General features: G+C 40.7%; 1 protein-coding gene across 1 annotated transcript; it reads right to left on the bottom strand.

Annotated features, from left to right (window-relative positions):
- Positions 1–31,870: 31,870 nt before the first annotated feature.
- Positions 31,871–117,124, bottom strand: WARS2 (tryptophanyl tRNA synthetase 2, mitochondrial). The gene is made up of 6 exons (NM_001309323.1): positions 117,028–117,124; positions 76,375–76,632; positions 51,766–51,846; positions 49,220–49,305; positions 34,322–34,440; positions 31,871–32,776 (listed from the first exon to the last, which is right to left on the bottom strand). The coding sequence occupies exons 1-6, from the start codon at positions 117,115–117,117 to the stop codon at positions 32,328–32,330; spliced, it is 1,083 nt and encodes a 360-aa protein (NP_001296252.1). The 5' UTR covers positions 117,118–117,124; the 3' UTR covers positions 31,871–32,327.
- Between the last annotated feature and the right edge of the window lie 26,517 nt (positions 117,125–143,641).

Raw genomic sequence — 143,641 nt, 5'->3', positions numbered from 1 at the left:
GGCCTCTATTGTTCCCCGGCGTCTTCCTCCTCCCCATTGCCCCGTATCTCCCAGCTCCCTCTGGCAGCGTCTTGCCTTCTCTCACAGACCTGGTTTGGATTGAGAAGTAGATGCACCATAGACCACACACCCTCCCGAGGCAATGAAAGTTTCCCCAAAAGAGGACATTTTGTCTACCCACACACCTAGATGCAGGTCCAGAAGGCCTACACCATGTAGGTGTCCATACACACGTGTCCCAGAGACCACATAAGGAAGTGAGCAACAGTTTCAACAGCAGGGGTCTGTACCCCACCCCAAAGCATGCACTCTGCATGGTGGCCTCAGAGGAGCTCCTACACCCTTCCTTCAGGTTGCATACAGGTTGCTCCCTCCCTCATCCCATATACACTCATAACCTAGAATTGTGGGTTAGGCCATTAAAAGAAATAGGATTGTAAGGAAGGCAGGCCGGTTTGGAACAGTCATGAAAATGGGACTTTTCCTCTGGGTAAATGGGAGGGGCAGAGAAATTTTCTGTTTAGGACTATAGGGGTCAAAGTTTTCTTTCCCAGGGGCATACCCTCCTTGGTGTGAGACCCTGTGCTGATGGGGAAGAAGGTCTGGAGAAAGATTAAGTAGGATGATTTAATGTTTGTGACATAGGCATATAATTTTATGTGATTGAGGAGAAGAAAGAGGGTTAGGGGGAATTAAATGTAAGAATCCGGGAGCATGGTACGCGTATTCCTTCCACTCATTACATCAAAGGGTTTCAAACTCTGTCATGACCCCAATGTCTCTCTTCTTTAACCTTGAGGAATAAGAGTGAGGTCGCCAATGTTGGAGGTTAATTCCTGAGGCAATCCCTAGGTTTTCCAGCCACAGGCTCCAACCATGGACCGTAGGTGGAGTCTACAGGTGTTAAGTCCAGCTCAGGTCTATTTCAGGCCTGAAGCTGATTGACAAGGACCAAGCTGGAGGCCCCATCCTACCCCATGCAGGGCCCCAAAGAGGATGAGAAAGTTCTTAAGCACATGAGAAGTCAGAGGAGATGAAGGGAGGGGGAAGAGGAACTCACTGAGCATCTATAGGGACATTTGGGAAGTGGATGCACAGGTCTAGCCTTGACAGGAGGAAAGCCAAGAAGGGAAGAGCAGCACAGTGACTGTTCACCTAAAAGTGACCACGCCCAGACATTTTGATTTTTCAAAGCAACAACAGAGTTCTGCAGCATAGGAACAAGAGTCCTGGAAATGCAGCTCCACATACCTTTCTTTTCCTTCTGTTTCTCCACGCTAAATACCACCGCTAGTGCCTCAGTACCAAGGTGATCCACCAGATGCTGCGATTTTGCAGTTTTGAGTAATTGAAAACAAAGTTTAAAATAGTTGGCCAGCAGGACGTGTTAGGCTGGCTGCCCTTAAACACTGTGGGCAGGACACCCTGTGGGGGAGGGAATTACAATGAATTCTGCCTGTCTAGGTAGGTATAAAACATTATGAGGCCACTACGGGGTGGGCAGAAACCAACAGGAGCCAAGGCAGGTGGAACCTAGCAACCAGGTCCCGTTCAGCTCTAAACTGTGTGACCTTAGGCAAGTCAATTAATCGCCTGTGCCTCGGTTTCCCTGTCGGCAGGGTTAATGGTCCTAAATACTTTACAACTAAGCGGGGGAGGCCGGAGGCGCAAGATAATTGGTCAGAGGTTAGACAGATTTGAGCTTTTATTATTGCTGTGATGGAATCTTCCGGGAATGTGAGGCCAATGTACCCACTTTTCACTTCTTTTACCAAATTGGCGCCCAGTTATGGGGTGGCATAACTGGCCGGGAGCCCTCGGGTGGGCGTGGGAGGGAGGCGACTTCTGGAAAAACCTGCCCAATGCCAGTCCCGCGGAGACAGTGCGGGCCCACAGCTATAGAGCACATCTCCAGTCGCCCGGGTTTGTTCTGGTTGCCCCGAGCTGCGGGACTGTCGTGCGTCGTTCACTATGCAACCATCCCCTCACACTTTTTAAAACTAAAACTCCGTGGGGAGGACAGGGTCTTTAATGATGTTTTTTTGTTTTCGCGAAATAAAATCTTTTGTTTTTATTTTAAACCAGCAGCGTGCCCACCTCTCGGTCCTTCCAGATGTTTGCAATAAAATCGCAGGTTTTGCCTTTGGGACTGGAAATAAAATTTAACGGCCTTCACCCTGTAATTATTCTCTTAGCTCGCCCTTCATAAATTTATCTGGTTTCTATCGGCGTTGGGGTGGGGGCGAGCGAAAGGGGAGAAAGCCCCGATTTTATATTTGTGACTATAAAAAAGCGCCACCCGGTTTCCTCGCCTTCGGCGGCCGCGGTGTAGCCGGGAGAGCCTGGTCCGGCGGGCGGCAACATTGCGCTATTGTTCGCTGACTTCGGTCTGCGATGGAGCTGGGCCCCTCCACAAAGGGGGCCTTGTGCGGCCGTGCCCGGAGGGGCTGCGCCCAGGAGGCGAGGAAATCCTGTTCCCCTAGGCCCAGCTCCTCTTCTCCTGGGCGATTTGTGCAAGCCGGCAGCCGGACCTTCGCCTTCAGTTTGCGCCCGCCGCGCAGGGGCCAGCTCTGGGCCTGCCAGCCCGGGTCCTGCCAGCCTTCGCAGGAAGCGAAACCTCGAGCCTGCGCTGAGCCCACTGAGCGCGAGGGAGGAGCCTGCCTCTGGATACCAAGGCGCTACGGACAAGCAGGCCTGGGGGAGGAGACGAGGGGGCTTCCCTTCCCGGAAGGCCCTCCAGGCCCTCTCCTTCGCCTTGCTTGGGCTGGGCTGGAAGGTAACATTCCACACCCTCAAGAGCTCAGGCTCGCTTGGCAACCCAAGGGAACCCACCCTAAGTCATCAGATTTTGAGGTGACCAGCGTGCACCTCGGAATAAATGTGGGTACATCAGTAACTGCTATATACTTGTATAGGAAACTTTTAAGTACAAGATTCATGTATGTATTTTGTGCAACTACACAATGCACCATGGTTGTATTTATCCGGCAGCAACCACATGCATGGACTCACTGTGTACAGCTACACGTGTGTACCCACATGCCTTTCTAGAATCAAACATGCATGTAGAAACAACACATGCTTGTTTACAGAGTGTCACACACAGGCATATGGGGAAACATCCTGGCCACACACTCAGATGGCCAAAGTCTGCAGAAATCTACACGCATCCTGCCTGCTGCATCTCTAGTCCTGCTCCACAGCTCCCTCCGGCTCTCCCCAGCCTCCTGAAACTTAATCCATGTGGCTGTCCCCTGACCTCCTCTCCTTCGTCTACACAGCGTTATCTTCATGGTCAAGGTCTCAGGCGACAAAAGAAGGAGAAAATAATGAGCAACCAGCTTTGAGGCCTCCCCCCTTGGGAGAGTCACCCACTGCCTGGGTGAGACCAGGGCATTCTTCAAAGCCTGGGAGACCCAGGAGGGACTGGCAGACTGGACAGCAAGAAATGGTGGCACCAAGCAGGATCAGCAGGATTTTGTCTTGTTTTGTTTTTAACTGCATGCAACCTCTTCCACCCTCCAGCCAGCTGGCCTCCTGGCTCCAAAGTCAAATCTGGGGAGCCAGACACTTCCTAGGCAGAGCATTCTTCCAGTTTTTTCTGACCTACAGACTCCCAGCTCTTCCAGGTTTTCTTTCTCAATGTGACTCCATCTCCCCCTTCCTGCTGGGTTTAGAGGTGCTTGGCTAAGCAAGATTAAGAGTTCCCTTTGGTTTTTCCACTGAGAGGAAGGATTATCTAAAGCTTATGGGAGTGAAGAGGGGGAGAAGTGCCTGCCAGGCAGTCTAACACAGCCGGCCAGGACCCTGGGACCTAAAGAGGGTACAAGGGGTTCCTGGGGTGAGGGTAGTGGGCTGAGGCTGGTAGTAGAGAGGCTGGGGAGAGGGGCCCCCTAGATCACTGAAATGGGGCTGCCCACAAGAACCAGCAGCTAGGGGCCGGCTCCATGGCCGAGTCGTTAATTTCGTGAGCTCCGCTGTGGCGGCCCAGGGTTCGGATCCTGGGCGCAGACACGGCACCGCTTGTCAGGCCACTTTGAGGCGGTGTCCCACGTCCCACAACTAGAAGGGCCTGCAACTAAGATATACAATTATGTGCGGGGGGTGAGGGTGGGGGTTTGGGGAGATAAAGCAGAGGGGAAAAAAAAGGATTGGCAACAGTTGTTAGCTCAGGTGTCAATCTTCAAAAAAAAAAGAAGAAACCAGCAGCTAAAGGCAAACGATTTGAAGCATTAAAGCCTTGATGTGATGGCTTTTTTTTTTTGCCAGAAGTGTTTGAATTTCACTTGTCGCTAATAAAAATCGGCCACCCAAGAGGAAAATGTCCTCAGTAGAACTATGTGAGCTGGCCAGGCCCTGAGCCATCACCCACAAAGGTGGACAAGTAGATTTTTACAGCCTCCTTATGGATCAACCTCTCGTTCTGCAGGAGTGGAGAATGAATTGTTCTTCATACAAGGAGAGTGGAAAGCAGCTCCCCAATCGATCGATCGCGCAGCTCAGAGGGGCAGGGGAATTAGATCCTCCGGTGTGCAGAGATGGGGTAGCTGGAATGGCCAGATGTGTGCTTGCCTCTGTCTTTGGACAGACTAGGGAGAGAGGAGCTGGGAGGGGCACGTGAGCTAGGTCACGGGAGGCTTTTCCTTAGTTTGAGTCCATAACTTATAGGCCACTTCTTAGACCCTCCTTAGGCAAAATCAAATAAAAAGATCCAGAACTCTTGGGTGATATGCATTGCATTCCTGGTGACCCCGATGCTACCTGGGGTAGGGAGATTACCAACACAGGGAGCCCCATTGTCCAGACAAATCAGCCCTCGATGGTTTTTAATATATAAAAAATCAATATTATATATAATATATAACATATAATATAAAACCATTTATAATATATACCTTATAAAACCAATTATTTATACATACATACATGTATATATATAGGTGTATAACTTGAACGGTCTTTCAGAACAAGGACACATGTTGGCGGTCTGTGGAGAGGCCAACATTGCCAGAGTTGCAGGGCCTGCCAGTACAGAAGAGGTGGTGGGGAGGGGGCAGCCCCTTGCTGATGGTACTCAAACAGCTTCAGGAGGCATTGCACTCTGGCCCACAGCCAAGTACCCCAGAAAGCCAGGGATGAGAAATTCTGTCTATCCCTAATCAAGAAAATTATTCACTTTACTTCACATAGGACCTCATAGCACAGTCAACAAATCCAGGTAAACGGACGCATTCCCACGGCAGAGCAATTGGTGAATGTATGTTCTCCTAATTCTCAACAGTGTCTGCAGCACCAAGGGTCCAGGAGGTCTGAGGACTCTCCCTAGCAAGGGTCAGTAGCAGTAGGGTGGGCTGGAACTGCACCTCCGACACCTCCCCCCAATATTGCTCTCCTTGGCTGCCTTCACTGGAAATGAGAACTTTGACCCAGCTCAAAAAACAGGAGAGGCAATGCCATGCAGAGGCCCCTGCTTCTAGGAAAATCAGAGAGGGAAAAGCTAAGACATTATTTCCACAGCTTTCCTCTCTCGCCACCAAGTCTCATTCTATATCTCCTCTCTGGTCTGTACCACTTATAAAGAGCTAATATTTATTGAGCCTTTTTACTGTGCCAAGCCCTGTGCTAAGCCTTTTACATGCACTAACTCATTCCACCCACATCAAGTTCAGAACCAAGAACTAGTGTCACCAGCCCCATTTTACAGAGGAGAAAACTCAGGTACAGAGAGGGTATGTAACTTGGCAGGGGTCTCACAGCTTTTAGTGCAGGTAATGTAGCTCTAGAGTCAGAATTCTTAATCCCTGTATCCCCGGGCTGTCTCTGGTGCAAATGCACTTACATGCAATTTGTTCTCTCTGCCTAGAAGTGATTTGGGCATGGTGGGGGAGGGGGCCACTGATGGAATTGTCTTATACAGGCCGGAAAAAGCCTCCCTCGCACATCTAAAATACACACAGGAGGCCTTCCCAGCTTGAGTGCTGCATCCTTTAGAGCCAGGAGATAAAAGGGCAGGAGCTCCATCTGGTCTTTCCTCAGAGCCAGGCATGTTGAGCAGAACAGATATAATGCTCGCTCGAGTCAGAAGGGAACTAGAGACTGTCATCCCCAGCCAGGCTCCGTCAACTAAGATCAAACTGCCAAGTTCCTGGTTCAGTGAAACCCTCCTGAAGCTGTCCTCTCCATTTGATCTTGCCAGTCCTGGGGTCTTCCCTCGTGGCTTAGGGTCCAGTAGTCTTGGGCTGTATGGGTTTAGAAATGTCGGCTTTCCATGGCTCCGACCCTTTATTAGTTCAACCCCAAAACCACCTATTCTGTGAAGGCTCCCTGCCTGCCCCACCCCTAGTTTCTAGGCAGCCATCCTCCACACACCTGTGGGCTGGTAACTGAGCCATTACAAGGTAACCTTGGAGCCCTCAGCTCAGCTCAAAGCACCCATCCTTCTCCAGTGGAACTTGTCCATGCTGTCACACAGCCAGTGCCATGCATACCATCTCCACGCTCAGACTGGGAGCTTCCTGGAGACGGGGAGTGTTAATCTGGCATGGGAGCCATCTCCATAACTCCATGGTCACTAGATGCAGCTCCCTATGGTGGACCCTCAAATGCTTTCAAACTGAGTACCCCTCAAGCCCCCTTGCCTCTCCCACCCATGCACACATTCGCGGGGCTCAACTCCGAGGTCCTCTGTACGATTTAATTAACATTTCCATAGCTCAGATCCATTTGAAATGCATATAAGGAACAGGTCTTGTGGCCTGGAGCACTGATTGGTATCATTCGTTTATTTCCTGGAAATCAGATTTGTCTTGGAAGAGCGGGCAGAGCAGGAAAACTCCTAGGTCCTTGATGCTGAGCACAAGCAAGAACTCCAGATTTCAGAAGAAAAACCTCAGCTTGGGAGAGAAAGCTTTTGGCTTAATTTGGCAGGAAAAGGGAGTAAAGCAGAGGTCCCTGGCACCCAAAGAGGGCTCCCTGTGAAGCCACAGACCAGCCCTACGAAGCCGGGCTGGGTAGGAGACAGAGTCATCATCAGCATCTCCACCTCTCAAAGAACGTGGCTCGGCAGGCAGTGATGCCCCAAAGTCCCACATGATCTTCAGGCTCTGAGGGGCTCAAGTTGAGTTTGGTCAAGTTTGGCATCCAGGTGGCTGCAGCCACCTCGCTTCACCCAGATCGCAGGCCTAGCTTTTCCTTCCCACCCCCAGTGAAGGCTGGCTGGCCAGGTGAGCTGGGGCTGCGAGCGTGAGGGGAGCTGTGGAGAAAATAGTCCTCGGGATGGCCAGCAGCGCTGCCCCAGCCAGCTGCTTCCTCTGGGATCCAGAAAGAACGGGAAGAGGGTGAAATGCAAGAAGACCTCCTCTCCTCCATTTTCACTTTTCCCAATTTCAGTTTCTTGGTGGAATGTTGGCAGTCTCTCTTCTTGGGCTATTTTTTCTCTTCCCTTGATGGCCAATCCAGTCTCACTGGTGGATTTCGCTCTGAGCAAACATGGCATTAAAGCTCCTCTCCAGGCAAAGTAGGGTGGGGCCGGTTTCATTGCTGTTGGCTTTGCAAAGGCTGAGTTCCCTGCTGCTCCTCGACCTCAACCTCCCTCATGCCCTCACTAGTAACCTGCACCCCCCCCCAACCCCCGTCCCCGTCTGCCCTGCCTGGGAGCTTCCCTCGGTGCCACAGATGCATTTTTTCACCCAACCATCTGATGGAGTTGGCTTTCCTACCTGCCTGGGACTCCCGCTTTCTGCCTTTCCATCTATTTTCCCTGCAATGTTTACATTATAACTGGAAGCCCAGCTCACATGTGTCTTGTGGGGGAAGACTGTGGGGAGAGAGGTGAGTGAGTGGCGTCTTGTTGGCCAAAGGAAAGGAAAGGTTTGTGCAGGGAGTGGGCCTCTCCTGGAGCCTGGGCCTTGGGCCCTGGGAAGCCCCTGAGCCTGCTAAGACCAGTCAGCTTCTGTTCTGCCCCCAGTTTCCCACGGCCCCTGCAGGCTCTATCTGGGTCTAGCAGTGCTGGCGAGCAGGTCGCTAGTGGCCTCTTAGAGCCTGAGATATGTGGATTGGGGCATTTAGGACTGAGAGACTGGAGAAAGCAAAAGCCAGGGAAATATGAGAGAGAAAGGAATGATAGAAGGAAAAGACAAAGCTTAAGGAAGAAAGAGAGAAAGAAAAGAAGGAAAACAACAAAAGGAAAGAAAAGAAAAAAGAAAAAGGGAAAGAAAAGTAGAAGGAAAGAGGTCAGGACTGCAAGAACTCCTGAAACCCCACTCTTGGTGTGGGCATAAAATCGGGCCCCCGACTCTCACTCCTCTTCCCAAAGCAGGATTTGGGGTGAGTCAGGGCAGAGGATTAGGGAGGGGGTCTGGAATGGGTCTTCCCAACAAGTACCTCATGCACAGCCAAGTGTGTGGCCAGCCGCCCACGGTTTGAAGCTCTCAGCCAAGGGTTCTTAGACTCCTGCAGAGCCCCCAGTGGCCTGGCACGACCAGCCTGCAGAATGAAGGGCAGGATGGGTGAGCCTCCCGCACCCCTTCCTCCAAGCACTGACATGTTGGATACATTCCGGGGGCTCAGCGAGAGGGAAGAGATTCCAGTTAGAGAGTAGAGGGAGTTATAGGGAGAAGGGGCTGAGGGGCTGAGGACCCCAGGGCATCAGAGACTCAAGCAGGCCCTAGAGCGGTGGGAGTTTGGTGAGGTCGGCCAAGGCAGAGGAAGGAGGGCCCCCAGCTGGGTGTGAGGTTGGGAGGAGTGGTGCGAAGCCTGCAGTGTTTGGCGCTTTACGTAGTTTAATATTCTCCTGAATCTTAATCTAATTTGAGGTTATTAGGCAAATACCGGGAAAGGTTGCACGTTGGTTATATTTCAGTAAATGCCCGTGGCGAGAAAGACCGATGGGAACGGGTTGATACTGGCCCTCCATCCACCAGGCCTGCAGCTGCCCTCGCTCCTTTCCGGGCGGGGAAGGCGTTGGAGGGCACGGAATTGTCCTCTTGAAGGCAGGAGGTGGTGTTTCTCTCTGAGCTCCTCCTCCCCTTTCTTCCAATTCAATTCACCGAAATGTGGAGCCTCACGTGAAGCCCTTTCGTACTTCACCTCCCTCCCAACCTCTCCACGCCTCTCCCAGCATCTCTAGGTTAAAGACAAATAAAGCCCAGCTTCCTGCCTCGGGTGAATCTGGCTGACTGGTCCGGCGGGGGAGGGGAAGAAAAAACCCTGACGAAGAGGAATGAGCTGCAAACCCGGGCGAACAGATGTGCTTGGTGCCCCGGGCCCAGCTCTGGCCAGGCCCAGAAACGCGCTCCTCAGCCTCGCTGCCGCGGAATTACATTATTTTCTCCCTGGTCCAATCATCGTTTTACAGAATTTTTTTTTTTTAAAGAAATATAAATTGCTGCTTTGCAAGATGAAAGTGCCGCTTTCTGGTGCATCTGGCGCAGCGAGGAGATGGGGGAGGGAGCGGGGTAGAGTGGCGCAGTCACAGTTACCCAACTTCAAAGTGCCCTCAAGAGTGAATTTGGACCAGTGTATTTTAAATTCGCTTCCCCCTCAACTTCGCGGGATGCGCAGCGGGGAAGCGCGTAGCTGCCCCTGTTCTGGGCTCGCGGAGAAACTCATCTGGAACAACCTCCGGCCGCGATAGATTCTGAGCCCCGGGGGTTCCTGCCCAGACGCCCACTGCGGGGCCAAGCGGTGGGCGTGGTGAGCCAGAGGGCAGGGTGGCTAATCGCGGACCGTCGGGTCGCTAAATACCCGAGTGAACCGCGGAAATGCCACCAAATCGCGTTGTTCCTACTCAAGTAGCTGCCGGAGGAGGCTCCTAGTACGTCTCTCCTGCGCTCAGGCTGACAGGTCACTTCTCCTCCGCTGGAAGGGCTAGGGAGAACTAGGTTAGGATTCGGATTATTCGGGGGACCCGGGTCAGTCCCAGGCTTTCCAGGCAGAGGGTAGCGAAGATCTTGATTGTAGATTTGTTTCTATGGGACAGGCCGACTGGGCAACTCTGCAGGCCTGGTTGATTAGGCGGGAGCTCCCTCGACCCCACGCGCTTTCCTTAAGCGAAGCGCGGGGATGGCACCCGCCACTCGGAGAGCTCGGCAGTGTGGCCGGGGCGCCGGCGCGGGAAGCCCAGAGAGGTGCACCGCAAGTTCGCAGGGCTTGGGAGTTTCTGCGGCTGAAGAAGCCGAATCCAGGTTGGGCTGAGTCCCGGGAGGGGCCGGCCACCTCTCCACTTTCGCGAGGAGGTTATTGTGGGGCCAGGCGGCAGAGATGAGGGCTTTTTCTCACGCATCTGCGGAACCTACCTCCTGAGCCAGGCGCATAAGGGGAACGCCACGTCCTCACTGGGCTCCCTGCGCCCTTTGGGGCGGGCCCCGGGGGCAAGCCGGAAGACTCCGCTTCTCCCAAACCGCAGCGGTCTTTCCTTTCCTGGAAAGACCTGGCGCGCAATGTCATCACGACTTGCACTTGATCTGAGCTGTCCCTGAGTGGCCATTGCCGACGTTTTAAACTTCAAATTTTCCTGCCAGAGCAGGATGGGTTAAAAGAGCCAGCCGAGAGCGCGCCTGCTCTTTCCTGCCCTGGGTTCTGCATCTCCCCAGCCGCCCACGGGACTGCATCTCCGACAAGAGAGCTTTCACCCCTGGGGACGGGGGGAGCATAGTGTTGTTATTCTCATTTCTAGATAAGAAAACCAAGGTCCCTAAAATTTCGTTGCCTGGTCCTAGGTTCCTGAGCTGCAAAGTCAGGACCCTTTACCCAGATTTCCTAAAAATTCTTGTTCTTCCCACTCCCTTAGGGGTGATTCCACCCGCCTCGCACTCCCTTCTCCCGCCCGGCACTCGAGGTCGTCGCCTGGGCAGCTTGAGTAGCCCGGCGCGGGCCTGTGCGCACCGCCCTCACCGCGCGCCGGGCATCTCACCTCAGCTAGGCAGGTGCAGAGGTGGCGGGCGCGGCAGCCGTGGGTCGTCCGGCCGAAGGGCAGGAGAAGCTGGCCGCCTCTTTCTGCTGCCCGGTGGCTGAGGGGGCAGAGAAGGGGGGGAAACAGGGCTGGGGAAACCGCCGTCAGCGGGTCCCGGCCCCGCCTCCCGAACACAACGTCCAGGAAACCTCGAAACTTTCCATTGTCTGCGGAGCTTCACTAAACAAATTGTCCTTATAACTATGGGACTACACTGAAGAGTGGATAACTGGGGGATGAAGGAGAAGAGCGGGCCTGGGCCGGCTCTGGAGGAGCCCAGTGCCGGAGCCTGCCTGCTGGGAAGTGTGACCGGAAGCCCTCCACCACCAGGGCACCGCGAGGAGGGAAGAGCGCAGCGCCGCCTTGGTGCTTCCCCGCGCCCGTGTCGTGGGGCTGAGCACCGGGCGTCGAGGCCCCGGGAGGAGAGGGTGTCCAGGCCTGGCCTCTTGGGTTCCGGACAGGCAAGAGGCGGGAGTCCGAGCAACGGCGGGCTCCTGGGAGAGCGCGTGTTCCTTGGAAGAGCGGGTACCAGACTACTGACCCCAAGCGCCAAGTTTCCTGCTACCGAATTTGTAATGATCCTCACCCTAGAGGGCGGTGGATGGTGAAGCTTCCCCCTTCCTTGTCTGCACAGCAGTTACACTCCCCCACCCCCAGGTACTTGCTTTCCTATCTCTGCAAATCTCAAGCGTCCCACTATTCCTGGCACGTGTCTTTCTGCAGCGCCCTTAACCCCACCCCGCCCTTGGAGGTGGATTCCCAAGAGGTCCAGGGACTCTCTGATGTGAATATTCTATTCTTCTCGCCTCATTGGGTGAAAACCCGGCAGCCGAAACGGCCGTGTGTGGGCGTGGACCCGATATACTGGGCCATCGAGTCACGAGCTAACCTTGCACAAATCTCTTGATTACCAAGTCCACATTCCTCGCTTGTAAAATGAGGGCGATTGGGGCGGCCTAAAAGAGCTTTATGGTTCCTGGGAGCCGTCAACTGTGGCGCCCATTCCGAGCACATCTGGCACGTGTGCACATCTATATATTTGAATCCCGCCACCTGAGCCCCTCAAACATCAGTGCACAGACCCACACTGTCTTTCTGTCCCTCTAGCTACTTTTCCTGCTTGCTGGCTGGTTTCTGCTGGGTGATTAACGACCCCAGATAGTGTAAGGAATTCGGCTTCTCAAGCTCAGCATTTTCAATTCCTTAATTTGTCCCTAGGTGACCGTTAGCGATCACGGCTGTAGATCACATCGGGGGCGGGTGAGGTAGAGTGAGCAGCTGATTCAACACTGTTGAGTTGGGGTTTGGTTTCGTTTTTTAAAGGCGATTCAGAAAGCAGCCCCCAGAGAACTTCAAGAAGGCGGCAGGCGGCAGACTGCGCCGTCCCTGCGCTACACGAGCCGTTGGGTTGTCACCACTCTCATTCTCTATAAACTGTAGAGCGCTAGCAAATTGTAAAGCCCCTTTGGGCCTTAGCCTCTGATGTGGGTGGGGCAGACAGGTGAGGAAATGGAGGGTCACGGGTGTCCTGTCCCAAATCCAAGGCCTCACAGGGAGAACGGTACTCTGGGTCAGGCCTGTCCCTGGAACCTCCCCACCACGGAGCAGCTCTAGAGGCAACCACAGTTGGACATTTTTCTAGCTGTTCAGGTTAGAAACAAAGTAGACTCTTCTGCACTTCTCAGAGTTTGCTGCTCCTCCACCAATTCTGAGTCCTGATCACTGTTCATCTCATTTAAAGGGAGAATATTATCCCTCCTGGAGGGCTCAGGGTGGAGTCGAAGCATTCCAGGTGGCCCTAAAGAGCAGCCACTGTTTCTTTGGCAGTGTTGGCTTTAGCGAAACCTTTAAAATACTGGAGTCTTTCCTTGATGAGGCAGGCAGCTGCCCTGGGGGTGAAGCCTTTAGAGACAGCTCCCTTCATGGACCTCCTCAACTCCCAAATGCTCCGGGGAGTCTGAGGGGAGAGATGGGAGAGGAGGAAGGGGAGCAGAGGGAAAGGGAAGAATCTTTGTTCTTATTCTCCTGAGTCTTTCAGGCTGGGGCCAACTGTCCAGAGGGCTCAGAAATCAGCTTGTTTCCTCCCCTGCAGTGGCTAGGGCACTGGTTGGCTGCTCCTTCAGCCTGCTTTCTTTTGCTCAGAAAGGGTCTGGGGGAGGCGGAAGAGGCTGTCACCATCCTCTAGGTGGCAGCAGGCTGGCTGGGGCACAGAAGAGGATCCTCTAACGCCCTCAGAGGGATGAGAACTGGGGACAGCAAGAGTGAGACCCACTGAACTCAAAGGTCCTGTCACTGGACTCTCTTCTGTGAGGCACAAAGTTTGTAATTTCTGAAGTCGCATACTACTGCAATAAAATACGTGTTTTTGTAAAACAAACCTAGAGCATGAGACTAGTCTCAGCCAGAGTGAGAACAGTGGCTTCTAGCCTCTCTGGAACTGGCAATCCTCTCCCAAATTAAGATCCCAAGCTTTCCTAAGAACTTTGGTCACTCTGCGAAAATGCTGACTGAGGCTGGTTCGGCTAGCAAGGGCGACCTGCCTGTCTGCAGGCCTGTGAAACCCAAGGAGTATACCACCTAGAGAGAGAATAAAGGAATGTAGGGGTGTGCAGGATGAAATCAGCCAAAGAACCTTTATAGAAACATGAGTGTGATCTGTGAAGGAAGTAAGGACGTGACCGAAGTAATGCATTTGCTTTTACTGGCTGACTTACAGGCTTTGGTGGGGGTTGGGTAAGTTTACCAACTGGTTGCAGGGACCTGTGCCTCAGCCAGGGCTGTCGGGGGCGGGGGGCGGGGGGGATGCTCAGGAGGACTGGAAGGCAAAAAGAGATGGATACAAAAAAATTACCCTATATTCTGAGCACACAATTCTTTGTCACATATATTGTATATACATATGCAAGCTTATCTAGTTAAAAAAACTTGCTTTGGACAGAATAAATATACAGATGAGTTCATTCATTCATTCAACAAATAATCACTGAATGTCTACCACGTGCAGGGCATTTTACTAAGCTCTCCTTTGTAAAAATGTGCGTGTGCGTGTCTGAGCACAAATTCGTCCAGCAAACTTCGTTTTGGCTTCAGGCAGGTTTGTGAGACTTCCAGCTCTGAACACTCAGAGTGATGGGGCTCAGACTTCAGGATACACACACACTTTGGGTCATTGCCAGAGGTGGTAACGAGTCTGCTGGCGCCCTAGGAGTTCACACTTTTCCTCCAGCGCAGTTGTGGAAATGGGGGAGAGACAGCCTTTAGCTCCAACTTCCATCCTACTACCTTTGGGGGAAATACTAAGAAGCATAGTGTGCTAAATTCCTTTTAAGTAATGCTTTTCATTCTTGTTCCCCTTCCAGGAGCATTCTAAAGAGCTTGGGAATCACAAACTCTGCAACCAAAGAATTTCTTTTCAATGCACATGCCAGACTGGAGAAGAGGCTGATGTAGGGCAATTTCCATAGGTGCACACTTCAATAGCATGCTCACACACACATTACTCCATCACTACAGAAACTCATTTACACAGTGTTATCATACCCACAAAAAAAGCAGATTGGCAGGAGAAGATATTCGGTTTTCTCTACTTCCCAAATTCAGAAATTCTGCAAGCAGGCTCAATTATCAGCTAGTTTTTTTTTTTTTTTTTAACATTTTCATGCGCCCTCACCAACTTATCTACTTTATCAGTGTGTAACCAGTCCAGCAGACACTATCCTGGAGGTGTAGCAGAGAATGAGCCAGTGGCCTGTGGCTTCACGGCACAGTCAGTTAAAATCAGATCTACACTCCCAGGTATCGAACACTCAGACTCTCCGTGACCTACAGGAGCTGGTGAACAGCCTCAGCAGCCCTGGCATAGGCATTTACATGTACAAGCATATTTCTGAGCATATTCCTTTGAATTCTATGATCCAGGCCGAGCAGAGAGGTAGCAATATAGGGATTCGGTCTGTAACTGCCCTTTTTTGGTCTAATTGGGGTAGGGTTTGTGCGACAAAGGGGTGGAGAGAAAGTTAAACCGACTCCAAAGATAGAAAAGCCGGCACAAGCCGCAGTGGAAAATAATGCCGCTGGAGGGACTGGGGGCAAAGGCAGGGTGGGGGTTGAACGCCACCCGAACTGGTCCAGACGCAGCTGCGTTCAAACACACCCCGCTCCAACGGCCGACGCGGGCACATTTCTCCCAACGCGAAGGCAGTGAGACGGCACTTCGAACGCAGCCTTTCCTTCTATGGATTCAGAGGCCAGTGTAACTCCCTAACTGCCCATTCGTCTTAGCGATGTCTAGTGAAGGAGACAACGGAGAAAACCGCCCAGCTCTATCAAGCTGAAAACATTTTCACTTTCACCTTAAACAAGTGAAGCAAACGGCTTTTCCTTTTCTGAACATAACTGTTATTTTTCCGTCTAGACTTTGGACATGTAGCCTCGGACTTAAACGCGCACAATCATTTCCACTGCACCTGTACAGGTGAGACACGCTCACACCCCTGCGGCACCGGATCACTGAATTGCAGAGCCAGGCGCCTGGCACCCAGGGGGAGCTTCCCTCCCAGGCCCGGGTCAGCAGCAGGGCCAGCAGCGCTGCGGGCGGTGGGAGGCGCGGCGAGGCTGCCTGCGGGCCCGAGGCGCCCACCGCGCCGGAGCCGGGCAGGAAAAGGCGTCCAGCCGCCGGCCGCACCGCCGCAGGAAGCGGGCGGTGCTAAACGCACCCTCCGCAGCTCTGCGCTGCCACCCGTCGCGGAGGAGCGCGGAGGCTTCTTCGTCAGGCTCGGTCCCCGCCCGGCGCGAGGCGTGGGCTCCAGGGGCGAGTCCGGCGTGTCCGCGATGTTCAGACTCTGCGGACCAGGCTGCCTCGCCTGCCCTTGTCCCAGGCGGGAAGCCGCCGCGCGGAGCTCGAGTGGGGCTGCAAGAAAAAACAAAGTGGGGCAGGGGAGGGAAGACGGCGGGGCTGAGCTCCCGGCCAGGGCCCTCTAGGAAGCCGGCTCTGCGGCCAAAGCGCGCCTCTCGGTCCCGCAGGCTTCTTCGGACCTGACGCTTCCCGGGATTTCACACGCTCGGGGACGCTGCGGAGCCTTCGACGAGCTGCGCCCCGTGACCCCTCGCGAGGTTTCGGAGCAGGGCTCTCCGCATCCAACCCCGCGGCGCTCACTTCCCACGTGAGCCGGCCGCGAGGGCGTGTACGGCATCCGGCGAGGGGGCAAAAAGGCGCCCGCGCCTTAATTATAGGGGCGCGAGATGAAGGGCTGAGGCGTCTCAGCCACCTTAATCAGAATATTGCCTTTTTCTCCGTTTTCTTGAGGAAAAAAAAAATGCCGTTGTGAGCTTTAACATTTCTTTTCGGAGTTTGAAAAGCGACTGCCTCTCTCTCCTTCCCAGTAAGAGCCTGCTCCGCAGCGCACAACTTTCGGAGAGACAGGCCCGCGCCGCGAGATCCTGGGCCTCCGATCGCGCGGTTTGTGCCGCGCGGACCGGCTTGAGATCCGGGGCCCGAGGAGGCCTCTGGAGCGGGCTCGTGGTTAAGGCCGAGGCCAGGCACCCCAAGAGCTCCTTTGCTCCGAGTTCCCTGCCCGACATTTTCTCCCTCGCCCTGACTTTGGAGGATGCCCTCTTCTTTTGCATGGTGGGCCCGTGGGCGGAGAAGGTAAAGGCTAGACAAAGTCCTCCCTCGGAAACCCAGAATCGCCGCCGCTGTTTTGTGGAGCGAGGATCTGGCTTTGCTTGGGGCTGGGTGCTCCTCGGTTTCCCTTTGCACTCTCACAGCTCGCACGGCCGCCTGCACGCGCGCTCAGCCGGGCCTCGGGCTGCCCGGCACATGCACACGAAGGGACAAAGCCTCCAGGCCCAGCGCTCCAGCCCGCGGCCCTGCGCGGCTGCGGCCGGCCTCCCTTCCACGGCCTTTATCCTCTAGCATCAAGGTCCCAGAGGCTCTTAATGCTAAGACAGTGACCTACTTGAGTCGAAAACCGCACGAAAGTTTCGGACAGTCTCGTGCCCCGACTGCGAAGGGTGCGGTCAGCGAGCCTGGAGCGCCTCACTGCGCCCCCGGCTCGGCCCTAGGGGAGGCGGGCGCTGCCTGGGCTGGGTTGCCCGGATTGGGGCCGCACTGGCTTGTGAAGGAGAACTTGTAACTCGGTGGCCGCAGCTAGAGTTTCGCGACAGGCCTGGGAGCGGGAGCCCGCGGGTCCACGGTTCGAGGCAGGGAGCCCCTCGCAGCGTCCACGCCCCGCTCAGCCCTTTGCTCACAAGTCCCCGCGCGGTCCTGGGCGGGAGCCGGGGGTCTCGGAACCGGGGGAGCTGGCGGGGCGCGGCCTGGCAGGGAGGCAGGCGGGGGCGGTGGCGTGTGCCAGGGTCGGGGGTGGGGGGGTCTCCGTAAGTTCCCGGAATCTCGGGAATCCCAGGCCTCTCGCTCTCACCGTCGCGCTGAGGTCGCTAGTATCCCAGGACCCGCTGTCTGCGCCCCCACCCCACCGCCCCTCAACTTCGGAGGCTTTCCATTTGAAAGACCCAAAGGAGAAGTTTTGTGACTTCACAACCTCCTGCACATTCTCGTAGATCGCCTCCTGCCTGATGGAGGAGGGTGTAAGGCTTAGTTCCTAAGCCGCCTTCGCCCTTGCCCTTTTTTCTCACTCCTCAACCTCAGATAAAGAAACTGAGCACATCAAGAAAAAAAGTGGTAAAATCCTTACTGGGGCAGAGGAATGAGGCAGAGGAAACATAACAGTCTCAAGACTGCCCCCAGGTGATGGTTTTCAGCAATAACAGTTCTGGGCAGCTTCAGGTCGCTTCCTCTCTCTTGAGCTAATGTCATCCGTGGTAGAAAAGTTATTGAATCCAAACGTTTACGTTAATTCCCCAAGAAAAGGAGGAATAGCCCCGAGAAACCTCCTTCCCACAGACGCTGAGAAATTGTTCAATTTGTCTCTCTACCCTCACTGCCATTAACATTTGATAACTGCATTTTCAAAAGCAAACTCTCCCCTCCCCAAGGAGCAGACCTGCTCCCACCCAGCCCATTTTCTTCTTTTTTCCCCTCCTTTCCTCCGTGTTTCCTCTTTCTGAAACAATAGCACGGGCTGCTGGAGTCAGTCTGATGATATAATCCTTAAGGCATTCACGGGCAGACCAAGGGCCAAGCTATCAAAGGGTTCAGCTTCTTCTTTTTTTAAGCTGTTTACTATTCAGGAAATTTGGTAATTATTTTTTTTTTCCTCCATGTAGTGGTATTACCCTCTTCCTTTTGATATTAGATCCTCTATGGGCCCCTAGCTTCATGCTGTAGAGGCAGGAGAAAGATGAAGGGGCTGAATTCTGCATCAGAATGTAATTTTCCTTTATGTCATCATTGCTGCTGAAGACCAGCTGAGGGCTTCCAAAAGAACAGGAGCCCCCAGAGCAGGCCGAGTCCTCATGTTTCTAAGGGCAGAAGAAAGTGCCGATTTCATTTATTCTTTTACACCACAAACTTGGGTTTTTTGTACCTCACTCCACCAAAATACGTTCAGTAGTTTTATAGTAGGATTGGAAAGGCACATCAGGAGAGGAAAGGGGAGATAACCAAATTTTTAAAATTCACTGGTTTAGAGTGCTTCACAATGACTGGTGGTTTTTTGGGGGGCGGGGTGGGGGCTGTTACTGTCAGTATTAATATCCTCAGTATGTTGTTATGTTTACCATGTGCCCAGCACGGTGCCTTGCTTATAACAAGCAGCACTAATAAATATTTGTTGAATGAATGGACAAATTGAGAAGTATAAAGCAAGGGAGCACTGCAGGGATTAGACATTTAACTCTATTGGGTTAAAAACCCCTCCATGATGCATTTCTTGAGTAAATGTGTCCTACACAGCAAGACGATTTTTCTTAGGTTATGAGGGACTGACCATGTTTAATGGGTTTAGGTTTTGTCTCCCTGGGTAAACCGTAGCATACTGAGATCAGAGATTCAATGTTAATACTTTCGTTATATATAATGTCTTGCATATTGCTGGGTACATTGGTCAGTCATCATAGAGTATGGGGAAGGGGAAGACTCAAGATGGAAAATGTTAAGGGAAATTTAATGTGCAATCATCCCTTTGGGCAGTGCCAGGTATCCTAGTAGAGGGACAGGTGGTCGAAGGGTAGGGAAATTTCTGTTCAGACTCCTCCTTCAATTGGGTCATGTCTCCTCCTGCCCAAATTCTCTTCAGAACCAACATCCTCTCCTCCTCTACTTACCGTATTGGGCTATGACAGCATAGAGAAGGGGATGAGTTGAGTTGAGGATGACTCTTCCATGCTACCTCCCGTCCCATCCCCTACCCATAGGTTTTTTAGCTGCTCCATTATAAGCTGTGATGACTGGTCAGCTCAGTGGGTTTGTGTGGGTACTAATGAAATCATTACAAAGTTGCATCCGCTTGGGCACTGGTTGGTTTGGCCTCATTCTAAGCACATCCATGATAGCCTTTCCTATAAATGCATGCTGTTTGGCCAAGGGAACTGGGAAAGAGCCGCCCTTTAATACATCCTCACAAGAAGTTATGTTTTGGCAAAAGGTATGCCAATCAACTGAATTTTCCCGTAGGAGCCAAGGTATCACATAGGCTTATGTGCCTGTGTCAGACTATGTAATAAAGAAGACATAAAACCCACTTTTAAGGGGCTTTCTGTTTCCCACATCTTTGTATATTTTTCATTTAAAATTTCCCCGTGGCAAACAGAGGCACTCAATATCAAGTTGTTCATCATTCCTTGTGGCTTTCCAAATAGGAGGAATTTTCTGCTGTCTTGCGGAGCTGTCTTATTAGCACCCTGCACCCAGATGTAAAGCACAATACACAAACATTTAAAATGTGGGCCTTCCTAACAAGGAATAGTTCATCCTTTGATTCCTCATTATGTTTCTGCTTTAGCGTGTACAAAAGTCTCAAATATTTGAATTGAATGTTGGGTAAATTAGAAGGCAAACAGCAAATATTTGATCCTAAATCCACCAAATGAGAAGTATTTTCTATCTTAGCCACACATCCTGCCTGTTATCTCATAATGGTGAATAGCAACTGTCACTAAGGCAGGGCTCTCTCCTTTGATCAGTTAAAAAACTTTTAAAGGATTAAAGGATTGAAAGCTGACTGCAAAGTAATGGGGCTGATGTATTTGTTTATATTTATTTATTCAAATTGGAGTTGTCCTTCAAAGAAGTTACCCTGGGATTCGATATCCTATTCAAATGATTGCTCAAAACATTTTTGGAATGCCTCTTTTGGAAATGTCTTCAAAGATAGTTTACCAGCCACATAAAAGACTTCATCATTACTTACTCCCGTCCTCTTCCTCCTTGCTGGCTAATATGGGTGCAGTCTTAGAAATCAAAGCTGCCCATACTGAGGAACTAACTGTAAAAGCTAGGAGTGTCAGGAGCAAAGTAGCATCTTTGCCTACAGAAAGCGTGTCACTTCAACGGTGTCTCTATGATAGTACACACAGCAAGCAAAGTGGTGGCCTAAAGGAACTGTAGACCAGTCCCAACTCTATCCAGTGGCTCCAGAGCTCCAGAACAAAGCAGCCCCAGGAAATCAGAGCAGATTCCTAGAGGGGGTACACCTCCCTGGGGGGGCCCCCGATATTCTGGGTCCCTTTATTTGAGGGAGAGCTTGTTTCAGGTCAGCATCCCTTTTTGGAAGTTTCTGACATATAAGAATGTCTCAGAGGAATTGAACTAAATTCACTGTCAGGCCCCTCACCGTCCCAATCCCTCTAAACAAACATAAACAAAACAACAAAAACAAATGCTTTATACTAGGAATCAGACTAGTAGGGCCAAACAGTGAAATTACAGAAGTTTGTTGATGGCTTAAATGATGATCTAACATCTATAGTTTGAGAAATAATAGCCAATGGCCAACCACATGCTTTTGAATGCCCCCAACGTAATCTTCCGAACTGCAGAGCAAGGAAGAACTCCATGCTTACTACGCACCACAGGCCTGCTGCCTGGATGGTCTGGAGATGCAGGGGATCTTATACTCCAGCCTATATACAACACTGGCAGCTGAAGGTGGAGGAGGTGTCCCCTTTGTTCCTCATTGATACTTGCAGATCTTTATCCCTCTCTTATCCATAAAACACGCTGATTTTGGAATTCATGGCATCAGCCTACAGACTCCCCAAATCACTCCCCTTCATTTCTTGAAAATTTTATTCCTGGCTCATTCTCACTGTTTCCAGTCCTACTTCAGGCATAGTCTTTGTGGTTGAACATTGAAGTAAATGTTCTTTACAATACCCTAGCCTCTTTGACCTTCTCTCCTTCAGAAATCATATTTTCCATCCTATATCAGGAATCATTCCTCAGGCCATACCTCAAACTTTGTCAATACAAGAATTGCATGCCCATAATCTTGAATTCAAGCTCAGACCAAAATCTCCTGTCTTTCCAGCTTACTCTCTCAAGTCTTCAACATCACTGAGACTTTCAATCAATTGATCTTGCCATCTTGTCACTATCTCCACACCCCTCACATGCTCACTTTCCCCCCAGCCCCATTTGGATGCCATGGCTCATTGTTATATGCACTTAGGTCCTTTGCCCCTTTGCCCTTTTGTTGCAATCACCTAGCAAAGCCCAACTCTAGGTTAAATTCAACTTTCCTACACTCTGCCTACACCCACACAGCAGAGTGTGACTGGAGCAAAACAATCAGCTTTGTTGACTGCTCTCATAAATTCATGTTCTCTAGCCTCAAGAAAACCCTTAAATGCTGCCTGGCAGTTCTAATACATTTCTCTGGTTTATTCCCTGTCCTTTTCTCTAGATGACTATTTCACACCTCCTCCTCCTCTCTCCTTTTCCTCCAACATGCCTTCCCTCATCCTAATTCCCTACTGAGGACCTTAATTCCTATCTCACTAAGAAAATTGAAGCAACGGAGAGACCTTCTACTTGCTTCTTTACCACATGTAAAAATCCATCTGTATCTGTGCCAATGTTCTTCCTTCTCTTCTCTGGTCTCTCATCTAACTCTGGCCTGTTCACATGTACTCTGGAGCATATCCTTTCTTACTCAAGGACATTGCTTCAGAAATTGTCCTCTCTCACTCCTGTATCATCAAATTTTCCGTCTCTACTGGATCATTCCCATCGGCATACAAACACACACTTATTTTTCCCAACTTAAAAAGTCACAAAACCCTCTCTTGACTCCATGTCACTGTCATCATACTGTCCTATTTCTCTGCTTCCCTTTGCAGCACTACTCCTTGCAAGGGTTGTCAAGGTCACTGTCTCTAATTTCTCTTCTTCTATTTCCTCTTAAACCTATTCAGTTAGACTTTTGACCCCACCATCCACCCCTACTGCTTTGATCAAGGTCACTAATGACCCCCACATTGCTAAATCCAATGGCCTTTTTTCAGTCCTTACCTTTCTTGACACAGATTAGTTCTTTTCTGGAAAACAGCTTTTTCACTTGGCTTCCAGGACAACACTCTCTCCCGGTTTTCCTTCTGTCACGATGGTCTATCTTTCTTAGTCTCCTTGCTACATATTTTCTCATTTCCTTCTACCTCTAAACAGGATCAGTCCTTGAACTTCCGCTTTTCTCTGTCTACACTCACTCCTTTAGAGATTTCATCAAGAATCCTGGCTTTAAATGCTATCTCTGTATTGATGACTCCCAAATTAATATCTTTAGCTCAGAACTCTCTCTGACCTCTAGTTTTAAATATCCAACTGCCCAGTAAACATCTCCACATGTCCAAAACCAAACTCCCAATCTTTCCAAATTTGCTCTTCCCACAATCTTTCCCATGTAAGTAAATGGCAACTACATCCTTCTAACTTCTCAGGTCAAACATCTTAAAGTTATCCTTGACTCAGTTTTTTTTTGTTCTCTCAAATGTCACAACCAATCTATCAGCAAAACCAGTTAGTTCTGCTTTCACAAATTTATCCCAAACTTGACCATGTCTTACCTCTTCCATCACTATTACTCTCCTCCAAGCCTTTCCTCTTATGTGGATAATTAAAATACCCTCCTAACTGGTCTTCCCACTTCTCACTTCTATCTCTGTTTCCTATAGCCTATTTCCCAACATAATAGCCAGCTTGAACCATTTATAACTTAAGCCTACAGTGGCTTCCCAATTCCATTGCCCTAACCTGAAATAAAAGCCAAAATCCTTAAGTGGCCTGTAACGCCTTGACCCCACTACAGTTCCTGCTTCATCTACTACTCTCCCTCCCATTTACCCAACTGTGGCCACTCCAATCTCCCGATCTCCTTGCTACTCTTTAAACAAGTCAAGGCTTGAAGCTCTCACTTCAAGGCTTTGGCATTTGGTGTTCCTTCTGTCTGGACTGGGCTTCCCCAGATATTATGTCACTGTCTTCCTCACCTCATTCCATTTTCTGCTTAAATTTAATCTCAGCAAAGCCATCCTTTATAACCCTATTTGAAACAAGCACTCTGTTAGTTTGCTAGGGCTGCTGTAACAAGATACCACAGACTGTTAAACAAAAGAAATGTTCTTTCTCACAGTGTGGAGACCGGAAGTTGGAGATCAAGGTGTTGGCAGGTTTCGTTTCTTCTGAGGCCTCTCTTCTTGGCCTGCAGATATCCACCTTCTCACTGTGTCCTCACAGGATCTTTTCTCTGTGCATGAGCATCCCGGATGTCTTTCTGTGTGTCCTAATCTTCTCTTTGTATAAAGACAACAGTCAGATTGGATTAGGACACACTCTAAAGGACTCATTTTAATGTAATTATCTCTCTGAAGACCCTATCTCTCTCAATAAAGTCACATTGCAGGTGCTGGGGGTTAGGGCTTCAACATTTGAATGTTGGGGGGTAGGAGGGAGAGACACAATTCAGTCCATAACACACTCCATCCTCCATTTTCTTTTTTTGTTTTTGAGGAAGATTAGCCCTGTGTGAACATCTGCTGCCAATCCTCCTCTTTTTGCTGAGGAAGACTGGCCCTGAGCTAACGTCTGTGCCCATCTTCCTCTACTTTATATGTGGGACGCCTACCACAGCATGGCTTGCCAAGCAGTGCCATGTCCGCACCCGGGATCTGAACCAGTGAACCCTGGGCCACGAAGAAGTGGAATGTGTGAACTTAACTGCTGTGCCACCAGCTGGCCCCCCTCCATTTTCTTTATATTTCTACATAGCACTCATCACCTTCTGACCTACAATTTACTTTCCCTGTTGGCTTATTGTCTCTCGAGTACAATGTCAATTCAAAGACAGCAGGGCTTCGTGTTTGTTTTGTTCACCACTGTACCATCTGTGTCTAGAGCAGTTCCTGGCACATGGTAAGCACTGAATAAATGTTTGTTAAATTAATTAATAAATTTACATAGTTATCTGTCTAGTGAAGCCATTTGAATTTGCAGTCCCTAACCTCTCTCTCTTCTCAGGGTCGTTTTCAATCAATACGCATTTACTTAGCATCTCCTCTGCCCAGTATTGTGCTCCAGACTATGAAGAATTTACAAAACAAAAACAATAATAAAACCCCCCCAATCTTTTGCAACAGTATGTGCTCAAAGGCACTTACAAACAAGTACATATATGATAAAAAAATAATAGTAATGTATGATGCAAATTCAAATACAATAAATAAATTAATTAGTGCCAAAGTACACAGGGAAAACTTATCTGTAAAATGGTGATAACAATTCTTATGCTTTAACAGGTTTGTGAAGATGAAATATAGTCATAGTTTACTGAACACTTCATTATATGTTAAATTAGGAAAAGATTAGGAAGTTACAAGAAGAAAGACTGAGACTTTGAGGGCCACATAAGCTCTCCTGTGGAAGGTTCATGAGGATTAAGAAGGAGTTAACCTGCCTGGCAGCGCCCAGCGGCCTGTTGGGCCTGGTCAGCCAATATAAGCTGATCACAGTGATGTAATTCTTGTAACATGAATCCTTGCTAGGGTGCAATGGTGGGGCATGCTGGAGCCTCACAGAGGAGCCCCTCTCTAGCCTGCCCACACAGTTCAATTTACTCTCAATAAAAATGCAATAAAAAGCTCACTCTCCTCCAGACTGTTGAATGCTTTTGACTCCAAATTATTTGGAATAGAAATCCTGACTGACAGTATTTGGGAGAAAAAGATGGATGAAATATCCTTAAAGGGAAAGAAGGAAATAAAGTGGTTGTATTTTACCAAACTGGATGGTAGTTTAAAGACAGTGCAAGATTTTAAAACTTATAAACCAGGGCTAAAATAATTTCTAGCAGCAAATGACTTTGTGTTCCTAACAGTGGGTGGGCAAATTAAACCCTTTCTTCTAAAGATTCACATGGCTTTGGAGAAGGTGAGCAACACTAACTGCTGCCTCTTCCTTATCACAGAGTCTAGAGTTCCCAAGTCTCAAGTTTGGCTAGTTTGGGGATGTGCTAACACTTCTTCTATATGTTAGCACTATCCAAAGTGTTTACCTCCCATGCCAAAGACATAAGATCAATTTACTGTGTATAGTAATAATATTTTATTTAGCTTTTGGATTATCTACAGATTTCAATTATCTGGATTGTCTCTTATTAATAAGAATAGTGGCAAATTGGCTTTAACCTAAAATCATAACAAATTCTTTTATGAATTACACCTATTGTCTCCCTTATTTCCTCTACCATTATCATCCATTAAACCTGAAGTGTGTACAAGTCTCATACAAAGCACACTAGGTACAAGAGTCTTTATTCTCAGTCATCCTCCTTTCCAGCCCACCACCAACATCACATCGGTCTAGGATAGAGTTGTGAACACTGAAGATCATAAGGGTGGTGACTGCAAAGATGGTTGTTTCCTTTTATGATAGTGACGTCAGATACTTTCAGAAATAACTTGAACATTCCTAACTTGTGCTTAATGTAATTTTATGGCTTTCTCACTCATAAATTTAATCCATGCTCAACTGTTTTTATTTCTAGGCCATATAACCCTAAATATAGGGTAAGTATTGTAATTTTACTACCCACTGTGTAAAATAATTCCCTCTTCTTATTTGTCTCTCTGGGCTTCAGGAGATCCTCATTAATTCTAATATTGATGATCAAATCTCTGTTTACTCTGTCTACAAATGTAACTTCAGTTATTTCCCCTTTTAGGGTTTGCACAAACCCAAATGACCTAAATTTCTAGGCTGTGTATAAATAACCCCATATGTAAACAAAAACAATCTAAACTAAATTATTTTGAGTTAATCTGATAAAAAAGGTGAGCAGACAGGAAATGGTAGAAAGTCAAGATAATAATGATGTTTTTATGACTATCTATTTATGCCTCTTTCTCTCCAGTGTAAGCTCCTTGACAGAGACTGGGTTTTATTCCTTTTTTATCCCCTCAGTACAGTGGTTCTTAAAGGTTAGTGTGCATCCAGATTGCCTGAAAGGCTTCTTAAACCCCATTGCTGAGCCACCCCTAGGGTCTCTCACTCAGTGAGTCTGGGGTGGAGTCTGTGGATTAGCATATCTAACAAGTTCCCAGGTGAGGAGATGCTGCTGGTCTGGGAACCCTACTTTGAAAACCACTGCCTCACTACATAGAAGCCTGTTGCAAAATGTTGGTTGAACTGAATTGAAGTACCCCAACTGGAGGGAAGACATCAGACAAAGAGACTAGTAAGATTAGTGTGATAGTTGGGATAATAGCTAAGATACTAAAACAAAGAGATCCCAAGATAAAGTGACTTAAATATGATAAAAATTTTATTTCTCATGTAACACTTCACAGGTAGGTGGACAGTCCAGGGCAGAAAGGCGGCACTGCTTTCTGAGTCCAGGACCCCAGACTGGAGGTCGACTCTCCCTATCTTTCTCTTGAGGTTCCATCAATAGGTCCAACATGCTGTTCCAGGATGTAGGCGGGGAGGAGGGAGCAATTTCCTTTAAAAAAGATGTTGTAACTGAACTCAGTGGGTTTGTCTCTTGGTGAGTATAGAGCCAAAAATTACAACCAGGGCTGAAGTTGATGAAGAAAAAAAAAGTTTATTGTTTGCTCAAGCAATGGAGCAATTTCCTTTAAAAAAGATGTCACTTGGAGATTCCACACATCACTTTTGCTCATATTCCATTGGCTAGAACAAATTCACAGCACCATACCTTGCTGCAGGGAGGGCTGGGAAATGTCCCTACCTGGGACTATGTGCTCTGCTCAAATTAAGAGTGAGGGTTTCATTATTAAACAGGGAGAAGCAGAGTCTGGATACTGGGGCATCGTTAGCAGTCTCTGCCACAACTTTATGGTAAATCCATGTATAAAGTGATGAAAATCTGAACCATAAATACAATAAAGTTTCTTTGTGCATTTGTACATATTGTTTTCGGAGAGGGGGTTGGGGTGGGGTGAGGAAGCATTTATGATTAACACAGAGGTTGTTAATTTAGAATTAAAATTAATCAAAAGGCCAAAACCCTTCTGTTAACCTTGACATGTCAATATGCCAGCACATCAAAGGGGCATCAGAATGTGCTTTCCACAAAGAGGAATATGGAGGAACAGGCGGTTTGATGATTATGAAGTTGTAGAAGGTGTAAGAAATTGCATGGAAGACATGATAGTGGCTGATGCAGAAAGGACAATAGGACTGAGAGTGGGTAGGAATGAGGTACACAGTAGTAGTTATTGCAGAACAGTGGGGGGGAAATGAGGAGGCGTACACAGCAGCTCAGACACAATATGAGCTTGTGGAGGTCGCTTACATTGGCTGCAGTGGTGTTAGACAGCAAGGGAGACTAGGGGAGAGAGAAATAAAACCTACACAGGAGCCAGGGAAGATCTTGAAACAGCAGGGGTGGGAGTTATGAGGCACTGAGCTATAAGAGTGCCAAAGTTCAAAAAGTCTCAAGAGGAGGTGTGTTTTGTTTATTTGTTTCTCTAGAAACTAAGTAGAAAAAGCAACAGGTAAGAGAAGTAGCAGCAGTAGCTGGATTGGGTATCCACTTAGATATGAGGAGGAGGGAAGAGATGCCCCAGAACAAAAGCACATGATCATTATGCATGGATGTGGGTGCACACTATCACCAGGAAGTGCTTTGTACTGAGCTTACAGGAGCTTTAAACATGACTAGAAAGTAGCAAGTAGAAAAGACAGGCAGAAAAACAATGAAAGAATAATAATAATCGACTGAGGAACCAGCAACCTCAGAAATTCCACTGTTTGTTAATTCCCAGGAATGGAATCCATCATAAAACAATTTTGTGGTTTTGAATTCCCATGAGGATTCACCTCCCCTTGTAGCGTAAGAACTTTCTTCTGGAATACTGCTAAGGAATAACGCCCTTCTTGTTCACTGGCTGTCTGGATCATGGCGGGAACACTTCCCTCCCCTAGTCTAGTTCCCATGGTCGTTTTTGGACAAACTGCACCGTGTTTTGTTTTTTTAAATTATCATGGAAGCTCCTCTTTCTGGGAGGAGACTATTGCAAACTCAGGGAACTCTCTAGATAACCTATTTATTTGAACTGACAATTGCCCTCCATGGGCTTCCCTGTGGGACAAGCTAGTGTGGGAAGATCTGGTGGTAAATGCCAGGCACATGCACTTCATCCTGCATTCACAGATAGGAGATGGGACACGGCTTTCTTCCAGGAAGGGTCTCTATTTTAAAATCTTATTTGAAAAAGGGATTAGTGTGGATATGATGAATAAGACAATGACTGTGTGAAATCAGACCAGTTTATTCTAAATAGTCATATAAAGTCACACCATCTGCTTTTCAGAAACACTTGAAAATGATGCTGAATCTTCGTTTTCTTATTTGAAAAAGTAACACTAATACTTCCGATCATATAGGGCTGATATAAATATCAAATGAGATATTGCATATAAACAAAGTGCTCAGGACCAGCCCCGTGGCCAAGTGGTTAAGTTCACATGCTCTATTTCGGCAGCCCGGGGTTCGCAGGTTTGGATCCTGGGCGCAGACCTACACACTGCTACAGAACCTACAACTAGGATATACAAATGTGTACTGGGGCTTTGGGGGGGCGGGAAGGGGAAGGAAGATTGGCAACAGATGTTAGCTCAGGGTCAATATTAAAAAAAACAACAACAAAATGCCCAGCATATAGCAAGTACATAACATGCTAGTTCCTATTATTGCAGTCTTGCTTGGGAAACTACATGGTCTGTCACTCTCAACTAATCCTTTTATTATCTTCATGAATTCTCTAGTTGAAGATCTTTTCAGGGAGAGTCTTTACCTGTATGTGCTTGGGCTATTACAAACAAAATCAATAAGCTGAATACCTTAAAACAGCAGTGTCCAATAGACATCTCTGTGACGAAGGAAATATTTCCTATCTGCACTGTCCAATATGCTAGCTACTAGCCACTGACGCTATTGGGCACTTGAAAGTGTTGCTGAGGAGGTGAACTTTTGATTTATTTAGTTTTAATTAATTTAAATGGACACATGCCATATTGGATAGGGCAGCCTTGGAGCACATTACCCAAAACACACCAGTAGACATTATGTGGGAACTGCTGGAGCCTAGTGGGACTTAGAAGGTGAACTATCAGACAAATTAGCAACCTCCTGTGCTTTGTTTCATCCTTACTAATATGAGATTGACAATATATCACTTTATTGTGTTATGAGGACTAAGCGAGAGAATACATATAAAGTAGTGGTCTCAAAGTTTAGCATGCATCAGAATCTCCTGGAAGGCTGTTAAAACACAGATTGCTGGGTTCATCCCCAAAGTTTTGTTTCAATAGGTCTAGGGTAGAGCCAGAGAAATTTGCATTCCTAATGGTTCCCAGGTGATGCTCATGAGACCCACACTTGGAAAAACATGGTTATAAGACATTTAGTTATGGTGCCTGACACACATGAGAACTCAATAGTGTTAGTTACTTTTTTATGCTCAGCATCGTTATGGTGTGCATTAGGACAGTTCCTGAAAACAAAAACAAAACTTATACTTCATTAGGAATCTGTAGTCCATTTTCTGACATAATTTTGATAAGCATTTATGAGGCACCTACAAAGGGCAAGAAACCCCCACTGTGTTCCAAGGGACAATCTGTCATGGGGGGTTTGAAGTAGGGTTTGTCAGTGGTGAAGCTCAGAGTGCCAAGTTACCTGACCATTATTATCACCATCTGAAATATTTTTCATCATTTCAACTCTCCACAAAACATACAGAAAATAACAATCAAAATCACCTTTTGAGGTGAGCCACAAGTTAAATTTCTTTCTGATTTTCCATCTCGATAGAAAGATTGTGCTGAGGCCTATAGACGGTAAGTGGAAGGGATGTGAAGATTGATCTAGGTTCTAGGCTTGGCTCTTTATCAACTTCCAGAGGTGACTGGGCACATCTCTCAATCACTGTGGGCCAATTTTGGACTTGATGGGCCCTCGGGTCACTTTCAGAGAATAACAACAGCAGGACACTCACAAGCCCACCCTCGCAGGTGGTTGGCTCCTTGGAAGTCAGCACAAGTCATCTAGTTTTTCTCAGAGATTCTTTCTATGGTCCCTTTAGTTCTTTGGACATAAAGTATTGCAAGATGGGAAAAACCACACAGGTAGACAAACAGACAGACAATTAATTCGATAGATCCATCTTTAATTTTGTCATTTTCCCAACTTCATAATAGGGTTCCTTTGAAAGGAAAAAAAAGAGCTTGGAAGAAATACGCCCAAAGAGGCTCTAGGACTACTGACACCCCATTCCAAGAAAAGAGCCAAAAACGGTCTTGTAATTAGGATCTGGGATGTACTGTTGTGTGGATTTATATTTGCTCTGATACAAGGACCACTCTACTTCCTTCTCTTAAGAAACATGAGTAAAAATTCTTTGCCCAACATACTAGTCTCTTATGTATAAATGGCGATGATGGTACTCACTGGCAAAAAAACTTACAAGCAATGAATCAAATCAATCTTGCCAACAGGCCCTGGTGCGGTGAGTCAGGATTACTATTCCATTTTCAGGTGTGGGAAATGGAAGTGCAGAGAAGCTTGGCCTTAGAGTAACTTGCTATTACTTAGACGGAGGTAGAGGTGAGATGAGAATCTTCCACTCACTGGGGTTTGTCAGGCCTCCCTACTATTGTCTTCTGGCAGAATATGCTTTGAAGTATCTGCGCAATCAGTGTAGGAGACAAAACTCGGGACCTGCCTTGGGCATTCTGAGGAGCAAATGTGACCAAGGTTGGCTGAATCCAGGTTTAAAGCAGGCAGCTATTGGTTGAGTTGCTGATATAAACAGTATCAGTAGTTCAGGTCTCATATTTCCAGGACCCACCTTCAAAATAAGAATGTTTGGAGTCTCAAATATGCTGCGTCTCAGGGTTTCGTGCCAATGGAAAAGCAGTTCTCTTAGGAATAAGGAGTAAAAGTTTTTCTTTTGCCAATCCTCCTCATTTTGCTGAGGAAGACTGGCCCTGAGCTAATGGACGCCTACCACAGCATGGCTTGCCAAGTGGTGCCAGGTCTGCACCCAGGACCGAAACCGGCGAACCCTGAGCCGCCAAAGTCGAACGTGTGCACTTAACTGCTGCACCACCAGGCCGGCCTCTAGGAGTAAAGATTTTAATCTTAGCTTTGCTTCTTACTTACTGAGTGATATTGTGCAAGTTAATTGTCCTCTCTGAGCCTCACTTTCCTTAGGTGTAAAATGGTACTTCCTGTCCTATGTATTTCATAGGGGGTTGGTGAGATTAAACTGAGAGACGAATGCAAGGAAGTACTTATTAAGAACATAATCCACGGACCTGGGCTTTTGTACAATAAATAATGCAACCTTCTCAGAAGATTATATCATGTATTGCTGAATTAAAAAGAATTAACTTGTTGGAACAGTCAATGTGGTCTCTTGGGAAACAAGCAGCTTAAATACATTAAGGCAGGCACCATCTTAGCAATGAATGAACTAAAATAACCAACTTATTTTTATGAGATCTGAATACAAATTGGTCCCAATTGCATCCCAAGGATTTTAAGTTTAAGATCTCTACATATTACTTTTTAAAAGGGTTGGGATACATAAAGTGAGCACCTATGAAAATACATACTCCAGAGAGCGACACAAATGATCCCCCATTTGCCGAATTACTGCCCACCTCAATCACATTTGCATGGATTAATTCAAGGCAAGGAGTGTGCCTCAAATAAATGACGATTCAGATAGCTGTACCTTCTTTGTTTCTCTTTGGCCACAGCATTTTGTTGATGAGATTTAGAACATTGCTCTATTCGAAGTCTACAAAGCATTAGTCATCAAATGAAGCCAATAATTAGGTATACCAAAGTAAATGTCCCCAAACTATCAATTTTTGCATGTGAGGAAAGCTGCCTTTATTGGAGTACACAGACCACAAGATATAAAAGCCTTTTTGTGATTAGTTGAAACTTTCCTATAGAAATCCCACCAATTTCTTCACCTCCTGGCACACAGGATACGCTAATTCTTTGGCTTTTGCTGACCCAACATGTAAAACCTTCTCTAGGTGGTCTTTGTCCATCTTCAGTTTTTCAATTTCGCTCTTAATTGGAGCAAATTTCTCAATCACAGCATCTGCCACCACCAGCTTGTAGCGAGCGGTGTCCATGCCAGTGCTGCGACGGACCACTTCCTCCACAGGGAGTCCTGTCACTGCAGCATGAATGGCCACCATGTTGGAGACACCCCCTCGGCTGGCTGGGTCGTAGGTCACCTCCGAGGTGAAATCTGTCACAGCCTTGCGGAATTTCTGCACTATCTCCTCTGGGCTGTCTGTTATTCTGACGGTGGCCAGTTTATCAGGGTCTGATTTCGACATTTTGGCAGAAGGATCCCGGAGCGATTTCACTTTCTTCATCGACGCTAAGTAAAAACACCAACATACACATACCAAAAACAAAACCAAACAAAAATAACAAAATAAAAAACCACCACCAGGAATGTCAGTGTCTAGATCTTTAAAAAATACCAGAATACCAAGTGACTTTATTATTTTTATCCGATTATATAAATATCAAATACTCGTGAAAAATTCAAGCGATGTATATAAGCATGAAAGTAAAGATCATCTGAAATATTAATAATACTAACATTTTGTGGATCATATTTTTATGCATCTTTTAATGCATATGTACATGTAAAATGTATAATCTTACACAAATTAAACTGTATCAATCCTACTGTTTTTGCTGTGCACAGCTTTCAAAAACGTATTGTCTATTTCTTTCCTCTCCCTCTCTTTCCTCTCTGCTCTTCTCTGTTAGCCAATCACCCTCTGCCTACAACCACTGCCTTTCCTGCCTTAAAACCAATTTTAACAACCTGTGGCAATCCTTCCATTTTTTTTACCCATGATTATATAAGTATATACCAACACACACATGGGAGAAGTGACTTGTTTATTGTTCTGATAGAATCAAGATGTTAAGCCGTGCTTCATAAACCAGTGTTGTCAATAATTGCCTATTTTATGGCTATTACCAAAGCACATAAAGTTGAAATAGGTAAGATAATAATAGGCCAAAACATTCAAATATTACTTATTGCTAAAAGAAGGTTGATTTCGATGCATGGGGTGCCTTAAATTTATTTCTGTGAACAGTTGGAATAAGTTAGAAATTTACACCCGCCTTATGCTTCTAAATTGATACTAGGCACATGTTATACTCCTTTAAAATGCTGTCGGCTTAATAAAGATGGAAAAGCTCAGGTTCAGTGATTTCTGCCTCTGCCTCAAGTTTACATTGTGACCAAAATGCTGATAGAGATTTACAGCTTCTTTCCTCAAGAAGACTCCAGCCCAGCCCAGCCCTGCCAGCTGTACTTGGGGTTTTAGGTTCAGAAGGTCAACTGTATGTTCCATCTCCACTGTGCATTTAAGAAGGCAGAGTGTGAGAATGAGCAATTCCCTCTTGTTTTATTTGGATTATGATTCAGCAGTTCTCACTCTTAGGACTTTTGTTTCTCGTGAATAGGGAAGACAAGCTTAACTGGCTCTGGAATCAGAGGAGCTCAAGGTAGGGCCCAGCTTTGTCACTAACTAGATACATGATTTGGACACAAAGTGAGCCTTGGCAAGCCTGAATTTCCTCGTCCACAAAATGGGGAAAGATACCTGTTCTACCAAATGGCAAATACTTTATAAAAGAAAATTATTATCTTTAGTTTCTAGTCTCTCCCATACTTTTCAAACTTTTTATTCAAACTTTTTATTGGTTATTTGCTATTCAATAATCCAACGAGGTCTACTAGTCCTACATTACAGAAAAAGATGGGGATTCCAGCTATAAATCCTGAAGCCTGTCTACAAGAAAGCCAAATTTGGTCCCAAGAAAGTTCCAAGGCTCCGTCCATTATCCAATCCTCTCTTCAGAACACCCTGATCTAACAATCACGTATGTTACTTACTTAGAATGGACTTGGGCACCGGGAAGAATTCCCCATACTTCTTGTTAAACCCTTGTGCTAGATCCTGAACCAGCTCCATGTGCTGGACTTGATCCTCTCCGACAGGAACGTGTGTGGACCTTTAATAAAAGACAGAAGACTCAGCAAGGCTCCTGCTTACCCCGAAATGGTATTGCAAGCAGCTGCATTTCCTGTGCCTTTTTCACTGTTGGTGTTCAACAAATTTTCACCGACTACAGAGGGAATGTTGAGACCCCAGTCTTTATCTGTGTCTCAGACAAATGTGAAAGAGACGTTTGTCTACTCTAGTTCTGTTTCTTCCATAGCAGAAGAACACAGCCATCAACACCAGCGTGACAGGCTCTTGCTGGGAGGGAGGAATGGTATCTTACATAGTGTATGCTCCAAGCATAATTGTATTCTAAAAGCACTCCTCGGCCCCTCACCCAGTCAGCACATATTATCCTAGCCCTGACCAGATGCTTTTTACTTCAGAGCTGTGCTCACACTTGAAAGACACTCCACCCCACTCTTCAAATCAAAGATGGCAGAAGGCTCTTCAGGCAAGAGTTCTCCCCCCAGTCATGCAGGGAGTAACTCAAGATCTTTTTGGAATATGCTCCTTTGTTTTCAAGTAAATTGCAATCACAGGACAATTAATATGCTGCAGGGAACTTAAAATAAATGAAAAACTCTATTAGTACAGTGTAGATGGATCTCAAAAACAATGTTGAATGAAAAAAGCAAGTTGCAGAAGACACGTACAGTAGACTGGCATTTGTGTAAATCTTAAAGTACATATGAAAATAATGTATATATTGTTTACAGATGCACAAGTATAAAAACTTACTGGAAGCTCCTCTACAAATCTATGACTGTGGCTGCCTCCAGAGAAGGAGGTAAGGGAATGGGCCTGGGGAAAGGAACAAAGGAGACCCGAATTTTATCTTTAATATTTTATTTTATTAAAAAATGAAAATGTGAAACAAAAATTATCGTAATATAGGGACTTTATAATTATTTTAATCCCATATTTCAAGTTTGCAGCATTGATTCAGGATGAGGCATGTCAAACAAGGGAGGAATTAACCATTAGAGAGACTGGTTGATGGGGAAAACTTTACACTGAAGTATTACAGGGGAAGGAGACAGGTGATTCCAAGTCTTTAATGTTTAGCTGGGGGTTTACACTTGATAATACAGTTAATGAAGTGCTGTAGTTTTTTTTTTTGTTTCTTTTTTGCTTGAGGAAGATTTTCCCTGAACCAATATCCATGCCAATCTTCCTCCATTTTCTATGTGGGTTGCTGCCACAGCATGCCTGTCAATGAGTGGTATAGGTCTGCACCCAGGGAACTGAACCCAGGCCACGGAAGCAGAGTGCACCGAACTTAACCATTAGGCCATGGGGTTGGCCTCTAAAGTGCTGTAGGAAGTTTAATGTTAATAATCAAGGAAGTTTAACATATTCTCCCTGGGAAAGCGATAGCCTTAAAGTGAGCTTGAATATTTAAATGAAAATTGTACATTTTAAGTGGAAAAATAACAGCTTTTCAAAACAGCCACAGAAAAGGAAACTGCTAGAAAATGACACTACTTTGTTATAGAGAGGACTTCCTAGCCCTGTGGTTAATTAGTGGTTTTTGAAAAACTTGCAGTGATCTTATTATTTTCCTTGTGAATTACTGGCTACAGGCTACTGGTCCATTTACCATAACTGTGTAAAGCAAGAGGAAGTGAACATAGTTTTGACCAGCTTAAAGACGAGCCACATTAATACAGTAAAATACTTGAGAAAATTTGGAAAAATTTCTCATAATTTTGCAATCATTTTTATTTTTGCAAATTACTTTCTATTCTTTGTTCCTGTTTATATGGATGCATATTTTTACATAACTGCAGTTATAATATGCATATCATCTTTTATGTTAACGTAATAGACATTTCCCATGTTTCTATGTAGTCTTCCTTAATAGAATTTTAATAGATGCATGAGTGTTCCTGTACTATTGTTACAGAACCATAAGGAACTTATACTATTTTGTGGCAGATTCTTTTGAATATTCACATAGGGGGAAATTTTGATTCGAGTGAAAAAGCTTATCTTTTACAATAACCCAAAAGTCCTGTGGAGACAAATCTGGTGAATGAATGTTCAATACTTTTTGGTCAAAAACAAAGTATGATTGTCAGTTAATGAAACTAATATTTGTATCATAAAATAATTCTGAATATATTTCCAAAAGAAACACTGATAGGTGTTTTGAATATTAGACAAGCAATAGGTTTCAAAGCAATTCTTTGACATGTCTTTTGGATAGAAGTAATACATTTTATTTATTGAAAATTCCCTGAATATTAGTTGTGTTTTCATACAGCTGTTCAAATACTCATGCAGTCGCTGCTGTGTGTGTGTGTGTAAAATGCAGTATAGCACTCACTTAAGAGCACAGGCTTTAGGGTTAGGCCAGCTTTAAATCCTGACTACCAGTCTCATTTTGTGTGACTTTGGGTAAATCACAGAATTTCTATCATAGGCAACTTTCTTACTGTAAAATAGGAGTAATAATATTTACTCCATACTATTGTTGTGGAGATGAAAGAGGCAATGCATGTAAAGTGCTGAGCAAGTGCCTGAAATTAGGTAAGCCTTCAAATAATAGTAGCTATGTAGGGAATCGAATTCTAGAATGGTCTATTGTATTCACAATGCTGCTCAAGACACACTCCCTAAACAACTAGAGGTGCACTCGTGACCTGACTGTGATTCCAACTTCCCTCTAGCTTGGCCAGAAACAGGGACAGTTTGTGAGGGAAAACAAGCCCAGGGTCATCACACATATTTAGCAAAGTGGATAATCAAGACCTGATGAATATTTATTTATTTACAAATAAATCTTCACACAGGAGTAAAAAGAAAATAGAACCAACAGAGAGCAATGTGTTGGCTTTTTTCCCTTTTGTCTCCTAAATGTTGACGTTTCTAAAAACAGTCTTTGCTCTCTAGTCCTCTCCCATCATTGGAGAGCTTATCAACTTTTACATGGGGATCCATGTATCCCTTCTCTTCCGATGATTACTAGGGCTGTCTCTAGCTCTGCCATCTCTCTGAGGGGTTAGGATTGTACCTCTGCCTTCCTGCTAGATATTGGCATTAAATACCCTACACTTACTCCCAACTCAACGCTCAAAAATCAACGTTCCAGGTTTGAAATGACGTCAGCATTGTAGTCCTCTCTCAATTTCTTACTAAAACACCCGTGAAGACAGAGGAAATGTAAATAACTGAAAACTAGCATCAAGAGTGAGAACTACAGACAGACTTCAAGAAGACTTTTCATTAGCTGTGAAGACCAACAGAACTGAACTGAAAAGAGCAACTGGTTGAGCTTCTTGTGGTACATAGTCAGAACAAATGCCCCCAGAAACCTATCCTAATTGAGATGAGGGCAGACAGCCCTCTACCGCAGCTAGAGAGATACTGACCCTTTTCTCCTCATCAGCCTGATTCTTTCTATATTCATTCATGACATCAACTCTCCGAAAATAACTGTACAAGCAGCGGAGGCAGCAGGAACTGGTCATGAGGCTTTGCATCCTCCCAAGAATGAGAATGTAAGCTCCATGAGAGCAGGGACTTGTTTGTCTTGCCCACAACTGTGCCCCAGGACACAGAACATTTTCTTCCTAGGGATGGGCAGCACTAAAGGAACATATGTTGAAAGAATGAAGTAAAAAGTCAAGTCCTAAAGGTGAGAGACTGAAGCAGGATGAGACCTGGTGACTGTTTTATTTCATGTAATACTTCTGTCCAGAGAGTGAAAGAGCCAGGCAGGCAGTAGGAGAAAAATCTGTCTCAGGCCAGCAGTACTAATCTAGTCGAGCAATTGGACTAGGAGCGAAGCACACTGTTCTGCCCTCCTGTTGAATTCTGAGCGGGGAATTGCGCTAGCATCCAAGTAGACAGAAGGTGGACAGAAAATCATACATTTTGTCTATTGGAAGACACTATTTGAATATAGTTTTCTTGTTCCAATATGGATTTAAAAAGCTCAACACATAAAAATCAATCAAGCAAACAAAAAAGGAAAAGACCCCAATATGGGGCCTATGAAAAATGTTGTGGAACAAGGGAAAGGGGACTTCACCCTTGACACCCTGAGGAAGATCAGACATTTGAAAACGAACTTTTACAAGAAAGAGTTTTGTTTTGTTTTTTAAAGAAAACTGGTTGGTAACCTCAGTAGGATTCAAAATGACATGGCTGTTGTAAGACAAGAGCAAGAAACCACAAAAGGAGAAAAACATAGGTGGTGACAGAAAATGAAGAGAAAGTGAAATGATGACGTAAAGAAAACCAAACACATAGCAGAAGAATCAGGAGCAGCAAGGAGCAGAATCCTGAGGACGGGTCGTAGCCGTGACCTGGATGAGAACTTGGAGCTCTTCAAGAACTCAGAGCAAGAGGAAGAAGAGAGAGATGTGACAAGCAAGTGACAGGTTGGAGGACTGTCCTCTGATCTAAGATCACGGCCCTCCTCATGAAGACATCAGGACCTTCTGAATTAGCAGTAACCGACAGCTGAAGGAGACTACTGCATTAAACACAAACAAGTAAGCAGACAAAACTGAGTGTGCGAACTGAAGGGGTGCAGCAAGTTTCAAGAAAAAACACTAGAAACTCACACTGAAACAACCCAGAAAAATCTCTGAATTACAAAGTTAAAGTAAAAGTCCTATCTGCCACAGTCAGAAAACAAAAACAAAAATAAGAAAAATCAGGTTGATAACACAACAAGGGAACAATGTTTATAGGGTTGAAAGAAAAAGATATTAAAAACCTAGGCCTGCTGTCTTTATGTGTGAACTATAATAATAATTATGCTGATCATAATAAAGCAGCCAATAGCTATTGAACACTTCCTATATGCTGTACGCTTTGCTAAACACTTTTAATGTCTTGTCATTGTTCTTAGCTTCCATTTTACAGATGAGGCAAACTGAATAGAAAGAAATTCTCAAGCATGTAAGGACTGGGAAAAATTTTCAGTCAAACCTAAGGACTTAAGAACTCAGAAACAGAGATGCCGAAGTATAAAGACCGACTGAAAACACTAAAAACATCAAGTATAAATTTTGGTTACAATGTGAAATAGAAAATAATGTAAAATAAAATCAATCCATTCATAACAACAATCTTTGTTGAAAATCCCAGGTTAGTTTACAAAATCAAATGAAAGTGTGAGTATAGACTGAGGATCTAAAAGTGTGACTGATAGCCCATCCTACCACAGGATATCATTTTTCATTTGGAATGATTAACAAAAGATTCAAAAAATATTTTTGAAAAGTGAGAAACTGATACACAAATGGACAATGGCCAAACAATATATGACAAGAAACTCTGACCCCAAATCTCTGGAGCAACCAGCCCAGGAAGCCAAACCACACCCTCCGCAGAAGGGTCAAGGCTTGGTCAGTGACTGCCAATGTCCCAATTCTTTGTCCTCACTTTTTGCAACTCAGGACCAACCAGAGAAAGCCAAACATGCTTCCCAAACCAATCATATAAGATGCCCCACTTCTAGTTGGTTACCCTCTAGCTTCCCCATGGCAGTGACCTCTAAACGGGGCACACCCGAAACCTTCCTTTCCGGTAAAGCTTCTCCACTCCACTGCCCGCCTTCGAGTCTGTGAAACACAGCTGACGGTGGCTGACTCCCTTGCTGTGGCAAGCTCTGAATAAATAGCCTCTGTCTGTTCTCATTTGGGTGGTCTTTGTTTAATTGAAAGATGATTACTACTGGAATTAAAAACAGAAAGCACACCTTCTGAATCGTTGGAATAGATAAAAGCAAAGAAAGCAGAATCTATATAGCAAAAGACAGAAAACAAAGAAACAGAAAAAACAGAAAACACTCAATGATGTGGAAAAATATAAGATGAAAAAACCAGAATGCAAATTTTTTGGAAAATACATACAATATGTATTTACGTAACGGAGAGGCCACAGTGGTTGGACTGGGGACTCTGGCATCAGGCAGTGCTGGGGTCATATTCCTGCTCTGCCACTTACCAGTTGGGTGTTCCTGGGCAAGATATTCAACCTCCTTAAGTCTGTTTTTTCATTTTTAAAACTGACTAGTAACAGTTCCTACTCATGGGGTAGTTTGAGGAGTGAGTAAAATAGTGCATGCAAAGCTGATAGTTTAGTGCCTGGTACACAGAATGCAAACAAGAAATGTTAGCCTAAAAAACCGGTTTGAAGGAAATGCACCAATATGTTAGCAAGAATAGAAATAGTAGCAGTGATTTTTAATTTCTTTCATGTTGAATATAGAAAGAATGTTTAAACTATATTAGAACATTGAAATAAACCTGTGAGAAACTGTTGACTCTTCCACTACCAGACCCTATAAAGACGGAAAACGAAATCATGTAGACTGGATAGTTTACAATTCACATGTCTAAGGCGGGAGCTGGATCTGTTGAACAGACTGCTCTTCTATCCTACTAGAATGTTCCTCCCTTAATTCCTGCATGTTGGCTCCTTTATTTCAGGTCTAAATTTAAATATCACCTCCTCAGAGAAGCCTTCTCTAATCACACTCTACAAAGTTGGTTTCTAACTTCTATTCTTTTTCACAGTATCCTGTTTATTTTCTTTCTTTTTTTTATTAGCACCTGCGCTAACATCTGTTGCCAATCTTTTTTTTTCTTCTTCTTCTCCCCAAAGCCCCCAGTACATAGTTGTATATTCTAATTGTGAGTGCCTCGAGTTGCGCTATGTGGGTTGCTGCCTCAGCAGGGGCTGACAAGCGGTGCCATGTCTGCATCCAGGATCTGAACCAGAGAAACCCTGGGCCACCGAAGTAGAGAGGGCGAACTTAACCACTCGGCCATGGGGTGGCCCCTATTTTCTTTATAGTATTAATCCCAATCTAATCATTTTATTTCACTTGTTTATTTAATTGCATATTATTTTCTCTCTTGCTCAAAAGTAAGCTTTTTGAGAGCTTGGCTGCCTTGCTTTTCAATAAATTTGCAACACCTAGTAGAGTTGCCTGGTATGTATGAGGATCTCAATAAATATTTATTCAATAAATGAATGATCTTTAAGAGGAAATCACTATAATCTATATAGTTTTATACCAAGAGAAAAATTATAAAACAATCAGTTTGTGATCAGCATAGAGGATAAGAGCATGGACTCAGCAGTCATTCTATCTGAGTTTAAATCACAATCCACCAGCTTCTAGGTGAGTTACCAGAGCCAGGTGTCTGCCCTTCTCTAAGCCTCTGTTTCCTCTGCAAAATGGGGATCCTGGTGGGGCCCCCCTCACACAGTTATTTCACGGATTAAATGAGATAACCAAGCATAGTCCTTGATGGTAAGAGCTCAGTAAACACTAGCTATTGATATCACATATATTCATTAATATCTGACATGATAAAGGACAAAATGGTACAAGAAAGATACTATTAGGGATCTTGCGGTGAGGTGCATTGTGACTTTTTTCAAACCAGGATCATTTTCTGTTTTGACAGCTGACTCACACCACAACCATAAAATAGCAACATATAATCCCAGAGACAGTCACAGATTAAGGCAGCAGATTTGATATGGGGAGAAAACATATTTGAAACTGACCGTTCACATTCTGAGTAGGTAATCTCAAAATATAAATAGTATGTTATAGGAATTCTGAGAACTCTTTTAATTTAAGGAAAACAAGGACAGGACAATGAATAGAAAGGCAAAATGCAGGGACCATGACATTGGATTAGGAAGTGGTTTCTCTTCTTCTAAGGTCAGCAAATGAATTTAGGTAAGTCTACAAAATGACTGTTAGGGATATGTCCACGCAGCGTGGAGTGGGAAGTCACTGGCTCAATGAGTGGTAAAAATAAAAATGTTCCTTCTTATTTTCCCTCGGTGCCCGTAAGCCCGCATGCGCTCTTCCACGCGGAGCACAAGCACACGCCTTACCTTTGCAAATTTCTCTTCTTTGGCGACTTTGCTACTCCTGTCTTGTAATTACCTACAGTGAGGCTGACATGCCGAGGTCACCTTGACTCTCCCAAACCAAATTAGCCAACAGGGTGGGTTAAAAAGCAATTACAGTAGCCCATAGGAAATCACAATGGACTGCAACTAACACAGAAAAAACAATTACCATAATCAATACACTTTAAGCACATCAAAATGAATATTTCCACATGTCAAAATGGTTCCAGATTCACCAAGCAACCAAACTAAACAGAAAACACATTTAGTTTTCACAATGACTCTGCATGTGTCTTTGCCTATGTCGGATCCTTGCCTCTTTTCTTACAATTCTGTGAGGTTTTGCTTTTTAAAAAAAGGATTAAAAAATTTTAATGTTTTTCAACTGGTCCTATTGTTCTCCTTCGCTTTTTCATCTGATTTGAGTTTGTTTGTTTGTAGTCTTTCCTCCCTCTGCTCCCACTGCTCCTTTCACCTCCTATAATTCATCTTGGCCTTGACTTCTCCTCCATTGAGTTTACACTTTACATTAATTCAGCCTGTCTTTGATTCTGCTCACTTATGGGGCTTATTCTCTTCACATTTTCAACCTCTCTCCTCAGAGTTTTCCTTTCACTTCAAATAATTTAGAGCTGTTCTTTTAAAATTTATACCCTACATAATGATATCCATATTAGTGTCTTCTCTTTTTCTCCATTTTCTTTTTTTTTCATTTACTCTGACTGTGCTTTCTTAGACACAACATAAAACAAAAGTCTTTCATAATTTTGATTGTTATAACTTCTGTCACACAATAATGCGTCTGATCTTCTTCTTTGGTGACTAAACCATTTTTCTTTTGTTTAGTTCCTCGTTGCATATACATTTACTTGGGATCTACCCCACCCCTCTGGCAGAATTAGTGTCCAGATGAATAATCTTTGCCCACATATATCTGCTTACAGAGATTTGTTCCCTTTTTTTTTCCTACTTTTTTGGCTGTGCTTGTGTGTTCTCCACAGCCTGGCTGGGACAGGAGTTTGGTGCTGTTTCTCCTTTTGTAAAGGATTAATTCACCATCACTGGTTGCTCATTGGGTATGCTGTAAAGACTCCCTAAGTTAGCAATTACTTACTGAAAACCTATGATGTGCAAGGACTGGTGCTGAGTACTGTGAGAGATATAATGAAGGTGTTACCTTCTAGGGAGGTAAGGCCTGCAGTAGAAGAGAGAATACTGAATGAAGCTATAAATTCTTCTGGTGAGTCCTCTTTCAGTATTCCCGATGTCAAGTGAATGGTAGCACCATCAATCCAGTTGCATAAGTCAGAAACCTAGGGTCATCCCTGATACTCCTTCTCATATACATCCAATCCATTAAGAAGTCCTAAACCTTTTATCCCCCATAATTTGTCTACTCTCTTCATCTTTACCATCACCATCATGGTCCAAACAGACCAGTGAAAGAGCCTTTTAATAGACTGCCCCTGCTGTTCTTGTCCCCTACAATTCATTCTCTGGATTTTAATCAGTTCTCTTTTAAAAGTACAAACCAGATTATTTCACTCTGTCCTTAAGATGCAGAGATAGCTTTGCACTGCTTTTAGGAGAGTGCACTGGATGGTCTCTTGACATCTCAACCCATGCTCCCTTCTATGCTATTTTTTGATTTTCAGGGGTTAGCAGCCTGGAAGCTACATTTCTCACACTGCCTTCCAGTAAGCTTCTAGTGTAGCCTGGGCACTTGCCCAATAGCTGGAAAGTGAAAGACAAAGAGAAGAAATTATTGCTTAGGCAGTTGCGGGTGAGTGGGTGGACATCAGCAGACTGCTAAGACGAGGTTTGGCCAGCAGCTTTCAGCATCTCACAGAGATTCAGAACTGGCCTCACAGAAAGGATGCGATTCAAGAACTGGTCTGAGTCTCCAAAGCAGCTTCAGGGGCTCACGACCTCCATGGTCCTCAGAGGCGGCCGTCTGATCCCCAGACATGACAGTGACTCAGCTCTTCTCTGGAATTACCAAGCCTGAAGTTTCCAACTGACCAATCATTTAAATCTCTATACGCCCTGTTCTGAGTTTGGCTTGGTTCTGCTTACTCACAGTTCCTTGAGACCTCTGTGTCCCCATTTTTCTATGTAATCTCAGTTTTTGCTTTTCCTGTCATCTTATCCTCTTCCCATATCTCTCTGTTCAAGTTCTTGAAGGAGAAACTGATTAGTCCAGGTAATCACTTCCATCTCTACTTGAGTAGATTTAGTGGTACTTCTCCAAAACTTAAATTTGTTATTGTAAAATGGGGATAATACCACCACCTATCTTACAGAGCTGTTGTCGGAATTTGAATAGATAATGTGTGTGTAGCAGCTAGTATGGCACCTGGCAAATAATGCTCAACATACGTAATTCCATTTCCCTCAAGCCACACATAGTGCCTTTTTTCTGGGTCAGTGGCATTATATGTACCTAATAAGTATTCACTGCATATTAATAAAAACTATACATGTGTGTGTGTCTGTGTGTATATATATATAGAGAGAGAGAGAGAGAGAGAGAGAGAAAGACATTTATTTGATCTATAGCCAGATATTTGAAATTTGATATTCAGAAAGATAACAAAGATGCAAAATAAAAATTATGTACACCTGCTGTTTTTGAGTATTTTGTCCCGCTTCAAATATCTGCTATTTTATTATACTCTCAAGCTTAAGATGGTCTCAGCTTTCCATTCCCGGGTTCCTTACCAAGTTCTGTCAAAACAACTACATAAATCTTTCATACACTTATCTGGAAGGTTCCTCTTCCATTCCCTTCCCTTGTGCTTGTTCTCCAGCCCACCAAGTATCACTCGTTCTAATGCTGATTTAACAAAAGCAAACACTAAATCTATACCTAACCTGCACCAACATTTTATGAAAATGCCACACATAGATTTGCTGGTGGGAGAAAAGACACATATTTTATCCATCCTTCAACCTATCTACCTACCTATCTACATTTATAATGTAAATATTCATAGACATCCTGGCTACGACATTTTTCAAAATCCAGAAATATCTGAAACAAAACTAAACAAAAAATACCCCCAAGGGCTTGAGCTCTGTTACAGGGAAAACAATGGTACAAGCAAAAAATCAGATCTGGCTTTCAGTCTTGCTTCTGCTACATATTATCAAGCAATTAGGAATTTCTAAACTTGGGAGGAAACATAATGAGACAGATGAGAAATGTATGCTAGCAGAATGAATGCTGCAGTAAACAAGAGCTGATTTTATTGTACTTGTCTGCATGCTTTGTAGTGGTCCAAATGACATCCACACCCAGGAAATGTGGGATACGTGTGGTATGGCAACAGTGCCCATGGGAACAGTCTGAAGGAAGATGGCAGGAGAAAAGAGCCCAAAGGAACAGGGTCCATGAACTGGAGCATGTGCGGCCGGCAGCAGGAGGTCCAGCCTGAGACCAGACAGGAGGGAAATAGAGGGCTGTTTCTTTTAAGAGGAACATCCAAGTGTGTGCCTTATGTCTGTGATCTAATTATGACGTTACAGATAGATAGTTTCTAGGCTGAGGTAGGAGACAGTCATCCTGATAATTACCTAGGTTGGTAGAAAAACATTTTTATCTGTTTTAACAAAGTGTGTGTAAAATATCAGAATCCTGATGGGGATAGACAAGAATCTGCTACCACTATCTTTAGAAAAGAGGTAATAAAAAGTATCTTATGCCATTCTTAGTAGATATTCTAACCACCAAATAGATCAGTAGAAGTTGAAGAAGGAATATTTCCGTTATGGGAATGTCTTTGCTACTGGGAGGGGGAAGGGTGATAACTGAGGCTGAAAAAGAGCTCCTTCTCCTTGGAAGTATTAACTAACTGTGAGAACTGCTGGAGTCGGGGGAAGTGAGGCAGACAGGAAGCTATCGGAAAACTCTTGGTGTTTACCCACATCTGAAATAATTTTTATTCTGAGCTGAGAAAAGAGGATATCCACAACCTCTGGCTTGGCTCGAAAAGAGGCAGATTTAGGGATCTCAAGGAACTATTTTTGCCAATGTCACCTTTTTAAATGTTGCTCTTGTGTTCTTTAAATGTTTGTAATGAGGATATACGAGGTGATATTAATTCATACATAATTTGTTTAATAACCCCCCCTGAGGAATAGCTCATTAACCCACTTTATATAAAGCAACCGTGTGATTTTATCATTCTTCCTATTGTATTTTGGGCAACTGATAAAAATAAATTCATCATCAGTTTTGTATATATGATCTTATATTGGTCTGGTTGTTCCATGTGATGATCTTGTCTCCTAACATAGCTCCTGGCTCCTTAGGAAGGTCAGCGGTGGCCTGAGGAGACCATGATCATGCTCTGGTGCTCTGCTGTCCACTGACTGGCTGCACGGCTTTGGGCAAATTGCTTAATTTCATTGGGCTGCAGTTGTAAAGCACGAGAATTGAAGAAGAGGCTCTTTAAAGTTCCTTCCCACTTTACGCTCTGTGGCATCACAAAGAGGCCAACCGTTTTTGTTGAAGTTCACTTTTTTCACAGCCCTGAGCTCAGAGGACTCTCCCTTTATAGCTCCTGAACTGTTAAGGAAATCTATCACACTCATGTGCTTCCATTTCTATAGGCTGAAAAATTTCAGCCTTTGGTTCTATAAATAAGAAGGCCTTGAAAACCAAATTAGACATAAGACTGTAATCACCAAAGACATAACGATCATCAGTCACAACCAAGTGACAGCTCTCAGTCACAGAACTGCTTGGTCCATATTTCATTTAATCCTTTTTTTTTAAATTGAGGTACGTAATTTAATTAACATACATTAAATTAGTTTCAGATGTACAACATAAAGATTTGATATTGCAAAATGATCACCACAGTAAGTCTAGTTAACATGCATCACCATACATAGTTACAGAATTTTTTTCTTGTGATGAGAACTTTTAAGATGTACTTACCAAATTTCAAATATGCAATACAGTATTATTAGCTATAGCAGTCATGCTGTACACTGCATCCCCAGGACTTATCTATTTTTTATATAAACAGGAAGTTTATTCTTTTTGAATCCCTTCACCCATTTTGCCCCTTCTCACCCTCGCCTTTGGCAGTCACCAATCTGTCCTCTGCATCTATGAACTTGTTTGTTTTTGTTTAATTCTAGATTCCATATAATTGGGACCCTATGGTATTTGTCTGTCTCTGTCTGACTTATTTCACTTAGCATAATGCTTTCAAGGTCCATCCATAATGCTGCAAATGACAAGATTTCATTTCTTTTAATGGCTGAACAATATTCCATTGTGTACATATATATATACCACATTTTCTGTATCTATTCATCTGTTGATGGACACTTCATTTTAATCCTTTAATAATCCTGTGTAGTATAATTATTATTTCCATTTTACAGGTGAGAAAATCAAAGTTCTTCACAGAAACTTTCTAACTAAATATGCCACTTTATTAGGAAATGTATTATTAGATCTTTATTAGACTTTCATTTGCTATCTCCCAGAGAAAGGTGTTCTAGACTTCTCAGGACAAGTGAAAAGTCACTTATAAATCACAAATGCCATCAGGAGTCCAGCATTCAAGTTAATATAATAAACAAACACATAATCCTTATACATTAGTTTTAATCAGAAATAAAGACAGCCTGCATGTACTAATGGGCATTTCTTATTTGTAAATCTAAGCAGCTACTCTTCAGGCTGTTTCCATCATAAGTGCACAAGGGCTCTGGGGTCATGCCACAAGGTACATATACTGTCATCTGCATGCTGTTATCACATTTACATGCAAAGGATTCTAGTTCTCCTAGGGGAGAATCACTTTTATGGGTCAAGGCTTTAGGGGAAAGAGATGAAAAAAGACTGATGGAGTTTCTTTTTCCTTAGAAGCTTTCACAGTAGCAAGGCTTGGCTATGAGTGCATGCTGATTGGGAGGCTTTATCTCTAGAAGGCCAAATGGGGGGCCAAGGGAGGTAACATGGGGATGGCAGGGAAGAAATGCAAAAGAGATGGGGGCAGAAGCCCTGGCCAGCAGTACAAAGAGTGCAGGTGTTGGCATCCTCTGGTCAGATAGTTTTGAGACCCTAGTGGCAGCATTAGCGGACTAGATGGATTATGGGTCCAGGAGAAGTGAGGGTACCCTACATCATGTTGAAATACTTGCTCTCAACCTGCAAGTCCAATATAGAAACCACTAGCCACTGGTGGCTATTTAAATTTAAATTAGTTAAAATTAAATAAAATGTAAAATTCCTGTCAGCATTTCAGTTGCTCAGTAGGCACATGTGGCTAGTAGCTACTGTCTTGGAAAGTGCAGATAGAGAACATTTTCATGATAGCAGCAAGTTCTATCGAACAGCACTGCTCTAGAATCTAGATTATATGAGAAATCAACATTTAAAACTCTTCCAAGTTTAATGACTACTGCAGAAGTGTATATATTGCCTGGTGGTTAATAGCATAGACTCTGCACCCAGAATTTCTAGACTCAAATCCTGGGTCCACACCTTGCCAGCCACGTGACCTCAGGCAAGTTACTAACCACTCTGTGCCTTAGTTTCCTCATCTGAAAAATGGGGACGACAACAGTGCAAATTTTATAAGGTTGCTGTGAGGATTAAATGGGTTAATGTAGGTAAAGCACTTGTAACTGTTTATAACACATAGTAAGTTCTAGTTGAGTGTTAGCTCTTAATATTAGTTTCACATTGAAACATACTTCTGTAATTTAGTACTATTACTGGGGAATGATGCACACTGATCCACAAATCCGATCCCTTCTGTGCCCCCTTCCTCGTGAACCACATCTTTTTGGGCTTAAAGAGAGCTTAAAACACTCTCTTGTCAGCATGAGCATGCATAAGACCAGGGGTGAACTCTGCTCCTTACTTGTACAACAGAACGTCAGCTGCCTGGAGCACTGGGTATGTGAGCAGGCCCATGGTTCCATCGTGCTTCTGCTTGGTGGTCTTTGCCTGTGGGGGTGAAAAGAGAGGAGGGGAAGAAATCTGATGTGAACCTAATTATACTGCTAAATTAAGAAGTCTTCAAAGCAAGCAAAGGGTGATCTGAAGCCATCTGTAATAACACTACATCTTGGTTCCTTTTAGCAACTCTAGCGATCTTCTGGCTGGCTTGTCTTCATGCTCCAGGCTTGGGCGGGAATAAGATGAATTCGTTTTACCACTGCCTCTTTAAAGCATCCTGCTCTGTCACTGTATCTTATTCACTTAACTAAAGTAAAGGCCTAAGAGCTTTCTAGGTTCCAAATCAGACAAATTCCAGATTTCACAGGTAACGTCAGAAAATATCATGAAATTAAATTTCTATCAATTAAGATGAGTTCACCTTGAATACCCTATTGTTTCTCTGTGGAAACTTGCCAGAAAGTCTCACACCACGCTATTGACAAAACTGGAATGTTCCCTTAAAATTACATTTAAAAAAACAAAAAACAGAAAGCATGGCATTTAAAAAAGGAAACCAAAAGTAACTGTAATCTAACCAATCCTAATTATCCATCTTGATCTTTAGATGCTGAAGCAATGAGGGTAAAGCGGTTCCAATGAACAGCACAGGTTGCATAGACCAAAATATCTTCCTAATGGAGAAGCTGAGGCTGGGTCTGAAAAGCAACAGCTTCTCTCTTTAACCACCTTAATATCAGTGTTTCATAATTTAGTTGCAAACTTAACTCTTCTGGTTACTTCAAGTAGTTTCTGGCTTACAGCAACTAAGGCTATAGGCCGTTCAAAGGAAATTTGAAAGTTTGAACATGATTCTGTCAGTATGTCTCCTATTACAATGTCCATGATAGAGGCCAGTTCATAATGATCACTGGGTAAAGATGATGAAAGTATAATTTGGAAATGAGCAAAAGATAAAAGAATCCAATTTTTAAAAACTGCTACCGCATTAGATTTCATCTTTTTGCATTAGAATATTGGATCTTGAAATTACAAAGGAAGGGAAGAGATGTAGGGAGCACTAATATTACTGAGTGCCTGTCATGTGCCCCAGAAGCTTCACATCTGTGTTATCTCATTAATCCTCCAAGTAACCCTGACCTCAGCAGCCCTGACCCCACCCTTCTATCCCAGTATTCTTCCCCTCACTGCCCCAATCAAAAGCAAGCTGGTGCCCTCGGGTCCTCCCATACACTGGAACCCTTCCCTCTGAGCACTTTTCACACTTCCTGATTGCTTGTTTAATTGTCTTTTCCCAAATAGACTACAAGCAGCTATGTCCATCCATCCAACCATCCATCTTGTTGATTACTGTACCTGCAGCACCTAGTGTGATATGGGACTGCAGAAGGTATCGCCTGTATTTGTTAATGAAAAAATGATCACAGAAGGCAGCAACATGCTCTAGGTCAAGGCTGGCATTTGAAATGCATTTTTTTCCCATAAATAAGACATCATGGACTAGCGGGAAAGCTTCTCTAGAATATCAGTGCAATCACTGGTAATGTGTTATCAGTAGGTCCAGAGACACTATACTTTAGAGTAGGCACACTGCCCATTAAATTAGTGTTCAGTTCTTACAAAAAGGATTTCAGCATTCAACTTAGAGTATCACAATAAAATGGGAAAGTCTTGCCTAAAACCAAAATATGGTCGAAAACATAACAAAATTTTGTTTTTAATTCCTGACAGGCAATGATTCTGCAGCATTACCAATACCTCTTATTTAGGCACTGTCACTTTAAGCTGTCTGCTTCTCTCTGTAGCATATGCAAAGGCTTTTGACCAGCTTTTGAGGAAACCAAGGGCCCTGAAAATATGCCAGAAAGAGGCTTGAAACTGAAATCAGTGTTGACGTGGTTGGGGGTTACCTAATCTCAGGTTCTCCAATTGCACAAATAAGTCGAAGTAAAGTACTATGAATTATCCAGTTTATCTTTCTCAGTTGAACTTCTTAGAAAAAGTACAGCCTTAATTTTTCTGTGGGTTTGAACTGTTGCCTGGACTCAACTTGTTTAAATGTTAAATAAAATGTTGTCTCTTCTCCCCACAATGAAAACATTCTTGCCTTACTTCCAGTTAATTCCAGTGGGGATGGGAGGCAACTTCAGAGTCCACAATCCAGGAATTGTGATAGTTTGTTAATTATAATACGGTAGGTTCAGTCATCACCAAGTCTATCCAAAGTCATTCTGATTCAACCATTCACAGATAAAATCAAACAATTAATGTTACATATTTTTATCCAGTTTTTAAGTTGGAAGGAATCTTGGAGAACCCTTTCCTTTCCATTTAATACCCTGAGGCAGAGACATTAAAGATGCTGTTCGAGCCACTAGCCAGCAGGAGACCAGGGAGGCCAGTAAACTTGGGATTCTCAGAACCTAACACAAAAACAAACAGAGACGGGAAAAAATATCTGCCACTCTGAACTCCTTTCTGTTTACGAATCGGATCGCTGGCATTTACCTTCCACTGGTGTAAATGTTGTAATCGGGGCAGTCTGACCATGCAGGTAAGGATCCAACTTAATTGTGTATGTTCAGGTACCTAAAGAAATAAAACAGAACATTAGCAAAGGTGGTCAATATTTTCTTGCATATAAGGCAAAACTAAACAAACAACAAGTCTTACCTTAAATGGTTGAAAAGACCCCAAATCAAGGTAATTAAAAAAATGACAGATGAGGGGGCTGGCCCCGTGGCCGAGTGGTTAAGTTCGCACGCTCCGCTGCAGGCAGCCCGGTGTTTCGTTGGTTCGAATCCTGGGCGCGGACATGGCACTGCTCATCAGACCACGCTGAGGCAGTGTCCCACATGCCACAACTAGAAGAACCCACAACAAAGAATACACAACTATGTACCGGGGGGCTTTGGGGAGAAAAAGGAAAAAATAAAATCTTTAAAAAAAAAAAAATAAGCTTTAAAAAAAAAAAAATGACAGATGAAGGGGGATGATCCATAAAACATAGAATTTTTAGATGAAGAAGAAATCTCCAAAATTAACCAATATGATCACCAGTCTAGTGTTTAAATCCCAGCCTCTGCTTCAAAACATCTTCAGTGGGAGGGTTTCATTATGTTCTGAGGCATCTATTCCATCTTTAAAAAGCCCAGGTAATTAAGAATACACACACACACACACGGTTCAAATCCTTTCTAAATAACTTTTAAATACAAGAAAGCAGCTATAATACCTTACATGTAAATGGTAGAGAAAGGTACGGGACTTAAAAGTAGAGATTGAATCCTTTAGACCTAGAGTAATCTGAAATTTAGGAGTCACTTTGTCATCCCATGGGGTATTCTTATAGTTCAATTTCTTCCTCCTCTTCTTTCCTTGTTTTTTAAAGAAGAGGTCTATTCAACCTGAAAATATAACTTTTTCCTAATTTGTTTTTGTTTTAACCAAATTTAATCAAGTAAACAGACCTTGTAACAAATGGGATGTTTCTTGGATCCAGGCCAGGTTCTAACTGATGACCTAGAATTTAAGGCCTAGGTATCCCATTTCTAGACCCTTGAGATTCCAAGTCCTTCATCCATTTGGGCTGTTTTTGTGTCCATATGATTTCCTTAAAAAGCAAAGACTGTTGCCAACTTTGAAAAGTGGCCCCAAATGTGTTCTTTGTGGGTTTTGCAAGAGGAACATAAAGGAATGGAGCTGAATCAGTCCAGGCCTATTCTACTAGCAAGAAATCACCATCTGGTGTAAGACAGTTTCTCATTTTTCTTCTCAAGTCATGGAGAGGGAAGAGTTGTTTTTCACGTGCTTGACAAGGAATCGCTTTTAAAGTTGTGCAAGTCACTGGGCTGGATCTGTCATCTTTCTTCCAAGAGGCATCTGGGTTTCACTGAAGGCAGTGACTTTGACAGCACTGTCCATGCAAATTGCTAACTGCTGCTGTAAACAAACACTATCAGACAAAAACAGAAACCCTGGAGAGAAGCAAGAGGATTACAGTCCCTTCCAGTCACCAAGTAAAACACATTCCCATTAGAACTAACAAAACAAGAGTATTTTTTGGCATGAAGAAGTTAGAGAGAATTTTTTTTCTTCTTTACTGAATTGGGGAAAGGAACTAAAACAAAATAACTATGGACCTGTGGAAAAAAGACAAGAAACCTCCTTGCCTTCAACTCTGGCTCAAATGCTCAGCTTTGGCAAAATGCAAAAAGCTACTATCATGTCTCCAGGAAGAAGTATTTTCCTTGGAGTAGCTTTTTATTTGGACATATGGAATGAAACATTCAATATCCTGCAGAGATCTTCCTGGCGTTTCCAAATAATGGGGCATAAAATTAATCCAAATTATCCTCACACAGAAAAAAGTAGGTAAAAGGTCAAAGGCAATTAATTTTCATAATTTATCGTTAATAGTTATATGAGAAGGGTAGCATACTTCAGGGTCTGGCTCTCTTACTTTATTCATATTCATGACAACTACTTGGAAAGGTTCGGATTTCCATCTGGGGAAAAGTGAAGATGCTATCGAAATACGGTACATTCCCAGTTATGTTGTGAAACCACAAACAAAATAACAATGCGATCTGTTTCAGCCACGAAACACAAGAGCCTGGAACAAATAAGGTGGCCTGTTGATTACCCACAAACAAGTCAGCAGCGACTGAAGATTGCTGACCCCAATGGTACTAAGGAACGACATGCGCATTCTTCAAGTACAGTGGCTTTGCCTGTCTTGTTCACTGCTGTAAAACAGAGTCCGGCGCTCTGTAGGTGCTCAATAAATATCTGTTGAATGTATAATCAAAACCAGAGTCTGCAGAGAGAATGGTTAGGACCAAAAAGAATCCATTAGATCTAGCAATGGACTTGGTAATCCAGGCAAAAATCATTTCAGGAGAGTGATTGAGAGGAAGCTAAATTAGAGGGGCGTGGGTTGACGTGTGACTAGGAGGCAGGATAAGAAGACAGATCTACAGTATGGCATAGTGGTTAAGAGCTTTATCTTTGGAGGGAGGCTGCCTGAATCAGAATATTAGTTCTGCTACTTAGCTGGGTGACTTTGTGTAAGTGACCTAACCTCTCTGTTCCTCAGATTTACCATTTATAAAATGAGGTTAACAATAGTATCCTTCTGACAGTGCTGACAACAGTACTTAGCACATAGTAAGCACTCAATAAATAGTAGTTATTATTATAGATAACTTTCAGAAAGACTTTTGTTTTAACTTTTTATTTTGAGATAATTGTAGATTCACATATAGTGGTAAGAAATAATACAGAGAGATACACTTCACCCAGTTTCTCCCAATGGGAACATCTTGCATAACTATAGTATAATATCACAACCAGGATATTGAATTTCGATACAATCCATCCACCCATCCAAATTTAGATTTCATCAGTTTTACATGCATTCATTGTGTAGGTATATTTAGTTCTATGCAATATTGTCACATGTGTAAGGCACTTCCTTTTTAAGAAAGGATAAAGATGAGGATAACTAGTAGGCGTTAGAGAATAAAAATTTGTTTTGTTTTCTAAGGTGGGACAGGCCTAATCTTTATGAAACATCTTCCACTAAAACAGGAGAAAGGGAAATAATTATAGGTAAGGATATACCTTGTGGGATAGGAGTGGAGAGCAGAAAGTGAGAGAACTTCACATCTAGTGGGCTCTATTATCTCTAAAAATAGAAGGCGGTGATTAGAAACCAATGGAGCAAGAAATACAGTTAATGGAATTGCTGGGTTTGATAGGAAGGAATAAAAGATCTTCTGCAAGAGAGTTATTCAAGGCTTGAGGTTTTGCTGATGTTTTTGTGAAAGAAAGAGGGCAATCATTCGTACAATATACTCTTGGGGAAACACTAGTATTCTTCAGGGTAGACTAAAATATTCTGCTTATATAATTTAAATAATAAATAATTTATAATTTTAACAAATAATTAAAAACTTATGGAAAAAATTAAAGGAGTTGATTCCATCTTTAATTTCCTTTGGTCAGTAAGCATTTTTATCAGGATCCAAAAAGTACTAAACATAAAGCAAAAAGTCTTGAAAAATTAAACTACATTAAAATTAATAACTTCTCTGTATCAGACACCACCAAGTTACACAGTGGGAGGAGATATTTGCAAACCTATACAGAATATGTAAAGAACTCCTACAAATTGATAAGAAAAAAAGCAGATAACCCTATGAAAATAGGCCAAATGCATTAAATGCAAATTAAAGTCATAATGTGATATCACTACACACTCACCAGAATGATTAAGTGAAAAAGTAAAATAATACCAAGTATGGCAAGGATACTGAGTAAATAGAACTCTTATAGTAGGGCTTGTTGTTATTTGACCTGACTTAGAGCTCACTCAGCGGGAAAAGCCCCAATCCTGGGACATTTTTCAAAAGTAATCAGCAGCAATGATTTAATATTGCAGCTGCTTAAGGTGCTGATACCAGTAGGGGAAAACAAGAGCCTGGCCAAAAAACTTAAAGAGATGAGCTGGGAAATGATATGTTCATAGGGTGTGTTGAAAAGACGTGACATATTCCTGAGCATCTAGAAGGCCACATGCATGTGCTGAGCCATGCACATGCCCGTGAAAGACCTAAGAAGACCCTAGTCTCTCACCTCTGGCTCTCCTCGAGGCCCTGTGTAAACCCCTCAGCAAACGGTTGAAAATATAGGAACAAGGCATGTGGTAATTTCTGTTCAATCATTACCTGAGCACTAAGCTAACCCAGCAGAGACCACAGTGGCCAGACATGACAGTGAAGACAGATTTTACAGAACTGTTGCTGAAAAGTCACTAAACAATAAACAGCAACAACAAAAATGAACCGTGGGTGGTGGTGGTAGTGGGATTTCACTAGTGAATTCTAACAAACATTTAAAAATTAATACCAATTCTTCACAATCTCTTCCAGAAAGTAAAAGAGGGCACAGTTCTCTACTCATTCTAGAAGGCCAGTATTACCTTGATATCAAAATGAGACAAAGACATCACAACAAAAGAAAATTATAGACCAATAATGTGAATATAGACGCAAAAATCCTCAACAAAATACTAGCAAACCAAATCCAGTCACATACAGACAGAATTACACAACATGATCAAGTGGGATTTACTCCGGAAATACAAACTTGGTTTAACATCCAAAAATCAATCAATGTAATGCTACAGTAATCTAGACAGTGTAGTACTGGCATAAGGATAGACTATATAGATCAATGGAAAAGAAATGAGAGTCCAGAAATAAATCTACACATCTACGATCAATTGATTTTCAACAAGGGTGCCAAGACAATTCAATGGGGGAAAGAAAGTCTTTTCAACAAATGATGCTAGCACAACTGAATATCTACAGGCATATACCTACACGCAAAAGAACGATGTTGGACCCCTACTCTCACCATACATAAAAATTAACTCAAGATGGATGACAGACCCTAATGCAATAGCCAAAACTATAAAATGCTTAGAAAAAAAGATGAGTAAATCCTCATGCCCTTGGGTTAAGCAATGGTCTGTTAGATCATATGACACCAAAAGCGCAAACAATAAAAGAAAATAAACAAATTGGTCTTCATCAAAATTTAAAAATATTGTGCTTCAAAGGACATAATCAAGGAAGTGAAAGACTTCACAAAATGGAAGAAGATATTTACAAATCATATATCTGGTAAGGGACTTGTATTCAGAATATATAAAGAACTCTTATAATTCAACAATAAAAAGATAGATAATCCAATAAAAAATGGACAAAGGATTTGAAAAGACGTTTCTCCAAAGAAGACATACAAATGGCCAGTAAGTACATGAAATGATGCTCAACATCATTAGTTATTAGGAAAATGCAAATCAAAACTGCAATGAACAAAAAGACACATTGAGATACCACTTTACACTCACTAGGATAATTAAAATTTTAAAAAACAGACAACAATAAGTTTGGGGAAAGAAACAGAATTTGGAGGGTTTTTTTTTTTTTAATGCTTTTCAGTGAGGAAGATTGGCCCTGAGCTAACATCTGTTGCCAATCTTCCTCTTTTTTTTTTTTCTCCCCAAAGCTCCAGTGCATAGATTTAAGTCATTCTAGTTCTTCTATGTAGGATGCGGCCACAGCATGGCTTGATGAGCTGGGTGTAGGTCCATACCCAGGATCGGAACCAGTAAGCCCCGGGCCAGTGAAGCAGAGCACGTGAATTTAACAACTTGGCTGAGGGGCCGGCTGCTGGAATTCTCATACATTGGTGGCAGAACCCTCATACAAAGTGGTGTAGCCACTTTCAAAACAGTTTAACACTTCCTCAAAATGTTGAATATAGAGTTACCACACGACCCAGCAATTCCACTCCTAGGTGTATACCAACAAAATTGAAAACATACATCCACACAAAATCTTTCCACAAATGTTCACAGTAGCATTTTTCATAATAACTAAAAAGCAGACTTTATGTCCACTGACTGATGAATGGATGAACAAAATGGGGTGTATCCATACAATGAAATATTATTCAACAATCAAAAGAAACAAAGTACTGAGAAGTATTACAACGTACATAAACCTTGAAAATGTTATGCCAGGTGAAAGAAGCGAATCACAAAAGAACATTTACTGTATGATCCCGTTGGTATGAAATATTGAGAAAAGGCAAATCCAAGAGGACAAAGTAGGTTAGAGGTTGCCAGGGAGAGGGGAGGCGCATTGAGAGTGATGGCTGATGGGAACAGGGTTTCTTTTTGGAGTGATGAAAATGTCCTAAACTTGATTGTGGTGACAGATGCACAACTCTTTGAATATACCAAAGCCATTAAATTGCACACCTTAAATGCGTGAACTGTAGGGTCTGTGAATTATATCTCAATAAAGCTGTTTAAAAACCGTGCAGGTAGATTTCATCACAACTGTTCTTTGAGGCATCACCAATGAATTATTCTGTGGCAATAAAGATCACATAAGTTTAAGCAGCCCTGATTTTCTGATCTTTGGCCTGACTCCACTTTGCTCTACATAGGAATTCTCTCCACACAGGAGTAGGTGGCCCTCAAACCACAGCCAGCTCCAGATCTTTTCAAAATGGTTGCGAGGAGAATGGGTTCTCACCACTGAAGAAAGACCAAGATGCCAGAGCCGCTACTGAGTTTGACGAGAGTCCCCTCCTCACTTAAACACATTCCAAACAGGTTTCCACCTCCACCACTCCCCCACCACGTTCATCACTGCCGGCAATGCTGATGGTTAAGGTAAAGTTGTCTTCTTGACACCTTAAGCAGCGCATTTGACACAATGGATTGTTTCTTCCTCCTTGATTCACTTTCTTCACTTGGTTCTCTAGGCACTGCATTATTGTAGTTTTTCCCCCCTATTTCAATAATTTCTCTTCTCAGCCTCTTTCTCAGCTTCCTTCTCTTCTCCCTGACCTCTTAATATTGCAGTCACCCAGATTTTGGTCCTGGCTTCTTTACTTCTATTCTTTTTACACTCACTCTCTTTGCAATTTCATCTCATCTCATGGCTTTAACTACAATCTGTCTACCTGATGACTCCTAAAGTTTTAACTCCACCCAGACCTCTTTGCTGAACTCCAGACTCAACTATCTGTTCAGTATATTTATGTGGATATCTAGCGGACATCTCACTCAATATATCCAAAACGGGATTCCTGATCCTCCATCTCAAACCTGCTCTATCCACAGCTGCCATCTCTGTTGGTGGCAACTCTATCCTTGCAGTGACTTAAGCAAAGTCACTTTAGAGTCATTCTTCACTCCTCCTTTTCTCTCACACTTTATATCTAATCCATCTGCAAATCTTGTTGCTTCTACCTTTAAAATATATTCCAAATCTTACCACTTTCACCACTTCTGCCGTTACCACTCTGGTCTAAGGCCCCGTCAGCTCTCACCTGGATTACTGCAGTAACTTGCTACCTGGTCTCCCTGCTTCCGCGCTAGCTCCCATAGAGTTTGCTCTTAACAGCAGCCAAAGGGACCCTTTTCAAACATAGATCATGTCACTTCTCTACTTCCCACTTCCTCAGAGTAAAAGCCAAAGTCCTTACAATGGCCATCAGACCAGGCACGATCGTCTCCTCGCATTCAACCCCATAACAGCTGTGATGGGAATCCTCCCTCTCTGCCCGTGGCTCCCTCTTCTCCAGCCATACTGGCTTCCTTGTGTTCCCTGAATACACACTCCCACCTTATGGGCTTTGCTCTGGCTCTCTTCTCTGACAGGAATTCTCTTCCCCCAGATATTTACCTGGCTCACTCCCTCATGTTAAGTCTTTGCTCTAATATTATCTTATCAAGGGGGCTTACACAGACCCTGCTGCTGAAAATAGTGATCTGTTCCCCTCAACACCACTCCCAAATCTCCTTATTCTTTTTCTATATGACCTCTCGCATAATATACTTTATGTTTGGCTTATTTATTATAGTCATTATTTATGTTGTGTTACACCACAGAATGTAAGTACCATGGTGGCAAAGATTTTTGTCTGTTTTCTTCACTGACATAACATGAGTACCTAACACAGTACCTAGGACACAGGAAGTGCTAAAAAATGAATGCATGAATGAAATTAAAGGTTTATTAATTGGAAAATGTCTGAATAAATTGTGGCATATTTATGTAATGGCATAACAAATAGAAATGAGCTAGATTTATGTGTACACACATGAGAAGATCACAAACACACACTGCTGTGTGAAAAAAGAAAACTGCAGAAAGGTACTACAATATGGCACCATTTATACAGTTTTTTAAACCACACAAATAAAAATACTATATATTGTTCATAGAATTATACATGAAAACAGGTATGAAAAATTGGCTAGACTGATATACACCAAATCCAAATTTTGGTTGCCTGGGGATAGAGAAAAGGGACTTAGGGAGGAGGGCAAAGGGAATTGGCAAGGGAAAGGATTAAAGGGGCTGCAACTTCATAATTAATTTTTAATATAAGGAAGTCAAGCAAATATGAGAAAATGTCAACAGTATTCATCCTTTGTGTTGGAAACATAAATGCTTGCTACATTATTCTCTTTATTTTTCTGTATTTAAAATCTTTTTCAAAAATACTTAATGAACAAAAAGGGTACAGAATAGCATGATTCCAAAAGATATGGCTGCTAGGTATCAATCAAACCCATGCAAGCAATTAGCTGGTTCAGTAAATCCTAAATATCTAAGATACCCTCAGAGTTCCTTAGGATTTTACTATTTCCCATGTAAATGTTGTCTTCCCAGGAATCAGGTCCTATACGTTTTAGTTAGGACACTTGGAAGACTATTCAGATGCATAAATTCCCATTTATTGTTTTCTCTCGGATGGTAGCAATTTCATGCTGAGTTATTTTTATTAGACTCTTATCATCCCCATGACAAATCGCCTTAACAGGAACCTTGTTTGGGGATCTGATTTTAATTAAAAGAACTCTGATATCAGAGATAAACTCTCACTCACTCTCTTCAACTGGTCTGCCCCCTGTCAGTACTTATGTTTGCCATTGAACATCTCTCTGTGTACATTTGGATTTTTCTATACTTTTTCTTAGTCTAATACCTTCAAAGCTAAATAAATAGCTTCTATCAGCCTGCTTCTGACTTAAAAGTCACCTCCATCTAAATTCTATTGCTTATTGTGTATATGTGTATGTGTGTACATATGTATTTTTTTGTCTGTAACATTATAGTAGTCAGCTTTTTCTAGGCTATACTGGGTAACAAATAACTCCAAACATAAGTGGTTTATAGCAATGGTTTCTTTCTCATTCACATTACTCATTGGTAGCTGTAGGCCAGCTATAACTCTGCTTTATACACCTTCTCATCCCAGGACCCAAACTGAGGGAGTACCCCCCAACTGCAACATGCCATTCACAAGTTAGAAGGACAAAGAGCAAGAGAATTAGAACAAACATGGAGTGGCTTTTAAAGATTTTGCTTGGGCACAATGTACATCACGCCTGCTCACTTTCCATTGGCTAAAGCAAGTCACATGGACAAGCACAACCTCATTGGGTTAGGAATAGACACTTCTCCTATAGAAGGTGCTGTTGGTCACATGGCAATGGATGAGAACATTTAATCCTCATACACAGGGGTTAGCAAACTACTGCTCACAGGCCAAATCTGACCTGTGGATTGTTTCTGTTCAGCCCATGGGCTAAGAATGGTTTCTACATTTTTAAAGGGTAATCAAGTAAAAAAAAGAGCGAGAAGGAGAAGGCAAAAGAGGAGGAGGAGGAAAAGTAGAAGATATGGTGGTGGTGACAGAGACCACACATGGCCTGAAAAGCCTAAAATACTTACTATTTATGCCGCTACAGAAAAAGTTTCTCTGTTCTTACAGGAAATGAACATGAATAATTAGGAATAATAACAATCAACCACAAGCATTCCCCCAAAATTAGCTACCTTGAGGAAGAATAAAAAGAGCGATCCTTTTTTTTCCAAGATTGGCACCTGAGCTAACAACTGTTGCCAATGTGGTTTTCCTTTTTTTTTTTTTGGCTTTTTCTCCCCAAATCCCTCCAGTACATAGTTATATATTTTAGTTGTGGGTCCTTCTCGTTGTGGCATGTCGGACGCTGCCTCAGCATGGCCTGATGAGTGGTGCCATGTCCACGCCCAGGATCTGAACCAACCAGTGAAACCCTGGGCCACCGAAGCAGGGCAGGCAAACTTAAACACTCCACCATGGGGCCGGCCCCAAAAAGCTATCTTGTAGAGAACTTGATGGCAGACAGTTTATTTTTTTAGTAAAACATATCTCTTCAGTAAGTTTTTATTATAAATTTCTATGTGGGTATATCTGATAGCCCCGGAAATTTAGGTTCAATAAAATAATGGAAGTTTTTTGGACTACATCAAAATTAAAAACTTTTGTTCATCAAAGGACACTATCAACAAAGTGTAAAGGCAACCTATGCAATGGGAGAAAATAAACTCCTACAACTCCAAACAAAAAACCCAAACAATCTGATTTTAAAAATGGGCAAATGACTTGAATAGACATTTCTCCAATGAAGTTATACAAATGGTCAAAAAGCATACGAAAAGATGCTCAGTATCACTAATCATTAGGAAAATGCAAAATAAAGCTACAATGAGTTATCACCTCATATCTATTAGGATGGCTGCTATAAAAACAAAAATCAAAAAAAACAAAAAATAAGTGTTCATGAAAGTGGAGAAATTGGAACCCTTGTGCACTGTTGGTGGGAATGTAAAATGGTCCAATTGCTATGGAAAACAGTAAGGTGGTCCTCAAAAAATTAAAAATATAATTACCAATATGATCCAGCAATACCACTTCTGGGAATATATACAAAAGAATTCAAAGCAGGGTCCCTAAGATATATTTGTACACCCATATTCACAGCAGCATTATTCACAATAGCCAAAAGGTGGAAGCAATCCAAATGTCCATCGACAGATGAACAGATAAACAAAACGTGGTATACACATACAAAGGAATATTATTCAGCCTTGAAAAGGAAGAAAAATCTGACACATGCTACAATATAGATGAACCTTGAAGACATTATGCTAAGTGAAATAAGCCAGTAATAAAAAGACAAATAGCGTGTGATTTTCCTTATATGAATTACCTAGAGTAGTCAAACTCAGGGACGGAAAGTAGAATGGTGGTTGCCAGGAGCTGGGGGAGGGAGGAAATGGGAAATTGTTGTTTAATGAGTGTAGAGTTTCAGTTCTTCGAGATGAAAAGGTTCTGGAATTTGGTTGCACAACAATGTGAATATATTTAACACTTCTGAATTGTACACTTAAAAAGGTTAAGACAGTAAATTGTATGCTACGTGTATTTTACCACAATTTTTAAAAAAGGGCTATGTAAAGAAAAAAAGAGACAACATATTTCTCAGAGTAGGAAAAATGGTTAATTTTATACTATGTGAATTTCACCTCAATAAATTATTTTTAAAAAAATCAGGTGGAGGAGCTGGTCAGAGGCAAAAAGGAAAGATCTGGTTCAGATAGGCTGAAATTGGGATTTGGGAAAGATATCCAGAGAGAGATGTCTAGAAGATAGCTAGAAATACAAGTCTAGAATTAGGGAAAAAGGTCAGGCTGGAGACAAAGATTTGAGAGAAAACAGCTAAAAGTTAGGGAAGTAGATGAGATTCAGAAGGGTGAAATATAGAGAGAGATTTTTATCTCAGGACAGAACTTCTGGGCCTTAAAAAAAGAGGAGTCAATAAAGGAAATGAGTGAACTATTGAAGGAGCAGGAGAAAAATAAGCTACTGTGGGATCACTGGAGTCCACCAAAAATTCTAAAAGAAACAAGTGGACAATATGTTCAGTGAATCAGAGAAGTAAAGAAATGTAAGAATTAAGAGAAGACGAAGCCCAGGTAACTTAGAAGTCACATGGTGCTTCAAGAAAAAAACAAACACTGAGTCGTGTTCTTGATCCTGTAATATAAAACAAAGAAGTACAAAATATGTGTGTAAAAGAGGTCTTTCCCTATACATCTTTCGTTTTGGTTATTTGGATAAATAATGTTTAGACATGGAAAAATATCAATTCAAAAACAATTGAAGACAAAAAAATAATGAAAGTTTTAAATCATAAAGTAGTTTTCATATTATTTTAAGCTCTTGACTAACATTTCCTAGAATTCTTGGCAGTAAAATTCCTTCAGTCTAATTCAAAGCACTATCCTAGGCAGAGCTGCCGTCTTTAATCCTTCCCTTGGAGTGAGGTCAACAGTGGAAACACTTGGTTTCATGGTGCTTCTTGCTGGTTTATAATCTATGATATTTGAAGTACAGGGAGCATGTTACATCCACAACCACATAATTACTTTACCGACTAAACCTATGAGCAGGTTGTTTCTTGGTTTCATTGTGAATCAGTAACTCAAAGATCAGAGGAAATTTTCATGCCATTTCTATTCTGCCTGTGTCATTTTAAATGTTTAGATGACAGCTACATCGAACTACCTGTAGTGTTCTCACACAATTCCATGGCATTTTCTCTTATTTTTCTTTTGACTTACAGAAAAACATCCTAAGTGTCTACTCATTTGAAATTTTTTAAAAAATACTAAGTCTACTTCAGTGAGGCATAATTTACAAACAATAAGATGCACCCATTTAACTGTTCAGTCCCTTACCCCCTGCTCCTGGAAACCACTGATCTGTTTTCTGTTATTATGAATTAGTTCTGCGTGTTCTAGAATATCAAATAAATGAAATTATATAATATGAACTCTGCTATGCTTGGCTTCTAGCCGCATGTTTCTGACATTCCTCCATGTTGTTACATACTCTTTTTCATCATTGAATAGTTCCATTGACTGAATACTCTACAATTGTTTATCTGTTCACCCATTGATGGATGTTTGGGGGTTTTTTTAGTCTTTGGCTGTTATAATTAAAAATTCTATGAACATTTATGTAATAGTCATTTTGTAGGCAGTGTTTTCATTTCTCTTGAGTGAATATCCAGGAGTGGAATTGCTGGGTCATGTGGTAAGTATATGTTTAATTTTATACGAAATTGCCATTTTATACCCTTACCAGCAATGTATGCAAGTTCAAGTTGCTTCACATCCTCACCAAAACTTAATATTATTGGTCTTTTTAGTTTTAGCCAGTGGAGTGGGTATCTCATTGTGGTTTTATTTTGCATTTCTCTGATGACTCTGATATTGAACTTTTCATGTGTTTATTGGCCATTTGTTCTCGTCATTTGTGAAATGTCTGTTCAAATATAGTGCCCAATCGAAAAATAAGTTGTCTTCTTATTATTGAGATAAGTTCTTTATACATTTGGACACAAAGCCTCGTCAGATGTATCATGAATATTTTCTCCCACCTTATGGCTTACCTTTCAATTTTCTTAATGGTATCTTTTGAAAACCAGAAGCTTTATCTTTTCATGAAGTCAAATGCATTAACATTTTCTTTTAAGTTAAATGCTTTTTGTGTACTTTCTAAGAAATATTTACCTACCCTGAAGGTCTAGAAGATTTTCCCCCACAGTTTCTTCTGGAAATGTTATAGTTTTCACTTTTACATTTAGGTCTATTATAGTTTTAAGGTGATTTTTTGTGGATGGTCTGAGGTAAGAGCCAGGGTTCTTTCCCCCCACCCCATACAGATATCCACTTAGATACCTAACACCATTTGCTGAAAAGACTATCCTTTCCCCCACTGAAAAGGTTTGACACTTTTGTTGAAAACATTGACCATATATATGTGGGTCTACTTCTGGATTCTCTATTCCTTTCCATTGATCTGTAAGTCTATTATATTAAGACCACACTTACTCGATTATTGTAGCTTTATAGGAAGTCTTGGAGAAAGATAGTATAAGTTTTCCAGTTGTGTTTTCTTTTTCAAAATTGTTTTGAATATTCTAAGAATTTTACATTGTCATATACATTTCCCATTCAGTTTGTCAGTGTCTACCACATTCTAATTGGGATTATGATGAATCTATACATCAATATGGACAGAAGTGACATATTAACAATATTGAGTTTCTAATCTAAGAACAAGGCTTCTGCTTCTGGTAATGGCTGAGTAGCTCTGTATTAATCTGCTAGAGCTGCCATAACAAGATACCATAGACTGGGTAGTTTAACAACAGAAGTTTATTCTCTCATAGTTCTGGACACTGGAAGTCCAAGATCAGGGTGCCAGCATGGTCAGGTTCTGGTGAAAGCTCTCTTTCTTGTATGCAGACAACTGCCTTCTCATTGTGACTGGCAGAGAGGGAGTAACCTCTCTGTTCCTCTTGTTAAAAGACCATAGTCCTATCAGATTACGGCTCTACCCTTATGATCTCATTTAACATTAATGATCACCTAAAGACTCTGTCTTCAGATACAGTCACATTGGAGAGTTAGGACTTCAATATAGAAATTTTGAAGGGACACAATTCAGTCCACAACGAGCTCCTGTTGAACAAACCTTACCACAGATAGCAACTATAAACTCTGAGTGAAATATAAAAATCAACTGCCTGAAGGCTCTGGAGAGAAATCAAAAGCAGGCAGAAACTAGAGGGGTGTGGTCTACTCTCTTACCAAGGGACAACACTGAATAAGTGTCCAATTTTATGGCTTTCTGAGGACAGTCCTTAGTTAGAGCCATGAAGAGCATCTAAAACTGATAGAAACCTGCAGTCTTACTAACTTAGGAATCCAAGGACAGAGTTTAGGTGACCAAAATGGCTGGGAAATAAGCAAAGAAATTCTTGAATGAAAAGTCAGAGAGTGGGAGCCTTAAATTCTATGTATAAACTCTACTCAAATGTCTAGCTGACTCCTGAACTATATATGCACAGGGCAGACTCCAAGCTGTCTAACTATTAAAACAACTGGTAAGGGATTTCAGTTGTTGCTCACCACCAGAAAAACAGAGTTTGGAGTTTGAGGGTAGCCAAGTCAATTGGCTGCTAAAACAACAACAGTTAAAAAAAAAAAAAAAGACATTCTTCAGAGGCGTACAACTAAATTCAGAATCTGTACTTCTTATTTAAAGTGTCCAAGATACTAGCCAAAATTACTAGCCATATGAAAAAAACTAGGTAAAAATAACTCATTCTCAAGAGAAAAGGCAGTCAATGAAGACCAACCCAGAGAAGTTTCAGATGTCATAGTTAACGGATAAAAATTTTGAAGCAATTATTATAACTATGCTCAAAGACACTAATGAAAATATTTTTAAATGAATGAATAGATAGGAAATCTCAGCAGAGAAATAAAAAACTACAAAAAAGAATAATTCTATAACAGAAACATATGATATCTGAAGTATCACTGGAAGGACCTGACCACAGATTTGGAGGACAGAAGAAAGAGTCACTGAATGAAAAGATAGATCAATAGAAATTAACCACTTTGAAGAAGATAGAGAAAAAAGATTGAGAAAAAAGGAAAACTATATTTTCTGGAAGCAGGAAGTTGGGTGCTATTTTCTCTCTTTGAGAGAAACTACTACTTTATACTTATTTTTACAACATTAAAGTGTTCACAGGTTACTGCTCTGTTTGCAAGTACAGAAATGGTAGAGGAGGATGAAAACTCAGCAGCAACATGACTGATTTAAAGGACTCCATTAGCCAATGAAATCTAGTAGCTAACTGATTGAGCAGGTTAACAAAACACTTTCACCTGTGGCAAGAGAATGTGACCCTAGGCTAACAACTTAGTTCTATTATCTACCAGATAAGATAGTATGCGCTAAATATGTATTGCTAGGCAACATTGCATATAATAAAAATAACCCCTGATTGGTACATTGCATCTAGACTGAGAAAACTATAAATACCTGATGTCAAGTCATAGTTTGAGCTTTCCATACTATAATGGCTCTTGTAACTAGCATATCTCTCCCAGGGACCCTGGAGGCTACACCTACGGAATGTTAAAATGGATATTGGCTCCCATGGGAAATGAGTCTTCTAAGCCAAAGTGGATTACACACCCATAAGGGTGTGTAATGGCTGTCACCTGGAGAGAAGGTAGCTCCCAGACCTACATATGTATTGCTACATGGACTGCTATAGCAAGGAATCTTGCTTAGAGGAGTTATCTTGCTGGGAAGCTGAGGTTCTTATTCTATGCCCTGCTAAGTAGACTGGTACCAAGCATGGTGTGTGGCAGTCTTGCAACTCGAAATATTTACTTGACCATAAGAAGATACCCTGGTGACCACTGGAGATGAATAATGAAAACAGTGGTTTCCAAAATGGGATTTATGAACCTCAGAGGATGTACAAGATCACCTACTAGAACACAGTAAGAAAACAGTAGAACTTTTATTAATATACATTTTTAACTTGTCTCTTTAATTTTTACTTCATAGATAAGTTGTATAATGTACACTACATATATATCTTAGGGGTGAGTCTCAAAAACTTTTTACTGATAGGCATGAACAATCAAAATAATTTAAAATTACTGAATTAGAAATTACAAATTATTTTCAAGCACAAATAGACCACTTATAAATATTGACCATTTACTGAAGTCAATCTTTAAAAATACCAAAGAACTGAAAACATAGAGACCATATTCTCTGACTAAAATGGAATGAAATTAAAAATCTATTTTTTAAAAAAGCTGGGTTTTCAAAAAGAGCCATATATTTGGAAATTTAACCACACACTTCTAAATTAATCATAGATCAAAGAAGACACAAAATTGGAAATCATTTAGAACTGAGTTATAGTGAAAATACTACGTATCACCAACTTTGTGGATACTGATAAAACAGAACTTAGAAGGAAATTTATACTCTTGAATGTTTATATTAGAAAAGAAGAATGGCTAAAAATTAATGAGGTCTATTCAAGTACTTAGAAAAAGAACAACAAAGTAATTTCAAAGGAAATAGAAGGAAGGGAGGAATTAATGAAAGTGATGAAATAGAAAACAAAGACGAAATAGGTGCACAAAAACCAAATTTGTTCTCTAGAGAGATTAACAGGGTACTCAAAACTCCTCAAGGGGGAAAAAGGAAAGAAGAGACTTTCAAGGAAAACAGCTCACAGAAGGTGATGCTAATGATAAAGTTTCAGTTTTCAAACAAAAATTAGAATTTTGGAAAACATGTAGCCATCACTATGTGTTAGATAGATTCCCAATACTTAAAGACTTTCTGATATGACCTGTGTTGATATTAACAATTTAACACATTTTTTTATATGTAAATAAAGTCTGTTGAAATTATTAAGATCCACAAATAGATAGATAGATAACTCAGCCTCAAATGTGAAAAGCAAAAACTTTAAAACACTTGGGAGATAACAAGGAAGAATAGCTCTGTGACATTAGGCCAGCGGAGAATTTCTTCAAAACACACCCCAGAAGCACAGAAGCATAAAGGAAAAGATTGAACTGACTACATTAAAATGAAAACTCCTGTATAACAAAAGACAGCATTTAAAAATTTAAAAGGACAAGCCACAGACTGAAAAAACATAATGTATAACAGACAAAGGATTAGTATCAAGGATAGGTAAAGAATTTCTACAAATCAATAAGAAAATACAATTTAAAAAATGGGCAAAAGATATGAACAAACAATTCACAGAAGAAAATGAAAGGGTTAAAACATGAAAAAATATTTAACCTTACCAGTAATCAGGGAAGTGCAAATTAAAGCAACACTGAGATAGCATATTCTATCCTTTATAATGACAAAAATAAAATGTCTAATCATATCAGATATTGCCATAAACCAAAAGGAACTCTTCTATTGGTGGAGATGTAAACTGGAATACGCATTTAGAGAGTAATCTGGCAATATCCAGTAAGGCTGATGATGCATATGTCATATGTCTTCACGATTCTACCCTTACGTATGTACACCTAGAACTTTCATATGTACACAAAAAGCATACACAAGGAGGCCCACTGTAGTATTGTTTGCACTAACAAAAAAAGTTGGGAAAAAATATAAATATCCTTTGCCAGGGAAATGGATAAATAAATTGTGATAGAGCCAGACAATGGAATATTGTAGTGCAGTCAAAATGAATAAACCTCAACCATGCAATGTTGCACACGAAAAGAGAGATGCAGGATGATATATGCAGCATGACATCACTCATATAAAGTTTTAAAACATACAAAACAAATAATATGGGTTGTTATGGCCAAATCATATGCATGCAATAAAAATATAAACATGTGGGAGTGATGAATATCAAATTCAATATAGTGGTTACCTCTGCGGAGGCAGAGTGGAATAGGATTAGAGAGAGCTAAACAGAAAGTTTCTACTATACTTATAATGTTTTATTTCTTAAAAAACAAAAACTACACAAAGCAAGTATGCCAAAAGGTTAGCATTTCAAAAAGCACCCATTCTCCTCATGTTTTCTGAATGTTTGAAATATTTCTTAAAAAGTTCCCAAAATACCTATGACAACAAACTCTTCCGAAAATATTTTATTATTGAGTATAAAGAGAGGCACTGTCATTAATTTGATGTCTTTCTTCCAGTTTCACTCCACCCTTAAACAAATCTTCACAGTATCAAGGGGCCTGGGGTGAGGGTAGTATGTGTGTTGTGGGGCAGAGAGAAAGTTAACATTTGCCAGGTATTATACATCATAGTATTTAAATATCCCAATTATAGACATTATAAACGGGGTTCAGAGAGCTTGAGTAATTGCCAAGTATGTCATAACAAGAAGAGGTCACAGTGAGGCCAACTATATCTGTCTTCAAAACTTGTACTCTTTACCCTATTGCTCTGATAGTAGAAAAGCACTTTTCTTGAAGGTACGATTAACATATGACCTAATCCTGTGGTCCAAGATGGAGGCAGCACAAATACTACAACATGCTCATCAAGTCACACAGGGGTACAGATCCAGGCAAGGAAGTGGTACTAGTGGAAACTTTTAGGAGATGGAAATACATGAGGAATTTGGCTATATAATAATTTCCCCCAACTTCTCTTTATTGTTTACGCCATGGGTCATTTAGATCCTTTATCTTTCCCTAGAAACTTTGGAGGTAATGCCAGTCTTACAAATAGATTCTTCAAGTCCATTAATCTATACAGATGCTTGTTTGCTTCCTTTCTCTTATGCACCTGTTGTTGATAGCCTAACCAACAGCAGGGACGAGAGTTCCATAAACGTAAATATGTACTCAAAGAAGCTTCCAAAATCACTAGGATAAGTGAGAACGTTAGAGACTCTCCGTCCAAGTTTAAGCCTTGGTTTCACACCTCTAAGACAGGACGATGGGTCCGGTGTCACTTTTGTTTGTACACAGTGAGCCAAGAGTCATGTAGTCAGCTCCTTTGGGCTTCATTCTGAAATTGATTTCCTCACAGCCCTTTTCCCTTGTTATGATTATTGATTTTAGCTTCCTGGGAAACAAAACAACTCTAATTAGAGAATGAGGCTACATTCCAAAGCTGCAGATTCCATTCTCCTCCCCCGGCTCTTCTCTGGCCTGTTTTGGACCCTCTGTAACATGATGTCTGATGGTCGAAACTGTCCTTTCCTCCCAGCCTTGGCAGAAAGCCAGTGCCTAAAGCTACAAACTCCAGCTTTTATCTTCCATCTGCAGGGTGATTCGATTGCAAGGAAAGTACTAACAACTAAAGATGTGGAGACATGCACCTCAGAGACAGCTGTGGGAATCAGATTGGATCTGCACTCAGGCCTGCTGGAAATAAAAGACCATTGACTTTGGCATTGGGATGGAAACCTCTGCCAAACACACACATAGGCAAGGCTCTCGCGTGCTCTCTTTCTCTCTCTCTCTCTCTCTCCACACACACACATACACACCTTTCAGAGGACAGGCTCTGTAAAATTCCCCACATATGGCAAACATATTTTAGGGGAAGCACCATGACTAGAGGCCAGTGGGAGAGAAAGAAAAAGAAAATAATGAGAAAAATCTTCAGTAAGTCTAAATTGTTCCAGTCATACTGCTGAGAAAGAATGTGAAGGATTGGAGATGAAAATTATTGGTAAAATCAGCATTATAACATAGCTAAATTCCTTCTCCACTTCAGCTGATTACTAGAACTTACTCTGATGTATGACAATAGCACCTGGGAACGAGTCTTTATACTTAGCTGTAAGTACTTTTCTTAACACATTGGATATATATGAAAAGAGCATATTATATAATATTAAAAAAATATATTTTTATCTAACTCACAATTTCAAAAATTCTTAATTTTACTTGTAAGTAATATTTGGTGAGGGGGGGAATGCAGGTATGTCTAATTTTAACTGGCATTGGCTCCCAACACTTTAAGTATAATTGTTTTCTAAATTCCTATCCTCTCAATTACATATTTAATGATCAAATAAGTGCTTAAATGCACTACAAAACTCCCACTATAAAGGAACTAACAAAAAATCTTGTTAAAATGTAGACAGCTGATGTCTACGTTATCTGTTTTATAAGCAAGAATTAATTTACCAATTTTTCTGAAAATAACACCAGAAAAAAATACTCCAACTTCTGCTTTAAAAGAGTTATTGGTAAAAGTTAATCAGATCATCTGAACACAAAATAACCTGCTGATAAAAAGTAGAAGAAACACTGGCCTGATATTCTCAGGGGCCTCATTCTTGAACAGCTTTCTAGAAACTGAGTTTAGATTTTTACCCTGAGAGAGGAGAGAAGGAGGAGAGAGGTGCTGATGTATTATAAGTAGAAAGATGACCGTGGCTACAATGTTGGGAATGGACTATCAATCTGTGAGACCGAGGCAGGAGTAAAAGGGTAATTTACTGGTCCAGGCAAGAAATAATGAGGACCTTGAGGTCAGCTCTGGCTCTCCACGGCCCCTCTGCCATCAGCTCCAGAGGCAGAGGCATGATGAGGGGGCAGAATTAGGTTCCCTCCTCATGAGTACATCTCCTAAAAGTGGTACCTTAGGAAAAAGAAGAAGAGGCCTGGATTTGTCCCCTGCAAGCTGTATGACCACAGGTAGCTAATTAAGAAGATATATTTGTTAAGCATTTACTAAGTACTAGGCACCTCTCAGAGATGGTTTTAAGAACATTTCCTAATTTACTTAATCTCTTCATACTTTAATTCATTCATCTGTGAAAGAACAGTAATGCCTAACCCATGCACTGTTTTGAGGATTAAAAGAGAGAGCACATACATGAAAAGGCTTGGTAAATCTTACACATTTAAAACATTAGTTTTCTAATAAATATGACTTCTCACTTTTTTTCTAGATCTAAAAATGCTGTGATTATTTTCTTTTCAATCCCCACCTATTGGAGACTCTACAGGTTGATAAAGACAGTTGTTCATTATTGACTTTTGTATCACAAAACATAAAATAAGAATGCCACACTAGAACACGGCAAATATGAGCCCAGATGCTTAAAATAATAAGTGTTTCAGGGAGACTAGCTTATGTGATTATACATCTACTTGAAAATGGTTCTAAGAGGAAAAAGCCGATACAAGCTTTCACAGTCACAGGATATGGCATGAGGAAGAACTCCTCATCATCCTCCTGAACAAGTGGAAGCTTTACGGCCATTCTAAGGGAACTGATGTCTAACGTTCCTTTCTAGGCACTATAAGGGCACTAGGCAAGCAGTTCCTATTCAAACTATTTCTATTCAAAAAATGGTGATGAGCAACTATGTGGGACAGTAGCTTATAGCCACTAAACATCGGCTAACACAGATTAGTGCAAAGAGAAAGCAACAAAAAACTAAGGTTTAATTTTATGTTCAAAAGAGCTAATTTTACAGCAAATAAAAGAAAACCTGATCAATATATCAAAGGCATGAAAAAAGTGGGAACATAAAAATTGAACTTTTCCATTTTTTTTAAGTGCAGAAGAACTGACTGTACTGGAAATAAAATACGACTTTTTGGCAAATCAAAAGGAATGAAAAAGAAGATACTTAAGATTCCCTAATCAATGTAATGTGTGGACTTTGGTGGGATCTTCATTTAAACAAGCCAACTGTAAAGGACATTTTGGGGAGAATGAGTGTAATTTGAATATGGACTGGGTATTAGATGATAATATGGAATTACCATTAAATTTATTAGGTGTGATGACAGTATTGTCGTTATGTAAGGAAATTTTCTGTTTATAGAGAAGCACACTGAAACATTTAGGGAGTGAAACACCATGACATGTTGTATCTGCTTTAAAATACTTCAACAAAGAAACCATTGATGAGACAAATTACAAAATGTTAGTAAGTTATGGGAGTACAACATACTATTCTCCCACTCTTCTGTGTATATTTAAATTTTTCTTTATTAAATATTTAAAAGAGGAAAGAAAACCTGATAAATGTCCAGTCCATCCACGGAGGTGTAATAACGTTGGTTGCCCGAGTCAAAGAAGAATGAAATAGCTAAGACCAAGCACGTCTTGGAGTCAGAAAGACACCTGAGGAAATCTTTCATATTGTCTTCATGGGACAAATTGTGGAATGTGGGCTGAAGAGTACTTCCCTCAGATCTTACTGGCAAACTATTGAAATCCCCCCGAGGGAGCTGAAGTCAGGGAGGGGAGGAAGGGAATTGCGAGACAGTTTAGAGTTGCACTAAGGCCACTGAGGAAACATCAGTTACCCCCAATCTCTGACTAGGCCCACAACCACTTTGGGAACCAATGACTCGTTATGTACTATAAAAAAACCAAGGGGGAGGGGAATTTTATTATCCCTCATTTATGAGGGAGTTCTTACAAAGTCTCCCATATTGTGGGTTACTCTTTCAATTGCTGTTTTCAACAACCAAGTCCCGTGTGGAAGAAGAAACCTCAATTATTGCAACGTTTAGATGTTTATGGAGTTCACTGCCAAAAATCCATTACAAAGGAAAAAAATTATAATATGGTAATCATTTCTTGGGGGTATGAGCTCAAAGTACAAGTATTGAATGAGGTTATAAATAAGCCTTTAAATTTAAAGATCACTTAAAAAAGCAATCTGGCAAGTGGTTACTTTATAGAGATTAGACATTTTCACCTATAAGAAGTATAGAAATAGGTACTGAGAATACAATTTTTAGAAACTATCACATAAAGATCAAAAGAAAGCTTGTATCAAAAACAGCTTAGACGGAGTGAAGAGGATATGCTTTGGAAAATGCATTAGATGACTCAAAAAGTGGCTCTAAAAATGACCAGCATTATAATATCAGAGCTGGATGTAAAGAGTTTGAATAAACATTGTTTCATGAAAGATGAGAGGCACACTCCTTTCAGAGATAATGTGAGAGCGCTTCTGAGATAGGACAACTGAGAGGGTGAGAAATCTGGGGACAAGCAGTTTGAAGAAGGGAAGCCCTGTGGGGTAAGGGTCTGTAGGTAAGGACGGTGCATAATGAAAGTCTCCAGGTATTTGAAGAGCAGTCATGTGGAAGACAGAGTTGATTTATTATGTATTTTTAGAGAGCAGAAATTAAATGAATAGGTGGAAATTGTAGGGAGGCAGGTGTTTGTTCAATATAAGGAAGTACTTTATAACAATTAGAGCTGTCCAAGACTGAATTTGAAAAGTCATGCATAAGTAAAGGCTTCCTGACCAACTGTAAGGAAGGAAATTGAGGTAAATTGCCTTTATGGTCATTTTAATGATTAGATTCTATTATTTTTTCCAGTTATCTCCAAGCTGGCAACCAGTTTAAGTGGATAACTCCATTTATTTTTTGAAGATATTCCTTTCATTTATTACTTATTTTTTAAATGGTTGCTCTATGTGAATCATTACATTAAGTTCTATGGGTGATCAAACATACATAAAAATAATGACTGTCAGAAGTTTATGATCAAGGAAGGAGATATACACGTGTATAACGTCTATCAAACATATATACATGTTAACACATGCCAAAACACGCATAACATACCTCCTTGGCTGTGGCTTTGTCACAAGGTTAAAGCAGATATGTAACGAGGGCATGATCCAGTTAAAATTTTTGTCTTCTTTGCTAGGGAGTCTCTTAAGTGCCCTGACTCTAATCCAGGCTCTCTGCCTGTCCAACAGTAAACTGATTCATCCATAGTGAAGATATGAGTCAAATATTTTGGCTTTATTCTGAAGCCTTTCTTGGCTTGGACTCAAGACACTGGACATTGTCTTCCAATTTCCCAGCTAGTTCTCTCAAATCTTCTCAAAAGCTATTATGCAAAGAATGAACAATGGGAATTACCCAATGGACCTTCCAAATGCAATACCTAATAAAGCAACATTGGAGTTATGTAAAATCATTAGTCACTAGATTCTATCTTTGATCACCAGGAGATTAGTCAACAGCATGAATTTATCAGTTTGAATGCAACCCAGTATAGAAAAACCATTCCAGGGTACGAAGTACCAATGACATACAACTTTTTGGTATATGAAGCACTATACATTTACCAAGTATAGTAGAGCAAAGTTGAAAAATACTATTGGACTAAAATGATACTTAATGATATGAATACAGGGAAAACATTAAAATGAAACAATCAAATTTGATGAAGTCACTTCTGAACAATTTTTTAAAAACCACAAACAGGAGCTATATATCCCACCCAAGTGTTTCCTCAAATAATCTGAAAACAAAAGTTTTCTCAGTTCTAAGCTGAGAAGCTGACCTGAGATTGTTGGAAAAGGATGCTCTTCTCCGGGTTTATGCCGCAGGCGAGAAGAGCAGCCGTCATGTCCAAGATGCTCTGCCGAAGGACGGCTGGGTCTTGAGGGACAGTGATGGAGTGTAGGTCAACAATGCTGTACAGCACGGAGCCATGCTCGTTCTGTAATTTCACCCAGCTCTCAATGGCTCCCAGGTAATTGCCGAGGTGGGGGATTCCTGTAGGCTGAATGCCAGAGAATATTCGCTTCATGGCATCTTTCTGGAACAGAGGAAAACAAACATTTTTGCTTTTGAGGCAGAATCCGCAAATCCTATGCCCATGTTACCCTAGCTAGGATAGTCCTATTTTTTAAAACTGCAATCTGATAGTCATCATCCTTACTCATTTATTTTGTGCCTACTCTGGGCAAAGCACTATGTTAGGTGCTAACAGGTACAGAAAATAACAGTTAGAATGTGGGGTTTTTTGCACTCAAAAACTTACAAATACAAAGGCACAAAAGAAAAGGTCTGCATCCCCAAGAGAATGCAATCTAATTGGAGACAGAGGATATATTTATGAAAAGATAAGTAACAGTACAATGTGGCAACATGATCATGACCAGTTTGGAAAGATAAATAGTGGGGTATGAGCAGGAGTTCCCAGGAGGAAAAGATGACTGTGGATCCGGGGGTCAGTGAGCAAGGCTTCAGACAGAGAATCAAATTTCAGTGGAGATTAAAGGGGCCTGAAGGGTTATTCATGTGACTTCATTCATTTTGCAATTAAGGAAATGATAGCCATAGCATTAGGGCTAGAGGCTACTACTATTTACTTAATTCAGTTTTCTTTAAAAGTAATTACTAATATTATAATTCAGTGTACAGGATCTTGGGCTAGAAATTAGGAAGTGTATACTCTATTTCTAATATTACTTCTTGATAAACTTATTTAACTTTTTCGTGCTTTCATTTCTTTTTGCTTTTGATAAAATCATACTTCATTTTTTATTTCTTCAAAAGGAGTTTTTAATTCCGTATAATTTTTTAAATTATAAAAACATTTTTGTCACGGTCATATTTTCCTACTGGTTTACACATTCTAATATTGAAGTTGTAATAGGAAAATGAGAAGAAAAAATGTAATACAGGGTGAAAAACTGCTATTTTTCCCTTGGATGATTTTTCATTGTATAGTGAAAAGCCCAAAAAAGAATATATATCAGTAAATGTGCTGTAACTAAAAGGTTGTGAAAAAATAAAATGCATTAGTATCATTTTTAACAATAACAAAATATTAATAATAGCCATAATATGCTGCACAACTACTATGTTGCAGGCATTTACCTCAGTGCTTTATATACATTAATGTATTTAATCCTTACCATATCCAATATGGTAGACATACCGTATTTTAATTAGAAGATGTAACTTTAATTTACAGATGAGAAAACTGAGGCTCACAGATCTTAATTGATTGCCCATGATCACGTAGCTAGTGGGTAGACTTGGATTTCAAGCCAGGTATCACTGACTTCAAAGCCCATGTATTTCTACAAAGCCCAAAGTCTTTCCACTGGCTACTATGTTTGGCTTAGCCACTATCTATTAAGACTTTATTACATTCATTTCATTAATTTTGCAACTTTTCTATAGGTTTGAAAATTTGCAAAAAAAATTTATGGGGGGAAAAGAGAACATTCTTACACATGTATCTTTGTGTACTGTGTGCCAAGTTTACCTAGTGTCTATACCTAGGAGTAGAATTGCTGGGTCATAAGGTATGCATTATTATATCTTCAAGTGTACTACGGCATGCTAAACTATTCCTAAGTATGAAACAATTTGTAGTTTCTACTATCAATTCCTGTTGCTCCATATCCTCATCAACCCTTTGCCATTCTTTCTATTTTTAGCTAATCTGTTGGAAATGAAGTGGAATCTCATTATGTTTTAACTGCATTTCCTTGATTATTAAAGAAGTTGAGAACTATTTTGGTTATTGGCTTTTTTTATTTCCTCTTCTGTGGAGAGCATATTCAAGATATTTTGCCTATTTTTTTCAGATTGGATTGCCTTTTTATTAAGAGTTTTTATATATTCTGGATACTAATATTTTGACAATTACATGTGTGGCCAATATATTCTCTCTTTGTGTGGCTACTTGTCAACTTTATGTCATCTTTTGATGGAAAGATGCTCTTAATTTTAGCAAATATATAATTTTTGACTATAGATGTTTATGTTATACAAGCAATCTTTCAATACCCTGAGGTCATAAAGATATGTATGCGTATACACATATATACATATATAAAACATATGTATGTGCATGTGTGTGTATACTTTAAAGTTTTACATTCAAATCCATATCCATTTGGAGATTTCTGCATATGGTGTGAGGTAGACATCCAATTTCTTTTCTTTTTTTCCCCCCCATATAGATATCTAATTGTTCCAGCACCATTTATTGAAAAAACTGTCTTTCCCCACTGCTCTGGAATGCCACTTCTGTCATAAACAAGTATCTCTATATGTTTGGGTCTGTATCCGGTCTTTCTGCTCTGTCCCATTGGTCTATTTGTCTCTCTCTGCACCAGTATCACAATTGCCTTTTTAATAAGTCTTGGGACCTGGTGGAGCAAGTCTTCCTACCTACTTCTTGAAGAGTATCTTACCCTCTCTAGGCCCTTTACACTTCTCAATGCATTTTAGAATCATCCTGTCAAGTTCCAAGAGAAAAAAGAAAAACTGTTGGGGTTTTTGATTGGGATTCCATTGAGTCCACAGATTGCTTTGGGGAAAACTTACACCTTTATAATATTGGGTCCTCTAATCCAGGAAACCATATAGTATATGAGTATATAGTATATGTAAAACATGGTGACTATAGTTGATAACACTGTACTCTATAGTTGAAATTTGCTTGGAGAGTAGAACTTAAATGTTCTCACCAAAAAAGAACAAAAACAGATAAATATGTGAGGTGATGGACGTGTTAATTAACTAGATGGGGGAACTCCTTTCACAGTGTATATGTGTATCAAATCACCATGACGTATACTTTAAATACTTTATAATTTTATTTGTCAATTATGTGTCAATAAAACTGAAATAAAAAAGAAAGCGACATAAAAAAAAGTCCTTATCTTTATACCTAACACTAGCTCCTAACAGCTAATCTACTTTAGATATGTGAGTGCCAAGGCTACTTAAATTTTGCCCTTTCCTTTCCCCAAGAATTCCAAATCCTACAAATACAGTCTATTTTCCCCGTATCTGCTTATTTTCCTCTCTACTCCTGAGATAATAGCCCTAAAATAGAATGCTACATCACAGTTCCAGGGTCCAGAATTGCACTTGATTTAAGTACCCAGGAGACCTACAAGATTTGTGGCTCCAAGGACATGAAAAATATCTTTTAAGTAACTAGAACAAATATAATCTTCTCACTCAAAACCACACACACACACACACACACACACACTACGCCTTCAAATGACTAACTCCCCAAACCATAATTTAGAAGCATTATTTTAAAAATAGTTTGTAGTTGAGAACTGAGGCTGGGAGGACAGAGACAGAGAGCGAGAGGAGTCAGCATAGGATAAATACATATCAGTGAGGCTTCCTCCAGGACCTTGGGACCTTAACCAGCTCTGGGTTCCTGATATGGGAACAAGCAAAGGAGCTTTCAGTGAGGTAAAAAATGATGAATGGGCTTTAGGGGCTGATTGATGAAGAGAGAAAGCACAGCAGAAAAACAAGCTTTGAACTTAATAAATGAGAGAGAAAAAAACCACCATGCAGAAATGCCTGACCTAGGACAAAGAGGGACTGTTTATGCTAGTGTAGAGGGTTATGAAGACTAGGAATATCAAGCTGAAAAAATGAATATGAATATTTCCACATAAATTCCTTCATGGTCAAACTAAGGAATTATTCCCCAGGAGAAATGGAGAAACTAAGTCTTGAGAAAACTCAAAGAGAATAGCACTAGAGGACAGACTGTGGGAAAAAGACTTGTGACCAGTGGGAATGGACCAGACATGATCTAATACATCCTTTTCATTCTCTAGTTTCTGTGATTCTATACATCCATGCAGAGGGAATGATGTTATCAAGAAATAAGAGCAACAAGAAATGTTTTGTTCGATTTGCAAGGAGCTATTAAAAATACAGCCTCTAAATGAGAACTGGATTCCTGGCCTTAAAAATATACAGAGAGCGTCCTGCTCTTCAGTGGTGAGTTTATGTTCCCGTCTGTTCCCCCAGCAAGAGTCAGCAGGCAGCCTGCCGGCATGGCAGGGGACATACGCCTGGTACCATGAAATCACGAGGCTGGAATGTGGAGTTTGGGTGGTGGGAGGATGGGGGTTCTGTGTTCAAAAGCACAAGCATTGGAAAAGAATGAAAATGAAAGGAGCACAGGCTTCCCAGTGGACAGGAGGCAAACCACAAAGAAAACAGCTTCAAGACTAGCCCGCAGGCATCCACTCACAGGGAAGTCCGGAGCATCAACCTACAGTTCCATCGCAATGCACAGAGCATTGAAAAGGAGCATTTTACAAAAGAGGTCTTCATTTTTATTTCAGGTGTATTTCCTTAACAAATGCCACTTCCAATCAATACATTCATTGGCTCATTTTGTTGCAGAATCAGCATTACCAACGGGCAGCTCCAGCCCTGGAATTTGATGTAGTATTCCAGAAGAGAGGGTGGGTGTTCAAATCAAAGGGAGAAAATACTTATCAGTCTGACAGATGTAGCGAAAACTATTCCTGACCTAAGGTACCGAGCATATCCAGAATTCATAATTATCTTAATTTTAATTACTGCACCCAAAAGCAACTGAAAAATCCCAAGCTGCTAATTATGGTAAAAGATAATTTTTGTGATTAACTAAAGAGAGCTTCTGTCTTTAATCCCAAGTGAATAAAATACATTAAAAGAAGGCTGCCTACACTTTCAACTTTGGTATGGTGGTGGGAACCAAAGACTTCAACTAAAGATTTCAAGACTCTTAATTGCAAAGTTCTGTTTGTATCCAACTGTAACATCAATCGTTCATTCATCACACCTGTTCTAACTATAATCCAAGGTAAAACCTTGGCTGAACAACCACTATGTCTAACTGGTTCCATGAATGGCATGTTATCAGACTGTGATAAAAAAGTAATCAACATTATCAACTAATTGGGATGAAAATTTCCTTCTATAAGACTATTTATTCTTCTTGTGTATAAATAAAAAATACAGCTTAAGACTCTCACTCTTTAGCTCTCTGTTCGTGTTTCTCTTCTATCATTTATGTCATGCTACTCTCTCAATCCTAGGCTCCTCAAATATAGCTTCAACATGTTCTTGTAAATGCCTCTACTACTAATTAGTGATTTAAGAGCTGAAACAGAGGAGCCCCGGCTTAGGAAAATAGCACTTCAGCCCTGACTGGGAGGAGCCAGGTGCTCCTCTGAAGTTTTCCTTGGCCACAGCTCAGCATTGTTCTGTCACAGTCAGCTCTTTCTTCCAGAAAGTACAGCGAGCCCTGGGTCTGGTGAGAAAATGCTGATTCAGCACCAACAAAAATGGGTTCATTTCTGCTTAGAAATAAAACCAGATGCTCAGACGTGGGAATCAATATAGTAAATATTAATACAATATGAGAGAAAGCAGGTCTTATATTACCCCCAAACAAGGAACAATATGTAGGCCAATAATTAAAACTGAAGGAAAAATTATTTTTAAAAAGAAAAAAGGAGAAAGGAGTCACTAAGCCATTAGACTATGAATTCCTTAAGGGCACAGATGATAAACACTTAATATATATTGTTAGGCTGGTGAAAGAGTTTAAAAGGAATAAATTTGATTTTAAAAAAAGTTTCCTACAGACTTATTTAAGCCACTTCCAAATTTCAAGAGCTGTGCATCTATTTACTGTACATGCACTGAGCTATCCTTCCATCAGGTTACGGAATGCTTTTGCAGATGTACTTTCCTTCTTGTGATGAACTTTAGCTATCAGAAACATTCCCTGGCATTCATATGCACCTCATCTCATTTGATGGAGGTAGGAATTATTGACCTCACCTTCCAGGGAAGGACAGTGCAAGGTTAAATAACCTGCACAAGATCACAGGCAGGTAGGTCAGATCTGGATCCAAGCTCTCTCCACCAGACCCCAAGCTCTGTCTGTCTCCTTCCTTCACACTGGGCTGCATCCAGTTTAGAAATTCTCAACTTCAAGGTTGGCCTGGCCTTTAAGTACCCTCACTCCCACCAACACCTCCTTCCACACACACGCTTCTCAGAAGGGAAAAGTGTCCTGCAGAGATGTTCACCAAAAGGCCAAGGGCACACAGCTGGTGGTACAGCTGGGACCAGGGTCTGGAACTCCAGAGCTCAGCCCACCAGACCACAGAACGCTCTTCTTCGGGTTTGTACACTTATCATGTTCTTTTCTTCTGTAGCTATTTCTTTTGTACCTCAACACCTCTTTGGGCTTATATTCTTCAAGTCTTTCTTTTCTGGTTTTTTTTTTTCTTATATGCCAAACAGCAACTCAGCAAGTGTCTCCCCAACAGAGATGATAAAATATAAAGTCTGGGGACTTTGGCTCCCAGGGGAGATTCCATTGTCCGCTCAGGGCAGTTAAGCTACATTTAAATGCAAAAGTTGTGTGTAGGTACAGAAGAAACTGGCAAGTCCCTTTAGTTTTCATTGGAAAGGTGATTAAAACCAAATTAACATACTATCTACATATGACATAAATAATTATAACATGATATGTAGTGACAATTACTTTTAATTCCTAATGATAACACTGCTCACTAAACCAAATCAGCAAGGGTCAAGTTTTGACATAAATATCTTCACCATGACTGCCTATGTATTTTTACATTGAATGGAACAGTAAATACAGTCAAGAGATCAAGAAGTACCAAAATTCTAAAAGCATAAAGAATTGTCTGAAATGCTTAAAAAAAGAATAGCTTTTCCTTATAAGAAAATTCAAACATTGATCTTAGAGTGTTAGAGAGATCATCCTGGGAAGAAATGATTTTATCGTTGCCTCTTGTGGCCAACTAAAGGCTTATCCTATTACCCATTATCACTGATCACACATCTACATCAATGCCGGCATGATGTCCCATCTTCCCAGATGTCCCAGCTCACGGTCTGAGAACATTTCTCCTTTGGCCAGCAACTGAGAGATTTGGCTCCCCACACCAGAGTCCTCAGGCTGTTACTAAATGTGTGAGGATTAGATTACACTAGTTTTAAAACTTTTCTTTTTTAGTTACATACCCTTTTTCAAATACAATATTCCTACTAGATGTGCCCAATATGTAGAAGAGTCCAAAGGAAAGCTGGCTAGGTGGATGGATAATGGGAGTTAGTGAGGCAGCCTCGGCGGGCAGGCCCCTGCCTGCTCTTCTGCCCACATCCAGCCAGCCTTTGAGGGGGCTTTCTAGAGCACACATTTGAAAACCACTTGATTCAACACATTTTCAAAGTATTAATATTTGGTTGAAAATAAAAAATTATCTTCCTCAGGGTGCTGGAAAATATACAAGAGAAGAAAGTTCTTAAAAAAGAAAGTGTGGGATAATGCACATACCACATATGCTGACTGCGCTCTATGTGTAATTCTTCTCATTTCTTCCTCTGGGTTAAGGTTCAAACTTTGAGTGGCCGTTAATGCCCTTCCCAGTCATCCTCCACCATCCTCCATGAGAAGCTGACCTAGTTATTTGCCATTCTTGTACAGCTCATTCTCCTCTGCATTCAGACTGTTCCATTATCCTGGAATGCCCTTTAACCCTTTCTTGGCCTGGGGAATGCCCCTTGGTCTTCAAGGCCTAAAAATGTCTCCCTGATTCTAAACTTCTTAAACATATGCCTTCTCCCTAATACACACACACACACACACACACACACACACACAGAGTCAGTCTCTCTCTCTCTCTCTCTCTCTCCAGGCAGAACAGATATCTCCTTCATCAGTTTTTCATTATTGCACATATCACATTGGTAACTTGGTAAAAATTTTCTTATTTGCTTAGTAAATATTTTCCCACCTTGAATATGAGCTCCTCTAGGGCAGGTGCTGTCATTTTCATCTTTATATCCCCAGGACATGGCAGTGCCAGGTACATTGTGAGCACGTAATAAATGTTAGCAGAATGAATGACAAGTCTTTTTCCCGCCTCTTTGGTTCCAAATGTAAAGGGCAAAATAACTATAAATAAAATGAACCAAATGTTCCAGTTATAAGCAGTTCCTAAACAAGTTATGTTCTAAGAGTTTGTTTGAAAATTGGTTCTCTGAAACTCAGAAACTCAATTCTTTAAATGGTGGTTAAGCTCCCGGAAGTCAGCCCGTTGAAGCCTCATCGGGTCCACAGTTATTTCAGAAGAATGGTTTTAACACTACCATTTCAGCTGTACCTACATACCATTCATAAAATTGTTTCTGTGGGAAAGTGAAATCCTTGGTCCATTCTGGGACACCAGAAACCCACCCAGTAGTGGCTCTGATTTTGAAGCAGAAAGGGCTTAAGGGGAGCAATCTGGTAAGAAGAGGAGGTTGCATTTGCATATAGAGTATACTTTTAAAATTAGATTGTATGATTACTTGGAGCTGGGGCAGTATATTAACGCTTCCTCAAGCATCCATTAGCTTTCCTAACACTGATATTGTGAGTTTGGACTGCCCTGGAAGCAGCTGCCCCGGTTGCCATTGTTAGGAAAGAAAGAGCACAAGGAAGGTGGAAGGAGAGAATTAGAGCAGAGGTTCTCATGGTATGTTCCTGGTACCAGCAACATCACCATAACAGGGAACTTGTATAAATTTCTGGGTCCCAATCAAGATCAACTGACTCAGAAATTCTAAGGGTAGGCTTATCCCAGAAGAAGAAATGAGAAGAGTTGTGCAATCTGTGCTTTAACAAGCCTTCAGGTAATTCTAATGGACGCTCCAGTTTGAAAGAGGTTTTTGAGCACCAAAATCTATTCTTAAAATTCACTTCAACTACATAAAATGAGGTCCAGATGAAAACATTATGAATGAAAAAGAGAAAATACCTTCTAAGCCAACAGTTCTCAATCTTGGCTGCACAGTGATCACCTGGGAGCTTTAAAAAATACTAATGCCTGGGTCCCATCCTCAGAGATTCTAATTTAATCAGTTTGGGGTTTGGCGTGAGCATCGGGAGTTTTAAAAGCTCCCCAGGTGATTCTAATGTGCAGCCAAGATAGAAAAACCACTGTTCTAAGCCAACTACGACATAATTACTCTCCAAAGCTGCCAACCTGCTAGGAAACACATATACACACACACACAAAAATAAAAAGACTGTAAAATTGTGATAAGTAAGTTCAGTTGCTTATAATTTACATTTCAAATAATAAGACCCCTGAGATAGCTATTTATTAAGGCATAGTCAGAGGCCTCTTTGGCTGCAGACAGTTCTGATATCACCTTCGGCAGCTATGAAGGTCAGCAGATTATGAAGGTGTGGTTATACCCTCTACGTTGGCAAGAAAAGACGCAAATGACAACAAGTAAGCACAGCATCTTCCACAGTTCGGTAGACTTACTTGGCAATGTCCAGTTCCAGAAACCCTTATGGCTCAGGGATTCAGGAAGCATATGCAGCCCAGACTTCACCAAGAAAATAACCCCACGAAGAAGGTTTTGACATCAGAATTGTAATGGATAGAAAACAAACTTATCTCTGCATAGAATACTCTTTCCTACCCATTTTCCTGCCTGGCAAATTCTCTAACTCTCTCTGAATTCAACACTTAACCAGCTGTAGGTGGGTTTCATGGTTAGCTCAGTTGGTTGACCAAAACCTGGACTAACAACAGGTGGCCTTGGCTAAGTGAAGCTGAGATACCAGAAATTGTTATATACAATGTCTGAAATAAGTCCATGACTATCTCAACCATTCTGAACCTTAGAGAGAGATACAGGGTGAATTTCTTACAAGGCACTCATACTACAAACAGAGAAAAAATTTCTAAAGTTATTTTCCTGGCATAAAGATAGTTCACAAAAAACGAGAGAATCTCTCTGGCTATCCCAACCACTCTTGGAGAAAGAAGTATCATTTTCCAGCCATCCATGGCTCCCCTTCTCACCACCCAACCTGTAGATTGATACAATCCCCAGGTCATTTCAACAACACTGGCATCAGTTCAGACCCTTTTGTCAGCTCATATTGTTGACTCATCTTTAGAATCAGTTAGAAAAATGACAAAGTCAAGCAGTAAAATATGATTAGGATAACTTGCTTGGTTATTAATCACGGTTAAGAAGGAGGCTCCAGCACCAAGTTACCTGATTTGAAGTCCTGGTTCTAGTACCTATATGGCCTTGAGCGCCTACCAAATGGGGATAAATCATATACGTCCCTCACAGAGTGGCTGGGGTGATTGTAAGGAGTTTATTAACGCAAAGTGCTCAGTGCCTGGCATGTAAGCTCTTCATAAGTTATCTGGCCATTTATGGAGGTCAAAATTTTAAGTGTTTATGTATTTTGACCCAACCATTCAACGTATAGAAGTCTGTCCTTCAAAATACTCATACAAGAATGTAAGGACACCTGGCATGCCCTACCTCGTTATTTAATAACAGAAGAACTACAAGCAACTAAATGTCTATCAGTAGAGGAAACAGTACACAAATCATAGTTTTATTTTTATATGATGGAATACTATGGAACAGATAAGAAGAATATAAGTACCGAGAGCACAGAGTAGAGGTGAAAAGGGCCCAACTCCGGAGCCAGAAAGCCGAGCCCAATACCTGCTCTGCACTGCGCTGGCTGTGCTTCCTTGTGCAAGCCAGAGAACCTCCTCATCCATAAAATGGGAATAATAATGGCCCCCTCAAGGCCTAAGAACAATGCTTAGCCCACCGTGGTTTTCCACAAACGTTCGTTAAACAGATGAATGTTGACGAGGAAAGAGACCACACATTTCACTTAATAGTGGGCACCCCAAGGACTGGGAGTAACGACTTCCTTTTTGACACTTTTGTACTGTTTAATTTGTTTTGAAGCACATAAACATTTTCTGCAGCCAAATTTTAAAAAGATGCCTAGTTTTTCTGGATACAGCCTGATTATTTGACATGTAACTATAAGAGCCTCATACTAACAGGAATGTCAGTCCTTATCATTTTCATTTTACATAATGGGAAATAAAGTTAAATGATTCATTAAGCTCACATATGAAGTTACTTGTAAGATGAAACTAGAACGGAAACAATCTAGTGTAATAGAAAGGGCAGGAGTTTTGAGGATCAGACAGAGCTGGGTTCAAATTCCTTCCACATCTTCCTTCCACATCTACATTCCTTCTATGTCTCCTAGTACCTTGCACAAATTAACTTCTTCTGATCCTCAGTTTTATTATCTGAACAATGAGGTTAACAATAGCAATGGCTAACATTTATTGAGCGCTTACTATGTGCAAAGTACTATAGCAAGAGCTATGAAGGCACCATCTTATTTAATCCTCACAGAAGGCCCTATGAGGAAGGTAATACTATCATCTCGTTTACAGCTAAAGAAACTGAGGCAGAGAGGGGTTCAGTGAGTGGTGCATACAGGTAAATAGTGGAGTCAGGACTTGAACCTAGGTAGACAAACCTCAGCTGTGTATACTCGAGAGGGAGACAGTGAGAATGTAGCAAGGCACTCAAGAAATTATTTGCTTTTACCCCTCTGACCCAATAAACAATACTACCTTCTAGAATATACGACCTAAAATCTGCCCTAATTTTGTGTTATAATGAACTTCTAAAGCATGTATGATTCTCTCTCCTGCCACCGCTCACAATAAAGATAATTGCCCTATATTCTTCTTGTTTTCATTTAGAAGTGGTGGCCCATATCAGGGCAGGTGACAGGGACAGTGGTTCTTATTCATCTGGGCAGCAGCTTCAGTGCTAATTCTAAACACAGGTGGTGAGAGAGACAGCCAACAGGAAGGGGGAAGGAATCACTGCTGACATGTGCAACTGGGAAGATTGATGGTTTCCCTCTCTCTTTTTCCCCAATGCGTCGGCCTGGGGGCAGAGACGTAGGAGCTGCTGTGCTGGGGACAGTAAAATACACAGCGTAATGTCTACCTTGCTGCAACGCTGATTAATGAGACTGAAATGACACAGAAAACAGGCAGTGCTTCGGAAAGGGAATTCACAGGCCTTTCTTTCTTTAATGATTTCAACAAAAGCAGTTCCCATAAACTGCTGGGTTTGAACTGGAATACCCCGTGGTTAGAGCAAGGCAGGGGTATACTTGGTGGAATGCATGGTGCAAAGGGTGAGAGTATGAGGCAGGGTTGTAATGAAGGAAATTCACTGATGATCGGGTGGGTACAAATCATAATGAACGAATTCCTCTCCTCTATCGTTTGACCAAAAAATGTCACAAAAGTCCAGGTAAGATAGTTATTTACCTACCTAACTTAAGGTAAAGAGGACATGAGAATACACTACCACAAAGATTTTCACCCTGTTAAAGCACTTTTGCTTTTTAGAGCCAGGAGATAACATCACCAATTTTTCATGTTGTACTGCAGCTGTCTAATGTATACATTAAAACAGTATTTTCTTTTTGAGAAAAGATGAATTTTAACACCAACTATTATTTCTGGTACTTACTATCAACTATCTATTGGACGTATCATTTGAATTTCCCACCAGTCGCTCTTCAAACTTAATACTATACCCAAAACTAAATCTACTGACTCACTGCTTTCCAGTCAACTGCCCCCAAACCTGCCCTTCTGTATTTTCAATCCTGGCTAATAACACAGCCATCCACTCAGTCTCCCAGTGGTGAGGAGTCATCCCCAATTCCTTCCTTTCCCTCACCAGATATTCTGTGGGTTAAAATCCTGCCTCTTCCAATTACCAGATATGTGAACTTTGGAAAGTACTATTTTCCTCAGTTTCTTCATCTGAAATCAAAATTTTAATAGTGGGGGGCCAGCCTGGTGGCGCAGAGGTTAAGTTCACACCCGTTCTGCTTCTCGGCGGCCCAGGGTTCGCCAGTTCAGACCCCGGGTGCGGACATGGCACCGCTTGGCACACCATGCTGTGGTAGGCGTCCCACATATAAAGTAGAGGAAGATTGGCACGGACGTTAGCTCAGGGCCAGTGTTCCTCAGCGAAAAGAGGAGGATTGGCAGTAGTTAGCTCAGGGCTAATCTTCCTCAAAAAAAAAAAAAAATTTTAATAGTACTACTTTATGGGATTATTGCAAGAATTAGATTAGTACATAAAAAATGCTTAGAATAGTGCCTGGCACATAGAAAGTGCTTGATAAATATTAGCTATGATTGATCCTAAATGTTCTCACCACAAAAAAAATATATAATTATGTGTGGTGAGGGACGTGTTAACTAACCTTATTGTGATAACAATTTCACAGTATATACGTGTATCAAATCATCATGTTGTACACCTTAAATGTATACAATGTTACATGTCGATTATAGCACAATAAATCTGGAAAAAATATTAGCTATTATTATTAACATCATTTAATCAATTGCTAAATCCTCAGGGATGTTATCCAATACAATTTCACTTCTCCATCTTCATCAGTGTAGTCTGAACCCCAATCATCTCACCTGTGCCATTTCAATAGCTTCTGTCTGACTCTTGTATCCTTCATACCACCACCTGAACTATCTTTTTAAAATACTGAATCTCCACCAGTTCTTCCTTTACAGGGTCAAACCAAATTCCTTAAGTTAGTGTTTAAAATCCTTTATAATCTGACTTCACATACACACATATAGATTACTTAGACATAGCAGAGTCAAGTATCTCCATGAACGAAACTTAATTAAGCAAGTGAGAAATCCTAGGAGAAATTTTGGGTTAATGTTTTACATTTAACATTTTATAACTTGCTACTTTTCATTAATCATCCTAGCACTAGAGCCAATACCATATTTAAACAAAACCACAAGAATAATCTTTATAATCTATAATTTAAAGCCCAAAATGCAAAAAAAAATTTATACAACAATTGATATTATTCTAGATAAGATTAAATTTACAATATTTCCATTGCTTGGTATAGTGGGTTAAATATGCCTCCCCAAAATTCATGTCTGCCTGGAACCTCAGAATGTGACTTTATTTGGAAATAGGACCTCTGCAGATGCAATCAGTTAAGAGGAGGCCATACTGGATTAGAGTCGGCCCTAAATCCAATGGCTGGTGTCCTTATAAGAAGAGGAAAGACACACAGAGGCACAGAGGGAAGAAGGCTGTGTGATGATGGAGGCAGAGATGGGAGTGATACAGCTCAAGACAAGGGACGCCAGGAATAGCAGGGAGCCACCAGAAGCTAGAAGAGTCAAGGAAGGATTCTTCCCTAGAGTCTTCAGAGGGAGCATGGCCCTGCTGGCACCTTGACTTCAGACTTCCAGCTACCAGAATTGTGAGAGAATATATTTCTGCTGTTTTAAGCTCTCCAGTTTGTGGCGCTTCTTTAGGGCAGCCTTACGGAGCTAATGCACTTGGCTAATGCAGTAAACTGATACAGTGAGTCTTTCAGGATCCATATTCTGCCCAGCCACTGAGCTGCTTCTCCAGAGCTGCACAAGCCCACGCTGGGGCAAGGCAGAGTGGAACACAAGGATTCAGCATCTGCTACTGTGATTGGCCAAACCACAACTACACATAGGTAGTGGTGCTGAGCTGCAGTAAGCATTTTTGGATAGACCATGTCAAGTAAACAAAGAACCAAAGCCAACTAAGGGGGTGTAATCATAGATGAAGTTGCTGTTACGTTGTTCTAGAAAATCAAAGTTCTGGGATCACATCTGCATTGATTCCATACAATTATTGCACGTGGCTGGCTTTGCTCCATTTATTTCTTCCACTTAAACAGCAGCTCTGAAGTTCTCACTATGCTGCAATCACTCAGAAAAATGTAAATTTAAACTTGACAATACTATTTCCTTTGGTAAAAATATTGTGTACCATTTTTCTGAAGAAGTAGTATGACGTGCACTATTGAATTGCTATGATCTCTCATTTTCCTCTGAAAGGACTTTATTTTCTCCCTTTGAAACCTTGAAAGATTGTTTTTGGCATAATTTCCCCAGCCCAAATGGTTTTGAGATATAAGTTTTCTTAGACAATAAACAGTGAACTATTTCTTTTACTTTTCAAAACCAAGTAAACATGTCTATAATTTTTCTTTGAAGCTCTTCAGAAAGAATTCTTAAAATGCTTTGTATGTAATAAATAAACTTGGGGAAAAATTCACATTTGGAAACCAGTGTCGACGAATCATTAATTCACTATCCTCTCTTTAGGTTTGAAAGATTATCTGGATAATCTCTGGAAGACTTTGATGACAGCCCCTAATGTTAGAGAACAAATAGTCCAACATATTTTTGACATACCACATAGCTTCCTTCATGTCACATCTTTGGGCCTCTTACACAGGTTCTGAAAAAACTGGCAATCTATACACAGTTGCAGAGACTGTGTTGTCAAAGTGTCAGTACTGGGGGCATTTCAGAGCTTTCACCTCCTCATACTTACTAATATACCTTAGAATTTTGTACAGTTGAGTACTTAGCTCTTCCTCTAAAACTTTGCCATCATGGGCCGGCCGCGTGGCCAAGTGGTTAAAGTTCCAGGCACTCTGCTCCAGCTTTGCGGCTTCAGATTCCGGGCACAGATTTACTCCACCTATCAGCCACATTGTGGAGGTATCCCACATACAAAAAACTAGAGGAGGATTGGCACAGATGTTAGCTCAGGGTGAATCTTCCTCAGCAAAACAAAAACAAAAACTTCTCCATCACAGCTAATATTCTACTCATGGTTAGTGGCAAAATCGTGTGTGTATAAAATAACTCTATAGAATATCTTCAGTTAAGGTAGGCTTTCCTTTCCTGATTGTTTACATGAACTGATGACTTTTTTTCAGTCTGCTACTAAATTCCCTCATCCCGTATTGTGGAATAAGCTGAAGAAGCATATATCTCGTTTATAAGGTAATGCAGCATCATCATTTTGTTTCTAACTCCAATTATTTCATTTGGAATTTGTGCATTCTTGCACAAATCAAGTTGTGACTGTATAAACCAAAATAGTTATTCTCTTTTATATTTTAGTTTTATTTCCAATAACTCCAAAAATCTGCCTTAATTCACCAGTGAATATTTATTGTGTCTCTTTTGCAGTAAAAACTGTTTTCCAACAAACTTTTAACTCTGGTTTTATTTTTATATATTTATATCTTTACATGGATATTTTTTATTTTTATAAATATGCTTTGAGTCAAAAATGACAATTTTTCAACAGCTGCACCACACAATCAGCACTCACACTCAAACTGTAATGATTTTAAATGCAGTTTACCTCTGAGTTTTTAAAACTCCCCTCCCCTCTCCAATTGGAAATTTCTTATGTTGTACATAATTCTCCTCTATGACTAAATTTTCATAGGTAAAATAATTAGTGTGAATAATAGAATATTACTCTTATTTTCAATCACATGGTTTGAAAGTGCATTTTGAAAGTACTTTATTTTTCATCTACCTAGATGACAAATTACTGTATACTGAACAATTATTAATGATAAAATACTTGGCGCCACAAGTGACACGACTGCTTGCCAAAATCAGTAAACTCTTTGACATCTTTGTGAAAAATAACACTGACTTTTGTTTTGATATTACTATCAAATAATCATAGTTACTGAGAAAGGAACCGCAAATGCTCATGTTTGCTTTCACCAAACAGGGATGAAGAGAGAGAAGTAAGGGTACCAAGTAGAACAGAGTTGCATTGTGTAGACAGACAGAACCTCAGCTGGTAAAGATGATGCTATTGAAATGTCAACAGTTCAGTTATACTAAAGTGATTTTCTTTGTTTATTTTCCATCTTGACGAGAATTTAAAAAAAAAAACTATTGCAGAAAAAATAGCCCAATGACCTATCAGATAATTTATGGAAAAAAGTATTTGGCAAGTGCCCTCATGTTTCTAGCCATTTTACCTTTTTTGCTGGCCGCCACGGCACCAGCACTGCTGAGTGAACAGGGTCCAAGTCCACTTCGTTGGTTCTTTGCTTCCACCATCCCATTCCATGAACGGTGTACTTCTCTTAGTTCCCTGAAGAAGGCACACTCTTTCTAAATTCTAACCCTTTGCACATTCAGTTCTCTGCCTGGTGTGCCTCCAACTGACAAATTTCACTTTATCTTTCGTGACCGAGTGCAGATGTCTCCATATGTGTGAAGTCTTCTCCACCTTCCCAAGGTGAGTTACTAGCTCCTATAAGTGCCTCCAATGCTTTCTTCTCCATCTATTATAGCATGTGGTTGTATTGTAATTTACTTTTTCTACAAGTCTACTACCCTCACCAGCCAGTAAAATCCTCAAGGGCAAGAACCATGATTTTATTTCTAACATCAACAGGGTGGAGTTTTAATATACGTATATGAATGAGTAGAAATGAACACTATCTATAGGCAGCTTACAGAATGTGGGAGCTGGAAGTCTGGGCTTAAATTCCGTGGCACTCAGAAGCCCCAGGGGAGAGGAGGATGAGAGAAGAACACTTACCAAGACTAGCAGGGTATTTTCAAATTATCCTTTCCCAGGTTATCTGTGCAAATGCTAGCCATGTTTCAGTCAACGATATCTACAATTATCAGAACACTTTTCCAAATTCTTAATGTATTGTAATTTTAGTTGAATCTATAATAAAATACTCTCAGAATAAAATGTGCTGAAAAAATTATTTTTACGAACCCCTTAGAAAGTTGCCCAACTCTCTTTAGAATGCAAGTAATTTTACCTTAAGATTACTTAAGAGTGGATTTTATGTGATAATTTCCAGACATCTTATTTTAACAATGTGCTGTTAAACAGGCATTCACAAATATGCAGGGAGCTCAGGGTACAAATTCAGTTTGATTTTTGACTAGTTCTGTCCTTAGGTAGAGTGTGTCTAACCTACCATACAGTGTCATTTCCTCTTTTCTGGAAGACAAGCACTGTGTACACCCCACCAGGCCCCCACGCCTAATCCACAGGGGCAGAAACAGCAGAACGCCACAGGATCAGGATGTTTTGAGTTACGGAATAGGAGTTATGGGAAAACCAAGTGGAAATGTGTTTATGTTTTTTTAATCTGAATCTTTAAAAAGAATAGATTAAGAATCTCAAAATCAATATCAGATGTTGTGTGATGACTTCAACACGACAAATAACCTCTTAAAACAAAATATTTTGAAATCTACTTCCTCCTTCGCTCACCTGCTGCTGCCATGGTTCAAGGGGCCAGGGCTTCTGCTGTGACAGTGCCTAACAACCAAAAGCAACATGAAGAAAAATGCTTTGGTCCCACTAGTGGCCCCAGTAGGAATGAAGAAACAGCAAACTGCTAATGTTACCTGATAAGCTGAGAGGAAATGTATGTTTTAGTACCAGAATCATTTCAAGTTTCCCTTACTGGGAAATAACCAATTTGGACTATTAGTTCACTGATTTAAAATCAAAACAAGACCCATGCTATTTTTTTTTAAAGATTTTATTTTTTTCCTTTTTCTCCCCAAAGCCCCCCAGTACATAGTTGTATATTCTTCGTTGTGGGTCCTTCTAGTTGTGGCATGTGGGACGCTGCCTCAGCGTGGTTTGGTGAGCAGTGCCATGTCCACACCCAGGATTCGAACCAACGAAACACTGGGCCGCCTGCAGCGGAGCGCACGAACTTAACCACTCGGCAACAGGGCCAGCCCCGACCCATGCTATTTTTTATGAAGGATAATAAAGAAAATCTTCCAGTAAACAAGCCATATTTTACTAGCCTCATCTTAAGGAGTCTTCCTCTGCATACTACATTTGCTCAATAGATAACTACTAAATTAATTATACTATACATTATTAAATTATATAAAGCATTATATATTATTATTATGTATATTGTTTCATCACCAGTTTCCTTTTTATTCTCATAGAAAAATAAAAGACTGCAAGTCTTTTTCTTTTCATTTTCAAGCAGTGTCTGTCCCTGTCATCCTTTCTCTCCAAACTCTTTTACTGAAGTCAAAGCATGTGCCATTAAATCTGGAATCTTGATGTTCATTTATCACATCTAATCCGGGACTCCTAACATGGGCTCCTAAGCCTCTCTAACACACCATGCTGGTCGTTCAGTTTTAAATCGGGAGACCTGAACTATCTCAAAATTATGGGAACAGTCAGATGAGGAGGCAAAAGCAGGAAGGTACAGATTCCTGGGGGGGGGCCGCTGAAACAGCAAATATGGGCCCAAATATGACATTCCTGAGCTTGGGCCAGATTCCAGAGCTATAAGCAGCAGTCACCCACTATAGAAAGGGATAAGCTACCTTGAAAAAGGCCAAAGAGAAGCTATGAGTATGTGCACTAAGCTTAGCAGGGATACTGATGCTAAGAATCGTCAACACTGCTTGATTTATGGTTTGGAGGGGATTTTGTTTGCTTTTCTTAATCTAGAACTACTTGTTGTTCTTAATACCAGGAGATCTGAAGGGACAAAAGAACAGAAAGATTCTGAGAATAAAGTCCCTGAATGATAAGATGGGAGTGCGGACAGTACCAGTTTGGAGCAGAATGAATAATAACTTTGGATCTACTGCATAACCAGAACAAGGTACAAAACCGGGGTGCTGTGCTATACATGACACCTCCTTTACTAAGACGGCAAGAACCCAGCGAGGGTTCTCCAGCTTCCTAGGTCAGCGTGGGAGAGCTGGGAGTTGCCCTAGTATTTAGGGTGCAGCTTAGGGACCATTCCTGTCCACAAGGAAAAGTAATGTCCATGGTTAGGGTCTGGCAACTCTCTCTGTCATCCCATCCCTAAAATAGCAATTGCCCTACAAACTACTGCAGAAGCTATAAATTCATCCCTAAGTATGTCCTGCAAAGACCCAAACCAAAGCTTGCTTTATCAGAGCTTAGAGTTAGATGGCCTCCAGCGACCTTAAAACACAGCCATATGCTCCCTGATATTACAGGTCCCATTATGCAAGACTCCTCCCTGATCCCAGAGGAGACCAAATGACATGCCATTGCTTGCTGTTGCTTCCTATCTACATTTTAAAATAACAGAATAAAAAGAAAAAAATCCAGCCACAATTGGCTCCAGTTGATGTGAATAATGAGATGTGGTTGTCAGATTTCTGGAAAGCTGCCAGCTTGGTCATTAGCTGGCCAGATACTGGGCCCACTTATACAGAGGATAAGGAGTACAACCTTAAATGAGGTCAATTTTAAGGAGACTTTAAATTTGGCATTTGGATGTGGGATGAAACGATGTATAAATTAAAATCCTCCTTGCATTAAGCGCTCTCCATAAGAAAGAGGATAGATTGGGATGAGGTGAAGCTTCCTCAGCTTTGGAAATCAAGCTTTGCCCAATTAAAATCTGGTCCTTTTTTGAAGTCTATGATGGAAGAATCCTAGCTTTGACAAGTTGGCAGTAATCCTTGTGATCTATTTTACTGGGATATATATTGTCATTGCAAAAATAAAACATACTACAAAACTGGAGAGCAGACCCTGCCTGTGATCATTAGACAGACTGGACCAAGTGCCTCAAGCCTTTGATGCCCCTGACATATTATTTTCTGGATGGTGTCCAGCAACCCAATGCAGAATAGCTTTTTCTCTACTGTATCCAGATGGCAAATGGAAGAGATCAAATTCAACAGTTTCAGGGCTAACCTTAATGGATGTGAAAGGCTGGCTTTTCGACTAGCTTTTCAGGGATCTACAATACAAAAAAGGCCTTTGAACAAAGAGACAAATAATTGGCTTTTTTTCCTTTCTCTTCAAAACTAAACCATGGATGTGGTAATCTGGTTCAAATCCATTGTCTGGTTGAAAAGGACAGCCAAATATCTGATCAGTTCTAATCATTGACACTCTCGTGACACTTTCTGTGAAGTTCAGATGGGTGTTGCTTTTAATATTCTAGACAGCTTTTTTTCACCCTTCAATCAAATATTTTCAATCTTCCTCTATTTCCTCCAAAACTTTAATAAAATGGATATATTCCTAAATGTTTAAGCAGCATTATCTTCTAGTAAGATTCTCACACCCTCACTAAAGGCTGAATTTCAGAATTGGCTAGCATGAGCCTTACACATTTGAGTTATTGTATAAGCATCCACTAGAACTTCACTATAAAGCCATTTTTACAGGAAGGAATATGGTATGAAGGTCCACCTCACTTGTCCGATGAGAGGTTTTACTTTCTGAAGCACCAGAAATACCTCATTATGAAACAATTTCACATAGAAGTCCTACGGTGCAGACTGTAACACCAGCTTGGTAATTAGTGAGTGGTAGAGGAGGCAACAACGAAGAGGAGGGCTCAGTATTTGAAAGAAGGGAATAAATCTACCTTCTGTGAGTTAGTCAACAGAGATAGGTCAACTTAAAGTAGTTCTCACCTTGGGTTCAGGACTCCTGAAATTTGACACAAAGTTTTGAGAGTTTATGTACATATTTTTCTAGGTAAAAGGTCCACATTTTAATCAAGGGAAATAGTGATCCCTCAAAAAAGTATAAGAATACTGAGGACAAGACTTAATAGAAACACGATGAGGTACATTAATATATCTAAAGAAAGAATATGCCCCCTCGAGGAGTGGAAGCTTAGAAAAAAACAGCTGTATTGGGAAAACCTTGGCCATGTGTTTAAAGAGCTGTCCAAGGGCAATGGTGCTGTGACAGAGGCCAGGAATATATTGCCCAAGGAGCACGTATATCCCATAATGGAGATGGAGCTTTGGGTTATTATAGCTTGATTACAGCCAATGAGGTAATCCAGTGAACTCCCCTTGCTCTGATTCCATACCCATCAAGCCACCTTATTTAATCATTTAGCTTCCCAATTAAGTTTGCCTGTGAGTAGAGAATATGGTAAACAGTGAAGAAAAGTAACTGGTACTCCTGATCATTCTATCTTCATATATGATATGCAGGGTGTATGTGTGTGCATGTGCATGTACTTGTGTGTGTGTGTATGTGCATGTACACAGATGCAGGTGAATTGATCTATGAAATATTTTCCTCACTTGGCTTCCAGGATGTCACCTTTTTCTACTTTTCCTTCTACCTATCTGGCTACTACTATCTTAGCTAGTTCTTCACATCATCCTAATCTCTTTTTTTAAAAGTAATACATACATATATGTATATATATATATATATATATATTTTTTTTTTTTTTTGGTGAGGAAGATTGGCCCTGAGCTAACATCTGTGCCAATCTTCCTCTATTTTTGTATGTGGGATGCCGCCACAGCATGGCTTGAAGAATGGTGTGTAGGATCTTGCAACTGGGATCCGAACCCGTAAACCTCAGGCCACCAAGGCAGGGCACAGGAACTTAACCACTATGCCACCAGACTGGCCCCTCATCTTAATCTCTTAATGTTGGAATGCTCACAGGTTCGGTACTTGGACCTCTTCTTTTCTCTTTCTAAAAACACTGCTTAGATGATCACACCTAATCTCATAGCTTTAAGGACAGTGTATACTGAAGACTCACAAATTTATATCTCTATCTACACCTCTCTTTAGCTTTGGTTTCGTATGTCTAACTGCCTACCTGACATCTCTACTTAGATGTTCACTAGGCATCTAAACTCCATATGTCTAAAACTCAATTCAATCTTCCCCCCAAAGTCTTTTTCCTTCTGCAGTATTTACCAGCTCAGTAAGTGGCAAATTCATTCTCCCAGTTGCTCTGACCAAAAACCTGAGAATCAATATTGACTCTTTTCTTTCTTTCATCTTACATGTAGTCAGTAAAAAAAAAAAAAACTTGTTGGCTCTACACCCTTCAAAATAAATAACTAGAATCTCCATGTCTCATGGCACCATCTTGACTACATATCCTCTACCATGCCACTATCATCTCTTGCTCAGATCTTGTACTAGCCTCCTAACTGGTCTTCTTGCTTCTATCCTTGCTCCTGTATTCTATTTTTAACACAACAGCCACAGGGAGCCTTTAAAACATATGTCAGATCATGTCATGCCTCCAAGAAAAGCCTTCCAATGGCTTTCCAACTCAATCTGTGTAAAAGACAAAGTCTTTATAATTGTTTTGAAGGTTCTACACAATTGACTTCCCCACTTTCACTCTCCTATTAGCCCTCTGACTTCACATCCTACTACTACAATGGGCAGCATAACGCATAACCAACCCAAGGTTAGCTCCCTGGCTCCCTCCCGTTTTTAGCTATGTGCATTTTGTCGCTCGTGTGCCAAGTTACTTAACATCTGTTTTACAGACGCTCATCTGTAAAATGGGTCTAATAATAGCACTGGTTTATATAGCACTGGGTTGTTATGAAAATTAAATGAGTTAAAATTTTCAAAGTATTTAGAAAAGCACCTAACACAAAGTAAGTACTATATAGTATTTGTTAAATAAAGAAAATTCTCAGTCTTCTTCTTGGCCTCTTTGCTGGTTTTCATCGATGGCAGGTTAGCCTCTACCTATGGCCTTTCCACGCCTGTTTCCTCTGCCTGGCACCCTCTTCCTCTAGATATTCACCTTGACCGTGTTCTCACGACCTTCAGGTCTCTCCTCAAATGTCACCTTCTTGGAGGCCTTCACTGACCACCCAATTTAAAATTGCAATATCCCATGGCAGTCACCACCTCCAGTCCCTGCTTGATTTTTTTTGCCATATCATTTATTATCATCTAACATACTATATATTTTAATAACTTTATTATTTGTCTCTCCCTCTGGAATGTAAGATTTTTGTGTGTGTTCTTCATTGGTCTATCTCTAACACCTAGCATATAGTAAATGCTCAGTATTTGTTGAATACATCAATACATATAAAATATTCATGATTTTATTACTCCCATGAATTAGAGATGAGGACAGAGTTCACCAGGTGACATATCCAAATAATACTTCACTGAACAGAATTTTTTAATAGTTCAGGAGACACTAGGTACAAATGGTCCAAAATGTCTTACAAGACACAAATGGGAGAAGAGCAGATGTTCACGCTCATTCAGCACTTTGTTGTATTCTTCCTACCTCTTGAATACTCTCCTAAATTGATTAAAGGCTTATAAAGCTGGCTCTCCATCTTAATTTCCATTATCCAAGATAGTTCATTTATTAGGTAGATTACCCATCCAATACTCTAGCATTCAATACATCTGTTTGATCTCTTCAACCTCAACCACCTATGCCAATGGTCACACCCTGGACCTTGTCATCACCCAGAATTCCTCTGTTGTTGAAATCATAAATGTCAATATTCTATTCAATCTGCAACCTTCCACCTTTCAAATCTTTCATGCTTTTATTCCCACTATACCTGCTCTCCAATCTCATTTAGAAATCAGAACCTCTGATTTTTGCATTTTTCCTGCAGCAGTCCCTATCTGTCTTCTCTTCTTCCCTACCCAGCCTGACCCAAGGTCCATCACTTGGACCATGCTCTCATTAGCAACCCCAACTCCCCTTGCCATTATGTCCCAACAGCCACACAAAAACTCCAATCGTGAATCCAGGCTAGAGAGCTCATTCTTCACTCATACACCTCAGTAGCTGAGCACTCCTGGTGAAAAATTTTAAAACAACATAGAATCTACCCATAAATCTAAGTTATAGTTTCTAATCTCAGTTAGGGTCTCAACTCTCAACACTGCTTATTGAACCCTTTTTTTTTTAAACTTATATGGTGCTTATAATGAGCCTGGCACTCTTCTAGACACTTATAAATATTAACTCATTCAAAGCTCACAGTAATCCCCTGAGGCAGATACTATTATTGTCTCTAAGAAATTAAGGCACAGAAAAGTTAAGTGACTTGCCATGCACACAGTGCTAGTTAGTGGTAGAGCTTACTAACCGCAAACCCTGGCAGATTGGCTACAGAGTTCAAGCTTTTAACTTTTAACTCATCTTACAGATGAAGAAAATGAGTTACAGAGAAGTTCAGTAACTTGCCCATGGACATCCAGTTACCAAGCGTAAGAATTTGGATTTGAACCCAGGAAGTCTGGCTTTAGAGGCCATGCACTAAACCACTAACCTATCCCATCTCCTCGGGACTTAAGCCCCCTGAGAAAATTATACCCACCAGGTTTTGGAGTTCCTGAATTTCCCATCACATTCCCAGCACACTCATCTAGACCCACAGGCATCTATACCAGTCTCAGAGTTGATCTATTGCTCCTAGTGTTGTCATTTGTATTGGATTGCATTTCTTGCATTTCTTTCCATCTCTTTCCTGTATCTTCAGCCTCTCCATCTTTACTGGCTCCTATAATCATGCTCAAGTCTCTTCCATTCTAAAAGACGCTACCTCCAAGAAATTTGCTTGGGCAGGCAAAATTATAGCTCCTTTCATCCTCCCTGACACCTCCTTTTCATTCAGCTCCTCAAAAAGCAATCCTTACTTCCTTACCTTTCGTCTCACTATAACTAATCTTCTGCACCAATAACTCCTCTAAAGCTGTTGTTGCTAATATTATTAGTGACATATCAACCGTAAACTCTAATGGATAATTTTTAGTCTTGATCACACTATACCACTATCTTGCTCTTCATTTCTTCTTTGAAATTCTCCACCCCTTTGGAATCCTTAGATGCACACTCTAATGAATCTTCTCCCATCTCTATCTCTTTTTTTGGATTCTTCAACTCTGGTCTCTCTCTCTCAGAGTTGGAGCCTACAGAGGGTTAAAAACCCCTGATTTTTAAGAATTATTTTTTCCCACTTTACATGCTTTTTTTGATGATCTCTCTATATTAAACACAAATTAAAGTGCTCTTCAGCTGACAGTAATCCCACCAGTGATCGTGGCTTTGTTACTCCTTTTTGAAGGGCCACTCCTCTCTCTCCCCATCCCTTCTAACATGTGCTCCAAATGGAAGCTGGATGACCCTATCTCCACATGGTTAGTGTAAAGGCGGGCATTTCACTTTCAAGAAGACAGGTATCATGGAAGCTTGACCAAAAAGTCTGCTCTTTAGACAGAAAAATAAGATGAGAGGATAAGCTGTGTCTCTATTTGAGTCATAGATATGTTAATATATTCCCAATCAAAATTAAGGACACATGGTCTGCTAAAGAATTTCTGTTACATTTTAGAATATAAAAAACAATGTGGGAGATGTCATGTGGATGCTGAAATGATGGAATTTCCAAGACATTTTAAAGATTTATGGGTACAACTGGTCCTTGATTTAACAAGATGTCTGGCCACTATAGTCAATGACTTATCAGGAAGACATGGCAATCAAACTTCTTCTAACAGAGATGACATTCTGTGATAGTTCTATGATTATGCTAGGTTGATTTCAGGTTTTATTAAACACGTAAATGATGGGCTGGCCCCGTGGCCGAGTGGTTAGGTTTGTGCGCTCTGCTTGGGCGGCCCAGGGTTTCACCGGTTTGGGTCCCCTGCGCAGAGATGGCACCGCTCCTCAGGCCATGCTGTGGTGGAGTCCCACATGCTACAACCAGAAGGACCCATAACTAAAAATATGCAACTATGTACTGGGGGGTTTTGGGGAGAAAAAGGAAATAAAATCTTTAAAAAAATAAAATTAAACATGTAAATGATAAATTGGTAAGCAAGTATAACAATAAAACTTTCCTTATCAACTACTAAAATGCCACTACCCACTTTAAAAGAAGAAAAGATAAGTTCTTTGTAATGTAGATATAAATTCTGCTTAAATCACACTACTCCACTTCTATCATGGTGCAAAGAAAAATGCACCAGCATCAGACTGGAAGCTTACAAATGGCCTTACTGTCTGCATAAGGTAACAGTGTGGTGAGACTTGAGGCTCTTTTCTACACCTATGCAGAACATACCAAAATCTGTATAGCAACGGTGCTAGGCATAGTTTAACTTGTTGCTTTAAAGGGACTTAAAATGGTCAATTAAGAAAGATGGCAATGTTGATAGAATAAATGAGCTTTTTATTTCCTTCATGAGTTGAAGCAAGCATACTCTTGATTACAATAGCAAAAAACACAACGTGAGTTGTATAGATAATATAGCACATTTATGAACCAGACGATCTCTTGAGGCAAAACTATCCTCAAAATAAAATCTTTTCATCTTCATCCTGACTATGTCTACACTTTTCTATATAAAGAGGTAACAAACTTTAGTATAATATACAGAGGTAGAAACCCCTGGTATAATTAGCTACACCTGTGAAAAATAAAATTCGGACTAGAGTGGCAATAAAAGTCAGTTATAGCGACAAGTTGGAAATTAATAGCCTACTTGGAAAATCACTGAAATAAAATCAGTATTATCTCCCAATCACTTATAAACATCTGGATACTTAGGGCAATAAGAAGATCACTTATTAAGTGCAGCAAACATTGAACATCTTCTGTAACTAAATACATAAAAATATACACAAAAATGTATGATTTAAATTCAACAATATGTAAATACCAACAGTACACACTTTCTTATGTCTTGTCTCATTGGTTTTATTTTTCACTGAATTCATTCACTCAATAAATACTTACTGAGCTCTTTCTGTTACAGGAATTATTACGCCAGAGCTTGAAGTAATAACTCATTTTCTCACACTTACAGTTATCATAGCCAAGCCTCAACAGGAAGAATCCTTCCTGCCCCATCTTTCACAATCGGGGGTAGCCTCCAGGAACATACTCCTGGTGAGGTCTGCCTGCTGAGTGGCAGCCTATGGCTATACCTGTGAATCAAGGCATTTCTTATAAACTGTCTCCTGCTGGAGTGTTCACAAAAGATCTAAATAAAAAAGAGCATGCTCTCCATCTGTCCTAAAGAAAATGCCTACAAACAAAGACAAAATATAGGGATGTGTTCATTTCTATAAGAAAGGTACAAAGTCCTATAAAATTTCAAATGGAAGCAATCATTTCCAGCTTCAGAGTACAGTTTTCTGGAACCTATATATGGGTTTTGTGGTTGCTGCTGTTTGTTTTTTATTTCCTTTTTAAAGAATGGTGAAATACAGACAAGAATGGTAAGAAAGGCCTTTCTGAGAAGAGACAGTAGATTTAACAAAGGAGTAAAAGGGAATAGCTCTGAGCAAACTTGGAAATTCTACAAACTCCAGGCAAGGATCCATGTAAGACAGGAATGGCCTAGGGAGTGTTTTGGATCTGGACTGTGGAAGGTCTTGAATGTGGGACTATAAGTAGTCTAAACTTTACGAGAAGCCCCCAAAGGTTTCCGAGCAAGGGAACAACACAATTAAGAGTGCTGCTTTTGGGAGATTCATCTAGTCAGACTGATTTTTTGTGGCGAAGGAGAGGAAGGATAGTGCGGAGACAGGGGAAATCCAGGGATTATTAAGATTGAAAAGGGTAGAGGAGAGAAAGGTTGCTGGGTAAAAATATACACCATTGAAATAATCATCATTAAGCATAGAGGACCCATAGGTGCTGTGCACTAGCCAAGGGACTTCATATATATGGCAGGATCCTGAATCCACATTAAATTCCTACGTTGTGAATGTTACTATTAATACTTTGCAAATGAGAAAACTGAGGTTTAATGAGGCCAAATAACTTGCCTGGCATCACATAATTAGTATGTGGTAGAGCCAGGCCTGACTGATCCAAATAGTCACACACCTTCTGCTTTGCCACACTTCCTCTTAGTGAAGAGCAGTCAACCTTAAGATGACAAGTATAATGTTCATGTGGCTGTTTATCCTCTAGACACTTGCTTCTCTGGGTTACTGAGTTTCACAGCTTGGTGGCATGGGGGTGGCTGGGAAGTTGCCAGTCATTGGAGAAGCCGAAGTTGCCTGCAGAGAGCGGTTTTCCTTCACAACCAAGATGGCCAGTTAACTAGTGCCCATGGAGGGCTAACCTGCCTCTCTCCCCCAAACTGGCAGGGGCTCTACATAGTCTAGTCCTTAACAGCCCCCTTGGGACTCTACCTTCATCCTGTACCCCCAGCCCGAGAGACCTCTTCTCTCTTCCAGCAAATTTATGAACTGGCTGCTTAGACCATTCTCCCCCTGGGAGAACAGGAATCCAAATCAGGGATTTGAGTAAACAGCTCCATTTCCCTTCACCGTTATATTCTCCTGCTTCCCAAAAGGGGTCCAAAGTAACACAGAGAGTAAAGAGTGGGGGTGAATGAATATAAAGCAGAATGTTTCATGCAAAGTCTCTGTTCATAGGGAGTACAAGGAAAAGTTCATGAGGAGCCCTTTGCTTGGTACATAAAGTAGACTTTGTTCAACATTGCTAATCTTAAAGCCTCAATAGCATCCTAATTAATGTACTAATTGGTAATAATTTACTTTAATTCTATAATTCTTTAATTAATGAATTATAGAACCCTTGAAGAACTCCTTGGAATGAGAATCCTTTAGAGTAAAATTCTTACTTATCCCTTGCAGAAATGGCCCTTAATACCAATTACTTTCATCTCTCCCATCTTCCCACTTTGCACCTCTGCTACTACTTGAATAAAGTATTCTAGCCATAAATCCCAACTAGACCCTAGATAGTGGTCCCCTGGTCATCCATCAGCTTCAGCACTCACCACCTCCCCTCTGCCTGCAGGGCTGTGCACAGGTTGACCTTTCAGCTATAGACTGTGTATAAACAGAACTTCCTACATGCACCTTGGGACTCATGTGTTAAAAGCCTTTATTTTAAACAGGGTAATCCTAGTGGCAGTAGCCAAATAGAGACATGGAGATAAATTTACAAGACAGCTTTGCTCCTATCTCATAATTCATTGACCCAAACAAGACTGTAGGAACAGCAACAACAAAGGATGATTTATAATTTCCACTCTGCATGTCACCATGGCAATGATATATAAGTGGCTTTTATGGAACTGATTTAAAAGTTGCAAGGCAGTTATCAGCATATTAACATGGGTAATTTGTTTCAGAATTTAACATCATTTTATTACAGTTAGTGCACAGTTTGGAGTCAGGCTACCTGAGTTTACATCTTGGCAATAACACTTGCTAGCTAGGTGACTTTGGGTGAGTTATTTAACCTCTCAGTATCTTCATCTATAAAATGGGGCTAATATTAGCACTGACTTCATTGGGTTGTGACAATTAAATGAGCTAAGACATGTCAAGTGGTTAAAACCATGCTTGGTACATGGTAAGCATCCAATAATATGTACTAGTACCACCTCTCCCCGGTCATCACCATGTTTAATAACCACTGAAATGATCACAGTGGGCCCCAAAATAAATTAAACATTAAACCAATTTTAGTACAAATAAGAAGATAATATCCACTGAACTAAAACTTTAAGGAATACTGTTATTTACTTATTTAGATTTCTCATCACTACAAAACTGGAAAAAAAATGTAAAAACAATGAAAATTTAATCAGTCAGTAAAATTTTATATGGCTAAATAGTGAAACTTTGTATGTTGTACTCAAGATTAAATGAGAATACATGAGGCATATTGGAAACTACAAAGTGCTATATTAGAATAGGATATTCTTATTAATGAAAGTAATAGATTCCATTTGGTAATGTTTTATTAGGTGAGATCTGTTATTTTATTCTATGCTTTCAAATACCTTGATGAAAAGTCTACAACTATCATCCTAAGAACCTGATAAGAATCAACATAACCAAAGTCATTCAGGGCTGCATCCACAGTAGAATTAGTTGCCTGGCACTATAATGAGTCACAGCCAGATAATCAGGACCAGAATGCGAAGGAGAAAATTACATCCCTGCATGATGGTTAGCATCCCAGGTTAGACAGCAAGGGCTCGAGAAGCAGAAGTTGTGAGAATCCTCAAGGGTTAGAAATCGGGGTGGCTCGGCTCTGCTTTTTAGGAGAGAAAGAGGTAGTCAGAAAGGAAGTTCCTTAGCCAACCAGAAGTAGGTTCAACAGATGCAAGGAAGACTGTGTGCCGAGAAAAAAAGAACTGTAGATGAACTTTGATAAATGATTAGAGGATCAATAGAACTCAGACGATGGGGTGGAACAAAGACCTAGATATGACCTTGCTTTACTCAGTAAGCAGGGAAGTTAAGAAAACGTATTAACCTCCAACTGGGAATAAAAGATAGGGTATTGCTAAGAAATGATATAGAGAGAAAACTGTAAATGCCTGAGTAGAGTTAAATTAAGTCAAGCTGGAGTCAATGCATCACCTCGTGCCTATAAATTCTCTTTCTGCATTTAGTGTCTCACAGGCAGAGAAGCTTCTACTCTAAATGAGTAAATGTCTCCTGTGGAATTTCAGGAAGAAGCCTTAGGCCTCATGCGGCAGCCTCTAGAAGAGAAATTCCTGAACACTGAGTGGTGATGATAGAATAGAATCAAGAGCAGAACTAGTAAGTGGTTCTTTGTGAGGAGGCGAGAGGCCAGGCGAGTTATAATAGTGACTGAGAGTGAACCCATAGTATCATCTTTGTGCACAAAGACCAGCATATTATGCAGAAGCAAGCTGTGTTTGGGAGGAAGGAAGGAAGGAAGGAAAGAAAATTTGACTGCTAGTATCTCAAGTGCTCATGTTGCTTAACATAAATAGAAAAAACATTGCATTTTATTGATAAAATACATACACATCAAAGTAAATATTCCCAAACTATTCATTTACAGGGGAGCTCCTTAAAAATCATCCATTGTACGTGATCTAAGCCAACAAACTCATTTGGATATTTAAGGAAGCTGAAGTATTTTTCAAACTTCATCTTAAGAAATCCAGGACTGTGTGGCACCATCGCGGGGGTCCCAGGTTGTGTGTGGAGGGAAAGTGGTGCGCGGGGGAAGGGGGTCAAGCAAGCAGAGCTTTAGCTACTCTTTTACTCCTTAATTCAGAAAAGCTCTCCTTTTGTCTGTTTCATCTAACAGGGATTCATATAAGATTTTATTTGATAAGAGACTACTATTGGTCAAGTGGGAAAAGCACAGGCAAGGCTGAGTTTGAATCCTGGCACCGCCATTTACTAGCTTGAAGACTTTGGGAAAGTTACCTAAGCTCTCAGAGCCTTAGTTTCCTCCTTTATAAACTGGGTAGAATAATATTTACAGGATTGTTGAGAAATAAATAAGATAAAGTATGTATAGCACATAGCACAACACCTTAGCACACAGCAGGCACTAGCTAAATGGTAGTTCTTTTTCTGAAAAACAGGGATACATATGTATATAGGCTTAAATATATACATTTGTGTAAGCCTCTGCAGACAGTTCTGTAAGCTGCAGCCATGCAACAGATATGCTGAGAAAGGATCTGGGGTCAGCATTTCCTGGCTGTGGCTGCCATAATAGTTGCTAGCATAAATCCTCAACATTTATCTACTCTTTCTCCTCCATATTTTCAGCAGTTACCACCAGTAATTTTCATTAGCTACTCAAAGATATTTTTAAAAATTACAATATTATTTCTAATAAGCTAAATCAGTTCACAAGGATAACCAACCTAAACAGCATTTTAAACAAATGGATTCATAGACTAATTGAGCTTAAAAGGGGCTTGAGGGTGGATCCACACAACACTTCTTTACCATTTAGGAAAAGCAGAGAGAGATGAAGTAGCCTGATCAAAGTGGCAGTTATCATCTAGCAAAATTCCAAGATGGCTATAGTAGCTCCTGATAGCTCTCCATGCTGATGAGCTCAGGCTGCATGTTGGATGGACAATACCTGGCAGAGAAAAGCTAAGGGAAAAGTCACTGAGAACACTACCCTTTTTAAGGTCATTAAGATCACAGAAACCCAATACAACAAAAGCAGTTCTAAGAGGGAAGTTTACAGCAATATAGGCCTACCTCAACAAACAAGAAAAATCTCAAATAAACAATCTAACAGTGCACCTAAAGGAAATGGAAAAGGAAGAACAAACAAAGCCCAAAATCAGCAGAAGGAAGGAAATAATAAAAATCAGAGCAGAAATAAATGAAATAGAGACTAAAAACACAATAGAAAAAAAAAAATCAATGAGACCAAGAGCTCGTTCTTTGAAAAGATAAACAAAATTAACAAACCTTTAGCTAGACTCACCAAGAAAAAAAAAGAGAGAAGGCTCAAATAAATAAAATCAAAAATGAAAGAGGAGTAATTACAATGGACACCTCAGAAATACAAAAGATTATAAGAGAATACGATGAAAAGCTATACGCCAACAAATTGGATAATCTAGAAGAAATGGATAAATTCTTAGAATCATACAACCTTCCAAAACTGAATCAAGAAGAAGTAGAGAATTTGAACAGACCAATCACCAGTAAGGAGATCGAAACAGTAACCAAAAACTTCCCCCAAAATAAAAGTCCAGGACCAGATGGCTCCCCTGGTGAATTCTACCAAACATTCAAAGAAGACGTAATACCCATCCTTCTCAAACTCTTCCAAAAAGTTGAAGAGGAGGAGAAGCTTCCTAACTCATCCTATGAAGCCAACATTACCCTGATACCAAAACCAGACAAGGACGACACAAAAAACGAAAATTATAGGCCTATATCACTGACGAACAGTGATGCAAAAATCCTAAACAAAATACTAGCAAATTGAATACGACAATACATTAAAAAGATCATACACCATGATCAAGTGGGATTTATTCCAGGGACACAGGGATGGCTCAACATCCACAAATCAATCAGCGTATACACCACATTAACAAAATGAAGAATAAAAATCACGTGATCATCTCAGTAGATGCAGAGGAAGCATCTGACAAGACACAGCATCCATTTATAATAAAAATTCTGAATAAAATGAATATGGGAGGAAAGTATCTCAACATAATAAAGGCCATACATGACAAACCCACAGCAAATATCATTCTCAATGGAGAAAAACTGAAAGTTATCCCTCTAAGAACAGGAAGCAGACAAGGATGCCCACTTTCACCACTCTTATTTAACATAGTATTGGAAGTCCTAGCCAGAGCAATCAGGCAAGAAAAAGTAATAAAAGGGATCCAAATTGGAAAGGAAGAAGTGAAAATATCACTATTTGCAGATGACGTGATTTTATATGTAGAAAGCCCTAAGGACTCCACCAAAACTCTTTTAGAAATAGTAAATGAATATGGTAAAGTTGCAGGATACAAAATTGACGTACAAAAATCAGTTGCGTTTCTATATACTAACAATGAAGTAGCAGAAAGAGAAATTAAGAATACAATCCCGGGGCCAGGCCCGTGGGGGCCGGCCCTGTGGCTGAGTGGTTGGGTTCATGCATTCCACCTCGGCGGCTCAGGGTTTCTCCGGTTCAGATCCCGGGTGCGGACATGGCACCACTCATCAGGCCATGCTGAGGTGGCATCCCACATAGCATAACCAGGGGCACTCACGACTAGAATATACAACTATGTACTGGGGGGCTTTGAGGAGAAGAATAAAAAAAAAAAGAAGAAGAAGATTGGCAACAGATGTTAGCTCAGGTGCCAATCTTTCAAAAAAAAAAAACAAAAGAATGCAATCCTATTTATAATTGCAACAAAAAGACTAAAATACCTAGGAATAAACTTAACCCAAGAGGTGAAAGATCTGTACACTGAAAACTATAAAGCATTGTTGAAAGAAACTGAGGAAGACACAAAGAAATGGAAAGATATTTCGGGCTCTTGGATTGCAAGAATTAACATAGTTAAAATGTCCATACTTCCCATCTACAGATTCAGTGCAAGCCCTAACAAAGTTCCAACAACACTTTTCACAGAAATAGAACAAGGAATCCTAAAATTTAGGGGCCGGCCTTGTGGTGTAGTGGTTGGGTTCGCGCACTCTGCTTCAGCAGCCTGGGGTTCACTGGTTCAGATCCCAGGCGTGGACCTAGGCACCACTTATCAACCCATGCTGTGGCAGGTATCCCACATATAAAGTAGAAGAAGATGGGCACAGATGTTATCTCAGGCCCAATCTTCCTCAGCAAAGCGGGGAGGATTGGCAGTGGATGTTAGCTTAGGGCTAATCTTCCTGAAGAAAAAAAAAAGAATCCTAAAATTTATATAGAACAAAAGACCCTGAACAGCCAAAGGAACCCTGAGAAAAAAGAACAAAGCTGGAGGTATCACAATCTCTGATTTCAAAATGTACTATAAAGCTATAGTAACCAAAACAGCATGGTACTGACACAAAAAGAGACACACAGGTCAACAGAACAGAATTAAGAGATCAGAAATAAACTGTCTATGGACAGCAAATTTTCGACAAGGGGGCCAAGAACATACAATGGAAAAAAGAAAGTCTATTCAGTAAAAGGTGTTGGGAAAACTGGACAGCCACATGCAAAAGAATGAAAGTAGACCATTATCTTACACCATACACAAAAACTAACTCAAAATGGATTAAAGACCTGAATGTAAGACCTGAAACCATGAAACTTCTAGAAGAAAACATAGGCAATATGCTCTTTGACATTGGTCTTAGCAGCATATTTTCAAGTACCATGTCTGACTGGGCAATGGAAACAACAGAAAAAATACACAAATGGGACTACATCAAACTAAAAAGCTTTTGCACAGCAAAGGAAACCATCAAAAAAACAAAAAGACAATGCAACAATTGGGAGAAGATATTTGCAAACCATGTATCTGATAACGGGTTAATATCCAAAATACAGAGAGAACTCATACATCTCAACAAAAAAATAACACCCAATTAAAAAATGGGCAAAAGATCTGAACAGACATTTCTCTAAAGAAGATATACAGATGGCCAACAGGCACATGAAAGGATGTTCAACATCATTAACTATCAGGGAAATGCAATCAAAACTACAGTGAGATATCACCTCACTCCTGTCAGAATGGCTAAAATTAACAAGACAAGAAACAACAGTGTTGGGGAGGATGTGGAGAGAAGGGAACCTTCATACACTGTTGGTAGGTGTGCAAACTGGTGCAGCCACTATGGAAAACAGTATGGAGATTTCTCAAAAAATTAAGAATAGAAATACCATACAATCCAGCTATTCTACAGCTGAGTATTTATCCAAAGAACAAGAAAACATGAATACCTAAAGACACATGCATTCCTATGTTCATTGCAGCATTATTCACAATAGCCAAGACGTGGAAGCAAACTAAGTGCCCACCAGGGGACAAATGGATAAAGAAGATATGGTATACATACACAATAGAATACTACTCAGCCATAAGAAACGATGAAATCTGGTCATTTGTGACAACATGGATGGACCTTGAGGGTATTATGCTACGTGAAGTAAGTCAGAGGGAGAAAGTCAAATACCGTATGATCTCACTCATAAATAGAAGATAAAAACAACAACAAACAATCACATAGAGAGAGATTGGATTGGTGGTTACTAGAGGGGAAGGGAAGAAAGGGAAAGGGGTGATTAGGCACATGTGTGTGGTCATGGACTGTAATTAGTCTTTGGGTGGTGAACACGATGTAATCTACACAAGAATCGAAATACAATGATGTAAACCTGAAATTTATATGTTATAAACCAATGTTACCACAATACAAAAAAAGAAAGATCACTGAAATCTAAAATAACAAATACTAATTGCAAAATATGGAAATGAAACCCCATATTTTACCATCCTAATCCCACAATTAATTACCTTCGTGACATTAGGCGAGTTACTTAACTAGTCTATTTCTTCATGATTTAAAATAAGGTGCTAACACACTTGCCTTAAAGCCTTGTTATGAACAATATCTCTTCTACGGTATTCTCGCCAAAATCCGTAACCTCACTTTAATCATGAGAAAACATCAGACAAATCCAAATTGGGAGACATTCTACAAAATAATTGACTAATTCTCTTCAAAAGTGCCAAAGCCATGAAAGACTAAGGAAGTACCATAGATGGGAGGAGACACAACTAAATGCAATATGGCATCCTGGATTTGATCCTGGACCAGGAAGAGACTAGTGGAAAAACTGGTAAAATTTGAAATAGGTCTGTAGCTAGTATTGCACCAAGTTAATTTCTTGGCTTTGACCATTGTGTTATGTAAGAAGCAGCTTGGTGAAGGATATACAGGAATACTCTGCACTAATTTTGCAACTTTGTATATCTAAGATTATTTTTAAATAAAAAATTTGAAAAAGAGAGCAATTTTTTAAAAAGCCTTGTTGTGAGAACTATATACAAGATTAAAAATTTAATACATTGCCTATTGTTTTGAAGGCATGATTTCTTCATTTAATGGCTAGACTCAGTGGCCTTTAACAGTAGGAATAGTATGCTAAGACTGGTCAAACCCAGGTTGGGACAGCTAATAATAAACCGCGGTGTTCAACTGTGATAAAACGTGGACATTTTATACTTCAACTGAATAATTACAAATATTCTTGCAAAAACCTACTAACCATCAGTATTTCACTCTTTGCAAAATACAATCATAAGTTAGTGCTTAAAGAAGTATGGATTCTGTGTTTGGCCAATGATGACAGACTTAAATTTACCTAATGCCATCAGCATTTAAACATAACACGTCAGATCTTCATTCCTCTGACTCTGTGACTACTCTCATCTTGTCAGACTCGTCAGATAGTTTTTGTTCAAGCAACACCTGGCAAAATAAACCACTTTCATATAAATTGTGGACATCTTGGAATAAGTATGGCTTGATACACCGTTATTCCTGTTTTCCGTTTTTATTTTAAACAAGTCTGCATCTAGCCTTGAGGGGCGAACGCTTGCCTTTGAGATAACAAAAGGTCCGCAATGTCAAGCTTATTACCCAAGATTTTGCTTTTTAAGAAAACACTAAAACAACCTACGAATCACAATACTCCAGCAGTCACAGTTCCCAACAAAGCACTGCCATGGCTCATCCACTTTTGCTTCTCACTTCAGGGAGTAATTGAGCAGCTAAAACAAATAACCAGCAACTTGGCTATTTCTTAGTTTTTGATAGAATCATCCATATGATAAATACACATTTCTTTCTATTATACTCTACTCTCGTGAAGTAATTTTTGTTTTCTACAAAGGTTATGAGATACCATAAAAATGTCTAACACATATGGTTTAAGAATCCAATTCTTCCTTCACATATTTCTGCACGTGTTCACAAAATCTCTTTGACTTCAAAGGAAGCTCTTCAAGAGAAAAAGAAGATACATACAGGAAAAGTAGCCATAAATTTTTAGTAGTCCTTTTCTAAGGCCATTTTAAGAACCACACTCTGGGACACGTATTTCTCTCAGAGACCTAAAATATCACAGATGATATTAATGACTATGCATTTATATGGAGAGTGATGCTTTAAAACTTTATTCTGGGCCTAAAAGTGATATATCTTCAATTTAGAACATGTAAAAAATATGGAAAGCTTAAAGAAGAAAATTTAAATCACTTTTAATGTACTATTCAGAGAAACCAAAGCAAAACAAAAAAAGTTAAGAATGGTCATTTCCTTCCAGTCTTTTTTTTCTTGTGCATATATTTATATAAATATTTATTTACAAACATAATGTTGTAATTACATTATGAATGCAATTTTTTATCTTCTCTCAATTGGTCTTTCAAAAGACTGCATTAGTCTTTCAAGCTATCATGTTTAATGACTGAAAATTATATGCAAACATACTTAAAAAAAATGCTTTCAGGGGCCAGCCCCAGTGGCATAGCGGTTAAGTTCACGTGCTTCACTTTGGCGGCCTGGGGTTTGCAGGTTCAGATCCCAGGCACAGACCTATCACCACTTGTCAAGCCACACTGAAGTGACATCTCAGATAAAATAGAGGAAGACTGGTATAAATGTTAGCTCAGAGCTAATCTCCTTCACACACACACACACAAAATTGCTTTCACTTACGTTTAATTCTTATTCTACTTAAAGCCAAATTAAACGTTTGGGAACACTAATCTGTTCTGGAAATTCTACATCTTGAAACACGCTAGATTAACAGTTGATTAACTCTAAGATAACCATATTCATAAATGCCACTGAAACAACAGTAGAGGTTTAAGAAATTTTTCTTTAGCATTTATAATGATTTAGTGTCCTAAACTTCCCTGGGCAATCGTTACGGGGCTTTGTTTTCTTTTTCTCTTTGATTCTCTATTTCTCACGACATCCTCAACTCTTGAGCTCGGAATGAGAGGAAGTTTGGGTCTAAGGCTTAGTTACTCTGGTACCAAAGGTTTTAATGTGACACTATTAGCTATAAATGTAGTAATCAACCAATTCTAGTTCGGCAGAATCAAACCCTCAAACTTCAAAGAGAGGAACATTTGATGGATTTATGTAATTTTGAATTAATTCTTACCTAACATTACTGCTTGAAATTTAAAATAGCATTTAAACAGCTGTTTTTACAAAGGACTTTCTGATATATCCTTTATCCTTACAAGAATCTTGTGAGGCCCATATCAATGAAGAAAACTTAAGGACAGAATTTATGAGATGATTAGAAAAACAAGTTGAACTTAAATCTTGGTTTTCATAATTAATCTCATTGCTTTACTTTGGCTTCATAATCATGGAGCCAAAGATTTTTCAAAGCTCGAAGGAACATTAATGCGTCAATCAGTCCAACACTTCCTCCACCCATTTTGCTAAAAAAATAAAACCCCGGGGAGATTAAGTGTCTTGTCATGTCACACAGCTAGCAAGTGGCAGACAAATCTCTTGACCTCTGGTTTCCTAACTTCCAGTCTAGCGCTCTTTCCAATACACCAGTTACCATACAAAATCCTCACACTTACCCATTATGACAATGAACATGCAAGGATGCCAGGAAATCACCTAATAATCACAGAATCTCAAGTTTCTCCCTAGTTCCCAGAAGATATCTCCCTAGAGATGTATGGCAAAGTATCTGGCACTGAGATTGCACTAGGAAGACGTTTAGTAAATGTCTGCATGAGTGAACAGGTACACATACACACACAAACACTCGTATATATATATGTATATATTTATAAAATATATACATATATATATATATTTTTTCTTTTGCCATGAGGGTAAAATTGCAAATATTGACGGGACAGGTTGAAGGCCGTGCCCACGCTCTCAGCACGACAGAGTAATGCTAACAGCAGTGCTTCCAAGCACAGGGCAGGACGACGCATTTCGGCAGCTTGTTGTAATTCCTTCATAGACCTGCTACACACGGGTCTACACTGGGGCATGAGGGGGAACCAGACCGGAAGATATACTGACACTTGCTCAAGGCCCACAGTGCCCGGGAGAGGAGTCAAGAGGCTGCATCGACTTAAACCGCCCAATTCCTAACAAGCCGTCTTCTCTAACTTCGCCGCTGGCCCCGTGTCTTGCTGTTAGGGAAAGGAGGGTAAAACAGTAACGGAACAATGAGAAGGTGGGCAGTCAGGGAAAGACCGCCCTCTGGGCTGCGATAAGCTTACTCGTTGGGCTTCCCGTGTTGCCGGGCAACACCTGTTGTGCTGCGAAACCAGGGAGAAAGAGAAAGGCCAAGCGGGACGGGAGCAGCGCGCTCCTCCCATCAGGGGCGCGTTACGTCATCACGCATCCTTGAACGTCGCCACGCTCCGAGTAGGAGGGCAGTCTTAGGCAAGTCGACCTTACAGGAGAGGCCCCTAGTACTGTCCAGAGGAAACGGGAAGAGGGAAGCAAATGGAAGGAGGGAAGGGGGACGAGAAGGACCTAACGGGATGGGAAACTGGCAAGAGAAAGGCCAGCTCTGGTTACCTGGGGAGCGGGAGCAGGGTCGGGTCCTTTATGAAGTGCCCGGATGAAGTTCCAGCACCCACGCGCCTTCCGTGTTGAGTGCAGCGCCATCTTGAGAAGGGCGGAGCCGTCTTGGCTTGAGTGACATCGGCTTAGAGAGCCAGTCCCAGATTCGTACCGCTTTTTCTTGCTGCGCATGCTCCCATGCCTTTGGGGCTGTCCGCTTTGCTGCTGCCAGAGGGAGTCTGGTGTTTGCGGAGCAGGTGGGGTTGGGAACCGGGTGGGACTTAGCTTTAGAATTTCCTCTGGCGACCCAGTCTTTCCTCAGGCTTCCTGGAGGGAGCATCTCCTTCGGGGATATTAGTAGCAGCGTTTTAGGCTGGAAGAAAGTCAAGTAAGTTGCCTTTTGGATCCTAGCCATCCTGCGGCAGTTTTTAAGAAGTTTCTCTAGGAATGGGGTCTCCCCAGTCCTCTTAGAGGGCAGTAAGTGGTTTTTTGAGACCTGTGTGGCCACATTCGTTCTTTCGATCTGCAAACGTTTGTTGAAACCTACCATCTGCTAGGTACTGAAGATACAAAGAGGGACTATCCTGCCTTCAAGAAGTGTAGAAGCCTAATGGGGTAGCGGATAAATGATTCAGGTTTGAGGTGTTACAGAAGCAAACAGAGATTGGGGAGGAAGGGTGGTTAGGATTGTGGTGCTTCAACCTGAAGTCTTCAGAAGATGGTGATACGTGAAAGAAGAAATTTTTTGTTTTGGGTTAAATTGTGAGAACAGTGAACACAGTATTCCTGCTTCTGTTAGTGCACCCCAAAAAAGCTCCCTGACAGATTAGAATATATCAGTAAAAATGTAGTTGGAAGAGATTCGTCAGAATTCTGTAAATGTGTTTTGTTGTATTTATCCATTGAACAAATACTGAAAATTACCACATTACCATAGCGAAGGGTAGGAGATAAATGCAATAAAGATGCCCATACTCTTACAGGAACTGAAATCTAACAGGTTACGATGAAATTTATAAATTAAAACCATACGTTAAAATCTCATGAGTGGTACAAAGTACAGCTAGAGTTCAAGCATAACTGGTGTAATACAGAAATAAACAGGGAAGGAATTATAGGGATGAAGGAAAAAAAATAAGCAACTAAGGAAATCAAATCTCATTCTTCAACAAAACCGATCAGTTTGGTTTTGTCTCTGTCAAATTTGAGGTGCTTGTAGTACTTCCAAATGTGACACCAGTTAGATAGGTCTGGGACTCAGGAGAGAGGTCTGAACTACAAAACAGACGGTAATTGAGACCAAGGAAATCTTTGAGACCACCAGGTAGAGTTTGTGGAATAGAAGTGGTCAGATGATGGAAATTAAAAGGAGTACCCAAAAGATATTTAAAAACCCAAACAATGTGGTATTACTGAAACCCAAGGAAGGAGACCTTGCCAGTGGAAGTGATGATTGATATTTATAAAGAGATACCGAATCTCTTGTAAACATGCAGTTTCATAAATGCCTAAATGTTTTGTACTCATATATACAGCAAAGCATTAAAATACAATTTTTTACAGATATGTTATTAGATTCTATAACCCTAGGAATTAGCAAGATTAGACTTCTGACATCCTCAGTCATCCAGATTGTAAGCTGAAGCCTAGCGATAAGATGTGGGTTTTAGCAGAAAGCTGTCGAAGGGCCTGCCCACTTTATTTCTTCAAGCAGTAATTTTAGCCTTTTATCTACCAAGACTCACATGACTAGTAATATTTTCATGGGAAATATTTCCAAGACATACTCTCATTGAAGAAGGTATATCAGAACATAAGTGTAATCATTTCAATATCTGTATTTTTTTAAGTAAATTATTTTCAGACTTAGAAGTAATAACTTGTGTTGCCCACCACAGCGGTGAGTTGATGACTCTTGAGTGTCACTCAGCCAGCAAGGTTGCTCCTTGGACAAGGACTATGTTTTGTATTTCTTACATTTCCCCTCACACCTAGTATAGTGCCTTGCACAGAGTAGGCACATCTTTTGAATCTAAACTTTATTTTGACAAAGTACATAACTAATTGTCAGAGGTTGATACGCTTTTAACAACCAGAAGGGACAGCTGACAGCAGAAAAGACACTAGACTTGTTAAAAATAAGCTAGTTTTGTCTGCTTTTGTACTTTTTTACAATGGCATTTTGAAACCTTTTGGTGTTGGGGAAAGCATCATGAAAAAGCTCACCATCTTCTGCTCTTCTGAGAAGTGCAGTATGCTCAGCATATTTTAAATGTTAATCCTGAATCTTGAGGAAAAGATGTTATTCAGTGTATCTTTTAAAGGAAAGTTGTGTAATAAACTTTTGAAATGTCTTGATGCAAAATGGTTAGCATTTTAAAAGTTTGTATAAGGCAAACAACGTGGATGGACCTCGAGGGCATTATGTTAAGCGAAATAAGTCAGTCAGAGAAAGACGATCTCTATATGACTCCACTCATAGGTGGAAATTAGTATATTGAGAAGGAGATCTGATCGGTGGTTACCAGGGAAAAGGGGGGGTGGGGGGAGGGTACGAAGGGGGAAGTGGTGTACCCACAACATGACTAACAAAAATGTACAACTGAAATCTCACAAGCTTGTAATCTATCATAACATTAATAAAAAAAAAAAAAAAAAGTGGAGTTCAGTTCTAAAAAAAAAAAAAAAAAGTTTGTATAAGGCAGGTTACTTTGGTTACATGGAAAATTCACTTATGGAATAGTTCGTTTTCCCACAGTGTTGTTTAAATGAAGCACCACTGTATTTACTGGCAATATTTTACCATTGCTATTATTTGGTAAGCCAAAAAGCTTTAGTAAAATGAGATATAAATATTGTATTGAAAGCAGGCTTTAGATAATACTTAAAACCTTTTATAGTCATATATGTACAGCATGCACTGTGTATCTGTATATGCTCATGCTTACAATTTTGAACACTTGTTTAAAATTTGATTTCTCATCAACACTTTTATAGTAAGTTCTGGTAATTTTGCTCTTTCCTTAACATTCCCTGAAAATCCTGTCTTGCTTGAAACAATAGATTAAAACCAGACGGGCAGTTGGGGAGCACTTTCTATTGCAACCATGTGTGTCAGAAGAAAGGATTAGGTTTCCTTGTCCAGGAACATCAAGGGGAACCTCCACCTCTGCAGACACACCTCTGTTCCTCAGTAATGGAGAGTTTATATCTAGTTAGATTTAAATGGGATAAGGAAAGAGTTTAAATCCACTCTTAGCTCTAGTAGTATAATCAGCCTTCAAGTCTGAAAGTATCCAATTTTGTTTCTCTAATTTAATTCTAAGTGTCAGATTGGTATTAGATGCTGATCAAGGTAATGGAGAGTTACCCTACACATTTATTCACTTAAAGAAGAATTTTGCAGAATGCAAAGAATAGATGGCATCTATGTTCAAAACTTACTTAAAGCACAATCCTTTCACCTCTGACCTTTCATTTATATTGAATATGTTTTTCAAATATGGAGGAAGAGATTCTACAATGAAGGCAAACCTTTCTCTTCAGAATGTGGTGTACAACTGCAGTTCTCTGGCCATGCCTCTTATACTGGACTCATTATATGGACCTAAACCAAAGTGAGACAGAGTCTACTCTTGAGTGAGGAAACTTCCAAGAGTCATTAAATTATGTGGGGAAGTATAAGAACGATATGGAGATTTTTGTTTTTCACCTTTGGCTTAATTCTAGTTCTACCCCTCATTTTATAGGTGATGAAACTGGTCCAAAGATATTAAGTACCTTGACAAAAATCACTCAGTGAACAAGAGCAGGAATAGAAAGAACTTGAATCTCCAGACGAGTTCTCTAAGTGACACTGCTGTAAAGCTGAACTGGCTAAGCCTAGGGCTGGTCCAAGCAGGGAAAGCTTTCACCTAAAGACACATCCTTGTGTCATGCTTCAAAGTCAGAGCAACTAAATGGCTGATTTGCAGAGGGTTAATGCTCTCATCTCTCCACCCCTAACCCCCTAGTTAAAAGATGCTGTCTTTCCCTCGTAGTTTTTGGAAAGGTGTAAATTATAGCATCTTCTTGTATGAGGATAATCATCAGGAGGCTTAGCTGGTCTTTGGGAAAGCTACTCAGGGGCTTTGAGGAAGGCATTACTGTCACGTTTTTCCTGGAAGATGCCATCTAGCAAATTAAGGGAGAGACTGGGTGATGTGGAGAGCAAACTAGAATTTTTCTCAGAGTACTATTTCCTTAAAACTAAAGGCCAAGGCCATAGTTTTTTCCATATTCAACTTTTTACCTTAAGGACTCTCTTTCCTACCTCACGACAATGAAGATATTTTGATTGGGGTGGGGAGAAAGTGGGGAGGGTGGGGAGACTCAGAGCAGACATAAGTGAATAATTTGCATGTATTGATCTTCAGAGAACTGACTCCCTTACTTGCAGGGTCCTTAGTGTGCAGTACCAGGAGGAGGACTGATTATATGGGGATGTTGCAGGCCCTGGAATGCCTGTTCATATTTAATGTTTTCTCTCCATACTCTTCTTCAAACTACTGTTTCAACATTAGGGTACAATTCTTCAAAGATGACAGAGAATTGCTCCCTTAATTAAGTATGGATCTAGAATGGAGAGAATAATTTTGGAGAAATGCCAGAGATTATTTTCAATGTACACCATCCCCACTGTTCACCCTGTCTTAGGACATATGTTCCAGGGAGGAAATGTAGCTTAGAAATTAGCAAATTAAAGTTTTGAAAGAGCATTTTACTTTGTTGTCTCTGTATGCTGTATCTTTTCCAGATGGTACATCCCTAAAGAGATCTATATATTATCTGCATACTCGTTCTATTTTTAAATCCTTTGCTCTCAGCTACTTCATAACTGGGTGAACAGGCTTCCCCTTCTGAGTTTATGCTTTACAAAAAGAACTATAGCAAGGTCTCCAAAAAGCTTTTCTTTGGAACCACTTCTAGATGGGCATTTTTTAATTTTTTCTGTGTAATGAAACTACATTAGACCTCTTCCCACATCTTGTCTATCTGGTGTGATGCAAGGATCCTAGCTGTGGCTACTCAGAGTCAGACATAATGCTTAGATCTTCTAAAAATAACATCAAAAGATACCTTGATCTTTCTGAAAACAGTGAAGGTGTTAACCTCACTATCTCAGTCAAATCCCACCTCAACCAGTCAGATTCCATTGGACTTTCCAAAACCCACCGACAGTTGCAATCAGCTATGTTTTTTCTTCAGTTTTTGTCCTTAATAAGTAGAACTGAGCATGAACTCGGAGAAAATCTGCATGCTAGCTCCATTGCTGACCTCAGTGATCCATTTAACCTTGATGTGCCTCTTTTTTCTTATCTGCAAAATGAGTAAAAAATAGAAGGCCTAGATGACATGCATTGTAACTCTTGTGGTTCTAGGAACCAGTTCCTGTTTTGTTCCAAATTAGATTCATTTAGAGACACAGAGATAGGCATTACAATTAGGATCCACATTTCAGAGCATATCCCTTGACCCCATATCTATGGCAGATACTGAGACACAGATACTGAGAATAGGCCTCAAAATTTTTCTCAAAACCATGCTCCAGGCAGCAGCTACTCTCAACCAAATAAAACTGGGCCTCCTTGTCTGCCTGGCATGGTAGGCTTAGGTTTATGAAAGACAGAGACTGTGAAACTTTTCTCACCCAACTGAACATGAAGTGGCTTTCCACAGACCTCTCCTCAGACGGTGAGTAGGAAGAGTATCTTGACCTGTTCTCATTCTCTCTAGCTACTTTAGGTAGCAGTTCCCTTAATTCCCAACTGTATTGCTTTTTGTGATTTCTCAGAAATAGACTCATTGTTTTGTAATTGGCAGTCACAGTGATTTATATGATAGCTGCTAACCCAAGAGAGAATTCCAGGAGGTGGTTACCAAGCCGGTTACGTGGTCTTGAGGAGAGGAATATAGTCACTGTCCACTCACAGCTTGGCAGGTGTGAGGATGGATGTATGTGGGGAGAGGGTCATGGGGGGGTGGGAGGAGCGAGGGATTAACCCTGCCTTTCTCTCCTCCCACCATCTGATCTTCTGATCTTTTGGTTCCTCCCATTCACTGAACCTCAGGGTAAAGGAACATGATTTCTCTGGTCCATAAAGGTCAATTCTTCCGCCTTCACCTGAAACAAGAACAGGATGCAAAGTGGCAGGCAGTGGATCTGGAAATATTCAGTACAGAACTACTATCCGTTTACAGAACTAGAAATTAACTGTAAAAAATGTGATAAACATCTAAATCTTTTTAGGATAACTTTCTAACCAGGCATTAAACCAGAAGGGAAGGCCATGTTTTCATCTCCAACTTAGCAGAGTATATCAGAAGAGGGCCCAGTAACTATTGGTTGATTGATTAAATGAACAAATGAACACGTGTGAGGGGAAGGAGGGAAGTGTGCAGTGGGACATTTTAAAGGTAGTGCAGGGAATTAGGGAAAAAAAATTTTAAAGCCTAAAATAAGCCCTGAAAGCATTTTTAAAATCTCTGATACATGCTTCCTTTCTTGTGGTTTGTTCTTTCCAGTAAAAAGCAGAATGCATAAAATATTCTGATTAGTTGAAGGTTATTACTTAGGTCTCAGCTAATGTATTATATATAAATCTAAATGACTGCTTTCCCTCCATTCTGCTTCTCTTTCTGTTTGGTCAAATCCCTGAGGGAGGGAGTAACATTCCTGTGGTGGGTAAAATAATTTCAATGGAAATTATTCAAAACGGAATTTCTGTAAACACTACGTGAAGATATGATTTATTTCTGGAGTCAGCCCTTGTGCTTGCATCATCTCCCTGTTTATCATCAGTTTCTCTATTTGCCAGCATCTCTTTTTAAGGATCTGCCCATATCAGTTTTGCATCTAAGAGGATAAACTTCCGTTAGAAGAGTTGAAGCAATGGGAAACAAGAGAGAAATGCTTGTGCTCCAGGAGGCACTAGACTTTATTCCTAGTCCCAACTCTGCCATAGCTAGCAAAGTGACAGTGGAAAGCCCCTAACCTCTTAGCCTGCTTTTTATCTGAAAAAATAGGAGTGGTTGAACCAGCTGATTCTCAAGGTTCCTTCCAGCCCTCATCTATATGAGCTTATGCTCTTGGCAGATGTCATATTTTTAACCCAAAGATCTCCCAGTACTTTAAAAACATATGTATAGGCCAACAGGCTGACATAGCCTCCCGTTTTGACAGATGGTCCTGCTGGATCTCATTGATTCCTTAATTATTATATTGTGAATCTGTGGAAGAACCAGAAGCCTTGTCTTGGGTAATCTGGTATTGGAGGAATTGAACAGAACTGTTACTAACTTGAAGAGAGTGTTGTTAGTGAGAAAATCATTAGGTAATAAATTCAAAACAAAGAGTCTTCTAATATTATCACATGCATCTCCTGGGAGGGAGCAGTTTGGCAGCTGGTGCTGGAGGAGAGAGCCTGCAGGCAGAGTAAGAACTGGAAGAGACAGAAGAAGCAGTTAGCTGTACAGGTTGTCAGGCAAAGTTGGCAATACTTTTATTCATTCACACTATTCAGTGACTCAGAAGTCATTTAGTGCATGTTTATTGCATGCCCATAAAACTAAAGGACTAAAAAGGTAATCTTGTGTCACCACCAGTACCACATATGATACTTCTTATATGTTATCACATGTATCACCCTCTTTTCTTGCCTCTAGTTTCCTGGTTCCCACTCTAAAAACTCAGAGACAAAAAGAACTGGAAAGCCAGCATTCTTCCCTTCCTCCCTCCTTATCCTGCCTTCCTCCCTTCCTTCTTCCTTCCCACACTTACTGACCACCTCCTATTAACCTGGCACTGCCTTAAGTTGCTGGGGACCCATGGAGGATAAAGACGTGGATCCCACCATGGAGAAGCTAAGTATTGAAGGGAAGATTTCTTGTAAAGTTGTTAAAATAGAACAGGATAGGTGGCATTGTGGAGCATGGACATGGAAGTGTAAACTCAAGTCCCCCAATTTTAAAATATTAGCAACTAGATAACTCAGTATGAGTCCGCAAGGTCACTGACAGAATGAGGATGAACTTCTTGGGGCCTGACTCCTGGTCGACATGCACAGCTGCCATACTAGCCCTGACTAAGCTTATCAGTTATATTGTCACTGCTGGTTATCACCTCAGTAAGAACAAGACCCGCATGCCTAGGGCACAGAAGTCACATGAAATAGGACTGGTTTCTCCTCAGAGAATAACATCCCTTTAAAACTTATTTTATCCCTTGTATCCTAGAACTGCTTGGAAATCAAGGAGGCAAGGAAAAGAAGGGAGTCTCTAGCTCTGACCTTTACTGTGTTAAGAAGACTCCGCTCCAATCCTGGTGCCACTCCTTTTGTTAAAATAATAAGGGGCCGGCCCCATGGCCGAGTGGTTAAGTTCATGCACTCCATTTTGGCTGCCCAGGGATTTGCCAGTTCGGATCCTGGCCGTGGACATGGCACTGCTCATCAAGCCGTGCTGAGGCAGCATCACACATGCCACAACTAGAAGCACCCACAACTAAAAATAGACAACTATGTACCGGGGGGCTTTGGGGAGAAAAAGGGGGAAAAAAATCTTTAGAAAAAAGATAAGCTTTCTTTTCCTAGAACAATCAGCGTTGCTTTCATAGATTCACAGACCTTTCTAGTTGTCTCACATTTAACACCATGAGGTGCTGGGGTGGGGTAGCGTGGGGAGACATGATGCTAATAACACATAACAGGTTTTTGAGGACTTGACACTGTTATTTACTCATCTAGCAAATACTTATTGGGTGTCAATCATGTGGAAGGCACTATGCTAGGTGCTAAGTATACAAAGCTGAGTGAGATACTGTCCATACTCTTCAAGATCACAATTTAATGATGAGACTGCAAACAGAAAACAGAATTTCAGGGAAAACGTCTTCATGTCAAGAAGATCTTTTAATTTCCTTCAAATCACATTGTAGGGGCAGTCCTTGCTCCACTACATACTACTTATACAACCTCGGCCAGGCTTCCTAAGGGTCTGGGCTCCAGTTTCCTCATCCAAAGGTGGGGGCAAAGGATAACAAGTTCCTGCGTGCCCCTACCGCTGTGAGGTGAGTCCTGAGGTGGCTCCTGAAGAAGGTAGAGTAGAATTTTAAATTGGAAAGAGGAACAGGGAGCCCTTAGGAGGAATAAGTACATGAAGGAAGCATAGATATGCAAATGAACAATGTGCAAAAATGTGAAGGTAAAGAGAATGAAGTATTAACACATCTGCCTGCTTCTGCCCTTGTGCCCTTCAGTCTATTCTCAATCAGCGGCCAGAGCAACGCATTAAAATGTATGTCAGATCATGGTCACTCCCATGCTCAAAACCTGCTAGTGGCGTTCCATGTCATTTGGAAGAGACTCAAGTCCTTGCCAAGACCTCCAGGCGCAAATGATCTGCATTCTCCCTCCCAGTCTCCCTTTCTGTCCTCCGTCCCCTACTTTGCTCTCCTCTGGACACATTGGTCTCCTCATCAGTCCTCAACACTTGGCACCGTCTAACTTATTTTATTCAATTTGTTTTCTCCTCCTAAAGAATGTAAGCATCATAAGAGCAGGGACTTTTGTCTGTTTTCTTCTGTATCTCTAAGGTTTAGAATGTGCATGGCTAATAATATGCTTGTTAAATGACTTTCCCCAGTTTACGGATAAGAAAACTAAGATCCAAAGAGGGAAAGTGAATGAGGTCAAAGTGCTTCTTAGAAGGAGAGTCTGGACTAGTTAGTACTTAGATCTCCTACCTCTCTGCCCCACAGTGTTTGTGGTAGACAGAATAATGGGCTCCTAATCCTAATGCCTGGAAACACGGTAAAAGACACTTTTCAGATGTGATGAAGTCAAGGGTCTTGAGATGGGGAGATCATCCTTTTGATTGTTGGCTTAACTTCTGACATTCCTTCCCTTGGCCTCTTCAGCTCTATTTGATTTATTTATTCACTCATTTATTAATTCTCTCAACCAACGTTTGCTGTATGTGTTGATATATCTGTTTTAGCAAAAGAAAAAGGAAGGCAATGAAAGGAGAACTTTTACGTCTTTAATTTTTTAAAAAGCAATGAGATTAAGTGTGTGTCTTTGTTTTACTTTACCTTGAGGATTTCCAGTGTTTTTTAATTTAAAAAATAGAAACAAATATTTTCTGAGATACTCTGAACCAGGCACTATGGTAGATGCTGGAGATAAAAGAAAATTCTTAAACTACACATACTTACAACTTAATAGGCGTGACAAGTGAACAGAGGATTGCCTCACCTAAAGCAGTGTCACCAGGGAGGGAAGTGGGTTTTCGGTGGAGGCCCAGAGGGGGCATCTAACCCTGCCTGGAGGACAGTTGGGATGGGGAAGGGAGTAGAGAATCCCAAAAGTAATATCTCTGGAGACTGGTCTGATGTTATCAAGGTTTGGGCCCTTTGGGCTTGTCTATCCCAGCCTTGGGGTTTCTGCTAACCAGATCCAGCTGTTGGGTGGGTTCCTTTTCCTCCTGTCCTGGTGTCCCCGCCTGGTCCCTTCATTCACTGCCTCCCACGACCTGGCATAACACAGGCCTCTCAGGCCATTTCCCAGGAATCTATTTAGAGCCAGCATCCTATGCAGCTCATGAGGAGTCACAGCCTGTGACAAGATAAGGGAGGGACTTGGAAAAAAACATGACGAACATGGACAAGGCTTAGGGGCAAAAAAGGGATGTTTTCATTGGCTTTCCCCAAACTGGATGCTTTCACACCACTTTCTATAATCCAAACAGTATGTCTTTCCTTAACGTACTGTGAAGACATGGTGGCTATCTATTATAAAGCCACGAAAGACGTGTTCTTCTCCCAAGATGGGGTTAGCACCCTCCTCTTGTCCCCTCATGTTTTATGGGGTCTTTTGCACCGTCTCCTGGCCGTCTGTGTTCTCCGTGGACTCCTAAGAGCCTTCCAAAGCAGTGACCAGCCTTGCCTGAGGTTGTATGACACATACCCTGCATACAGGGAGTGGTCAATAAATAGTTGTTGAATTAAATAGTATAAAATTAAGTAGGTACTAGTTTGGGCAAATTTTGAAACATCTGAAGTCAAACTCTCATTTTGAAAGGCTGAAAAATAGTTTTCAATTTTAATTGATTATTTCTAAGAAAATGTAAATATTCCCGCGATTCTCAAATTCATACTATTCACCAATGACATTTTCAAGTTGATTTGACAGGCTGAGATGGGGGTCCAGGTTGAGGACATAATAAAAATTTATGTTTTTAAATGCCCTCTAACTTATGGTTATGTACGAAGAAGGAACACAGGATATATGAGGGAAAAATACTTTGAAAACTCTAAAGTGGGTTGCAGATGTTAATGTTTTCACATAGCTGAAACTGAAACTGCCCATGTGCTCAGTCTCTTGCAGACTGAAGCAGGCGTGTGTGTGTGGATGGGACAGAGGGATGGTGGGAGGAACAGTTACATTTTGCACAGAGCATTCATTTGTTCTGTGCTTAGCCAGGATGCAGATGGTTTGCCCTTGCTGGGATTAGTTGGGGATGGTGGAGGGCAAGTACTTAGGCTTTGCTTTCACATAATTGGCAATGTAGGGTTTCAAGAAATCTTTAGACAATGACACTGTTCAGCTACCTACTTGGGGAGGTCAACTGCTTGATTAATTTTTAAAATTCATATCAAGCAAGTGACAGTGACACATCCTGGTGCCATTTCATACCGTCCCTAACTTCTCAGAAGCAGTTGATGTCAGTTGTCTTCTCTGGCCAGCATTGCTGGCCCTGGCTCTGCAACGGTCCAAGGAGTTTGCAGTTCTCTAGGGGAATTGCAGAATACTTTTAAATATTCTAAAAAGGAATTTAAACATTCGTTTTATTTTAATTTACATATGCCATTCAGTACTGTGGAATGACATGGCCAACCACAATATGTTGCAACTCTGCAATACAGCTGTGTGTTCTCAGAATAAAATGCTGATGGTCCTGCAGTCCAGTGCTATCTGCTTTTCACCTTGGCCAGCTGTGAGAGTTAGCCAATACTGCTCTCTTTGTGTGCCTGTAAAAAAAATTTTAGGTCCAAGAAGGTCAGATATTGTTTCATAAAGCTTTAGTCTAGTGAGTTCTAGTAATTCTTCATCTTTCTCAAATACATACTGGTCAAATCTTCCCCAATAACAAAGTAACTCAGCATCCACATTTTACAATTGTAATGTAATTTGGTATGAGAAAACTACTTCCTGATCTCCAGGATCTAGAAAGTAAGCATAGAACATTTAGGAATGTTAGGACCATTGTCAGGGAGGCAGATGCTCTGCACAGCTCCATCCCAAGCTCTCCACTTCCAGTTTCATGCTGTTTTCCTTTTTGCTTAAGCATATGTTGGTGTGTTGCCTAAGGGTTTAGATGTGTTATTATAACGTGACTAAGAATTATGTAAGACAAAGCCCAACTTGCTTTTCTTTTCCCTTCCAGTCCTACTATAACTTAGACAAAACTCAACCATTTTCTTCCATTATGTAGAATGGCTGTTGACAAGGAAGGATGTCGATAAAAGAAAACTTTCAGGGGACAGTGGGAAGAAAATGCCTCATGATTTACTTAACAGGAAACTATAAGTAGGAGTCATGCCCAAGAACACGGAAATTGCTTATTTAAAATACCTTTTTTTCTATGTTCAAAAGAATACACGCACATGGTAAAAAAAAAAAAAAAGCTGTAAAGAAAAATAGAAAACAAGAAGTAAAAGTTATATTCCTCAATATCCTACCCCAACTCCTGCATCCCACTGCCAAAAGAACACTGTTAAGCCATTTGTTTTACATCCTTCTGGAAGAAGTCTATGCGTATTACAAAGATCTCACAAACATCCACATGCTTTCTTTCCCTACAAGCTCTACAGCTTGATTTTTTTTCCTTATTGTGTCTTAAGCGTTTTTACATATCAGTAAATATCTATACCTCACTTTAAAAGAAAATTACAAGCTTCATAGTATTCCACTGAATGAGAATATCATTATTTGTTTATACAGTCTCTTTTTGGTAGACATTTGGATTATTTAGATCATTAAATCATTACTGTTGCAAATAATGCTTTAGTGAACATCTTTGTAAATATATATTTGTACACATAAGAAAATAAATAATATCTTCAGGGCAGATTTCTGAAAGTGTAATGACTAATTCTGAGATTATATGTATTTACATCTTGATAATTATCTTCTAATTTATCTCCAAAGATAACCAATGTATATAACTAGCAGCAATGCATGAGAGTGTGTTCCCCACCTGCTCCCATCATGGAAATTTATTTTTATAAATAACAACGTATAAACACTATCATAAGTTACCTCTCCCGTTCAGGGGAAGACTTACTTTTTGCTTTCATAGATATCTGTACTATGTAAGCGTGATATAATGATGATGTTTTCTTTTGTAATTGAAAAAGATTAAAGATATTTAGAACTCTTGTTTATAACTGTTTGGAGAATATAATTTCACTTGTAAAGTAAAGCCCAGATTATGAGACCATTCATCAAAAGAATACCACGGGAGGGGGAAGTTGGAAGCAGAGCTCTGTTTGATGAGGGCAGGCTGATGGATGGGAAAGGAATACTTATAGGCTGCCCGCTAGTGAGAACTGGGGCAGGTAACCTTGTGGTATCAAGATGCAGAAGCCCAGAGACAGCAATAAATCTCTTGCAATTTTACTATCTCCCCATGAGGTCATAGCCCTAGAATGAGAATTCCTCTTTACAGGATACACCTATAATGCAAGAGACAATGGTCAGAAAGTACTGCACTTAACTCTCTTTTCTTGCACCGGAAGGATAATACAATCTGTGCTTCTCCTTTTAAATTCTTCTAGAATAGAGTGTGCTCAATTCCTCTTTTCCTCACACAGACTGGAAAACTTTGATCTATACCCAGGTTTACACATTTTCTTTAGTTTAGAAAACCCATGTGTCCCACTCTCAGAATCATTACTGTGGTTGAAAAGTTTTTCAGGGCAAGAGTTCCTTGTAAAACAATATCCAGATTCAAGGGAAAACATCTGAGTCATGACAATTTAGAATCCAGTCTGGTCTGCTATAAAACATGTATCTATAACATGAAATATCTCATGTGCAATTGGTAAATAGGAAAATAATGTCAGTATAACATGAAATTTGTGTAGCTTAAACATGATTTTCCTAGGCAAGGAGCACTGGAATAGCAGGAATAAAATTACAAGCTTCAAAACCGAAAGGAAGAACTTTTAGTGTGGCTAAAAGTTGCTAAGCAATAGTTCTTTTAGTTGTATTCTAAGAAATTTAAAAATAAATGTTTGATTGCTGGTGGTAATGCAAAATTGTATAAACCCAATGAAGTGGCATTTGACAATGCCTAGCATTTACTCTTGGTTATGGGCTGAATTGAGTCCCCTCTCAAATTCATTTGTTGAAGTCCTTACCTAAGAAGTACTTCAGAATGTGACTATTTTTGCAAATAGGACCTTTAAAGAGGTAATTAAGGCAATATGAGGTGATGTAGGTACACCGTCATCCCATATGACTGGTGTCCTTATAAGAAGAGATTAGGACACATACAACAGCAGGAGGAAAGACCTTGTGAGTGATGCGGGGTCGGTGAGCCGAGGAGTCGAAAGAAAGATTTCTTAGACTCTTAAGATCTGGCAGTAGTGCTCTTTTATTTAGAGAGTAGAATAGCATGGGCACAGGACCCATGGGCTGGCAGAGCTGGTGCGTGGGGACAGGACCCACGGGCAGTCAGAGCTCCTGCTGCTGCCCCGAGTTGAGGGTTAGGACTAAATTTAAGGCATAGGTATGTGAGTCATCTCTTTACAAGACAAAGGAAAGAACATAAAAAAAAAAGTTAAAATGGCATCAGTGCAGGTGGGGTCTGGCCATTGGGTGATCCCATGACTTTTAGACAAGAATCAAATCGGATTAAGTAAAGGTTAGAAAGGTTAGACGCCACCACCCTAAACCAGTTACATGAGATTGCCAGACAGCAACCAACTTAAGTTCTTGCCTTCCCCATTAAGAGTTTCTAGGGACAAGGTCATCTCTCCTCTTCTTCCTGGTACAGAGAGAGAGGCACCTTTTACATGTACAGATTTACCTTACAAATGTAAATGTGTCCCAACAAGGGCAAGTTCCATTCCCCAGAGCCTCCTTCCCTGTCCCAGTTTATCAAAAGCAATCAGCCCCAAACAATCCCGATGCCAAAGAGACATATCCTGGGGTGGCCAATTTCAGGTCCCTACAAGGTCATCCCCCCCTTCCTTCACAAGTGCAAATGTCTCTCAAAAGGGCAAGCAAAATTCCAGTCCTCGGAGCCTGCTTCTCATCTGTAGTTTTAAAAATAACCAGCCTAAAATCCTCATCATGAGCACACAGCAAGAAGGTGGCCATATCTGTAAGCCAAGAAGAGAGGCCTCAGAATAAACCAAACTTCCCAACACCTTGATCTTGGATTTCTAGCCTCCAGAACTGTGAAAAAATAAATTTCTGTTGTTTAAGTTCCCTAGTCTGTAGCATGTTGTTATGGCAGCCCTAGCAAACTAACGCACTCTTGAACACATACTCCGGAGCTATACTTCTGCAAAAAATGAAACAGCATATAATTAAAATTATTCTTTGTGATAATATTTATAACAGCAAAAAAAGGAAACAACCTAATTTCCTTCCACAGGAGACCAGTAAACTATGGTATATCCACACAATGGAGTATGATGCAGCCACAACAGACAGTGAAGAAGACCTCTGTGACCTGATATGAAGTGACTTACAGGATGTACTCTTAAGTGAAAAAAAGCAAGGTACAACAGAGTGTGTATGTTATGCACATATATGTTATATACATATATATATATGTTACCTATTGTATTAGAAAGAGAAAAAATATGTATGTATTTGCTTATTTTGGCAAAAAATAAACACAGGAAGGATAAATAAAAAATGGCAATGGGACATGATATAGAGTCGGGGGTAGGTAATGAGCTAGAGAAGATAGGAATGGGAGTGCAATATCCCTGGTATATCTTTTTATGTAGTTTGATTTTTGAATTATATAAATGTTTTACAAATTCAAAACTAAATTAAATTGAAAAGACTGAAAGAAGCAAACCCTAAAATTGAATACAATCAGGAAAAAATAAACGTAACCACTTATCAAATTGACAACATAACCATGCAGGTAAAAAGAATTAGAGTAACTTTTGAAGACAGTAATCTGAATGGGATATACTCTATGGATCAAAAGATCTGTAACAAAATCTGGAACTTAGTAGGTTTGTTCCTAGGATTGGTATTGGAGTACTGAAATTATTTTATTTGTGTTGTAGGATAGAGCAAAAGAAAAAATACGTTGAAATAGTTGGGAACTTGGCTTCTCCCTGTTTAAGAAAAGAGACATAAGTGTATAATAGGGAAAGGTGAGGAAGAACCCTGAAATTTCAGGACACAGTCATGACCTCTGTATCAGTAGCACTGAGCACACCTAGAAATTAGGTCTATTTCTAAATACCACTCTTCACTAAAAACAACAAGGCTGCCTGGGCAAATGGCCATTTCTAAGTTTGGAGCAAGGAAAGCACAAGATGACCCCAGAATATATAATACCAGAAATCAAGGGAGTGCTCAAAGACTACAAAAGACATGTCTAAAGGACACAGGACCAGTCCTGAAGGGGCTCCCGGTGGCCGCATTTGAGACAATTTGGGCATCCCAAAGAATAATATATAACACGTTAATAACATATAATAATATAATAATATATAATACATTGAATTTTTAAAAATCCGTATGTCCATAGTGATACTGGAAAAAAAAGCAAAGCAAGAGGAGGAAGGAAAGCCCTTCTTTACAGAAGAATGCTAACTAGTATATACAGAATGGGTGATAAAATGACATATTTATCATTTTGCAACTACCAATACAATAATTGATTCAAGTAAAGATCATCAATGGTGGCTGTTAACTAGACTTACTGTGGAGATGATTTCATAATATATACATATATGTAATCATTATGTTGTACACCTCCTGAAGCTAATATGTTATTTGTCAATAATATCTCAATAAAAAAATAGAAAACTAAAAGAAGATCATCAATGGTAAACTATTATTGGAGAGCAGAGTATTAATACATTTCAAAATATTACATCACACTAGATTTACTTATTAATTACAAAGGGAAAAAATGTCTACAATGAAGAACTTCAGCAGATGCCACTTTACCAAGTAATTAAAGTTAGCATCAAGGGGCGGCCCTGTGGCCGAGTGATTAAGTTCACAGACTCTGCTTCAGCAGCCCAGGGTTTCGCCGGTTCAGATCCTGGACACAGACATGGCGCCACTCATCAGGCCATGCTGAGGCGGGGTCCCACATGCCACAATTAGAAGAACCCACAACTAAAATATACAACTATGTACTGGGGGGATTTGAGGAGAAAAAGCAGAAAAAAAAAAGATTAGCAACAGTTGTTAGCTCAGGTGCCAATCTTTAAAAGAAAAATGAAATTCCTTAAACTTAGCATCACCAATGGGACAAATAACATCAATTGTATCTACTGTGATAAAATGAGAAGTATACAACGTCACCTATGCAGTATACAAGCCAAAAATATTTAACCTGTATCCAAACCTAAGAAACCAATCAGACAAATCCAGATTGTTGAACATCCTTCAAGACTACTGGCATGGGCTTTTGAAAAATGTCAGTGTCATAACAATGTTTAAAGACTTGGGGGAGGGGGACTGTTTTAGATGATAGGAGATAAAGAGACATTAAAACTAAACGTAACCCTTGATATGTTCCTGGATTGAAAAAATAGGAAGAAAAGGTCATTATTGGGTCAATGAAGGAAAATTTGAATATGGACTGTATATTAAGTAATATTATTATATCAGTGTTAACTTTATTGGTGTGATAACAGGAACATGGAAAGATAGAATAATCATAATTTTTCAGATACATGCTGAAGTACTTAGGGTTGAAATGTCATAATATCTGTAACTTACATCAGATAGTTCAGCAAATAAACAAATAACTTCTTGAAGTTTTATAATTTTAGGTTTTACATTTTGATGTATAATCCATATTGAGTTAATTTTTGATATATGGTGTGAGTTACAGATTAAAGTTCATTTTTTTGCATATGAATATAAAATTGTGCCAGTACCATTTATTGAAAGACTATCCTTTCTCTACTTAATTGCCGTTGCACTGTTATCAAAAATCGGTGGACCATATGTGTATTGTTCTATTTCTGACCTCTCTATTCTGTTCCATAGATCTTTTTATCTTCCTTGACACCAATACTTCACTGTCTTGATTACTGTAGCTTTACAGTATGTCTTAAAGTCAGACAGTATAGTTCTCCGACTTTGTTATGCCTCTTCAAAGTGTTTTTAGTATTCTAGGACCCTGTCATTTTCACATAAATTTTAGAGTCAGCTTGTCAATTTCTACAAAAAAGCCTATGGGTATTTTGACTGAGAAAGCATTGAATCTATAGATCAGTTTGGAGAGAATTGATGTCTTGAGAATTGACAATATTGAGTCTTCTGATCCATGAATGCATTGTATTGCTCCATTTATTTAGGTCTTTTAAAATTTCTCTCACCGTTATTTTGTAGTTTGCAGTATAGAAATATTAAACATCTTATGTCAGGTTTACCCCTAACTACTTTATATTTCCCGATACAATTGTAAATTATGTTTTTACTATACCATTTGTTGCTAGTATATAGAAATACAATTGATATTTGTAAAATGATCTTGTTTCCTGCAAGTTTGCTAAACTCACTAATTTGTTCCAGTAGGTTTTTGTAGCTTCCCTAGGATCTTCTACATGGATGATCATATTATCTGTGGATAAAGGCAATTTTACTTCTTGCTTTCCCAGTGGACACCATTTATTTCTTTTTCTTGCTTATTGTACTGGCTAGAGTCTCCATATAAAGTTGAATAGAAATCGTGGAGCAGACATCTTTGACTTATTCCTGATTGTGAAAGAAAAGCATTTAGTCTTTTTCCATTAAGTATGATGTTAGCTGTAGGTTTATTGTAGATACTGTTTACCAAGTTGAGAAAGTTTTCTTCTATTCTTTGTTTGCTGAGATTTTTTTTTTTTTTTCAGTCAGGAATGGATATTGGATTTTGTCACATACGTTTTCCTGTACCTACTGAGATGATCATAGATAGGTCATCTTTAAGTCTTTCCTTTTTGTCTCTTAATATGTCTGAAAAGTATTTCACTTTCATTTTGAAAGATATTTTTGTGGACTACAGAATTCTAGTTTAACAGTATTTTTCTTTGAGTGCTTTAAAGATGTTCTACACTCTCTTCTTGTTTGCATAATGTCTGACAAGAAATCTGTGTCATCCTTATTGCTGTTTCTCTGTATGTAAACTGTCATTTTTCTCAGGCTTCTTTTAAGATTTTCCCTTTAGCACTGGTTTTAAAGATTTTATTTTTTCCTTTTTCTCCCCAAAGCCCCCTGGTACATAGCTGTATATTCTTTGTTGTGGGTCCTTCTAGTTGTGGCATGTGGGATGCTGCCTCAGCATGGTTTGGTGAGCAGTGCCATGTCCGCGCCCAGGATTCGAACCAACGAAACACTGGGCCGCCTGCAGCGGAGCGCGCGAGCTTAACCACTCGGCCACAGGGCCAGCCCCTCACTAGTTTTAAACAATATGATTAGGCTGTGCCTTGGTGTAGTTTTCTTCATGTTTCTTGTGCTTGAAGTCCATTGAATTTCTTGGATCTATGACTTTATATTTTTCATCAAAGTTGAAAATATTTCAGGCATTAGTTTTTCAAATATTTTGTCTCTCTCTTTGCCTTCTTTCCTTTAGCAACTCTAATTTCACACATATGTATGTGTCCCATGGTTCAATGCTTTATTTTTTTTCTTATTCTTCTCTTTTTAGTCTTCTGTACTTCATTTTGGACAGTTTCAATTGCTATGTCTCCAAGTTCACTTATCTTTCCTTCCATGATGTCTAATCTGTTGTTAATTTCATTGAGTATATGTTTTATTTCAGATATTTTAGTTTTCATTGTAGAAGTTCAATTAAAAACTATCTTCTGAGTGTTTAATATCTAAAGTATTTCTTCTAGTTTTCTGAACACAAGGAATACAGTTAACATAACTGTTTTACTCTCCTTATTTACTAATGCTATCATCTATGTCATTTTTTAGTATTTTTTTGTTTGATTTTTTTTTCTCCTCATGATGGGTTTTATTTTTTTGATTCTTTGCATGGCTGGTCATTTTTGATTAGATGTCCAACATTATGAATTTTATCTTGTGAGATCTTGGATACTTTTGTATTATTAAAAAAATTGTTGCACTTTGTTCTGGAATATCATTATTTGGAAACAGTTTGACACTTTGAGCCTTGCTTCTAAGTTTGTTTGGTGGGACCAGAACAATATTGGTCCTAGGGTTAATTTTTCCCCACGACTGAGGTAAGAACCTTCTTATTACTAACCTGATCATCATGAATTAGAAGGTTTCCCACTCTGGATGATGGGAATGGCCGCTATCCTGGCCTTATATGAACCCCAGGATAGTTTGCTCTTGTCCTGTAAGGCAGTTCGTTCCTGAGTCTCAGATAATTTCCCTGCTCACATGCTTGATCAGTTACTGACTGAAACCTTGAAGGGGACCTTCTGTAGATTTCAGTTCTCTGTGCAATTCTCTCCTCTCCGGCTCCGCTCTGAGAAGCCTAGCTGGTTTCCCAGCTCTGTCTCCTCACCTCAGGGAGACCACCTGAGTTCTTCTCTCTGTGTCATGGCCTGGAAAGTCTCTCCCGACAGTAAGCTAAGCAATCCTAGGGCTCACCTTGTTTGTTTTCCATCAGCCAGAGATCACTGGCCTTCGTGGCTTAATTCCAATATCTTTGAGAGATGTTGTTTCATATATTTGCCCAGGCTTTTTAATTTTTTTTTTCAGTTGTTTTATACAACAGGGTAGATCTGGTCCCTGATACTCCATCTTGGTCAAAAGCAGAAGTCCTGCACTATTGTTATTATGCATTTTAAAATTTCCCCTGAGGGAACCTCCAAATGATCTGCTTTCACAGGCTGTTCAAGTTATCTCCCATGTAATAAGTACTGTTTTTGTTAGTGCTCTAGTTACAAAGTTGAATGTGTTTTTCTCCATTTCCCTTTTATTTTAACAGGCAACATTATGGTATGCAATGTTTCTGAGGAATGTTTTTGAGGAATGAGTATACTGTGGTATATAACCTATACAATTTAAGAACCTATGCTATGGTTGGCATATACTTTAGGCAAAAGCAGAGAGTATTTAAAGATATATTTTTACTAACATTTTCAAAAATGAAACTATATCGTCAGATCTTTGAGAGTAGGTTTTATTTTGTGTTAGTCATTGTATTGTCCTTTCCCATAGTGCCTGGCACAGAAAAACCATTTGTTGGTTTGCTGTGATATATTTGTTGGCAGTCTGGGAATATATTCTTATTTTCATTACTGTGATTATAAGTAGCTATCATGGATTGGTTGTCTGCTGTAAGTTAGGCATTCTCTATAGCCAGGCACTTTCTACAATATCTAATTCAGTCTTCACATTGCTCTGTGATATAGGGATTTTTAATCCCTCTTTATAGACAGGGAAATGGATTCAGGGAAGATAAATCACTTGCTCAAGACCTCACGGCTAGTAACTGGTACTACTGAGAGTCCAAACCCGAGCCTGTCTGATTCCAAAGCCCGAGCTCCTTGTATTGCTTCATCCTCTGTTTCATGAAACATAACAAAGCTTAGCAGTTCTTTTCTCTAACAGAAACCTCTTATTTTTCTTTCATTCTCTTAAAAAAGGGAATGAAAAGAAAATCATTTTAGGACAAGACAGTCCAATGTGCAGCAGAATTGGTGCAGCAAGTATGCATCTTGTGTTTTCTGAATTTCCTCAGGGATCAGATTTGAGTCCAGGGTGATTTCACATGTCTGTATTATACTCGAAGACCAGGAATAGATTATGTTCAATAAACACAGTACGCTAAAAATATGCCAGAATCCCTTGTTTCCTTTTAAAATAACCTTTCCAGTTTCTACCAATAGAGATGTATTTACTTGTCAAGCACACCCCAGTTCTTTCAGTCAAGAGAGGAAACGTATTTTACTTGGAGACTCTTTCCAGAGCTATGCGAGGGCCTCTCTTAGGAAGGGCCCAAACTAGATGAAAAATTGAGTTTTGATCTCAAATTATTTCTTAATAATGTTGTGGTATAGGCTGAGCAGGCATATTCCCTGAAAAAGGGAGGATAAAATTATATTGACGTCAGGATGGCGCGTTTTACAGTTTCCCACACTTTACTCCTCCACTGCCAAGAATCTAGATTTTGAATTACTTGGGGGTTGGGTTTGAGCCTGGGAGGGCCACAAGCGGGGGCCTGTCACTGGAGGAAGTCAAGGAACATGAGCCCAGATTGGATTGTCCTCACCGGGGGAAAAGGAGCCCAGTTCATGGACAGGGCCCAAAGTTTATCTGAATTGCCTTCCACCTCAGTCAGGGTTTATCATCAGGTCATTGGTGCCTATCACTGTGGCAATAAGGGATTATTTTTATTAAGCATTTTGTGTTTGTCCAAGAGCTTTCAGTCATTAATCATTTAACTCTTGTTCCCCATGAGACTTTTGTGAAGCAAATGGGAAAAAAATAACACAATTCTTATTTTACAGATAGAGAAACTGAAGCATTTTTGCTTGCCACTATTACACACTAAAAGAGCTAAAGCTGTACATTGGAATTTGGGAGAACCAAGCCAAGAATTTGATGAGCCTTTTGTTCCACCACAGAAATGAGTTTTTCTGTTTTTACATAAAACGGACTTGCATATTTTTCATTTTGAAAGCAACGTAATTGATAGGAGGTATACTGACGAAAAGAACAGACTTCGCTTTCTTACATTATATGGAATAAAAATTTTACTGAGTTCCCACAAAAAATTTGGAATTCAAATATGCATTTCAGTTTAAGTAGTAAAGATGGTAAGGCATTGCTAATCTTGAGATTTCTAATAAGAAAGAGAATATAAGCAAATACATCCAGTGTGGTTGTGAATAGCCAATGGCAAGTTATAAAGGGACTTTGAGAGGGTGGCACTGGGATTTTGCTGCTTGGAATTAATCTGGTGGGCTTCCTGGAGGGGGTGTGTCTTGAATTTCAATTAAAAAAAGATTTCAAAGATGATATGTCCTTTAGCCCAGATGCTTTGAAATATCTTTGCCGTTTCTCTCTATGGAGTGTAAACACCACAAAAAAATTGTCAAATATCACAAGAAGGAGGAATTGACCGAGGGGTCCACAAGGGCATGTTTCAGAGTAACGGAGAGGAAATGAAGAAAAGTTTTCTGACAGCGAGATCCTTCATATCTGTTAACAATGAGGTAGTTCGAGGGCAGAGAGGGGAGGGTTGTAGGGGGAGGGGTGTCAGGAAAAGCCACTTAAACCAGACTAGATAAAACACAGAAAGATCCCTTCAGGAATCAGCATGCCCTCTGGTGGGGGTAGGGAATACAGTTAGGGCTAGGACTAATTCACTCCCTTTGGCATAAGACAGACCTTGGATTCAAATCCATTTGACTAAAGTCTCAGGTTCTCCTTTTTAAAATGGTGTGAACAAGGCCTACCTTATAAGTTGATGAATGAAATAAAAGAAAGTATTTACATGGTGCATGGTGCCAGAGGCACATTTGGGTTATATTGGGTCTAAAGCTTATACAATATTGAAGGCCTTCTTTAAGAAAAAGAGTATACAATTCTGGTTATAAAATTAGGTAGTAAAGCGACTATTTAGAATAAGAAAAGAAATCACAAAAAATCACTTAATAAAACCCCAAAAACTGACAAATATCACGAACATCACAAAATCCAGGAAAACAACATGAAGTACCTGAAATACCTCTATTTTATATGGGTGTGTGTGTGTGTGTGTGTGTGTGTGTGTGTACATGCATATAGATATATGTATGCTGCATATTTTGATGGCCTTTTCATATGGCAAAATTTTTTAATATATTGCATAGAAAGAATGGAAACATTTCAACTTTCCTCTGATATAATTCACTGAAATTTGGTTTTTATTATTGATAATTTAGGAAAAAAATTTTCAGCACCACACCTAGTTGCTTGTAATGTCATGCACAATTTTATGATTGTTGTCAAATTTGGGCAAACTTCTATCGAAGTTTTTCATGGGAGAGTTGTAAGATTTTGATGTCTTCCATGGATTAGCTTCTGACTCTGTAGATTTCCAATCTTGTTTCTCCTCCATTATCCTCCTGGTTTGGGGACTGGGCATAGTAGGATGCATTCACATCCCAGCGTGGTATATTTTGGTCCCCCAGCTCACTGGGTGAACAGACAATGATAAGAATGTTTCTGGAATCCATTCCTACAACTGGGTGGGTAGCAATCAACTATACACAGAAGTGATGTGAACTACACAATACATCCTACTCCACTCAAGCCAAATGTATCTTCAACTCAACTCCAAAGCCAACCTACACAAAGGGAAATGTGACAGAAGGGACCTCAGGGCAGCATTAAGTAGTTGGTGTTAAATACCTTTATTTTGTAAACTTTACAAAAACATGTGACCATGCCCACACATTGACAGAACCTCTCCCAAGGACTTGGAAGGCGCTCATGCCAGTAGCTTCATAGTCAACTGCCTCTATATGTCATATCAACATGCTGAACGGTTCTGTCCCACCATACTGACAAGATGGCGGTGGGGAGTCGGGGTTACAAATTCCAGAGACTCCCTGAAGGCAACACCTTGTCCACTTACAGAGATGGGACTTGTCTCCTTCAGCCATGGTGAATCTAAATTAAATGGAGTCTTGAGGATCTGATGGTGGCATACCAGAAGGAAACTCTTTGTTCCTCTTGTATTTTGCTGTTTTCTTCCCCCAGCGTCAGCTGGTTATATTTGAGTTCAAAACTCCCCTTTGAAATTGCTGCGATTTACCTGACTCTGAACTCTTTCATCTTTCAGAAAATCCCTCCTTGGGGCACTTCAGTCCCCTTGGAGCACTGTGATACCTGGAGGTGATAGAGGGAAGCTGGTAAGTTTGTCAAACCTGCCTCAGCGTCACTGCACATGGTCCTGGGCAGAGACACTTTCAAGGCTGGTGCAAGCAGCACTTGGGAAAGAGGGGCCTCGTGGTGTGATGGTCATTTCAGAAATGTAACCCCTCCGAAACGTGCTGCCCAGGCTCTTGTGAGAAGGTAAAACAAATAAAGCTGCCGCCTATTTGGAACATACGCTGGCTCCTTCCACATCTGCAGGACATTTAGCTCCTTGCATCTGGTAATGTTTGTGCAAATATAATTCCATATTCACTAATAATTCCTGGGGCTAAAGGCCCCGCCTTGGGTAACCTTGTTAATATTCTCTCAAGGCCTGGTGTGAACGCCTCATAGCATTTTGATTAGAATTCAATCTTGTGTTTTTTTCCCCTCTCTGTCTCTTTCTCCCTCTCTCCTCTCGTGCTTTTCTGGCCCCCGGTTTCCTGGCCACCCACATCAGGAGACATTCTCCCTCCCTTCCACTCTCCATTCTCAGTTTCAAGGAATTTCCTTGTGTCAAAGGCAAAGTGTGATTGACATATTTTTCCCCCCTTAAGAGCAGTCATCTCAGTGTTGGATTTAACCATCTCCTTATGGGGCTCATATAGTCATTACCTGGGTGAAAAAGAGACCTCCTGCTCACCCTCATGCTCACTCACCAGGCTCAGACCCACACAGCTCTGTATTTTTATAGACTTTTAAGTTGCTGCTCTCCTTCCCTTTTTCTACCTTTTTTTTTTTTTTTTGGTCGGCACTAGCTAATGATTCCCTGGTGCGTTGTACCCTGGGCCTTCAAGAATTTTAGTTATCCACAAACAGGTAGACCAGCTGCCTCCTGCCAGTGCCCTCTGCCTGCCAAGAAAAGCATTTGCTATTCTTTAGACCCGGTGAAAGAAAGGATGCATAAGGAATCTTCTAGATTCGAATTCACCAACTCTAGGCAGGTTGTGCTCCTTTGGTCCTTAGTCTTATTTGACCAGCATATTTGTCTCTCAGAAGAAGAAAATAGGAAACAAAAACAAAAGCAAATTTTCCATAGCGTGAGGAATTATATTTAAATCCAAGAAGAATTTCTTGTGAGCGAGCTTCTTAATGCTGGAGTGATTTGGGAATGCATGCACTCTCTCTCAGGCTGCCTTATCATCGAATTACTGTGGGTTGGAATGTTTTCTGCCTGCAGGGGATGAACTAGATGACCTTGGAAGGTCACATGCAGCTTTTCACTCCAGCAGCAATCCCCCTCTTTTCTGTGAAGGGCCACACTTCTCACAGTGTTGGAGCAGACTCTGTCTTAAGGGGATAACTCATGTCTCTCTGGAGTAGCCTGAAACACAGCCCCCTATTTCACCTTGATGAATCAAGTCTCCTGCTGCTGATTATGATATGCTGCCTACTCAAAGCTCCCAATTGCAGGCAGCTCTATTGTTGTGCAATCATTATATATTTAAGTAGGCTCCTGCCCCAAATCCCACTGTTTCAAAAGGAAATGAAGTGCTAGAAGA

Source organism: Equus caballus, chromosome 5 (assembly GCF_041296265.1).
Source record: "Equus caballus isolate H_3958 breed thoroughbred chromosome 5, TB-T2T, whole genome shotgun sequence".
NCBI lineage: Eukaryota > Metazoa > Chordata > Mammalia > Perissodactyla > Equidae > Equus > Equus caballus.
This window is presented reverse-complemented; position numbering and strand designations above follow the sequence as displayed.

Excerpts from the sequence above, each read along its gene's own strand:
- WARS2 (NM_001309323.1), bottom strand. The coding sequence starts at position 117,117 with ATGGCGCTGCACTCAACACGGAAGGCGCGTGGGTGCTGGAACTTCATC. Across the intron at positions 76,633-117,027 it reads ACCCTGCTCCCGCTCCCCAG|AAAGATGCCATGAAGCGAAT; the intron begins GTAACCAGAGCT and ends CCTCTGTTCCAG. Across the intron at positions 49,306-51,765 it reads AACATTTACACCAGTGGAAG|GCAAAGACCACCAAGCAGAA; the intron begins GTAAATGCCAGC and ends TCACCCCCACAG.